This window comes from Oncorhynchus keta, chromosome 23 (assembly GCF_023373465.1).
Source record: "Oncorhynchus keta strain PuntledgeMale-10-30-2019 chromosome 23, Oket_V2, whole genome shotgun sequence".
Taxonomy (NCBI): domain Eukaryota; kingdom Metazoa; phylum Chordata; class Actinopteri; order Salmoniformes; family Salmonidae; genus Oncorhynchus; species Oncorhynchus keta.
Genome location: NC_068443.1, coordinates 35,948,332 through 36,087,052, shown reverse-complemented (window position 1 = coordinate 36,087,052; position 138,721 = coordinate 35,948,332). Strand labels below are relative to the sequence as shown.

General features: G+C 42.6%; 5 protein-coding genes and 2 long non-coding RNA genes across 16 annotated transcripts; 4 read left to right on the top strand and 3 right to left on the bottom strand.

Annotated features, from left to right (window-relative positions):
• The first annotated feature begins 6,600 nt into the window (after window positions 1–6,600).
• On the top strand, window positions 6,601–23,105 carry LOC118402246 (prostaglandin G/H synthase 2-like). 4 transcript variants are annotated; one of them, XM_035800288.2, is made up of 9 exons: window positions 6,601–6,765; window positions 18,510–18,626; window positions 18,977–19,120; window positions 19,385–19,528; window positions 19,795–19,976; window positions 20,110–20,440; window positions 20,718–21,004; window positions 21,346–21,493; window positions 21,943–23,105. In XM_035800288.2, exons 1-9 carry the CDS (start codon window positions 6,705–6,707, stop codon window positions 22,350–22,352), a joined length of 1,824 nt encoding a protein of 607 aa, XP_035656181.1. In that variant the 5' UTR covers window positions 6,601–6,704; the 3' UTR covers window positions 22,353–23,105. The 4 variants fall into 4 exon arrangements, with proteins under 4 accessions (XP_035656181.1, XP_052333070.1, XP_052333071.1 ...); XM_052477109.1 differs by lacking the exon at window positions 6,601–6,765 and adding an exon at window positions 18,196–18,302; XM_052477110.1 differs by lacking the exons at window positions 6,601–6,765; window positions 18,510–18,626 and adding an exon at window positions 7,012–7,088.
• Window positions 23,106–63,513: 40,408 nt separating this feature from the next.
• pdca (phosducin a) lies at window positions 63,514–68,015 on the top strand. The gene is made up of 4 exons (XM_035800292.2): window positions 63,514–63,641; window positions 66,207–66,265; window positions 66,592–66,725; window positions 66,966–68,015. Exons 2-4 carry the CDS (start codon window positions 66,217–66,219, stop codon window positions 67,485–67,487), a joined length of 705 nt encoding a protein of 234 aa, XP_035656185.1. The 5' UTR covers window positions 63,514–63,641; window positions 66,207–66,216; the 3' UTR covers window positions 67,488–68,015.
• An 89-nt stretch (window positions 68,016–68,104) lies between these two features.
• odr4 (odr-4 GPCR localization factor homolog) lies at window positions 68,105–79,357 on the bottom strand. 2 transcript variants are annotated; one of them, XM_035800289.1, is made up of 14 exons: window positions 79,223–79,357; window positions 78,716–78,819; window positions 78,111–78,257; window positions 77,868–77,963; window positions 77,631–77,737; window positions 77,399–77,435; window positions 77,142–77,285; window positions 76,780–76,875; window positions 76,636–76,692; window positions 74,986–75,117; window positions 74,722–74,806; window positions 69,780–69,965; window positions 69,125–69,259; window positions 68,105–68,902 (listed from the first exon to the last, which is right to left on the bottom strand). In XM_035800289.1, exons 2-14 carry the CDS (start codon window positions 78,812–78,814, stop codon window positions 68,835–68,837), a joined length of 1,389 nt encoding a protein of 462 aa, XP_035656182.1. In that variant the 5' UTR covers window positions 78,815–78,819; window positions 79,223–79,357; the 3' UTR covers window positions 68,105–68,834. The 2 variants fall into 2 exon arrangements, with proteins under 2 accessions (XP_035656182.1, XP_035656183.1); XM_035800290.2 differs by having other exon boundaries at window positions 79,157–79,283.
• Window positions 79,358–79,897: 540 nt separating this feature from the next.
• LOC118402244 (uncharacterized) lies at window positions 79,898–82,663 on the top strand. Of its 2 annotated transcripts, none has more exons than XR_004829463.1 (5): window positions 79,898–81,126; window positions 81,382–81,572; window positions 81,701–81,787; window positions 82,032–82,136; window positions 82,524–82,663. It is a non-coding gene; the product is annotated as an uncharacterized LOC118402244 (long non-coding RNA). The 2 variants fall into 2 exon arrangements; XR_004829461.1 differs by having other exon boundaries at window positions 82,032–82,188; window positions 82,524–82,653.
• LOC118402243 (uncharacterized) lies at window positions 82,663–94,340 on the top strand. Of its 3 annotated transcripts, XR_008077477.1 has the most exons (12): window positions 82,663–83,050; window positions 83,545–83,685; window positions 83,978–84,057; window positions 87,267–87,470; window positions 87,717–88,051; window positions 88,475–88,883; window positions 90,387–90,580; window positions 91,956–92,077; window positions 92,249–92,420; window positions 92,705–92,814; window positions 93,009–93,166; window positions 93,608–94,340. It is a non-coding gene; the product is annotated as an uncharacterized LOC118402243 (long non-coding RNA). The 3 variants fall into 3 exon arrangements; XR_008077476.1 differs by lacking the exon at window positions 82,663–83,050 and having other exon boundaries at window positions 83,611–83,685; window positions 83,984–84,057; XR_008077478.1 differs by lacking the exon at window positions 82,663–83,050 and having other exon boundaries at window positions 83,611–83,685; window positions 83,984–84,057; window positions 93,006–93,166.
• Window positions 93,921–102,294, bottom strand: LOC118402559 (uncharacterized). 2 transcript variants are annotated; one of them, XM_052477107.1, is made up of 13 exons: window positions 102,247–102,294; window positions 101,919–102,012; window positions 101,589–101,702; window positions 101,264–101,326; window positions 101,007–101,102; window positions 100,449–100,508; window positions 100,055–100,213; window positions 96,586–99,789; window positions 96,266–96,352; window positions 95,866–96,005; window positions 95,532–95,688; window positions 95,191–95,418; window positions 93,921–94,060 (listed from the first exon to the last, which is right to left on the bottom strand). In XM_052477107.1, exons 2-13 carry the CDS (start codon window positions 101,995–101,997, stop codon window positions 93,954–93,956), a joined length of 4,494 nt encoding a protein of 1,497 aa, XP_052333067.1. In that variant the 5' UTR covers window positions 101,998–102,012; window positions 102,247–102,294; the 3' UTR covers window positions 93,921–93,953. The 2 variants fall into 2 exon arrangements, with proteins under 2 accessions (XP_052333067.1, XP_052333068.1); XM_052477108.1 differs by lacking the exons at window positions 101,919–102,012; window positions 102,247–102,294 and adding an exon at window positions 101,843–101,918.
• Window positions 102,295–105,770: 3,476 nt separating this feature from the next.
• rxrga (retinoid x receptor, gamma a) lies at window positions 105,771–138,487 on the bottom strand. 2 transcript variants are annotated; one of them, XM_052477106.1, is made up of 10 exons: window positions 138,273–138,487; window positions 115,617–115,898; window positions 113,017–113,164; window positions 111,899–112,078; window positions 111,609–111,769; window positions 107,770–107,899; window positions 107,407–107,539; window positions 107,102–107,193; window positions 106,726–106,831; window positions 105,771–106,265 (listed from the first exon to the last, which is right to left on the bottom strand). In XM_052477106.1, the coding sequence occupies exons 2-10, from the start codon at window positions 115,854–115,856 to the stop codon at window positions 106,118–106,120; spliced, it is 1,338 nt and encodes a 445-aa protein (XP_052333066.1). In that variant the 5' UTR covers window positions 115,857–115,898; window positions 138,273–138,487; the 3' UTR covers window positions 105,771–106,117. The 2 variants fall into 2 exon arrangements, with proteins under 2 accessions (XP_052333066.1, XP_035656179.1); XM_035800286.2 differs by having other exon boundaries at window positions 115,617–115,912; window positions 138,273–138,486.
• Between the last annotated feature and the right edge of the window lie 234 nt (window positions 138,488–138,721).

Genomic DNA, 138,721 nt, shown 5'->3' with positions numbered 1-138,721 from the left:
GTATCCCCGCCTGCCACGGGTGACCTTATGACCTTTTTTAAGACACGGTTTGATCCCACCCAGGAACACATAATTATTTACAATACTTGTCACAGCGTACTTAATAAAACATGAATCATATGATAACGTTTACTCTGTTGATAGGGATCAATGGCGGACTATAGACAACAGAGCAGAATGCCTCAAGATAAAAACCTAATATTCAATATCTGTAAATCTGACTAAATATTAGCATTTCACTCCACATACTCATATACTGGTGGGAAATAACCTTCAATCTGGATAACACAAAACAAATGATAAGACTATAGATATGTATCAACCAATATTACCAATACATTCAACACCAAAACATGTTGAAGAATAAGCACAGAGAACCAATCCCCAAAAGAAAACTAGACTCCTCGACTGGCACAAACGAGGTACGCTTTTCACCACCAGGAAAAGAAACCAACTTGCTAAAGTCGATCAATTATATTGGGCTGACTTGAACTTGAGATGAGTGACGAAAAAGACGCGACAATAGAGAAAGAAAGAAACAAGCTTAAAGGTGCAGTCAGTACTATTGAAACGGACGTTACTCTGAGAGAAATCTTACTTGAAATACAGACTAGATCTAGGCGGGAAAATATGGTATTTACCGGTATTAAAGGGATTGAGGGTGAAGATCCAGCGAGTGTGGTGAAAGATTTCCTGGTTAAAACGCTACAGATCCCAGGTGATACTGTAGAGTAAAATCAAACTTTAGCATGACATAGATTGAGTCAGATTTGCATTCTTTAAGGATAAATAATGGTTAAATGCCTGAGCAAATGACTTGCTGGCACGAAAATAGACATGAATGATCAGTTCCTGATGGAAATTGCAGAACGGCACAGTTCTCTACCCACTCTTCAAAGTGAGTAGACTAAAATGGAAACGTGTAGCTCTCGTAATCGATAACCAACAATTTTGAGACACCTTTAGACAAGTCAGTTAAGAACAAATTCTTATTTTCAATGACAGCCTAGGAACAGTGGGTCAAATGCCTGCTCAGGGGCAGAACAACAGATTTGTACCTTGTCAGCTCAGGGATTTGAACATGAAACCTTCCAGTTACTGGTCCAACGCCCTAACCACTAGGCTACCCTGCGGCCGCATGGATATTTGAAATAATACGACGTTTGAATAATGGAACACCCAATACTATCCATGGGGATTGTAATAAAAAAAAGAGCAAAACAAAACAAAACAAATTGCTAAAGACATAAATTACAAATACACTATACCATTCACGATAGGGAATGTTGTAAAATAATTTATGTTTAAAGTTATTTTTATAAATGGATAAAAGACAGCATTAGAAGAAGGGACAATTATAGAAATAATACTTTTTTCAAATATAAAGGAACTGGAATACAAAAGTACTCAAAAGCCCGAAATTAGGTGGGAATCAACATGGTAGGGTATAAAAACACAATAAACAGAGGACATAGAGAGCCAGTATGTGGGTATGTGCGGGTGTATATATGGGAGGAGTGTGGTTGTGATTGGAAAAGTGTGGGGAAAAATGGAAATGGTTGCAAATGCCAGAACCCATGTGTGTCTGTGAGCAGGAGTTGTGACAGAGTTTTCTATTTTGTGCAGATATGGGATATACATTTGAAAATAAATGACAAATAGGCTATTCATTTATTGTCCTATCATGATGGAACGGTCCCCAACCCTATACCCTAGACACCCACCTGAGCAACCCACACACTAAGGAGAAGTCCTTATCTGTTTTATACGCCAAGACAGATAGATAAACGCGGTCAGAGACCGACTAAAGCAACACTGCCCCCTCGAGTCTGAGCCTGCCTGGCAAGTTTGGTCAAACTAAGCCAAAGCCCCCGGGTGGGTGAGCATTATATACAAGGAATTTCTCAAAGCTGCTAATGAGAAACTTCACGACCTTGTACCAAGCTGGTGGGAATTCTGGTGGAGATACAGTACATCTGATCTGGCAGACTCACTAAACACATTTACATTACATTTAAGTCATTTAGCAGACGCTCTTATCCAGAGCGACTTACAAATTGGTGCATTCACCTTATGACATCCAGTGGAACAGCCACTTTACAATAGTGCATCTAAATCTTTTAAGGGGGGGGGTGAGAAGGATTACTTTATCCTATCCTAGGTATTCCTTAAAGAGGTGGGGTTTCAGGTGTCTCCGGAAGGTGGTGATTGACTCCGCTGTCCAGGCGTCGTGAGGGAGTTTGTTCCACCATTGGGGGGCCAGAGCAGCGAACAGTTTTGACTGGGCTGAGCGGGAACTGTACTTCCTCAGTGGTAGGGAGGCGAGCAGGCCAGAGGTGGATGAACGCAGTGCCCTTGTTTGGGTGTAGGGCCTGATCAGAGCCTGGAGGTACTGAGGTGCCGTTCCCCTCACAGCTCCGTAGGCAAGCACCATGGTCTTGTAGCGGATGCGAGCTTCAACTGGAAGCCAGTGGAGAGAGCGGAGGAGCGGGGTGACGTGAGAGAACTTGGGAAGGTTGAACACCAGACGGGCTGCGGCGTTCTGGATGAGTTGTAGGGGTTTAATGGCACAGGCAGGGAGCCCAGCCAACAGCGAGTTGCAGTAATCCAGACGGGAGATGACAAGTGCCTGGATTAGGACCTGCGCCGCTTCCTGTGTGAGGCAGGGTCGTACTCTGCGGATGTTGTAGAGCATGAACCTACAGGAACGGGCCACCGCCTTGATGTTAGTTGAGAACGACAGGGTGTTGTCCAGGATCACGCCAAGGTTCTTAGCGCTCTGGGAGGAGGACACAATGGAGTTGTCAACCGTGATGGCGAGATCATGGAACGGGCAGTCCTTCCCCGGGAGGAAGAGCAGCTCCGTCTTGCCGAGGTTCAGCTTGAGGTGGTGATTCGTCATCCACACTGATATGTCTGCCAGACATGCAGAGATGCGATTCGCCACCTGGTCATCAGAAGGGGGAAAGGAGAAAATTAATTGTGTGTCGTCTGCATAGCAATGATACGAGAGACCATGTGAGGTTATGACAGAGCCAAGTGACTTGGTGTATAGCGAGAATAGAAGAGGGCCTAGAACAGAGCCCTGGGGGACACCAGTGGTGAGAGCGCGTGGTGAGGAGACAGATTCTCGCCACGCCACCTGGTAGGAGCGACCTGTCAGGTAGGACGCAATCCAAGCGTGGGCCGCGCCGGAGATGCCCAACTCGGAGAGGGTGGAGAGGAGGATCTGATGGTTCACAGTATCGAAGGCAGCCGATAGGTCTAGAAGGATGAGAGCAGAGGAGAGAGAGTTAGCTTTAGCAGTGCGGAGCGCCTCCGTGATACAGAGAAGAGCAGTCTCAGTTGAATGACTAGTCTTGAAACCTGACTGATTTGGATCAAGAAGGTCATTCTGAGAGAGATAGCGGGAGAGCTGGCCAAGGACAGCACGTTCAAGAGTTTTGGAGAGAAAAGAAAGAAGGGATACTGGTCTGTAGTTGTTGACATCGGAGGGATCGAGTGTAGGTTTTTTCAGAAGGGGTGCAACTCTCGCTCTCTTGAAGACGGAAGGGACGTAGCCAGCGGTCAGGGATGAGTTGATGAGCGAGGTGAGGTAAGGGAGAAGGTCTCCGGAAATGGTCTGGAGAAGAGAGGAGGGGATAGGGTCAAGCGGGCAGGTTGTTGGGCGGCCGGCCGTCACAAGACGCGAGATTTCATCTGGAGAGAGAGGGGAGAAAGAGGTCAGAGCACAGGGTAGGGCAGTGTGAGCAGAACCAGTGGTGTCGTTTGACTTAGCAAACGAGGATCGGATGTCGTCGACCTTCTTTTCAAAATGGTTGACGAAGTCATCTGCAGAGAGGGAGGAGGGGGGGGGGAGGATTCAGGAGGGAGGAGAAGGTGGCAAAGAGCTTCCTAGGGTTAGGGGCAGATGCTTGGAATTTAGAGTGGTAGAAAGTGGCTTTAGCAGCAGAGACAGCGGAGGAAAATGTAGAGAGGAGGGAGTGAAAGGATGCCAGGTCCGCAGGGAGGCGAGTTTTCCTCCATTTCCGCTCGGCTGCCCGGAGCCCTGTTCACAATGCTTCGTTTGTGAATTATGTTTGAGTGTTGGAGTACTCTCCTGGCTATTCGTCAATAAAACAATTGTGTCGTCTGGTTTGCTTAATATAAGGAATTTTAAATTATATCTGCTTTTACTTTTGATACCTAACTACACTTTCGCAATTCCATTTACTTTTGATACTTAAGTATTTTTAAAACCAAGTACTTTTAGACTTTTACTCAAGTAGTATTTTACTGGGTGACTTTGACTTTTTCTTCAGTCATTTTATATTAAGGTATTTCTACTTTTACTCAAGTATGACAATTTCGTACTTTTTCCACCACTGCTGTAAAGACAGTTGTACATTTGTCCACATGTCGGCGCCAAATGACGACAAATGCGTCTGACCGTCCATACAGCTCCCACCGTCCATACTGTACATGGTCCGTGCACGTGGTCCGTTTTGACAAAGCTCTTAAAAAGGAATGAAGAGAACATTTATATTTATCCTACTGTTTTTACTAAACACATGTCCATGATTTCTATATATATGGTCCATGCCTTACATACTGGTTATTGCTTTGGAAGTTTACCAATAATGCATTTTCAAAGTAAAATAATATTGTGTTAATATGAGGGGGGATGACATCCATTGTGGATTGGGTCAGATTGACACACACAGTTTAAACACACTCAAGACAGTCAAAGAACCAAGTAAAAACAGACCAAACTTTATTTTGTCTTCTCAGACCTTACAGAAAGAAAGAAATACAAGAACATTTAATTTCAAAAACGATATATTTGAGAACTTTTTGTTAAACATATTTCCTTTCTCACAAACAAGCCTTTTCTGTTTCCCTAAGCAGGCATTGTTTTTGAATTCCCAGTAACAGTAACATTTAGATGTGATTTGACCCTATTGATCAAAATGAGCCATTCAGTCTTTCTCTCCACATGTTGAACACAATGTACATGTGTGCTTTCTGCAGATGTGTTCATTGCATTCTACACAAGTGGTGCTGGTTTTACCGTCTTGGCGAGGGGGGGGGGGGGCAAATTGTGTAGGCCCTGGAACTATTTTGATTACACTGGAAGCTGACAGTCTACCTTGACTTCCTTATAGTACCTTCTTTAGACTTTCATGTCCTCTCATCTGATGGAGGGGATGGCATACCAGACCCCTCCTTTGAATCCTCTTCACCAAAGAAAAAACGCATTATCTGGATCATCAACAGCATTGTCCTCTATCTCTGAAATGTCTTCTGTCTCTGAAACCTCTTCTTCTATTTCACTGTCACAGTCCAGAATTTGTGAGGAGGCTTCGTTGACTGACATTTTTTTTTTGGAGCTCATTTTTGCAGTGTCTGTGTCAGAGATCTGCTGCTCTTGCACTGAGAAGGAGAAGCTTGGGGAAAGCTCCTTTTCACCCAAACAGAATTATAAAAGTGCAACCAGAACCAGTCAAACAAAACACATCAAAGACACTTGTTTATTTTGGACCTGTGCAAATATCTATACACATGAAAGCCTCCTTGGTCAAAATTACGCACCAACTCATGTTTGAATACAAAATCTACAGACATTCCACAACACATCAGTGTGTCCACATTTTGAAGTTAGGTTTATGACCCTCAATTAGGAAAAGTAATTTCATTTCATGGCGAAAAACAGAGGTAAACTAGTATTTTAGACAACTCAAAAGCAGAAATGGGTCAAATTGACCCTCAACATAACAGGAGGGTTAACAATTTAAAACACATACAAATGTTACAACCCGAAACAGATACATATACATGTACCAAAAACTGTTGAGGATATAAACACAACAAAGTCCAAATACTTTAGTATTGTGTGCCAAAACGTTTGTTGACAGCGTCAGATAGCCTATGATGGTAAAGTAAATCTTCCCTATGGCCGACAAACTTTAGTGTGGTATTAGCCTGGTGTCTCAAATAACAATGGCTACTTAGTCGCAACAGTGTAGGTCTGTAGGATGTCTTTCTTTCAGTTTTGTTATCAATATTCAGTGGGAAAACAAGAAAAAGTCTCAACACACGTCAGATGCAAATTTATTTTGATTGTAGTTACGCTTTCGGTCAGTCGACCTTCAACGGAGCATTTCTCCAAAAACCATAGTGATAGATAAGGACACACAGAGAACCAGAGGTCAACTGACCGAAAGTATAGCTACGATCAAAATACTTTTGGATCGACCTGGAAGTGTGCGGATACTTTTTCCTGATGTTCATTTTTTCACTAATCGATTTTGGATGTGCGGTAGATTCTGCCTGTTATACGTTTTTAGAAATTGTATTACTTTTCTTATCAATCTTTACACAATATAATAAAATAAGACGAAAAAACAATGTTCAGTGATTGAATACACTGTAAATACCGTTACTTTTGTTTTATTGTTTTAAATTCTCACTATGTGGATGCCAAAATAGACTGGATGCAGAATAGGCCAAATACCTCCAAGAGGAAGATGATTGGTTAAAATGTTCCCCTCCCGGCTCCCCTCGACAAGAGCGTAATAGCTTGCGTAGGAGCTTGGAATGAGCTTCATACATAAATATGGACCAGGCATCCAAGAACCTCAGAATCACTGTGACCAGAAGTGAGCAGGAGTCGACTGGAATTTGACATTTTATACCGGATTGCGATTCAATAGAATCTTTCGGGGATGAATAAAGTAATCTGTATCGTTTTGCTCTTGACTGTGGGGCTCTACTTCTGCGAAGGAGGTTAGCATATTTATTTTGATTCTCATGTGAATATTTTTTTCATCTTTAGTTATTCTATTGTGAATAACTAAATTATACCTTTACTGAACATAAGGTGTTCGATTTATCTGAATAATTTGTTAAAGATTATAATGCTTGTAATGAAAAAAAAATAGTCATTAATAATAATTTTGTATAGCCTTCTAAACTTTTGCCGTATCTTTTCAGTTGATCCTTGCTGTGCACAGCCTTGTGAAAATAGGGGTTATGTAATTCAAAAGGCTTTGACAACTATGAGTGCGACTGCACAAGGACTGGATATTATGGAAAGAACTGCACAACACGTAAGTAAAACTTTTCAGTAATACAGATTATTCCAACGATATAATGGGGCATTCTTCTGTTATAATCTCCACCCGGCACAGCCAGAAGAGGACAGGCCACCCCACATGGCCTGGTTCCTCTCTAGTTTTCTTCTTAGGTTTTGGTCTTTTTCCTAGCCACCGTGCTTCTTACACATGCATTGCTTGCTGTTTGGGGTTTTAGGCTGGGTTTCTGTACAGCACTTTGAGATATCAGCTGATGTACGAAGGGCTATATAAATACATTTGATTTGATTTGATTTGATTCTTATTAACGCGATTTATTCGTTATTGTTGTTATACATATTTCCCACTTCTATCCACTCTGCAGCTGAATTCCTAACATGGATAAAAATATCATTGAAACCAGCTCCGAACACTATTCACTACATCCTTACTCACTACAAAGGGTTGTGGAACGTCATAAACAAGATCACCTTTGTGAGAAACGCAATAATGAGCTATGTCCTGACATGTAAGTTGAAATATTAAAACCTTTTCGTCAGCGCATTACAGAAGTTTGCATTAAGATTTGTCTATGAATGAAAGAAAGTTGACTCAATTAATTATGTGGATATATGATATTTACTGATATGGGAAGTAATGGAGATAAAGTAAGAATATAATAAATAAATAAATTATACATTGAAAATATTTGTAATTTTTACATTCAATTTAAAAGATTAGGTCTTTGCTCAGCTTCCTAACAAAATTAATATTTCTGCCTTTGCCTCTATAGCCCGCTCACATTTGGTGGACAGCCCACCGACTTACAATGCTGATTATGGCTACAAGAGCTGGGAGGCCTACTCCAACCTGTCTTACTACACACGGACGCTCCCCCCATTGCCAAAGGACTGCCCTACACCTATGGGAACCGCAGGTAATGAGCTCATGCCTAACCAGTCTTTTGGGATTCCTTACAGTTTACCTGAGATTATGATAACCTTAAAAATTCCCCTCCGATGGGTTACTCAATCATTCCCACCAGTCGAAAGTCACAGACTTCCCAAGAGTCCAAAAGGAGACGGAACAATAACGCAGTCATATGGACATTATTTGAACTGTCTTTAGTAACCAAATACATTTTTGTTGAGATAGAACCCCAATTATGTTCCTAACATCTTTTTTGTTGTCTCTTGATAGGAAGAGCAGTGCTCCCGGATGTCAAGCTCGTGGTGGAGAAGGTTTTGTTGAGGAAGCGGTTCATTCCGGATCCTCAGGGTTCCAATCTCATGTTCGCCTTCTTCGCCCAGCACTTCACCCACCAGTTCTTCAAATCAGACTTCATGAAAGGACCAGCTTTCACCAAAGCCTTGGGCCATGGCGTAAGTCTAATTTACAATACATGACAAATAGTGCGTCTGTCACATGAAAATATGTTTCCATTTTGTTTCATGGTTGACGTTAACGTAGGCTTAGAGGGTATGTTTGGACTCACTTTCTACCTCTGTGTTTCAGGTGGACTTAAACCATGTTTACGGAGACACTCTGGAGAGACAGCACAAGCTGAGGCTGTTCAAGGATGGCAAACTGAAGTATCGGGTTTTGAACGGTGAGGTCTACCCCCCATTGGTAAGGGAGGTTGGTGCCGAGATGCACTACCCACCTCAAGTGCCAGAGGAGCACCGCTTCGCTGTGGGCCATGAGCATTTTGGCTTGGTCCCCGGGCTCATGATGTATGCCACCATCTGGCTGCGCGAGCACAACCGTGTCTGTGACGTCCTGAGGCAGGAGCATCCCGAATGGGACGACGAACGCATCTTCCAGACAACACGCCTTATCCTAATTGGTGAGTCACCAGTACCAAAAGTGGACACGCATACTGTACCTACTGGTCATAAACGCTTCAGGACCTTATAATGGGAATCGTATATGATCAAAGTATGGCAATATTCAAGTATGTTCTAGAAACTGTACAATGCATACAGATGAAAACAGCTCTGTATAAAACCGATCAAAACTCTATATTTGGGTGTCAGGTGTTTATTGAGAAATGTCTCACCAACCTCAAGGAGTGTTGTCATGCATTCTCTTACTCCCGCCCTCCCTTCTTTCCTGGCTCGCAGGCGAGACCATTAAGATCGTGATTGAGGACTATGTCCAGCACCTGAGTGGCTACCACTTCCAGCTCAAGTTCGACCCGGAGCTCCTCTTCAACCAGCGTTTCCAGTACCAGAACCGTATCGCAGCTGAGTTCAATACCCTGTACCACTGGCACCCGCTGATGCCTGAAACCTTCAGCATTGAGGACCGCGCCTACACCTACCCCCAGTTTGTCTTCAACAACTCCCTGGTCACAGAGCACGGCATCAACAACCTGGTGGAGTCCTTCACCAAGCAGATCGCTGGAAGGGTGAGTTGTCTGGTGGGGTGGACACCGTGGGGTCCAATGAGGAATAGCGGAAATGAGTGGACACTAAGATCCTAACAGCAATAGTCTTTCATTGGGGCCTAAGTGACAATTCTTATATCAACTTGATATGCTAAATAATGAATAAATGAGTGGAGCTGTATAATGGCACTGGAGTTTGGTAGGTGTTCACTTCGTAGGGCAACAACACCTATATCTAATGCTGGAAATATATTAACGAGAATGACAACAGACACCATACCCCAACAAGATATTTTTTACATAGAAAAAAAGGTGTCAAAAGTTGATATTGACCGAGGATCTTGATTCCCTTTGGTTCCCAGGTGGCTGGTGGACGGAACCTGCCTCCTGCACTAGTGGGCGTGGCAGCTAAGGCCCTGGAGCACAGCAGAGACATGCGTTACCAGTCCCTCAACGCCTACAGGAAACGCTTCAACATGAGGGCCTACACCTCCTTTGAGGACCTCACAGGTGAGAACTAAAATTGTACACACCCTATTATGATATGTGTATATCCTCAATCTAATAGTTACTTAGTTACTAGGTGAAAGGTAACATTTAGTAAGCACAGGTCCATGGCAACTGAAGTAGTCCCTGGATAAAGTGACAGGATTGGTCCAGCTCTTTTGTTATTGGCATGGTTACCACCTTCATGACAGCTGCTGATAGAGAGTGGGCAGGGAGGGAGTGGGCAGGGAGGGATGGTGGGCAGGGAGGTCATAGCAGTTGTTTGTCATTATTTTTTGGGGGAGGTGAGGATGTATTGCCATTGTGGTATAGACATTTGTATGGTGTCTGTTGGTGTTGCAGGAGAGACAGAGCTTGTGTCATTGAGTTCCCATAAAGACCAAAACACAGACTTGTCATAGCATGCACCTTGTTTGTCAACTTTTTTTGATTTAGGTGTTCTGTTCAAAGAAAGGACTTCAGAGCTTTAAATAACTTAAACACTAGGTTCTATTCAAGTACACAAATACACAGTTTCTCAGTGTTCTAAAGATGGTCTCATTTTAGCTTAATTTGCTTTATTTAGTTATTTATTATTGATTAATTTATGTATTTAATATTTATTTTGTATTGTTGAATATTGAGTTGTTATTAAGTTATTAAGTAATTATTATGTTTTTAAATATGGATACCTATTACAAATGTCTTACATGAACAAAAGCAAGTTAGTTTACTCTGTATACAATGTGGAACTTGAAGGAGTTTACATTTACTTGAAGAAAATAACTATTAGAAATGCTTGTATGTTGTTGAGCTACTGAATGGATACAGCTGGGCTGTATTTGTCAATACTTTTTTTGTTATTTCAAAGACAAAGAGTTTATTATTGTAAATGGATGAAGTGAATAATGGATGTAGAAATATACAGTTTTTTTTTTCAGAAAGTATGAAGACACTGTATTTGTCTCCAGCCCCATCCCTCAGCTGTTTACCAAAGACAGTGGCGGGCTGTCTGTTGTTTTGTTTTTGTTTCAACTGCGGATTGCCCCTTAAATGTTACGAAAGTCATGATTTTACATTCCAACTAAAATGGTTAGGCACTTGAGAAAACATTAAAAGACAATCGATTTGTCAAGATTATAATTTTATTCGTCTGATTCAATTGCGTATATTCATGTCACTATGTCACCCCTGGACCACATTTTGTTGTGTTACTGCCTGAATAAAAAAATGATTAAATTGAGATTGTTTTGTCAATTACCTATACACAATATCCCATAATGTCAATGGAGAATGATCTTTTTGACATTTTTACAAAATTTGAAATATCTTGAGTCAATTCAACCCCTTTTTTTGTGGTAAGCCCAAATAGGCTCAGGAGTTTAAAAAATGCTTAACAAGTCACATAAATTGCATGGACTAATAATGTTTAACATGATTTTTTAATGACCACCTCGTCTCTCTACCCCACACATACAATTATCTGTTAGGTCCCTCAGTCCAGCAGGGAATTTCAAACACAGATTCAACCACAAAGATCAGGAAGGTTTTCTAATGCCTTGCAACGAAGGTCACCTAGAGTACCTTGAAAAAGTATTCATCCCCCAGGCGTTTTTTCCTATTTTGTTGCATTTAACCTTTCATTTAAACAGATTTTTATTTGGATTTCATGTAATGGACATAGGAACCCAGGAACACATAATTATTTACAATACTTGTCACAGCGTACTTAATAAAACATGAATCATATGATAACGTTTACTCTGTTGATAGGGATCAATGGCGGACTATAGACAACAGAGCAGAATGCCTCAAGATAAAAACCTAATATTCAATATCTGTAAATCTGACTAAATATTAGCATTTCACTCCACATACTCGTATACTGGTGGGAAATAACCTTCAATCTGGATAACACAAAACAAATGATAAGACTATAGATATGTATATCAACCAATATTACCAATACATTCAACACCAAAACATGTTGAAGAATAAGCACAGAGAACCAATCCCCAAAAGAAAACTAGACTCCTCGACTGGCACAAACGAGGTATGCTTTTCACCACCAGGAAAAGAAACCAACTTGCTAAAGTCGATCAATTATATTGGGCTGACTTGAACTTGAGATGAGTGACGAAAAGACGCGACAAAAGAGAAAGAAAGAAACAAGCTTAAAGGTGCAGTCAGTACTATTGAAACGGACGTTACTCTGAGAGAAATCTTACTTGAAATACAGACTAGATCAAGGCGGGAAAATATGGTATTTACCGGTATTAAAGGAAATGAGGGTGAAGATCCAGCGAGTGTGGTGAAAGATTTCCTGGTTAAAACGCTACAGATCCCAGGTGATACTGTAGAGTAAAATCAAACTTTAGCATGACATAGATTGAGTCAGATTTGCATTCTTTAAGGATAAATAATGGTTAAATGCCTGAGCAAATGACTTGCTGGCACGAAAATAGACATGAATGATCAGTTCCTGATGGAAATTGCAGAACGGCACAGTTCTCTACCCACTCTTCAAAGTGAGTAGACTAAAATGGAAACGTGTAGCTCTCGTAATCGATAACCAACTATTCTGAGACACCAAGACTACCTTTAGACAAGTCAGTTAAGAACAAATTCTTATTTTCAATGACAGCCTAGGAACAGTGGGTCAACTGCCTGCTCAGGGGCAGAACGACAGATTTGTACCTTGTCAGCTCGGGGATTTGAACATGAAACCTTTCAGTTACTGGTCCAACACCCTAACCACTAGGCCGCATGGATATTTGAAATAATACGACGTTTGAATAATGGAACACCCAATACTATCCATGGGGATTGTAATAAAAAAAGAGGAAAACAAAACAAAACAAATTGCTAAAGACATAAATTACAAATACACTATACCATTCACGATAGGGAATGTTGTAAAATAATTTATGTTTAAATTTATTTTTATAAATGGATAAAAGACAGCATTAGAAGAAGGGACAATTATAGAAATAATACTTTTTTTTCAAATATAAAGGAACTGGAATACAAAAGTACTCAAAAGCCCGAAATTAGGTGGGAATCAACATGGTAGGGTATAAAAACACAATAAACAGAGGACATAGAGAGCCAGTATGTGGGTATGTGCGGGTGTGGTTGTGATTGGAAAAGTGTGGGGAAAAATGGAAATGGTTGCAAATGCCAGAACCCATGTGTGTCTGTGAGCAGGAGTTGTGACAGAGTTTTCTATTTTGTGCAGATATGGGATATACATTTGAAAATAAATGACAAATAGGCTATTCATTTATTGTCCTATCATGATGGAACGGTCCCCAACCCTATACCCTATACACCCATCTGAGCAACCCACACACTAAGGAGAAGTCCTTATCTGTTTTATACGCCAAGACAGATAGATAAACGCGGTCAGAGACCGACTAAAGCAACACTGCCCCCTCGAGTCTGAGCCTGCCTGGCAAGTTTGGTCAAACTAAGCCAAAGCCCCCGGGTGGGTGAGCATTATATACAAGGAATTTCTCAAAGCTGCTAATGAGAAACTTCACGACCTTGTACCAAGCTGGTGGGAATTCTGGTGGAGATACAGTACATCTGATCTGGCAGACTCACTAAACACATTTACATTACATTTAAGTCATTTAGCAGACGCTCTTATCCAGAGCGACTTACAAATTGGTGCATTCACCTTATGACATCCAGTGGAACAGCCACTTTACAATAGTGCATCTAAATCTTTTAAGGGGGGTGAGAAGGATTACTTTATCCTATCCTAGGTATTCCTTAAAGAGGTGGGGTTTCAGGTGTCTCCGGAAGGTGGTGATTGACTCCGCTGTCCTGGCGTCGTGAGGGAGTTTGTTCCACCATTGGGGGCCAGAGCAGCGAACAGTTTTGACTGGGCTGAGCGGGAACTGTACTTCCTCAGTGGTAGGGAGGCGAGCAGGCCAGAGGTGGATGAACGCAGTGCCCTTGTTTGGGTGTAGGGCCTGATCAGAGCCTGGAGGTACTGAGGTGCCGTTCCCCTCACAGCTCCGTAGGCAAGCACCATGGTCTTGTAGCGGATGCGAGCTTCAACTGGAAGCCAGTGGAGAGAGCGGAGGAGCGGGGTGACGTGAGAGAACTTGGGAAGGTTGAACACCAGACGGGCTGCGGCGTTCTGGATGAGTTGTAGGGGTTTAATGGCACAGGCAGGGAGCCCAGCCAACAGCGAGTTGCAGTAATCCAGACGGATGATGACAAGTGCCTGGATTAGGACCTGCGCCGCTTCCTGTGTGAGGCAGGGTCGTACTCTGCGGATGTTGTAGAGCATGAACCTACAGGAACGGGCCACCGCCTTGATGTTAGTTGAGAACGACAGGGTGTTGTCCAGGATCACGCCAAGGTTCTTAATGCTCTGGGAGGAGGACACAATGGAGTTGTCAACCGTGATGGCGAGATCATGGAACGGGCAGTCCTTCCCGGGAGGAAGAGCAGCTCCGTCTTGCCGAGGTTCAGCTTGAGGTGGTGATCCGTCATCCACACTGATATGTCTGCCAGACATGCAGAGATGCGATTCGCCACCTGGTCATCAGAAGGGGAAAGGAGAAATTAATTGTGTGTCGTCTGCATAGCAATGATACGAGAGACCATGTGAGGTTATGACAGAGCCAAGTGACTTGGTGTATAGCGAGAATAGAAGAGGGCCTAGAACAGAGCCCTGGGGACACCAGTGGTGAGAGCGCGTGGTGAGGAGACAGATTCTCGCCACGCCACCTGGTAGGAGCGACCTGTCAGGTAGGACGCAATCCAAGCGTGGGCCGCGCCGGAGATGCCCAACTCGGAGAGGGTGGAGAGGAGGATCTGATGGTTCACAGTATCGAAGGCAGCCGATAGGTCTAGAAGGATGAGAGCAGAGGAGAGAGAGTTAGCTTTAGCAGTGCGGAGCGCCTCCGTGATACAGAGAAGAGCAGTCTCAGTTGAATGACTAGTCTTGAAACCTGACTGATTTGGATCAAGAAGGTCATTCTGAGAGAGATAGCGGGAGAGCTGGCCAAGGACAGCACGTTCAAGAGTTTTGGAGAGAAAAGAAAGAAGGGATACTGGTCTGTAGTTGTTGACATCGGAGGGATCGAGTGTAGGTTTTTTCAGAAGGGGTGCAACTCTCGCTCTCTTGAAGACGGAAGGGACGTAGCCAGCGGTCAGGGATGAGTTGATGAGCGAGGTGAGGTAAGGGAGAAGGTCTCCGGAAATGGTCTGGAGAAGAGAGGAGGGGATAGGGTCAAGCGGGCAGGTTGTTGGGCGGCCGGCCGTCACAAGACGCGAGATTTCATCTGGAGAGAGAGGGAGAAAGAGGTCAGAGCACAGGGTAGGGCAGTGTGAGCAGAACCAGCGGTGTCGTTTGACTTAGCAAACGAGGATCGGATGTCGTCGACCTTCTTTTCAAAATGGTTGACGAAGTCATCTGCAGAGAGGGAGGAGGGGGGGGGGGAGGAGGATTCAGGAGGGAGGAGAAGGTGGCAAAGAGCTTCCTAGGGTTAGGGGCAGATGCTTGGAATTTAGAGTGGTAGAAAGTGGCTTTAGCAGCAGAGACAGCGGAGGAAAATGTAGAGAGGAGGGAGTGAAAGGATGCCAGGTCCGCAGGGAGGCGAGTTTTCCTCCATTTCCGCTCGGCTGCCCGGAGCCCTGTTCACAATGCTTCGTTTGTGAATTATGTTTGAGTGTTGGAGTACTCTCCCTGGCTATTCGTCAATAAAACAATTGTGTCGTCTGGTTTGCTTAATATAAGGAATTTTAAATTATATCTGCTTTTACTTTTGATACCTAACTACACTTTCGCAATTCCATTTACTTTTGATACTTAAGTATTTTTAAAACCAAGTACTTTTAGACTTTTACTCAAGTAGTATTTTACTGGGTGACTTTGACTTTTTCTTCAGTCATTTTATATTAAGGTATTTCTACTTTTACTCAAGTATGACAATTTCGTACTTTTTCCACCACTGCTGTAAAGACAGTTGTACATTTGTCCACATGTCGGCGCCAAATGACGACAAATGCGTCTGACCGTCCATACAGCTCCCACCGTCCATACTGTACATGGTCCGTGCACGTGGTCCGTTTTGACAAAGCTCTTAAAAAGGAATGAAGAGAACATTTATATTTATCCTACTGTTTTTACTAAACAAATGTCCATGATTTCTATATATATGGTCCATGCCTTACATACTGGTTATTGCTTTGGAAGTTTACCAATAATGCATTTTCAAAGTAAAATAATATTGTGTTAATATGAGGGGGGATGACATCCATTGTGGATTGGGTCAGATTGACACACACAGTTTAAACACACTCAAGACAGTCAAAGAACCAAGTAAAAACAGACCAAACTTTATTTTGTCTTCTCAGACCTTACAGAAAGAAAGAAATACAAGAACATTTAATTTCAAAAACGATATATTTGAGAACTTTTTGTTAAACATATTTCCTTTCTCACAAACAAGCCTTTTCTGTTTCCCTAAGCAGGCATTGTTTTTGAATTCCCAGTAACAGTAACATTTAGATGTGATTTGACCCTATTGATCAAAATGAGCCATTCAGTCTTTCTCTCCACATGTTGAACACAATGTACATGTGTGCTTTCTGCAGATGTGTTCATTGCATTCTACACAAGTGGTGCTGGTTTTACCGTCTTGGCGAGGGGGGCAAATTGTGTAGGCCCTGGAACTATTTTGATTACACTGGAAGCTGACAGTCTACCTTGACTTCCTTATAGTACCTTCTTTAGACTTTCATGTCCTCTCATCTGATGGAGGGGATGGCATACCAGACCCCTCCTTTGAATCCTCTTCACCAAAGAAAAACGCATTATCTGGATCATCAACAGCATTGTCCTCTATCTCTGAAATGTCTTCTGTCTCTGAAACCTCTTCTTCTATTTCACTGTCACAGTCCAGAATTTGTGAGGAGGCTTCGTTGACTGACATTTTTTTTTTTTGCTCATTTTTGCAGTGTCTGTGTCAGAGATCTGCTGCTCTTGCACTGAGAAGGAGAAGCTTGGGGAAAGCTCCTTTTCACCCAAACAGAATTATAAAAGTGCAACCAGAACCAGTCAAACAAAACACATCAAAGACACTTGTTTATTTTGGACCTGTGCAAATATCTATACACATGAAAGCCTCCTTGGTCAAAATTACGCACCAACTCATGTTTGAATACAAAATCTACAGACATTCCACAACACATCAGTGTGTCCACATTTTGAAGTTAGGTTTATGACCCTCAATTAGGAAAAGTAATTTCATTTCATGGCGAAAAACAGAGGTAAACTAGTATTTTAGACAACTCAAAAGCAGAAATGGGTCAAATTGACCCTCAACATAACAGGAGGGTTAACAATTTAAAACACATACAAATGTTACAACCCGAAACAGATACATATACATGTACCAAAAACTGTTGAGGATATAAACACAACAAAGTCCAAATACTTTAGTATTGTGTGCCAAAACGTTTGTTGACAGCGTCAGATAGCCTATGATGGTAAAGTAAATCTTCCCTATGGCCGACAAACTTTAGTGTGGTATTAGCCTGGTGTCTCAAATAACAATGGCTACTTAGTCGCAACAGTGTAGGTCTGTAGGATGTCTTTCTTTCAGTTTTGTTATCAATATTCAGTGGGAAAACAAGAAAAAGTCTCAACACACGTCAGATGCAAATTTATTTTGATTGTAGTTACGCTTTCGGTCAGTCGACCTTCAACGGAGCATTTCTCCAAAAACCATAGTGATAGATAAGGACACACAGAGAACCAGAGGTCAACTGACCGAAAGTATAGCTACGATCAAAATACTTTTTGGATCGACCTGGAAGTGTGCGGATACTTTTTCCTGATGTTCATTTTTTCACTAATCGATTTTGGATGTGCGGTAGATTCTGCCTGTTATACGTTTTTAGAAATTGTATTACTTTTCTTATCAATCTTTACACAATATAATAAAATAAGACGAAAAAACAATGTTCAGTGATTGAATACACTGTAAATACCGTTACTTTTGTTTTATTGTTTTAAATTCTCACTATGTGGATGCCAAAATAGACTGGATGCAGAATAGGCCAAATACCTCCAAGAGGAAGATGATTGGTTAAAATGTTCCCCTCCCGGCTCCCCTCGACAAGAGCGTAATAGCTTGCGTAGGAGCTTGGAATGAGCTTCATACATAAATATGGACCAGGCATCCAAGAACCTCAGAATCACTGTGACCAGAAGTGAGCAGGAGTCGACTGGAATTTGACATTTTTTGATATTTTATACCGGATTGCGATTCAATAGAATCTTTCGGGGATGAATAAAGTAATCTGTATCGTTTTGCTCTTGACTGTGGGGCTCTACTTCTGCGAAGGAGGTTAGCATATTTATTTTGATTCTCATGTGAATATTTTTTTCATCTTTAGTTATTCTATTGTGAATAACTAAATTATACCTTTACTGAACATAAGGTGTTCGATTTATCTGAATAATTTGTTAAAGATTATAATGCTTGTAATGAAAAAAAAATAGTCATTAATAATAATTTTGTATAGCCTTCTAAACTTTTGCCGTATCTTTTCAGTTGATCCTTGCTGTGCACAGCCTTGTGAAAATAGGGGGTTATGTAATTCAAAAGGCTTTGACAACTATGAGTGCGACTGCACAAGGACTGGATATTATGGAAAGAACTGCACAACACGTAAGTAAAACTTTTTCAGTAATACAGATTATTCCAACGATATAATGGGGCATTCTTCTGTTATAATCTCCACCCGGCACAGCCAGAAGAGGACAGGCCACCCCACATGGCCTGGTTCCTCTCTAGTTTTCTTCTTAGGTTTTGGTCTTTTTCCTAGCCACCGTGCTTCTTACACATGCATTGCTTGCTGTTTGGGGTTTTAGGCTGGGTTTCTGTACAGCACTTTGAGATATCAGCTGATGTACGAAGGGCTATATAAATACATTTGATTTGATTTGATTTGATTCTTATTAACGCGATTTATTCGTTATTGTTGTTATACATATTTCCCACTTCTATCCACTCTGCAGCTGAATTCCTAACATGGATAAAAATATCATTGAAACCAGCTCCGAACACTATTCACTACATCCTTACTCACTACAAAGGGTTGTGGAACGTCATAAACAAGATCACCTTTGTGAGAAACGCAATAATGAGCTATGTCCTGACATGTAAGTTGAAATATTAAAACCTTTTCGTCAGCGCATTACAGAAGTTTGCATTAAGATTTGTCTATGAATGAAAGAAAGTTGACTCAATTAATTATGTGGATATATGATATTTACTGATATGGGAAGTAATGGAGATAAAGTAAGAATATAATAAATAAATAAATTATACATTGAAAATATTTGTAATTTTTACATTCAATTTAAAAGATTAGGTCTTTGCTCAGCTTCCTAACAAAATTAATATTTCTGCCTTTGCCTCTATAGCCCGCTCACATTTGGTGGACAGCCCACCGACTTACAATGCTGATTATGGCTACAAGAGCTGGGAGGCCTACTCCAACCTGTCTTACTACACACGGACGCTCCCCCCATTGCCAAAGGACTGCCCTACACCTATGGGAACCGCAGGTAATGAGCTCATGCCTAACCAGTCTTTTGGGATTCCTTACAGTTTACCTGAGATTATGATAACCTTAAAAATTCCCCTCCGATGGGTTACTCAATCATTCCCACCAGTCGAAAGTCACAGACTTCCCAAGAGTCCAAAAGGAGACGGAACAATAACGCAGTCATATGGACATTATTTGAACTGTCTTTAGTAACCAAATACATTTTTTGTTGAGATAGAACCCCAATTATGTTCCTAACATCTTTTTTTTGTTGTCTCTTGATAGGAAGAGCAGTGCTCCCGGATGTCAAGCTCGTGGTGGAGAAGGTTTTGTTGAGGAAGCGGTTCATTCCGGATCCTCAGGGTTCCAATCTCATGTTCGCCTTCTTCGCCCAGCACTTCACCCACCAGTTCTTCAAATCAGACTTCATGAAAGGACCAGCTTTCACCAAAGCCTTGGGCCATGGCGTAAGTCTAATTTACAATACATGACAAATAGTGCGTCTGTCACATGAAAATATGTTTCCATTTTGTTTCATGGTTGACGTTAACGTAGGCTTAGAGGGTATGTTTGGACTCACTTTCTACCTCTGTGTTTCAGGTGGACTTAAACCATGTTTACGGAGACACTCTGGAGAGACAGCACAAGCTGAGGCTGTTCAAGGATGGCAAACTGAAGTATCGGGTTTTGAACGGTGAGGTCTACCCCCCATTGGTAAGGGAGGTTGGTGCCGAGATGCACTACCCACCTCAAGTGCCAGAGGAGCACCGCTTCGCTGTGGGCCATGAGCATTTTGGCTTGGTCCCCGGGCTCATGATGTATGCCACCATCTGGCTGCGCGAGCACAACCGTGTCTGTGACGTCCTGAGGCAGGAGCATCCCGAATGGGACGACGAACGCATCTTCCAGACAACACGCCTTATCCTAATTGGTGAGTCACCAGTACCAAAAGTGGACACGCATACTGTACCTACTGGTCATAAACGCTTCAGGACCTTATAATGGGAATCGTATATGATCAAAGTATGGCAATATTCAAGTATGTTCTAGAAACTGTACAATGCATACAGATGAAAACAGCTCTGTATAAAACCGATCAAAACTCTATATTTGGGTGTCAGGTGTTTATTGAGAAATGTCTCACCAACCTCAAGGAGTGTTGTCATGCATTCTCTTACTCCCGCCCTCCCTTCTTTCCTGGCTCGCAGGCGAGACCATTAAGATCGTGATTGAGGACTATGTCCAGCACCTGAGTGGCTACCACTTCCAGCTCAAGTTCGACCCGGAGCTCCTCTTCAACCAGCGTTTCCAGTACCAGAACCGTATCGCAGCTGAGTTCAATACCCTGTACCACTGGCACCCGCTGATGCCTGAAACCTTCAGCATTGAGGACCGCGCCTACACCTACCCCCAGTTTGTCTTCAACAACTCCCTGGTCACAGAGCACGGCATCAACAACCTGGTGGAGTCCTTCACCAAGCAGATCGCTGGAAGGGTGAGTTGTCTGGTGGGGTGGACACCGTGGGGTCCAATGAGGAATAGCGGAAATGAGTGGACACTAAGATCCTAACAGCAATAGTCTTTCATTGGGGCCTAAGTGACAATTCTTATATCAACTTGATATGCTAAATAATGAATAAATGAGTGGAGCTGTATAATGGCACTGGAGTTTGGTAGGTGTTCACTTCGTAGGGCAACAACACCTATATCTAATGCTGGAAATATATTAACGAGAATGACAACAGACACCATACCCCAACAAGATATTTTTTACATAGAAAAAAAGGTGTCAAAAGTTGATATTGACCGAGGATCTTGATTCCCTTTGGTTCCCAGGTGGCTGGTGGACGGAACCTGCCTCCTGCACTAGTGGGCGTGGCAGCTAAGGCCCTGGAGCACAGCAGAGACATGCGTTACCAGTCCCTCAACGCCTACAGGAAACGCTTCAACATGAGGGCCTACACCTCCTTTGAGGACCTCACAGGTGAGAACTAAAATTGTACACACCCTATTATGATATGTGTATATCCTCAATCTAATAGTTACTTAGTTACTAGGTGAAAGGTAACATTTAGTAAGCACAGGTCCATGGCAACTGAAGTAGTCCCTGGATAAAGTGACAGGATTGGTCCAGCTCTTTTGTTATTGGCATGGTTACCACCTTCATGACAGCTGCTGATAGAGAGTGGGCAGGGAGGGAGTGGGCAGGGAGGGAGTGATCCAAGTGTATGGTGTCTGTACTTGTGTCATTGAGTTCCCATAAAGACCAAAACACAGACTTGTCATAGCATGCACCTTGTTTGTCAACTTATTTTTTGGGGGGGAGGTGAGGATGTATTGCATGCCTTTCTTTTGCTGCATTGTGGTATAGACATTTGTGAGTAGCAGGCTAGAGTTATTAACCCTTTGTTTGTTGTTCTGTTGGTGTTGCAGGAGAGACAGAGCTGGCTGCGGAACTAGAGATTCTATATGGGGATGTAGATGCTGTGGAGCTGTACCCAGGCCTTCTGGTGGAGCGCCCCAGACCTAACGCTGTTTTCGGGGAGACTATGGTCGAGATGGGTGCACCCTACTCCCTGAAAGGTCTCCTGGGAAACCCCATTTGCTCGCCGGAATACTGGATGCCCAGCACGTTCGGCGGGAGTGTGGGCTTTGACATCGTCAACACTGCTTCATTGGAGAGGCTGGTGTGCAGCAATGTCAAGGGTTCTTGTCCGATGGTGTCCTTTCAAGTGCCTGATTTTTTGAGAGCATTTGAGTCGGCGTCAGTCAACACAAGTGAGGCACACCTGAGTGACATGAACCCAGGTGTTCTGTTCAAAGAAAGGACTTCAGAGCTTTAAATAACTTAAACACTAGGTTCTATTCAAGTACACAAATACACAGTTTCTCAGTGTTCTAAAGATGGTCTCATTTTAGCTTAATTTGCTTTATTTAGTTATTTATTATTGATTAATTTATGTATTTAATATTTATTTTGTATTGTTGAATATTGAGTTGTTATTAAGTTATTAAGTAATTATTATGTTTTTAAATATGGATACCTATTACAAATGTCTTACATGAACAAAAGCAAGTTAGTTTACTCTGTATACAATGTGGAACTTGAAGGAGTTTACATTTACTTGAAGAAAATAACTATTAGAAATGCTTGTATGTTGTTGAGCTACTGAATGGATACAGCTGGGCTGTATTTGTCAATACTTTTTTTGTTATTTCAAAGACAAAGAGTTTATTATTGTAAATGGATGAAGTGAATAATGGATGTAGAAATATACAGTTTTTTTTTTTCAGAAAGTATGAAGACACTGTATTTGTCTCCAGCCCCATCCCTCAGCTGTTTACCAAAGACAGTGGCGGGCTGTCTGTTGTTTTGTTTTTGTTTCAACTGCGGATTGCCCCTTAAATGTTACGAAAGTCATGATTTTACATTCCAACTAAAATGGTTAGGCACTTGAGAAAACATTAAAAGACAATCGATTTGTCAAGATTATAATTTTATTCGTCTGATTCAATTGCGTATATTCATGTCACTATGTCACCCCTGGACCACATTTTGTTGTGTTACTGCCTGAATAAAAAAATGATTAAATTGAGATTGTTTTGTCAATTACCTATACACAATATCCCATAATGTCAATGGAGAATTCTCTTTTTTGTCATTTTTACAAAATTTGAAATATCTTGAGTCAATTCAACCCCTTTTTTTGTGGTAAGCCCAAATAGGCTCAGGAGTTTTAAAAAATGCTTAACAAGTCACATAAATTGCATGGACTAATAATGTTTAACATGATTTTTTAATGACTACCTCGTCTCTCTACCCCACACATACAATTAATTATCTGTTAGGTCCCTCAGTCCAGCAGGGAATTTCAAACACAGATTCAACCACAAAGATCAGGAAGGTTTTCTAATGCCTTGCAACGAAGGTCACCTAGAGTACCTTGAAAAAGTATTCATCCCCCTAGGCGTTTTTTCCTATTTTGTTGCATTTAACCTTTCATTTAAACAGATTTTTATTTGGATTTCATGTAATGGACATACACAAAATCGTCAAAATTGATGAAGTAAAAAGAAAAAAATTACTTGTTTAAAAAAAAATTAAAAAATACAAAACGGAAAAGTGGTGCGTGTATATGTATTGAGTGGCCAGAAAAAAGCCATTGCTTAAAGAAAAAATAAGCAAACACGTTTGGTGTTCGACAAAAGGCATGTGGGAGACTCCCCAAACATATGGAAGAAGGTACTCTGGTCAGATGAGACTAAAAATGAGCTTTTTGGTCATCAAGGAAAACACTATGTCTGGAGGAAACCCGACACCTCCCATCACCCCGAGAACACTATCCCCTAAGTGAAGCATGGTGGTGGCAGCATCATGCTGTGGGGATGTTTTTCATAGACAGGGATTGGGAAACTGGTCAGAATTGAAGAAATGATGGATGGCACTAAATACAGGGAAATCCTTGAGGGACACCTGTTTCAGTCTTTGAGACTGGGACAGAGGTTCACCTTCCAGCAGGACAATGACGCTAAGCCTACTGCAAATGCAACACTTGAGTGGTTTAAGGGGATACATTTAAATGTCTTGGAGTGGCCTAGTCAAAGCCCAGACCTCAATCCCATTGAGAATTTGTGGTATGACTTAAAGATTGCTGTACACCAGGAGCTGGAGCAGTTTTGCCTTGAAGAATGGGCAAAAATCTCAGTGGATAGATGTGCCAAGCTGATAGGGACATACCCCAAGAGACTTGCAGCTGTAAATACTGCAAAAGGTGGCTCTACAAAGTATTGACTTTGGGGGGGGTGAATAGTTATGCATGCTCAAGTTTTCTGTTTTTTTGTCCAGTCTACTTTCTTTTCAGTCTACTTTCTACCAGACACAGAGATGAATTCACCTTTCTGCAGGACCACAACCTAAAACACAAGGCCAAATCTACACTGAGATGCTTACCAAGCAGACAATGAATGTACAGTTTTGACTTATATCTATCTCAAACTCTATGGTAAGACCTGAAAATGGTTGTCTAGCAATGATCAACCAATTTGAAAGAGCTTGAATAATTTTGCATAGAATAATGGGCAAATGTTGGACAATCCAGGTTTGGAACGCTGCTAGAGACTTAAATACTCGCAGCTGTAATCGCTGCAAAAGGTGTTTTCAGTTTGTCGTTATTGGGTATTGTGTGGATAGGTGAGATTTGTATTTTTATCCGTTTAGAATTCAGGTTGTAGCACAACATGTGGAATAAGTCAAGCGGTGTGAATGCTTTCTGAAGGCACTGTAAACACTTTGTTGCAATAACTGTCTCCACTCTTCTGGAAAGGCTTTCCACTATATGATGGAACATTGCTGTGGGGACTTCCATTCAGCCACAAGAGCATTACTGAGGTCGGGCACTGATGTTGAGCGATTAGACCTGGCTTGTGGTCGTCGTTCCAATTCGTCCCAAGGATGTTCGATGGGTTTGAAGTCAGGGCTCTGTGCAAGCCAGTCAAGTTCTTCCACACCGGTCTCGACAAACAATTTCTGTATTGACCTCGTTTTGTGCACGGGGAATTGTCATGCTGAAACAGGAAAGGGCCTTCACCAAACTGTTGCCACAAAGTTGAAAGCACAGAATCATCTAGATTATTTTTTACGTGTTACGCGCTTCAGCATTTGGCGGTCCCGTTCTGTGAGCTTGTGTGACCTACCCCTTTACAGCCGAGCTGTTGTTGCTCCTAGACATTTCCACTTCACAATAACAGCACTTACAGGGCAGACATTTGATGAACTGACTTGCTGGAAAGGTGAAATCCACGGTGCCACGTTGAAAGTCAATGAGCTCTTCAGGAAGGCCATTCTAAAGCACTCCACTAATCAGGCCTTTTTGGTAGAGTGGCCAGACAGAAGCCACTCTTCAATTAAAGGCACACAGCCCACTTGTTTGCCAAAAGGCTCCTGGTCTGATGAAACCAAGATTGAACTCTTTGGCCTGAATGCCAAGTGTCGCGTCTGAAGGAAACCTGGCACCATCCCTACGGTGAAGCATGGTGGTGCAGCATCATGCTGTGGGGATGTTTTTCAGCGGCCGGGACTGGGAGACTAGTCAGGATCAAGAGAAAGATGAACGGACCAAAGTAGAGAGATTTCCTTGATGAAAACCTGCTCCAGAATGCTCAGGAACTCCGACTGGAGTGAAGGTTCACCTTACATCAGGACAACGACCCTAAGCACACAGCCAAGACAACGCAGGAGTGGCTTCAGGACATGTCTCTGAATGTCCTTGAGTGGCCCAGACAGAGCCCGGACTTGATCCCGATCAAACATCCTTGGAGAGCCCTGGTAATAGCTGTGGAGCGATACTCCCGATCGAAGCTGACAGAGCTTGAGAGGATCTGCTGAGAAGAATGGAAGAAACTCCCCAAATACAGGTGTGTGCCAAGCTTGTAGCCTCATACCCAAGAAGACTTGAGGCTGTAATCGCTGCTAAAAGTGCTTCAACAAACTATTGAGTAAAGGGTCTGAATACTTATGTAAATGTGGAACATTTCTGGGATCTTTTTTTCAGCTAAAGAAACCAACACTTTACATGTTGGGACCAAGACTTTACATGTTGCGTTTATATTTTGTTCAGTGTAGATAACTCTCTGTCGATCAGAAGCAAGGATGGTTCTGTGCTATGTACCGAATTGTAACCACTACTCCGATAAGTACATTTGCATTTAATATTTTTTTACCTCTGTAATCGAGAGGCATTGCTGGAGCCGTGTGATGATGTAAGCCCTGTTTGCTATCTGCTAACAAGCTATTTTGGTAAGGTCAAAGCTAGTTGCTTGTGAAAATTTGCTAGATAACCCCCGACTGTAGTTATGTGTACAACATACATTAATAATAATAATAATAATATATGCCATTTAGCAGACGCTTTTATCCAAAGCGACTTACAGTCATGTGTGCATACATTCTACGTATGGGTGGTCCCGGGAATCGAACCCACTACCCTGGCGTTACAAGCACCATGCTCTACTTTCTTACAAGGAAGAAGAAAACCAGAATAGGCTAGCAGAAGGACTGTTGTGACCTCTTTAGTGAGCTAGCCAGCTGGATAATGTTAGCTCATGGTTTGTATAGTCATACTTTTTTATGTGGTGACATGCTATCTAGCATTAGCCCACCAGGGAAGGGATATTTAAATTAAATTAAATTAAATCTACAAAGAAGGCACTGACATAAAGGGCCTCCTCGCTTCTAGTCCTTAGGAAACTTTGCAGTATTTAGTTTTTTTCCGTATTATTTCTTACATTGTTAGCCCAGAAGATCTTAAGTGTTATTACATACAGCCGGGAAGAACTATTGTCAACTTACCAGCACTACTACCAGGAATACGACTTAGCTTGCTAGTTAACGTTAACTCACCGTTTGTGTAGTCAGATTTGCTCTCAAACGTTAGGCCGGCACCATGGCAAGGGTAATTGGTTAGCTAGCGTGTCACTACTTAGAAAAGTCTGACTACTCGAACAGTGAGCTAATGTTAACTAGCTGGCTTAATATCACTTGGTGGGCTAGCTAGTTAAGTACCTTGGTTGGCTAGTTAGCTCAAGTTGGCTAGCTAGCTCACAAAGGACTTGTGGGCTCAATGTTTTCCCCATACAACAGTTTTGTTCCACGAGCACATCTGTTGTACATGACTAATCAAATGACCTGTGAAGTCAGTTAGAAATGTCAACTGGGAGGAAGATCCAGACACATCCACCATGGCAGAAAATGATAATCCAGACCTATGAAATTCCAGGCCCCTTGGCTGCTGAAGAATGTAGGAGGCTGCTGTCTGCACAGTTGCAAAATGTTCTCACTGAGGTCCACCTTGAGGAAACATTAGGTATTCAGCATCACAGCTGTCTGATAAAGTACTTAGGATGGGAACAGGACTTCCAGACAAGAAACTTTGAACGTTACAAGGACTGCGATGTCTATTTTGCCAAGTGGAGGGTCGAGATGCTGTCATTTGAGGATCAATTGTTTATGGCGCATATGAAGTTGCATCACAGCTACACCAACTTGCACCTGGCTCAACAATTCTGTTGTTATGCAAGCACTGTCAGCAATGTTGCCATCACTTTCATTATTAAGGTGATCTACAAGCTGTTTTTCAGTAGCATCATGAAGATTGTTCCAAGTCGGGAGAAGAACCAAATGTGCTTAAATGCGTCTTTTCAGGGGTCCAGCAGAAACTGCAGGATGATCATTGACTGTACTGACATTGAAGTTGCTCCTCCAAGTCAGATGGATCTGCAGAGGCAAACCTACTCAGTGTACTGTTCAATGTACCCCTTCAAGATACTCTTGGGAGTTGCATCTAATGCGGTTATCACGTACTGCAGTGATCTGTATTTAGGCTCTGTGTCGGACAAAGCCATTGTCCAGAAGGTCGAGGTTTGAGAAGATCTTCACGTCTGGTGACATGATTTTGGCTGACAAAGGTTTCTTGATACAGAGCTTGATGCCTGCAGGAGTCACTGTGAACATTCCTCCATTCCTGAACCACAGAAGGTTCACAGAGAGTGATATACATCTCATAAAAGACATTGCAAGAAACAGGATCCATGTTGAGAGGGCAAATGCTTGACTAAAATCTTTTTTTTTTTTTATTGTGATATTTATCCCACCTTATCTGCGTTGTTATAGTAATGTGCTGGCGCAGACTTGCTGTGCACTTGTTAATTAACCTCCAAGACCAACTCATCAGATAAGTAGCTGTTGATTGGGAAACAACGAGGCATGAGGTTTGGGTGTTGTGGGGACCATTTGTCACATTTTCCACGGTGGGTTTGTGTTCTGAAAAACAATGTATTTTCTGTCCAGATAAAGATGTTGATACAGCAGTAGCTAACAAACATGAATTATTACAAAGCAGAGTCAGTGCAGTAAGTGACCTCCCACTAGCTGCTGCTGAGCACAGTTGACCAAACATGCTGATCTACGGACTGATTTCTTCTGATATCAATCCCTCTTATTAGGGGCAGCATGTCTACAACGTCAGGGCAAATGAAGCAAGCAATCTCTTTACGTCAGAAGAGATAGAGCTAGCAAGTTGTCGAAGTGGGACCATGTCTATGTTCCCTCGGCACTACGTTCCGTCAGTTTTACTAAACTAGGGATCGGCAACCCAAATGGAAGAGGAAGAGTGACTTTTCAAATTCTCTCGATATCTAGTATTTTTGTTATGTGATAAATGTTTTACATTGCGCATTTTCTTCACACCCTTGATGTACACAGGTCTTTTGGTGAGTTGATCCACTGTTGCATGAATTAATACATAAGGACGATCAATAACGGATTAGATGCATGTTTGTTGTAACACATCATTTTACAATAAACGTTGAGTCCGGCCATACAGTTCTTTCAGAAAGTATTCACACCCTTTGACTTTTTAAATATGTTGTTGTTACAGCCTGAATTTCAAATGGATTAAATAGAGAAGTTGTGTCACTGGCCTACACACAATACCCCGTAATGTCAAAGTGGAGTTATGTTTTTAGAAATGTTTACAAATGAATTAAATATGAAAAGCTGATATGTCTTGAGTCAATAAGTATTCAACCACTTTGTTATGACAAACCTAAATAAGTTCAATGAGTTAAAATTTGCTTAACAAGCCAGATAATAAGTATCATTTTTTAAATTGAACCTTTATTTTATCAGGGAGTCATAGTGAGAACAACGTCTCTTTTACAGATGAGACCTGAATGACATAAATTACATACAAATACACACATCAGTATAAATACCAAATGCAAGCAGAAAGAGAAACATGGTCATAGAAAACAAACACATTCCAAATCATAAAATGTAGGAACATTTTGAAGATTGTTGCACAAATAAGTTGTAAGAAAACTAAAAGCTGATTTACCTAACTCCGTAGAGACCGAAGGGATTTCCAGAGTTAACCATCCCTGTGTGGTAACTCGTATATCTAAAGTTCAGTAAAGATGATCGGTACAGTGGGACTTTTTGTAAAAGGGCTTTATAAATGAAAACGTCGCAATGAATCAATCTACGTGACATCAAAGTGTGGAAAACCAACTTTCTGGTAGAGAATGCAGTGATGAGTAACTAAAACTGTTGCCTGTAATAAAGCGCAGTGCGCTACGACAAACTGCATCTAACGGCTTTAATGAAGTGGCTGCTGGGTTCATATTGATCAGTGTTACTCACATTTGTTTTGTACAGAGGCCACTTTGGGTTGAGACAATCATTCAGAGGGCAGCACAGATCTTTAATTTGTTGTACTTATTCTTCCAATATGATCAATTATCAATTGAGAGCAAACTCAGAGCAATAGAGCGCATACAATTGATTTGATGTACAGCACATCACAAATATATACATGCACACATAAAATAGGGTACATCACATGTATAAGAGCCGTGTTAAGGGTTACCTCAGTAGTGGGACGAGCGAAAATGTCCCTTCTGCTCCTTGACTGAATTCATTCTAAATGTATAGTCTATTGTTGCTATCCTTGTGAGGCAATCCAGGTGTGCATTTGTCAGTCTGTTTCTCTGTTTATGTTTCACAATGTTCATTGTTGAAAATGCTGCTTCGCATTAGTAAGTGCTGACAAAAAAATCTGTCACCTTTTGCACACACTGCTTAAGAAGTGCATACTCTGTGTCTGACACAAGGCTCCAGAAATGGGTAACACCTGATCTGAGTTTGGGCCTGATCTGGTAGAGCTGTGCTCAGACGGGTCTGGTAGCATGGGAGGGAGGTTGTAGAGGGAATTGAAGAGGGTGGTGTGGAGGGCAGTGTGGCTGGCAATGCTCCAAACTCTGTATGGAGCCTCTGACTGTGTACAGCTTGGGCATAGCTCAGTGTATCTGCATGCAGGTCCTGGGAGAGTAGTGGTGGAGGGGGGTGTGGGGGGCAGTGTTGCTGACTGTTCTTCAGTCTCTGTGAGGTGCCAATGGATGCAGGTCTAAAAGAGGGTCTGATTTGTCCCAGGGAGTTGGTGGCTGTCCCGTTGCTTCTGTGGGGTGAGGTGGACTGGCTGCCCAGAGCAACATCCTTTGACATCCTGGCGAAGGTGGAGACTGCCTCTTTGTACAATGGAAAATTGTCATAAAGACAGTTCAGGCTGAGGGTGTGATGGTGGGCCAGGTGTACTTTTAAGTGATAATGCCCGAGAAGCCGGTGTTTGGAGGATATATTGAAACGGGTGTTCTTATGCCCAAGACGAAGTCGAGGTCTGGAAAACCGTGCCAATATATCCTCCAAAGACTGGCTTCGAGGGCATTATCACTTTTATGCAACGGGTTACAAACATATTCAAATAATGATTGACATATTTTCATTAACGTTATTTTTATGAATTTATTCATACTATCTCAAATCCAAACATGTCCCAACCCAAATGTAGGGTTGCTACCCAAGCTGACTGGTCGTTTGTTCCATTGGTTCAGTTGGCAGAGACACGATCCAGTCGTTCAATCTTTTTGTTCTGTATCTATGGACGCGACCCAGTCGTTCGTTCTAAATGTTCCATTGCCATACTGGCTGGCAATGTTCTTATCCCTTGCTTGCTAGCTAGCCAACTACGACTAACGTACAGTCACGTCAAACAGTGCAGCCAGAATAACAACAGTAGCTGCATTTGCATTTGTTTAAGCTGTTTTCTAGTGACATTTATTTAACACATACATAACAATGAGCTAATGAAGCACAATTTCACCTGGCATAGAAGATTTTCTCTCTCGTCAGGACACTGTTGTTCAGAAGAGCTAGCCAACAATACAGCTAACAGAATCACTTCAAACTGAAGCTGGAAAGACTGCAAACTAGCTGCACTTCGTTTTGTTTGACCTTTTTTCGTATATATCCATATATTTACGCCAGCTGATTATCGATTTAGACTGGCTGAGAAATCTGTCTGTCTCGTCACGACTCCTGACACGTTCAATACTATGGGAAAGCTGGAGATATAATTTGAATATTGAAGCAATGTTGCAAATGTCAGAGAGACAGACAGCAAAGTTTGTTCAAATCTCCACTGTTGAAAACAAAATGTTAGTCTAAAAGAAATGTGAGATAATGTCTAGATGCTTTTTATAGTGGAGATCAAGTTTATAAATTGCCTGGCTGGGCTGATGAGACAGTGGATTGCGCAGTCAGATGGAACAGAGTAAATAGGAATTTTAACGTCATAGATTTAGCCGGTGGTAACTTGTGAAATTCGGTTTTAATCAATCAACATTCAGGATTAGAATGGGCCATAGCACACAGTCCCGAGAGAGCCTGGCAGCAGGGTGGAAGCCTCTCCTCTGGAGCAGGGTAGATATTACTATCTTTGCAAGGGGGTAGATGATGAAGGCCCTCTCTATCACTTCCCTTAGTGATGTGGCCACCCTCTCCTGTTGAGCACGCAGGTCAATGGTCCCCATGTGAATGATGATATGGCTTGCGGAGCAAAGTTGGGCCACGGTCAAGAGCTCCATAGCTCTCTCTGTTGAGGGGCTTCATTACTATGACACCTTTTTATTTGGGAAAAGTTTATTCCGTTTGAGTCCATCATTAATACATTGTCTGGTTTCTCGTCAGGTCTCTGGAGGATGGAAGGAGTGATGGGAGTAATTACAGGCCGTGAGATGGGGATGGAGGGGTTCAGCTGGGTTGATGCATTGGTTGGTTGGGTTAGTTGGTTGGTTGGGTTGGTTGGTTGGTAGGCTCTGATTCAGCTGTTGGCCTGGTTCTGGGAATTGTGGGACTCTTTGTAGAGTGGATGGTGGTGGCTGAGAAATTCCTGCCTTAGCTCATGTAGCTCCTTCTGCAGGTTGTGCTTGTGGCTAGTGTTGACTGTGCTGGACAGTTCCTCTCTAAGTCTGTGCAATTGCATCCTGAGAGCCTGCACACATTGCAGTTCCTGGATCCCGTCCCTATGCTGACGCACCAGGCTGATCTCCTCCTCTATAAGATGCTGTGGTACTGCAGGTGTCACATGTCAGAGAGGCATGCTCAGGGCTGTGTCTACTGCAGATGAGGGAGGGAGAGACTTCATACTGGGGCACAGAGGGAGTGGAGACTGTTGTTAGGTATTGACAGTGGAGCGATTTTAAGTTCAGCAACAATATGTTATTTTTGGTCGAAGTAGTGGACAAATTGATCCAGGCTGGCCTCCGAACCTTGAACCATCACAGTGCTATTATTATACATTTTAATGTTACATTTGGGGGTGAAATCATTTTAAGTTCATTGTTGGTCTTGTGTAGAGCTGTGTGCCAAGCATTAGGATCATCTGTGTCCTTTTATTTCCTTGATCGGGAATAAATCTGCCCTCAGTCTCTAGGGATTATTTTAGAAATATTTGTTTCCTAACTCACTCGTAACATTTTGAGGATACATGCTGGCAAGGTCTCTGAAACAATGCATTCTGCTCTATAATTATGTGCCTTTTGATGTGTTAGGTTCTTATTTTTTGGAGTAAATGACTCACGGACACTAGAGAAGCTTAACCAAGTGTAATTCTTCCCAAAGGTTATGTACAGCTGTATTCAGACAGCAAAACATTCCTCTCCATCACAGTTATATACATCCCACTTAAGACCCTCCTCTTTCTCTCCAATCCTTACATCTTATGGTTCAACAGATAGAAGGTAACAGAATACCAAACCCTTATTACTCCCTTAAGGGGATCTGACCTCACCTCTTAACCTCAACCCCTCCTTCACCCAATCCACAGATGTCCATCTGTCTTCCCTGTATCAACACGGTTTTCTCCTCCCGTCCCCCAACACATTCCAAAGCCACTCTGTCTTTCTACAGACCTCACTCCTTAATATACTATGCGTCTGATCTGTCATGGCTTTAATATCTCAATGTTCAAAATGTCGAATCCAACAGATGAAAGCACTTGTTTAAATAATGCACCTATAGATAAATTATGTTTTTAACCAATGCACTTTTATGAATAATACAAAAATATATTAAATGTGTTTTTCAATTAAACAACACATTACACATAAATGAAAATACTCTCTCTAATGTTCAGAAAGTTTCTACCTCCTTTCCAAGTGCTCTTTTGCTTGCTTGTTTGTTCATCTGAATACTTGCTTCCCTGTCAAGGCCTGAACTATCCTCCAGAAATCGTTAAGAAATTCTTCCTCTTTCTCCCTCTGTTGGTTTTGTGTTTGTTTATCTATGTCTTAATTCCTGTTGTTGTCCTGGTTTATGGTCCTCCTATCCCATTCCTTCGTTGTGTTGCCTGATGATTCAGCAGATGAGTCTTGCAAGAACCAAGTCGATCAATCTCTCAAAATCTCACCAAAGTATTTCCACAAAATAAAAGTTTCTTCCAATTCCTCTAGATGGGCAGAACACAGCAATGCATTAAAATAACTAAACTGATCACATCTTTGCAATTTAAGGAGTAACTCTTCTTAAGTGCTGCTGCTCATGGAATTGGTTGTTAGGAGATGCATGTATTCAATCTGTGTGCAATAACAGTGACTGTTGAATGACTACCTCAGCTCTGTACCCAACACATATAATCAGCTCTGTACCCAACACATATAATCTTATCTGTAAGGTCCCTCAGTCGAGCAGTGAATTTAAAACACAGATTCAACCACAAAGACCAGGGAGGTTTTTCAATGCCTCGTAGATGGATTTTAAAAAACACACAAAAACAGGCATTGAATATCCCTTTGAACATGGTGAAGTTATTAATTACACTTTGGATGGTGTATCAATACACACAGTCACTACAAAGATACAGGTGTCCTTTCTAACTCAGCTGCCGGAGAGGAAAGAAACCTCTCATGGATTTCACCATGGGGCTAATAGTGACTTTAAAACAGTTACAGAGTTTAATGGCTGTGATAGGAGAAAACTGAGGATGTATCAACAACATTGTAGTTATTTCACAATACTAAATGACAGAGTGAAAAGAAGGAAGCATGCATCCTGTTTGCAATAAGGCACTAAAGTTCAACTGCACAAAATGTGGCAAAGAAATGCATTTTTTGTCCTAAATACAAAGAATTATATTTTGTGCAAATCCAACACAACACATCACTACCACGAGTGGTTAAAACATTGGGCCAGTAACTGAAAGGTTGCTGGATCAAATCCCCAAGCTGACAAGGTAAAAATCTGTCGTTCTGCCCCTGAGCAAGGCAGTTAACCCACTGTTCCCCGGGTGCTAAAGATGTGTATATTGACTAAGGCAGCCCCCCGCACCACTCTGATTCAGAGGTTGGGTTAAATGCTGAAAAGACACATTTCTGTAGGTATCCCCCTTTCCCCTCGTCATATTTTCAAGCATGGTGGTAGCTGCATCATGTTATGGGTATGCTTGTCATTGGCAAGGCATATTGAGTTATTTTTGTAATAAACAGAATAGAGCTAAGCATAGTCTAAATTCTAGAGGGAAAACTTGTACAGTCTGCTTTCCAACAGACGCGGGGAGAAAAATTTACCTTTCAGCAGGACATTAACCTAAAACACAAGGCCAAATATACACTGGAGTTGCTTCCTAAGATGACATTGAATGTTCCTGAGCGGCATAATTACAGTTTTGACCTGCAGCATACCAACCTGCATACCACTGCTGGCTTGCTTCTGAATCTAAGCAGGGTTGGTCCTGGTCAGTCCCTGTATGGGAGACCAAATGCCAGGAAGTGGTGTTGGAGGGCCAGTAGGAGGCACTCTTTCCTCTGGTCTAAAAAATATCCCAAATCCCCAGGGCAGTGATTGACACTGCCCTGTGTAGGGTGCTGTCTTTCGGATGGGATGTTAAAACGGATGTCCTGACTCTCTGAGGTCATTAAAGATCCAATGGCACTTATCGTAAGAGTAGGGGTGTTAACCCCGGTGTCCTGACTAAATTCCCAATCTGGCCCTCAAACCATCACGGTCACCTAATAATCCCCAGTTTACAATTGGCTCATTCATCCCCACTAACTGTTCCCCAGGTCGTTGCTGTAAATGAGAATGTGTTCTCAGTCAACTTACCTGGTAAAATAACAGGGGGAAATATATATATATATTGTACAATCCAGGCGTGCAAAGCTATTAGTATCACGTTTCAGGAGAAGACCCAGATGCAGACAGTGTCGAAGTAACCAAAGTTTATTACTAGAACAGGGGGCAGGCAAAATGACAGGTCAAGGGCAGACAGAGGTCAGTAATCCAGAGCCGAGTCCATAAGGTACAGAACGGCAGGCTCAAGGTCAGGCGGAGGTCAATAATGCAGTGTGGTGTGACAAGGTACAGAATGACAGGCAGGCTCAGGGCAGGTAGAACGGTCAAAACAGGAACTAGAAACAGACAGAAGCATGGAGGAAACCGCTGATAGGCTTGATGAACAATACTAAGTGGCAACAGAGAACACAGGTATAAATAGACTGCGGATAATGTGGAAGATGGGCAACACCTGGAGGGGGGTGGAGACAAGCACAAAGATAGGTGAAAGAGATCAGGGTTTGACAATTAGAGACTCATAGCTGTAATCGCTGCCAAATGTGATTCTAGCAAAGCTCTTAGAGAATGATCCAGATTCTGTGATCCTCTTTTGTTTATTTTTATCCAGGATAAAATCAATCTGGATACCACAAGATCACAGAATCTGGATTGTCAGTACTTTTACACCTTGCCATCTACTGGACAGGTTCAATTACTACTTCTACACTGTCATAGGGAAACATCAATACGCAAATTACATGAATAAAGGACAAAAACACCATTTAATCCAAGGGGTACATTCAGTTCAATTAAACGTTTTCTACGTTCCCCAAAACGTTCTTGAACAGACTTTTTAAATATTTTTTTATTGTATTTTTTTTTAACCTTTATTTAACTAGGCAAGTCAGTTAAGAACAAATTCTTATTTCCATGACAGCCTAGGAACAGTGGGTTAACTGCCTGTTCAGGGGCAGAATGACAGATTTTAAGGTACTTTAAGGTACTGTATGTTTACTCTGGTTAGGTGGGTGTGGCAGGGGGTGGCTTGAAGCAATGAGTGAAGTAAACAATCTTTCTGAAAGCGTTCCCCAACCCCTCCCCGTTTTTTTCAACTGGTCGTTCAGAACAGTTTCCGTTTAATTGTTTTTTTTTTGTGCTGAACGCAGTCCTGATTAAATGGCAGATTGGACTGATTCGAGGAATCAAAATGTAATTTTTCAGTTTTGAAATACCCAATTCTAACATTTAATCCAATCTCATTGCCGAAATTTTACCAATTACATTTTGAAAAACTGGGCCCTAGAGATACTGAAGGAATTTGGAAATTCCATCTTCTCCCTGCCCCTGTGAACTACACCTCCCAATAGTCTAAAGCAGCATGATGTATCACAGCGGTCAAGCCCCCCCCTACTGGGGTACGGATGTAAAAATCCCTCTAAATGTTGTTAATCTTGTTCATTTTTTACAATTAAACACCAAGCCTTTTGCTTCGCCTCTTCCTCTCTGATGTTAAAGGTGCAATTTGTAGAAATTGCTCCTCCATTTACTGGATGCTAAAATTCGAATAGTTTGCCTAGTGTCCGTTTATGTGACAAAACAAGCAATTTGCAGTATAAAGCAGTGGATCCCAAACTTTTTATAGTCCCGTACCACTTCAAACATTCAACCTCCAGCTGCGTACCCCCTCTAGCACCAGGGTCAGCGTACCTTCAAATGTTGTTTTTTGCCATCATTATAAGCCTGCCACACACACACACACACACACACACACACTATACGATACATTTATTATACATAAGAATGAGTGTTTTTGTCACAACCCGGCTCATGGCAAGTGACAAAGAGCTCTCTTATAGGACCAGGGCACAAATAATCATATAATAATAAAGAATTTTGCTCTTTATTTAGCCATCAATAAAACAAATAGTGAATAACTCACCACAGGTTAATGAGAAGGGTATGAGAACTCTACAATGTTGGGTCGAATTGGAGAGAGTCTCAGTCTTCAATCATTTTCCACACATAGTCTGTGCCTGTATTTAGTTTTCATGCTAGTGAGGGCCAAGAATCCACTCTCACATAAGTACGTGGTTGCAAAGGTCATCAGTGTCTTAATTGCAAAGGGCAACACTTTCTGAACAGCCGATTTGCCAAGGCAGGATACTCTGAGCGAAGCCCTATCCAGATATCTGGTAGTGGTTCCTGATTAAATTACATTTTCACAGAACCACTTGTTGCTATTTCTATGAGGCTCTCTTGTTCAGATATCGGTAAGTGGACTGGAGGCAAGGCATGAAAAGGACAACGAATCCAGTTGTTTGTGTTGTCCATTTTGAGAAAATACCTGCGTAATTTCGCACCCAGCTCACTCAGGTGCTTCGCTATATAACATTTGACATTGTCCGTAAGCTTGAGTTCATTTGCACCCAAAAAATCATACAATGATGGAAAGACCTGTGTGTTGTCCTTGTTAATGCAGACAGAGAAGAGCTCCAACTTCTTAATCATAGCCTCAATTTTGTCCCGCACATTGAATATAGTTGCGGAGAGTCCCTGTAATCCTAGATTCAGATCATTCAGGCGAGAAAAAACATCCAGATATTTCAGTCGTGTCAGAAACTCGTCAGACAAGTGAAAATTATGGTCAGTAAAGAAAACTTTAAGCTCGTCTCTCACTTTTAAAAAAAACATGTCAGTACTTTGCCCCTTGATAACCAGTGCACTTCTTAATGTTGTAAAAGCGTTAAATGGTCGCTGCCCATATAATGCATAATGCAGAAAATACACGAGAGTTCAGCGGCCTTACTTTAACAAAGTTATCTATTTTCACTGTTTTCAAAACGGCTTTCAAGCTGTCAGGCATTCTATTGGCAGCAAGAGTCTCTTGGTGGATGCTGCAGTGTCCCCAAGTGGCATCGGGAGCAACTGCTTGCTTGTGCATTACCACTCCACTATGTCTCCCTGTCATGGCTTTTGCGCCATCAGTACAGATACCAACACATCTTGACCACCAAAGTCCATGTGATGTCACAAAGCTGTCCAGTACTTTTAAAGTATCCTCTCCTGTTGTCCTGGTTTCCAATGGTTTGCAGAAGAGGAAGTCTCCCTTAATTGACCCCCCATAAACGTAACGGACATATACTGGGAGCCACGTCCGTTGACTCATCAGGTCAACCAAAAGGTTCCATGTTGCAGCTTCAACCAAGTGATCAGCACCCTGCGCAATCAGCTTCCTGGGGTTGGGCAAGGACTTTGGCCGGAGTGACGCACAAATTCTTTGCTATTTGTGGGACACAAAAATGGCAGTTATTTTAGAGGTCCATTATCATTTCTACATACTTTCTATCTGGTTTGAGATGTCCAAGTCAGGGATGCACTGATGTGGAAATTCTGTTCCAATGCCTATAGTGCCTTCAGAAAGTAATCATACCCTTTGACATATTCCACATTTTGTTGTGTTACAGCCTGAATTCAAAATCGATAAAACGTTTTTTTTTTACCCATCTACACAAAATACCACGTATTGACAAAATGAAAACATGTTTGCACATAAATACAGAAATATCTCATTTACTATAAGAACCGACACTGGAGACGAGAAGCAAATACAGGGAGTGAACATTTAATGGAAAAAAGACATCAAACAAAACAAGAACAGCGTCTGGACGGGGGGGAACAAAACGACATTGCAACAATAATTGTTAAGGGTGTGCACTGGAGTCGAAGTCAGGTGCAGGAGAGTAGAGTGTAGTGAACAGGCACACTTTTTTATTCCGGACCAACGAAAGCACAAAAGTACATAAATGTGCCCAAACACGGAACATAGACAAAAAGTAAGGCGCTTAATAATACCCACATGACATAAATACAATTTCACACAAAAGACATGGAGGGGAACAGAGGACTAAATACACACAGTGTGATTAGGGAATGAAAACCATGTGTGTATGGAACAAGACAAAACAAATGGAAATATGAAAAATGGAGCGGCAATGGCTAGAAAGCTGGTGATGTCGATCACCAAACGCCGCCCGAACAAGGAAAGGAGCCGACTTCGGCGGAAGTCGTGACAATAATGCTGACACGAGTACATAACTGAGGAACAAACAGATATAGAGGGGTAATCAACAACATGAAGGAGTCCTGTTGTGTCCAATGAGCACTGATGCGCATAATGATGGTGACAAGTGTGCGCAAATGAAGGGCCGCCTGGCGCCCTCTCGCTCCAAGAGAGGGGAAGCGGAAGCAGGAGTGACAATTTACATAAGTATTCACACCTCTTTGCTGAGAAATTCTAAATCGAGCTCAGGTGCATCCAATTTCCTTTGATCATCCTTTAGATTTCCCTGCAACTTGATTGGCGTCAACTTGTGGCCAATTAAATTGTTTGGACATGAGTTGGAAAGAAACACAACTGGCAATATAGGGTCCTACAGTTGAAAATGCATGTCAGAGCAGAAACTATACCATGAAGTCCAAGGAACTGTCCTTTGATCTCCAATATATAATTGTGATGAGGCATATATCTTGGAAAGGGTATGAAACCATTTCTAGAGTGTTGAAAGTTTCCAAGTGCACAGTGGTCTCCATCATTGGGTATTGGAAAAAATATGGAACTACCCAGACAGACTCTGCCTAAAGCTGACCGTCCAACCAAATTGAGCAACCAGGCAAGAAGGACCTTGGTCAGGGAGGTGACCAAGAACCCATTGACCACTCTAATAGAACTACATAGTTCCTTGGCTGAGATGGGAGAACCTGTCGGAAGGGAAACAGTCTCTACAGCACTTCACCAATCTGGGCTTTATGGGAGTGGCCAGGTGGAAGCACTCCTGAGAAAAATAACCTGCTTCAGAGTACAAATTACCTTAGACTGGGGTGAAGATTTACATTACAAGATTTACATTTACATTACATTTACAACAGGACAATGACCCCAAGCATATAGCCAAAGCATAGCTGGAATGGCTTCAGAACAAGAATGTGAAAGTCCTTGAGTGGCCCAGCCAAAACCCAGACCTGAATCCCATTGAAAATCTGTGGAAAGACTTGAAAATTGCTGGTCACTGCCGCTCTCCATCTAACTTAACAAAGTGTAGTATCTGGGATCTACATCTGTTTATATTAGTTACTGTGCTGTTACTAAGCAGTAATGCATTACGGCAGTGTTACGTTAATACACCTAATAGGAAATGCACATGCGCACTGGAATGCCGGGAACTGTAGAGCACGAGGGGTTTTGACTAAACGAAAATGAACTGTACTCCCGTCTCCTGCCTGGTCATTTCTCCACAACACAAATATTACAGTGGCGACGAGGATGGGATTAAACTACATAAACGGATATTGCTTGAAGTGAAGAATGTTGCGTGAGTAATGAAACTCAAAATAATTATGTAATTCGTCAGTTATTTTTTATTTTCTTTCGCCAGTAGAGTAGGCTAAGCACTGCTAGCACTGCTAGTACAGTATTCAGGAGCTGCCAAGTAGAAAGACTATTGGAGTCCAGAATAGCGACACTGCCCTCTGGTGGTTAAATAAAAGAAACTGTCATTGAACCCATTGAAATTAGGTGATCTCAGTGGAGAAATATTGTCAAGAAAAAAAAAGGAAGAAGGAACGTAACACGTGTGTACATTATTACAAATGAGTGCAGTGAATTAAGTAATTGCAGAAACTTCTGAAGTGAATAATTAGATGAATATTAAGGAATACAAGGAATACAAGGAATAAGGAAACTGAACAATTAACTGTGAAAATGGCAACCATTGGTCGAGTACCAGAGTTTGAGGCTACAAAAGAGGATTTTGATTCCTATTTGGAGCGTTTTGAGCGTTGGCTGGCTGCAAATGAAATCAAAGATGGAAAGAAAGCAGACGTATTTCTCAGTGTTTTGGGTCCAACTGAGAATGTATTGATGAAAGGTCTCATTGAACCAATGAAAGCAGTGGAGTTGAACTATGCAGAACTGACTGAAACTCTTTCAAGGTATTTCAAGCCTAAGCCAATTCTCATTGCAGAACGTTTCAGATTTTACCAACGTCACCAGAGTCAAGGGGAAACTGTGGCTGACTACATCCTTGCTTTGAAAAGGCTGGCAAGTACATGTGAGTTTGCACGATTTCTTGACGATGCTCTCCGAGACAAGTTTGTATGTGGTCTCACAGGTGAAGCATATCACAGAAGGCAGAGAAGGACCTGACCTTTAAGAAAGCCTGTGATATAGCACTTGGACTCGAGCTTGCCCACAGGGATACTATTGAGCTATCGGGACATGCAGAACATCAGAAAGGTGTTCACAAGGTCAGTGATGCACGTGGTGAAAAAAGCTCACAAAAGTCACACTTTTTTCAGTCCCGTCCTCAAGGTTACACAAGAACAAAGCAGCCCACATCTCAAAGGTCTAAGCCAAGTTGCTACAGATGTGGGGGAGATAATCATCAGCACAGTGAATGTCGATTCCAAAAGGAAAAGTGCCACAATTGTGGAAAGGTTGGACATTTACAGAGTGTGTAAAGCCTCGAAACGCACGGCAAGAGCGCACAAAGTGTCAGACGCAGCACAAGACGAGGAAGGTACAACTGAAACAGTAGTGGAACTGTTCACAGTGTACACGGCTCAACAACTAAAAGATGGAATCTATCTCAACATGGAGTTAGCGGGAAACCAGTAAAAATGCAGCTGGACACCGGAGCGTCTGTATCTCTGGTTCCAGAGAGACTCTACAAAGAAAAACTGAAAGAGTGCCCTCTTCAGCCCGCGTCCATCCGCCTTTCTTCATACACTGGTGACACTATTCCTGTGTTGGGGCAGATCCAGGTACCAGTCCGGTATGAGGGGAAGGAGTGGACGCTACCGCTTCTCATTGTTAAAGGAGAAAAATCAGCCTTGCTAGGCAGAAACTGGCTACAAAAGATCAAGTTGAACTGGGGAGAAATCTTCAGTCTGAGAAATGACAAACCAGTGAGTCAGGCTACACTCACTAACATGCTGGAGAAGCACAAAGAACTTTTCAAAGATGGCTACGGTGAAATACAAGACTTCACAGCAAAAGTCAGAGTGCAAGAAGGAACCAAGCCTATCTTTCACAAACCACGTCCAGTTCCCTATGCTCTTAAGGAAGCAGTAGAGAAGGAACTGGACCGCCTACAGAAGAATAACATAACAACGAAAGTAGCGAGGAGCGACTGGGCCGCTCCGATTGTTGTAGTCCCAAAGAAAGACAAGACCGTCAGAATGTGCGGTGACTATAAGGTCACAGTAAATCGCTGCATACTACCAGAGGAATATCCACTACCAAACGCTGAAGATCTGTTTGCCACTCTAGCTGGTGGGAAGGTTTTCAGTAAGCTGGATCTGTCATTCGCTTATCAGCAACTGAAGCTGGATCCGGAGTCAGAACAGTATCTGACCATCAATACACACAAGGGGCTATTCAGATTCAATCGCTTGGCCTATGGAATCTCGACAGCTCCAGCGATATTCCAACAAACAATGGATCAGATCTTGGACGGTATAGACCATGTTGTGTGCTTCATGGACGACATCCTCGTGTCAGCACCAACCATTGGAGAGCACCTTGTAGTGCTGGACAAAGTGATGTCAAGACTGGAGAAATACAGAGTGAGAATGAAACGCAGCAAGTGTGAGTTCCTCCAGGACTCTGGTGGGTTTGTGCCCATTGGCGACGTTGTTGCCGGTGATGTCTGGTGAGGACCTGCCTTACAACAGGCCTACAAGCCCTCAGTCCAGCCTCTCTCAGCCTATTGAGGACAGTCTGAGCACTGATGGAGGGATTGTGTGTTCATGGTGTAACTCGGGCAATTGTTGTTGCCATCCTGTACCTGTCCAGCAGGTGTTGTTACACATGGTCTGCCACTACGAGGACAATCAGCTGTCCGTTCTGTCTCCCTGTAGCACTGTCTTAGGCGCCTCTCAGTACGGACATTGCAATTTATTGCCCTGGCCACATCTGCAGTCCTCATGCCTCCTTGCAGCATGCCTAAGGCACGTTCATGCAGATTAGCAGGGACCCTGGTCATCTTTCTTTTGGTGTTTTTCAGAGTCAGTAGAAAGGCCTCTTTAGGGTCCTACGTTTTCATAACTGTGACCTTAATTGCCTACCGTCTGTAAACTCTTAGTGTCTTAACGACCGTTCCACAGGTGCATGCTCATTAATTGTTTATGGTTCATTGAACAAGCTTGGGAAACAGTGTTTAAACCCTTTACAATGAAGTTCTGTGAAGTTCTTTGGGTTTTTATGATTTATCTTTGAAAGACAGGGTCCTGAAAAAGGGACGTTTCTTTTTTAGCTGAGTTTATAATTGAATTAATAAAGCCGCATACAAACATGGTCTCTTTTTTGTTTTCTTGACAAAGGCATATCCTAAATGTAGGTGTTTCAGACTAACTCAGTGCTTTCTGTTGTGGTGGGGCAAGCCATCAGAAAATATTAAGCGTTGCGCCGTGATTGGCTCAGTGTTCTGTCACTCATGGGGACACTACGTCACCGCCAAGTCTAAGGGTAGAGTTCTCGCCCCTTGGGTGCTTGCATAGAGTTACATTAGATGTGCCCATCCAAGAAGGCTCAAGTACATTGGCCACAGATAAGATTATGTCAAATTACGTTATATGTACAGTAGCTTTGATTGGACTGATCATGTCAACATCATTACCTAGCAGTCATAATCATGAATCAAGTCGACAATCTACTGCCAATTATTTTTTTATCCTTGTCATATGAAGAGAAATAATGAACAGAAATTATAGATAAAATGTATCGGTGCTCATCGGCCATTGGGAATAAAAAATTCAACAATGAGTGGTTTGGAAGGAATCAGTGACAGTGGCTAAATGTAAGCATTGCAAACAATCACTAGCCAGCTATTCAGTGGAGTGGCTGTGTGGTCTCAAATCTGGGATTAAAGGGCTATTTTCCAAGTTTAAAATTATAAACATTCAACATTGGCCATGCTGGCAATGAAGCATGATTTGTGCCGCGCTCGAAACAACTGTTAACTCGGAACTGTGAAAACTTGACTTCAGTGAGTTCAAGGTAACTGAGAAGTCAGGAATAAACGAGCTCCGACTGGGAAAATACGTTTTCAACGGTCATGCAACTCGGAATTGTAAATCCGGCCTCTTTCTAGAGCTACGACCTGAAGGTCAATGACGTAATCACCATTCAACCTTGTTTTTTCCGAGTTCCCAGTTGTTTTGAAAGCACCATAAATCCAGAGAAAACCAGACTTTGATTACAAAATTTGCCCATGAACGACCGCTGTGCCACCTTCCTATCCAAGTGAACACAGAACAACAAGGTGAGTCCAACAATGTATTGTATGATGCTGCATAAATGATGTATTATGTCAGGGAGATATGTATACTATAGCTAAGAAAGTAATACTAAGTGTATGTTGTGTAGTAAGCTGTTAGTAGCCCATGTGCCTCACCCTAATAATTTGGAATATTTACCCTTCTTAATTTCACCTACTGTTCTGACTTGGTGGTGCACATGTAGCCTATAACCTGTTTTAGAGAAATGTGACCCAATTCAGAAAAAATAGGCATATGTCACGACTTCACAGGAGAGCCGTTTGAAAGTTAATTCATTTAAAAAAAATCAAAATGAATTTTTGGCATAAATTCCTTCTTGAACATGTGAACTTTCATGTGCCTTAATAACAAACGTTTATGCCATCTGTAAACACGAATAAAAGTGTTAAATTACGAGCCTTGTTGGGTAAGCCACAGAAGAAGTTGGCAATCTTCCAACTACCCACAATTGGCTGAGAAAATGAGTGCGCTGGACATGCCAAGAGAGGTGTTTGGATTGGTCTGCCAAAGAAGCTTGTCAGTCTGTGTTGATAATCCAGTCGAACGCGGCTTTAAAAAAAATGTATTGCATAGTGGAGCTGCATAAGTGTGGCTCTCCACTTTCTGGAGGAAATGTCTTCATCGGAATTACGAATTGCCTCTTGTACGTTTGTCGTCTGCTTATGCCATAGTTTGTACATTTCAATTGTCAGTTTAAGCAAGTCAGCCATATCTGCGTTGTTTTTTTAAAAGGCAGTAAATGAGGCTGAATGAACTGTTTGGCTTCCAGACAAGGCTCTGCTGATAGCCAGGTGTAACAGTGGTAAGATGTTGGGACTGATGTTGGAACTGCATTTTGTAGGTCCTAACAGTTTGTGGGCACAGTTTGTCACCGTTATAGTGCAATTAATGTATTGTTTAGTGTTGTGGCTTTGCTGTCATATATGTTGTTGTTTGTTTTTGCCCCACCAAGATTTACATGCTAAAATCGTAAACAAAGAGTGTTCAAAGCTGTCATCAAGGCAAGGGGTGGCTGCTTTGAAGAATCTCACATATCAAATATACAACACTTTTTTGGCTACTACATGGTTCCATATGTTATTTCATAGTTTTGATGTCTTCACTATTAAATTAAAATGTAGAAAATAGTAAAAATAAAGAAAAACCCTGGAATGAGTAGGTGTGTCCCAACGTTTGACTGGTGCTGTGTAGATATATTACATTTTATGTCCTTTTTAACCAAGTACAAGATGTCAAATTAGTTGAATATGGGAAAGGTGTAACAATTGTTATTGCATCAAAAGTTACTGAAATGTACCAGAAAGGCATTGGAAAGTTTCGGTAAAACATACGGGAAGTTCATCAGGTAATAAATGTGTGTAAGAAATAAAGATTTGCATTGTTGTTAATTTGTCACAGTCCCTTCCAATTTATCTTGTGCAGCATGTGAGCGATGTAGAGGGAAACTAAAGACACATAGACGACTTGTTCCGGAGAGTCTCAGGTTTCAGGAATGCGGTCATGAAAGCTAATAGCCCCAACCGTTCATAAACTAGAGCCAAATATGGAGGGAAAAAACTAAACCGCTCCGTTTGTCCAACTGCTAATAGCGGACATCGGAGGTTAATCACGTAACCGCGGTTCTGTGAACCAAGTGGCTCAGTCACTTTCCTTTCACTCCTCTGTCATCCTCGGGTCTGTCCCTCTGCATTAACTTTTTTTTGCAACCCTGACAGTCCACTTGCAGGCAGCGCTTCTGGGAAAGTTGCAATAGCCATCTCTGAATACTGGAAGAGGCATTAGAGGGTACATGGAAAATCGCTGTTTCTCTCCTCCACAATCAGCGTTATGCACATGTAGTAGCTGTTCAGAAATGACGAAATGATAGCTATCACCATAACCAAGAAAACCATAAAAGCGCTGGAAATATATTGTGGTGTACATGGAGGCTACACGTTGCTGTATGTATGGACCCAGTAGCGGAAATGTGGTCCCATTTCAAAGCAAGAGATTAAACAAAATAATTTTCCAAACGATTCCAAACTAACCAATTAATTACAACATTACCCCAAAAATGGAGGAGGTAGGGAACTGGTCTGTCTGCCCAATATAAAGGATTAAAACTAGCTGAGGAATAAAAATAGCATAAATAGGAAAGTATACCAGTTTCATTTGAGGACCAGGATTTTGCCATCCTAGCCATACAGATTGCAAAATAGTTGGGGAGAGATTTTTATTGTACCAATTCCATGGTAGAAGGTATATGAGTTGATAAATAAAACAACGCAATATTCAAGACTTCGTGCTTTCATCTAAAATTATTATACAGAAACCTTGCCACCAAAAAAATGTTGAATATTTGGGGCATAAAATCATTGAAGCTCTGCAGATTTTGTTATGAGGATACAGAATCAATAGACCATTGATTTTGGTATTGCCCTCAGGTAGCCTGTTTCTGGTCTCAGGTTCAGGAATGGCTGAAAATGCATAGCATTGATCTAAAATTGACCCTAGAAATAGTACTGTTAGGAGATCTGGAGAGACTGGGTCAGTCAATTACTAATATACTAATACTCTTAGTATAAGTATTTATCTTCAACTCACAATCTGTGGATTGTATTTGATTAGATTGAAATTTTACATTAAACATCACATCACAGTTGAAAGATAGATGTTGCGTAAAAATCCGAAGAGGGTGACCAGCAGAGAAAAAAAAGTACATTTGAATGACATTGAGAGGCAGTGTTTTTACAGCTAATACCGGTTTGCCTGATGCTGTGCAGGTGTTTGCACACATGCATATACACACACTCTCATTCAAATAAACACATACAAGAACAGACATGTACATGGAATAGTGCCAGACATACACACAAACATATACAGTTGGCATTACCGTTGTGATTTTAGATGTCCTTGATGCCCTTTGTTTTTGTTGTTGTTGTTCTTTGCATTGTTGTTTGCTGTTTTCGTCTGTTTTTTTTTCCTATTTAGTTAATTATTTTGGTTGTTGGTGCATTGGGGGGTTCTTGGGGGTGGGGAATGGAATTCATTTTATTTTTTATTAGACTTTTTTTCTTCATGGGGGGGAGGACTGTGGTACGGGTCTCGAATGGTTGAGGGACAGCTATTGGGGAACTGTTGGGGGGGATCTTGGAGGATTCGGGTTCACATTCTTTTGGCCTGGTGGGAGATCTGTCAATGTGCCCTTGAGCAGGGCATTGACCCTGGATGCTTCTGTGTGTCGCTCTGAATGGGAGTTTGTTGGATGACTGGTATGGTGTAGTTGTTGAGCGGCTTCACTGCAAGTATATTGTATGTTTGGATATTCAATAAAATAAAATAAATAAAAATAAAAATATTATTTTTAAATAGTAGGTTCCCACAAGTTAATTCCATTTCCAATGAATAACGTGGTCTCTTTGAAGCTATGGAAAGTTACAGAGGACCTGTTTTACTTGAGTTGTCACAAACAAAGGAAATCCGTCAACCAAGTCAAATTCTAACCTTTCATAGTCATCTACATTTAGATAAGGTCCTTTGAGATAAGGTATGCGCTCACATCAATGACTACCTACTGCCTATTCATTAACACTTGACTTCCTGGGAAAGCACGTGTGCCACCTTACAGTAGTCTTAAAAGACCTCGAACTTCAAATAACTCTCTATATATTTGATAGATAGGACAGGAAGTAGAGGGGACAGGAAAGACAAGAGGAGAGTATGTCAAACAGGCAGTGGGACGGATTCATTACCATGCCAACACCAGTAGGCTATACAGTGCATACAGTGGGGCAAAAAAGTATTTAGTCAGCCACCAATTGTGCAAGTTCTCCCACTTAAAAAGATGAGAGAGGCCTGTAATTTTCATCATAGGTACACTTCAACTATGACAGACAAAATGAGAAAAATAAATCCAGAAAATCACATTGTAGGATTTTTAATTCATGTTTTTGCAAATTATGGTGGAAAATAAGGCCCGTGTCCATCAGCTGTATTAATTGCTACTGCATGTACGGTTGCAAGAAAAAGTATGTGAACCCTTCGGAATACCTGGATTTCTGCATAAATATGGCGGAATTTATTTGATTCGATGTCCTTCGCTTTGTAATCTGTAATGGCTTGCAAGCCCTGCCATGTCCAACGAGCGTCAGAGCCGGTGAAGTATGATTCGATATTAGTCCTATATTGACACTTTGCCTGATTGATGGTTCAAGCATGGCATAGCGGGATTCCTTATAAGCTTCTGGGTTATAGAGTCCTGCTCCTTGAAAGCAACAGCTCTAGTCTTTAGCTCAGTGAGGAAGTTGCCTGTAATCCGTGGATTTTGGTTGAGGTATGTACAGTATGTACAGTCACTTTAGGGACGACGTCATCGATGCACTTATTGATGAAGCCAATGACAGATGTGGTGTACTCCTCAATGACACCGGAGGAATCCCGGAACATATTCCAGTCTGTGCTAGCAAAACAGTCCTGTAGCTTAGCATCTGCTTCATCTGACCACTTTTTTATTGATCGAGTCACTGGTGCTTCCTGCTTAAATTCTAGCTTGTAAGCAAAATTATGGTCAGATTTGCCAAATGGAGGGTGAGGGAGAGCTATGTATGCATCTCTGTGTGTGGAGTAAAGGTGGCCCAGAGCTTTTTTCACTCTGGTTGCACATTTAACATGCTGATAGAAATTTGGTTAGACCAATTTAAGTTTTCCTGCATTAAAGTCCCCAGCCACTCGGAGCGCCGCCTTTGGGTGAGCGTTTTCCTGTTTGCTTATGGGGAAACAGCTCATTGAGTGCGGTCTTAGTGCCAGCCTCAGTCTGTGGTGGTATGTAGACAGTTACGAAAAATACAGATTAAACTCTCTCGGTAGATAGTGTGGTCTACAGCTTATAATGAGATACTCTACCTCAGGTGAGTAAAACCTCAAGACTTCCTTAGATATCGTGCAACCAGCTGTTATTTACAAAAATACATAGTCCACTGCCCCTTGTCTTACCAGACGCCACTGTTCTATCCTGCCGGTACAGCGTATAACCAGCTAGCTGTATGTTGATAAGGTCGTCGTTCAGCCAAGACTCCGTGAAGCATAAGATATGACAGCTTTGAATGTCCTGTTGGTAGTTTAATCTTCCGCGTCGGTCATCAATTTTATTTTCCAAAGATTGCACGTTTGCTTGCAGAATGGAAGGCAGCGGGGGTTTATTCGATCGCCTACGAATTCTCAGAAGGCAGCCTGCCCTCCGGCCCCTTTTTTTCCGCCTCCTCTTCACGCAAATGACGGGTATCTGGGCCTGTTCCCGGGAAAGCAGTATGTCATTGACGTTGGGCTCGTCAGACTCGTTAAAGGAAAAAAAGGATTCTGCCAGTCCGTGGTGAGTAATCGCAGATCTGATGTCCAGAAGTTATTTTCAGTCATAAGATACGGAAGCAGCAACGTTGTGTACAAAATATGTTTTTTAAAAGTTACAAACAACGCAAAGAAACAAAAACAAAAACACAATTGGATAGGAACACGTAAAACGTCAGCCATAGAACAGCCAATGAACTCTGTAGTTGTTTTAAAATCCCTATTGACCTCATGGTGAAATGCCCAAAGCAGTTCCCTTCCCGTCCTCCAGTTCAAAAGGACGACTGCATCTTTGATGTGTCTGGGTGGTTTAATACATAATCCAAAGCATAATTATTATCTTGACCATACTTAAATATATATTCAATGTTTGATTTGTTATTGTCACACATCTACCAATCACGGCCCTTCTTCATTAACTTCTCAAAAAGCTCCCTTGTCTTTGTACTTGAATCTGTGTTTGAAATTCATTATTTGACTGAGGGACATTATTCTGACTAAGATGTTGTATGTACTGTATGGTGGACAGAGGAAGGGGTAGTCATTTAAACATCATGTCAACCTCTATTATTTCACACAGAGTGTGTTGAATTTATGTGACTTGTTAAGCCACGTACTTCTGAACTAATTGCCTAAACAAAGGGGGTGAATACTTACGCAATGAAAATATTTGAGTTATTTCATTTTTATTCATTTGAATGTTCTTTTCACTTTGGCATTATGGAGTATTGTGAGTAGATCAATGCCAACATTTTTTTTTTTTTTTTTTACAATTCAATCTATTTTAATCCCACTTTGTAAGGCAACAAAATGTGAAAAAAGTTCATGGGGGTGTAGATTTTCTATAGGCCCTGTATGTGCACACTGGGGGCGGCAGTACTAACTGCTATACCAGGGCTTCCCAACCCCAGGGCCCGTTTTTCACATTTGATAAATGTTTTTAGCCCAAAGCATGACGGATGTATGCCACCCCAGGCCACTTATATAAAAAAAATCAAGGTGAGTCCACAAGGCTCTCTCACACCCTGAACTAACAATGACGGTTGTAGGAACCTATTCGTTGTTTACCTAAGATGTTGGAGCCACCTTCTTATCAACGCTATGTAATGTAATGGTTGAGTACTGTAGGCCTGCCCGGCGCAGCACAAAGACAAGAGCAGTTGGTTTTGACCACAAAAAACCTTTGGAGCAGTTACCAAGGCCTCTTTGTTGTAGCGGTGTTTTCAAAGTGCAAGGGACATTTTCGATTTTTACATCAACAACATCTCTCTTATCAAATGATCTTTGTCAAACACGTTTGTATATTGCACCATACAATAACCTGTACTCTTAATTTAAAAAAAAATACATATATATATATATATATTTTTTTTTTACCTTTGACAACCCTACTGTCCTCACTTTGAATATCACAGCTGCAAAAGAATCTGACTAAGAAAATATTTTTCTTAGTCATCAATCAGAAAAACATCCTGTACACACACACACACACAGGCCTGTGCGACCACATGCGTGTGTACACACAAACACAAAGACTCGCATGGAATGGGAAATCTGTGAATAACATGAGGACTGCAAATAACTTCAGTTACCAATGCTTCTTTGTTGCAGCGGTGTTTCCAAGTGCAAGGGAAAATCTTGATCGCTCTCCAGTCACATTCATTTTAGGATTTAAGATATGGGAATACTGGGAGGCATGACTCTTAGCCAAAGGCAGCATGACCTATGGAGCAGACACAAGCAGTGAGACAACAGACTCTCCTGGCTCTTGTTAAGAACACCCATACTGTAAAGTTGGTCCACAGTCTGGAGTTGTAGTTGAGTGAGGGGGTTGCTGAATATGGAAGTGGGGGTGGTCGATGAATCATGTCTAAACCAGAGACATGAAAATAAAGACCAGTTAGACCACCTGTTCCATATGCCGTCTCTGTCTGGGAATAATGAATCATGACGAGGTCACACATTCACAAACCTGACCAATCACTGGATTATTAATGTTTGGATTATTTAGTATTAGTATTAATGCTTTGAAGATGTCATCGTCAGGCTGTTGGAGTTGAAAGAGGCTCTGGAGATCTCCAGCATTTTTCCCTTTGCTGGTTATTTTTGTTTTTGTGTCTAGACTTGACAGTTCATGTAGCTTTTGAATTCTGATTATGGAGTTCTGATCATGGAATTCCGAACGGGTCATGCATTTACACCTACATTTAAATGTGTCTACCGTGTCCACAGTGTGTATGGGTTCTCTTTTCCCGTGCTATATTCAAATGCAAGTATGCATTCTACAAATGGTGGAATAGGCTAAATATGATAATAACAGAACAACAACTGATGGCAGTAGCTAACTAGTCTATCTAACCTCTGAAGCTAGCCAGCAAACTAGCAAGCAATGCTAATAGGATTGCAAACGGGATAACTCTAGCCAAACAAGCTGGCTACCAATTATGAGGCCAGCAAACACATTACTCATACGCTAGGAGCGTATTTGGTGGGCCGCCCCCAGGTGGAAAGGGTAGGTAACAACACATCTGCCACGCTGATCCTCAACACAGGGGCCCCTCAGGGGTGCGTGCTCAATTCCCTCCTGTACTCAGTGTTCACCCATGACTGCATGGCCAAGCATGACACCAACACCTTCATTAAGTTTGCCGACGACACAACAGTGGTAGGTCTAATCATTGACCACAATGAGACAGCCCATAGGGAGGTCAGAGACCTGGCAGTGTGGTGCCAGGATAACAACCTCTCCCTCAATGTGATCAAGACAAAGGAGATGATTGTGGACTACAGTAAAAGGAGCACACCCCCATTCTTATCGACAGGGCTGTTAGTGGAGCAGGTAGAGAGGTTCAAATTCCTTGGTGGTGTCCACATCACCAACAAACTATCATGGTCCAAACACACCAAGACAGTCATGAAGAGGGCACGACAATGCCTATTCGCCCTCAGGAGACTGAAAAGATTTTGCACGGGTCCTCAGATACTCAAAATTCTACACCTGCACCATCGAGAGCATCTGGTTGCATCACTGCTTGGTATGGCAACTGCTCAGCCTCCGACCATAAGGCACTACAGAGGGTAGTGTGTACGGCCCAGTACATCACTGGGGCCAAGCTTCCTGCCATCCTGGACCTCTATACCAGGCGGTATCTGAGGAAGACCCCAAAAATTGCCAAGGACTCCAGCCACCCTAGTCATAATCTGTTCTCTCTGCTACCGCACGGCAAGCGTTACCGGAGCGCCAAGTTTATGTCAAAAAGGCTTCTTAACAGCTTTTACCCTCAAGCCATAAGACTCTTGAACAGTTAATCAAATGGCTACCCAGACTATTTGCATTGTCCCCACCACACATTTTTACGCTACTGCTACTCTCTGTTTATTATCCATGCATAGTCACTTTATCTCTACCTACACGTACATACTGTAATACCTCAATTACCTCGACTAACCGGTGCCCCCGCACATTGACTCTGTACCGGAACCCCCTGTACATAGCCTCGCTACTGTTATTTTATTGTTGCTCCTGTCACGCCTTGGTCATTGTATTTTGTGTTTTCCTTAATTATTTGGTCAGGCCAAGGTGTGACATGGGTTTATGTTGTTGTATTTCATATTGGGGATTTTGTATTATTGGGATTGCGGCTGAGTAGGGGTGTTGTATGGGCTTGGCTGCCTGAGGCGGTTCTCAATCAGAGTCAGGTGATTCTCGTTGTCTCTGATTGGGAACCGTGTTTAGGTAGCCTGGTTTCGCTTTGTATTTCGTGGGTGATTGTTCCTGTCTCTGTGTAGTTTCACCAGATAGGCTGTAATAGGTTTCACGTTCCGTTTGTTGTTTTGTATTTTGTATTAGTTATTTCATGTGTCGCTTTTTTCCATTAAAGTCATGAGTAACCACCACGCTGCATTTCGGTCCGACTCTCTTTCTACAAACGAAGAACGCCGTTACAGCTCCTTAATTATTTGTTATATTTCAAAACAAAAATCTTTAAACTGCATTGTAAGGGCTTGTAAGTAAGCATTTCATTCACTGTGAGGTCTACAGCTGTTGTATTCGGTGTATATGACAAATTAAATTTGATTCAAACATTATAATGATAAGGTGCCTCTGGTTCTTGTAGGGTTCTTCTCTGATTGGCTGGTTATTGTGTTTTGTAGGGTTCTTCTCTGATTGGGTGGTTATTGTGTTTTGTATATTTCTTCTCTGATTGGCTGGTTATTGTGTTTTGTAAGGTTCTTCTCTGATTGGCTGGTTATTGTGTATTGTATATTTCTTCTCTGATTGTCTGGTTATTGTGTTTTGTAGGGTTCTTCTCTGATTGGCTGGTTATTGTGTTTTGTAGGGTTCTTCTCTGATTGGCTGGTTATTGTGTTTTGTAGGGTTCTTCTCTGATTGGCTGGTTATTGTGTTTTGTAGGGTTCTTCTCTGATTGGCTGGTTATTGTGTTTTGTAGGGTTCTTCTCTGATTGGCTGGTTATAGTGTTTTGTATGGTTCTTCTCTGATTGGCTGGTTATTTATGTTTTGTAGGGTCATTCTCTGATTGGCTGGTTATTGTGCTTTGTAGGATTCTCTAAAATGCTGGTTATTGCGTCTTGGAGGCTTCTTCTCTGAGTGGTGTAACTCATACAGTAGAGCAGGTTGTGTTCAATGGTTTCTCGTTCTATGCATTTCTCACATTGCCTTGTGTTGTGTTTCTCTGTGATGAAGGTAGTAATTAAGTCTGCAGTGTCCTACTCTTAGTCTTTTGAGGATGATTTTTGCCCCTTTGTTTTCTCCCCTTTGATGTGTGCTTACTAATGTGTGGATGCAATGCAGGCGTCTCCTTCTGTCCAGTCTTTCTGACATTTTTCAGTTTGGTTTGGGATTTAACTTCACTCTTGCTCATGGGGACTGTGATGTTTAGATTTGAATGTAGGGCGTTTTTTGCGGTTTCATCTGCTGTTTAATTTCCACCGACTTCCACATGTGCCGGTACCCATGGAAAGGTAATCCTGGTTTAATGCTGGATCCTGTGGAGAATTTCAAGGATTTCATATGTTAAATCCTGTTACTGTTGTTGTCTCTCTCCAGGCTTTGTAGTGTTGATTTTGAGTCAAATGATCCCTCCGGGTTTGGATACTTCCACCACATGTTAGGGCCAGGATGCAGGCCATTAGCTCTGTTGTGAAAACTGATACATGGCCTGTTATTTTTCCCCTGGTTATGTTGAGCTTTGGGATTGAGTAGGTTGCAGCATTGCCTGTTTTTACTGATGGGTAGTGGGAGTTTAGGTATCCCTCTTGTCATTTGTCCTATGGTCACTTTATCCTTTCCATCCTCAATCATCTCTAGTGGTGAGAAGTCAACCCTTGGAGAGGGGAGAAGCCATGTTGGGGGGATAGACAGTGAGAGTATTGGACTGAGGTGTAGGTCATTTATTCCGAGTTCTCTAGTCCACTGATCGGCCTTCCAACCCAAAATTGGGCATTACTAATTGAGCTGTGGATGGCCCTAAAGGTCTGAGCTAGGCCCTCAGCTTTTTAATCCTCCGTGCAAGCTGTCTTGTTTCCCCATTTAATTGCTGGGATTCCTCTTGGTTGGTGTATTTGGTCCAGCTGGCTTTGGAGAACCTCCAGCGCATCACATGGGGATCTTCTGACTTGTTCCAGTCCGACTACTGTCGTGAAGTGACTTTCATTAATCTGATGACTGTTATTTATTCAAATCAAATCAAATGTATTTGTCACATACACATGGTTAGCAGATGTTACTGCGAGTGTAGCGAAATGCTTGTGCTTCTAGTTCCGACAATGCAGTAATAACCAACGAGTAATCTAACTAACAATTCCAAAACTACTACCTTATACACACAAGTGTAAATGGATAAAGAATATGTACATAAAGATATATGAATGAATGATGGTACAGAGTGGCATAGGCAAGATGCAGTAGATGGTATCGAGTACAGTATATACATATGAGATGAGTATGTAAACAAAGTGGCTAGTGGTACATGTATTACATAAAGATGCAGTAGATGATATAGAGTACAGTATATACGTATACATATGAGATTATTAATGTAGGGTATGTAAACATTATATTAAGTAGCATTGTTTAAAGTGGCTAGTGATATATTTTACATCAATTCCTATCAATTCCCATTATTAAAGTGGCTGGAGTTGAGTCAGTGTGTTGGCAGCAGCCACTCAATGTTAGTGGTGGCTGTTTAACAGTCTGATGGCCTTGAGATAGAAGCTGTTTTTCAGTCTCTCGGTCCCAGCTTTGATGCACCTGTACTGACCTCGCCTTCTGGATGATAGCGGGGTGAACAGGCAGTGGCTCGGGTGGTTGTTGTCCTTGATGATCTTTATGGCCTTCCTGTGACATCGGGTGGTGTAGGTGTCCTGGAGGGCAGGTAGTTTGCCCCCGGTGATGCGTTATTCAATTCACTAACTCTGTTTAATTGTTACCCAATTAAATTAATAATGTAACAATTAATTAATTAGTAATTTGGGGCACCACGGTAGAAGTTGTATATATATATATATATATATATATAATTTATATATCGATAGCAGTCCCTTATTAATCATTACCTCATATCAGTTCTCATTCTGAACAGTAGTAACATTCTTGGATCAGCAAGAACCCAAGCCTTTGCTGATTATTCAGTACTACACAAATTGGTTTAATTATTTATCTACTTAGTAACTAAATAATAACACAGAATACACGTACACGAGACAAAAGTCCCTAGTGGACTGACAAGATATGACGGCTTGTTACAACATAATTTCTGTGGGTGAGAGAAGTCTGGTCATCGTCAGCCGTTTGCCAAGCTGATCTGAGGCCTTGGATCTTCAGCCAGGAGAGTCATGACACTAAATACAACTGGGTAGTGGTTGCTGCCCATTGTTGTTCATTTTAATACTTCCCACCTGCATAATCCTGCCAGCTCATTGGATGCTATAGTTAAATCTAGGCATGTTGCCGTGTTTGTAAAAGTGTTGTAGCTTGATACTGAGCTGTCGTTGAGGCATGTTGGATTCTGAACTTCAATTAGGTTTTCCACATTTCTGCCATTGGTATCTGTTGTTATGCTTCCCCAGACAGTGTTATGTGCATTAAAATCCGCATTCCCCACACCAAATAATTGTTCCTATGTTTGTTCCCGTCACCTTTTCTAGCTCCGTCTGTGAGAATGGGAGACATGGGAGGTAGATATTTACTACTGTTGGTGCCTCTATTTCAATCAGACTTCCATACTCGCATTCGTTTCTTAATTGAAAATGTAGATGTCTGTGTGACAGGCAATTCCTGATAAAAGTTGCAGACCCTCCCCCTTGTCCACTTTCTCTATCCTTCCTTATCCCCTCATATCCCATTATGTTAACGTTTAATCTTGGCGATAGCCATGTATTTCCTGGACACAGATTAGGTCTGGTTTTGTGTTGATTTCCTCTGTATACACCTTCACTTCTTATCCGTGTGCTATTAGGATTATTGCATTTTCCATTGGAGGATGTGGAGGGTCGTTGCGGTGCCTCGTCTGGGGTTTGGGTCTATGTTCTCCTATGGTTTGTGATGAGTGTGCTCCTGTGCGTAAAGGGTTGTAGTATTCTTCTACGACCTGTTTTATCATCTCAGTTCTGGCTTGTCTAAATACCTCCCAGTAAAAGAGACTATCAGCCGTGTGTCTCCTCGGTCCTGGTCTTGTTAAAGCTAGTGCATGTTAAATATTTACGCTAGAAGACTCACAAAGGTCAGTTTATGTTACCTGTACTTGACAGTGGGGCAGCGTGCTCTACTCTACGGACCTCCTCTGCATATGACACACTTTCAGTCACCCACCCCTATACCGACCCTTTCCATGATGACACATTCACTCCCTGACCAATCAACTACTTAGCGTCTCATTAGCATGGACAGACATTATAGGAGTGACTAATGGGAGGGATTTAACATTAAACATTAAATCATTCTATCATTCTATCGTTTGATAACACAGTGAGCAAGCACATCCTCCCTTATCTACTACAAGCACCTCCCTCTACTTCCTTCCACTACCATATAAGCCAGCAGGCCTGTTTGCATCCAGACCCTAGGAAAACACTATGCAGATGCCATAGGAATATATCACACACCATTTACGTAGGCCACAAGTCTCCTGTCACAAACCCAGACATCTGACACACACAAAGAGCTGGAGATTCCCACAAGTTAGCAGATGTAAAAAAATAAATAATCAAAGGTCACACCCTACTATCGGAATAACATAAAAAGTAAGACAATACAAGGCGCCACAGTAATATCATAACAACATCAGACCATCCTTTGCATGTGTATGTTTTGTATTGTTGATAAAGTATCAAATCAAATCATTTAAAACAACACCAGACCTTTTGATGACTTGTGACACCAGGAATTACAAATGAGAAAAGGAAACGTTCACGTTCCTTGAATGAGTTACGCAATGAGGCAAAAACAACAGCTGTGGTTTGTCTTGTCATAGAAAGGTCCCATCTGTGCTTGAAAGAAGTAGAGAAAGGGAGAGCGACTGAGTGGGAGAAAGAGAGGTAAATTGTTTTTTTTTTTTTAAATATCAGTGAGGGAGAATAAAAAAGGAGAGTGTGAATGATAGACAGTTAGAAAGAGAGATTCACCCATCTCAGTGGTACTGCATTGCAGCGCTCTGTCAATCACCCAGGCCCTATCAGCAGATCATCAGCAGTTCACCAGCAGTTCATACACTGGACTGTGAGAACTGTGCCTGGCTGTGTAGACAAACATATCACACACGTATTAGCTACACTCACCGCTGAGGTATCTCCAATTTCCTCATGCCGAAGTCTGTGGAAGCCTGAATAATTCTCAGTTGCTACATGACAATTACACACACCAGTGACACCTATTGTAGACACCTGTATGGAGAAGGTGACAGGATGGTGACAGTGTAAGGTAACCAGGCTAACCTGATCAATACAAAACATCAACAAAGAAATACTTGTGGTTAATGTGTGTATCCTGGAAATCAACCAGGAAGGGACATATAATTCAAATGAGTTACGATCTGAGATATGCGCATCAACAAATTGTATATTTTCAAGACAATCTGGTTGTCACGGTCGTCCTCCTCTTCATCTGAGATTTAGTACGCCCTGACCATACTAAATAATGACAAAACAAAGGAAATAAAGGTCAGAACGTGACACTGGTGTCCTCATTCAGACAGACTGAAACTGATCCTGGCACACGATCAAACAGAATAGAGACCTAGAAAAGTCTGATACAATGATAAGAACTGGTTGCTATCATCAAAGACAGAGCAGTCTTTTTTTTAAAATACAGTCCACAAGACAACTGCATGTGTTCTCTGAGTGTGTGACCCTGATGAGTTCGTGTCGCAGGCATAAACAATGGGTCAAAGGGACAACAACAAGCAACAAGAGAAAACAACGTGTAAGATATGTCAGTATACATTTTGTGTCTTTACGTTATGATATATCTTTTTTGTTGTTTGAATTTTAGTAATTTAGCACACGCTCTTATCCAGAGCGACGACGTAGAATTTGTGCTCTCCTCTTCAGATAGCCACGCATCACACGTCACACACAACCACGAGTCACACGTCACACACAACCACACATCACGTACATTTTCCCTCAAGTACTTATCAGCAAAGACAACACTTGTAGGAAAAGAGAAAGAGAAGGTCCTTTTTGGGGGAGGGGGAGGGGGGGCGTCGGAGGCGCCGTGAGTTGTTTATGATACTCATTAAAGAGGTAGGGCTTCTTCACGTCTTGTAAATGTCACTTCTTGCAGGAAGAGCAGAGGACAGAGTGAGAAACCCCCCCAAATACTCTGCTGCCGTAGTGTAGCCAACATGACAGTAAGGGTAGTATAAGGACAATGAGCTATTTTGTTATGGAGAAAATCACAATTGTCTTCCCACTAAAATCTGATTATGAAGTAGGACATTTACTCATTGAACATTTATCAGTAAAATGATGTAATATGTCAAACCTGTAATATTAAATATTACTACAGTGTTATTAGAAAGCTAGTAAGAAAACCCCGAGCAGTTGTGCTTAGCTTCCACTGACAACGTTTTGGAAGGCTTCCCCCTAGTAACTTTCCACCCGCCTCTTTTTTCCCCCCACATCTGTTTCCGATGTTATTACAGCAACATGCCGGTAAGCAATGATCCTGTATGAAAACCATCTGTCAATCTGCCGTGTGTATGTAGACGTTTGTCCAGGTCTGAGAGAGCAGGTCCCACGAGACAGTGTGAAATAATTGCCAGTGACAGATTTATCAGTATCCGACTGTTTTGAAGAAAGCAATACAACTTCAGGTTTGACAGCCGTAATGGTTTTGGTTTGAATTGAGGTCAAATATATATATATATATATTTTAAAATTTCAATCCATTTCTGGGCCTGAGGATTACGCCTGGTTTTAGGCAAGACGCAATCGTTATCGTCTCGACCACCATATACTCTGCATCCCATTGACATGAAAGGATCTGTGTGAGCCACAGCGAAAATGAGGGCAACAGTTTACGCCAACAGAATCTCTCATAAATGTAACTGGGTGGTAGTTAGGTGGAACCTGGTATGAATCATGTGGTCTAGGAAGGAAATGCAATCTGAACTAGATTAGTTAAATTCATCATATAATCAACTATTTATTTTGCCCTGCAATGCATGTGTGATACTGTGATTTAAAGAAGGATTGGGAAAATCATTTCCAGAGGCCTAACAAAACACATGCTTACTGACTGAATATAGAATCATTCTATTCTAATATAGGATTCATCCGTTTCCCACGATACCCAATAATGTCTAATCACACACCCGTGCAATCAATCACGGTCCCAAAGAGGGAACAGCTCATTTAAATCCTTCTATTATCCCTTCAATAGATTTCAATAGCAAGTCTGTCAGAGTCCCTCTACCACTGGTTCACATTGACTCATAGACACCAGGCACCAGTCCAATGTCACTTCTGCTACTTACGCCAATGTGGTCTCATTTGAACCATTCGTAACCATTCGCAACCTCTGTCACCTTGTTACAGTAGGTTATGTTGTTCCATACAGACAGTTGTGACTCCTCTTGTAGTTCTTGGTGATTCACAGACTCTAGAAGGCTGAATTTAAATGTTTCGTCAAATCAAACAGTTTGAACTGTCTTTCTTTGCTCAACTTTCTGGATTCAGTACGTGTTATGCTTGGAGTTGAACACAAAATTGCAGAAGTGAAAATGTCCATGTCGGCTGTTCTGGGAAACTGTTAAAATTGGGGTTGGAGGGGGGGTTAGAAAACCGAGGTTGCCATGGTGATTGTGTAGCTTTTTGCCATGTCCATTGTGTGAGTGAATCCAACTATGCTTTCGTGAGTTTTCCAGAATAAAAAACCATGGTAGTGTTTGCCCAAATATCCCAACATGAAAACAATGGCCAGCAAGAGAGTTGTAGCAGGCCCGATCATTGTAGCCTGGTCCCAGATCTGTTCGTGCAGTCTCGCCAACCCATAGTAAACCCATGGTAAACTGACAATAAACATAAGGAGTTGACAAGACAGCACAAACCGTTTTGGGTCCAGGCCATCTTGACCTTGTAAGAACCCACTCTGGAAGTGGTCTGACTCGTGCGTGCTTCTCAGATGTTTGCAGAATGTTTGCTTTACATTACATCAACAGTGACGCAGTGACACAACCAGAGAGGATTATTTGGTTGAGCATGTTCACAAGATGAAAATAAACTATTGTGACGTATCCAGCCGGGGGCTGTGTTGACGATATTGTGCTTTTGTAACACACTCTAAACTATGCATGAGAACATGTCCTTGTCTTCTATGACTGACTTATGTCACTGTTGGCAAGGTTTCCCTTTCATGGCCCTGGCAAGTTGGGTCTTGACTCTGTGATCATTACTGTCCTATTCTGCAGGTGTCTCATAGCAACATGAAGGAAATATATAACGAGCCGAAACAAGATATCGACGTGACTTAACTTCTGCATTCCCCACCGAGCAATGCCGTACAGGTGCCTTTGTTCAGCGTTTCACCCAAGGCTGATGTTGTGTCATAATTCATTACCACTATTATAAAGCATTCAAGGGTTCAAACTTATCCCAGCTCTACCTCCAATCGCTGTTTTTTTTTTAAATATTATCTTGACACTTTTGCCACCTAGTGGAGCAGTTAATGGGAGAGGATGGGGGAAGTTTGGATTATCTGCTCATGCAATAAATTCACTTGTCTTTGTGGTCACTCCTGGGGCCCCCGTGATGATAAGTGGAACATTCCTGACCTGTGAGGGCTGTTTAGATTTCTGGTCCCAGCTATGAGGTCAGAGAAAGGGGGGTGCAGCGTCATTTCCCACATCCCCCTTCATTTTGCAATCTAAGTCCGTGTCTTTTCACTGCTGAGTAACACAGACATATACTGTCACATTCACTTTTTAACGGCAGATGGGGTGACGAAGTATAAAATTGGGAAATTCCATTAAAACCTCACAGGGTTTTTTCAATTAGATTTCTATATCCTGCATCCCTAGACTTTCTTATCTTTCGCAACACAAGAGGCAGAAATCATGTATGTCACCGTGCCAGGTACTGACTGACTGGGTTGTAGGTGATTAAATAAATATTTTTTTTGCCTTGCATTTGTACTAAAAGCATGCCTTGAAACGGCAACTTGTAATCTACATGCCACGCCTGTGGTATCAGCCATTTCACAAAATGCATGGAATGTAATTAGATTCCTACTTGCTTACATAGACTGGGTACAATAAAGGCCAGACAATTTCCTGTTTTCCGTTCTAGATATTGCAAGAGTGACTGATGGACGAGCCTGCCCCTAGCTGACCATATCTACAGAGTTTTATCTCCACCTAGTGTTGACTACTGCTCTGGTCATTTGAAATGATTGGTTTCAGATTTCACTTATCTTAATCACCTGAATCTGAGCTCTAATCCCAGAGTAAAGAAACACGGTCCTTACACCTGTCGCACAACCCAGTGACGCACAACACACACTGTAAGACCCTATAAGCCTTTTAAACCTATGGATATAGGCACGCAGCCAATCTGAGGTAGTGCCGTTCTTGCATGGTGTACAATAAGCCTCCACAATGTAATTTCTGCAGATTGAACATTATGAATGGATGTGGCCCATACTGCAATTTTTTTTTATGACAATGCATGTCTAGCATATCACATACATTGAGAAAAAGTGCACATCACATACCGACAGAAAATCATCTACACCCCTCAACCACCCCTCTGTTGCTCTCTCCATGTCGCTCTCCCACAACACATATACTCTTCTCTGAGCAGGTCTAATTCCTAATCCTATTATACACGTCACCATAGGACATGGGAGAGATGTCACTATGATGATATCGATTATTAATTCACGTCTAATTCCACACAGCCTCCCCCAGCTGTCTTCAGACGAAACCCATTCCTACGCACCGGCAACAACGAACCTGGTCAGGACTATAAGGGAGACTAACCTGCGAAGAGGAAGTGCAGCGAACCACACAGGTAAGCATAGCTGCTGCTATCGTTTGATTATTAATTCATATTGATTCTACTTGACAGAGCAGTGGAATGACGTGGTCTAATTCTCCACTTGGATTTGAGGGAGACCAACTACGAATGAAAGATTTGATGAAATCTGAAGTGATCGTCCATAATGTCAGAGAGGACACATGTGGGAAATATTTGGCCTACTCTATTCTGCTTCTGTAGAGTGATTTCAACATTTCAAGGTCATGTCACCAGAGCAATTACAAGACAACATCAGGGGTCCATAATCATAATTCGTGCCAACGTCATGGGAACCACTGAAATGCTTTCCCTGTGCATGTACTGTATACCTAAAGACTATTCTGTAACTTACTATGGGACAACACCAACTTGGAGGACAAATGAGCCTACAGCACTTGGAGTTTACCTTGGACACAATGACAACGTGCAAGACACACCAAAACACACGGAACAAAAATATAAACGCAACAATACAGATATGCATCTGTTGGTCACAGATACCTTTTAAAAAAGGTAGGGGTGTGGATCAGAATTTTGACCACCATTCTGTGACCACCATTTTCCTCATGCAGCGCAACATTATCTCCTTCGTATAGAATTGATCAGGCTGTTGATTGTGGCTTGTGAAATGTTGTATCACTCCATTTCAATGGCTGTGTGAAGTTGCCGTGTGAAGTACTGTCGTACGTGTCAATCCAGAGCATCCCAAACATGCTCAATGGGTGAGATGTCTGGTGTGTATGTAGGCCATAGAAGAACTGGGACATTTTCAGCTTCCAGAACTTGTGTACAGATAGATCCTTGCGACATGGGTCTGTGCATGATCATGCTGAAACATGGTGATGGCAACATGATGAATGGCACGGCAATGGGCCTCAGGATCTCGTCACGGTATCGCTGTGCATTCACATTGCCATCGATAAAATGCAATTGTGTTTGTTGTCCATAGCTTATGACTGTCCATACCATAACGCCACCGCCACCATGGGGCACTCTGTTCACAACTTTGACATCAGCAAACCAGTTGCCGACACGGCGTCATACAAACTGTCTGCCATCTGCCCGGTACAGTTGAAACCAGGGCTCATCCATGAAGAGCACACTTCTCCAGCGTGCAAGCAACCATCGAAGATGAGCATTTGCCCACTGAAGTTGGTTGCAACACCGAACTGCAGTCGGTTCAAGACACCTGGTAAGGACGACGAGGATACAGATAAGCTTCCCTGAGACGGTTTATGACAGTTTGTGGAGAATAGTTTCATCAGCTGTCCGGGTGGCTGGTCTCAGACGATCCCGCAGGTGAAGAAGCCGGATGTGGACGTTCTGAGCTGGTGTGGTTACATGTGGTCTGCGGTTTAGGCTATTTGGACATACTGACAAATTCTCTAAAACAATGTTGGAGGCGACTTATGGTAGAGAAATTAATATAAAATTCTCTGCCAACTGCTCTTGTGGACATTCCTGCAGTCAGCAAGCCAATTGCACACGCCTTCAACTCTTGAGACATCTGTGGCATTGTGTTGTGTGACAAAACTACACATTTTAGTTGCATTTAATTGCCCCCAGCACAAGGTGCACATGATTATGCTGTTTAATCAGCTTCTTGATATGCCACACCTGTCAGGTGGATGGATTATCTTGGCAAATGAGAAATGTCTATTAACAGGGATGTAAACACATTTGTTCACAAAATTAGAGCAAAATAAGCTTTTTGTGCATATGGAGACCCTCTGGGATCTTTTATTTCAGCTCATGAACCATGGGACCAACACTTTACATGTTTATATTTTGTTTGGTGTACATTGACATACGGTACATGTTTTGTAAGAATCTAACAAGTAGTGTTGGCAGTTATTGTATTATCATCAAAGATGAAGTAACATTTTTGCTTTTTAGAAATGATGGAGTCCATTCTGTATTCCTGTGGCCCTAAAAGCCAAAGTAGCTTTTCAAATTTAGTGACAACGCACACAGAAAGTCAATGACGAAGGTTTCCGGTTAAAGAGATGTTGTAATGTAGTTGCTGTAATGTTGAAGAGGGAGAAAGAGAGATTTTGGGGCAGGGTGTCCTATATCACAAAGGGCTGTCAGGATTAGTAAGACTTCGATTTGACACATTGTTTTGAGTTGGCCTAGGAACACAAGACACACACTCTGAAGCATAGGCTTGTAAAGAAGCTTGTTTATGGGCTCTTCAGATGCTACACCTGAAGAGTTGCATTGGCTCCTCATCCAATCCCTAGGCTTTGGCTTAGTGGTTATGTGTATCATACATGTGGCACGTTGTCATCTTTATGTCCCAGCTGTGTCACACACGCAGGCCCATGAATTAACACAGTCTTAGAAAACCCTAAGTATTAGACCTAATCATAATCTGATAATACTGCTTCAACCTGGCTCCCTCTGAATGTCTCTGACAATCACAACATGCTGCAGTATACAGTACACTGACGAACCAATGCAAAGCTACGGTTTTGTTACGAGCCAGTCTCTTTGACGAAATGGTGATAAGAAACCGGTTTCCATTGCTAATCTTTAGGATTTTGTCTCTTCATTCAGAAGGTTCAGTATGTCAAGCCCAACACCAGCTGAAGATGAGGTGCCAGCAATCCAAACAGGTGACACGTCATCAACTGTCCACCCTTTTCGTGAACTCTTTATTAGGTCCACTGTTTATCATCTAAACTTCAATTGAAATGAGAGTGAAGTCTGTATAAACTCTCTTTCTGATGCACAGACTTTTCTCTGTTAACCTCTGTTCTTGTTTTCACCTGTTGATCGACCCCTCTGAATCCATAGAATTACAAATAGAACACTAGAATAGAGTTTGACATTTGTAATGCATCCTTACCAGTATGGCTGCCGTTATCAGCACATTCTAGAGATGTAGTTCAATGACATCCGCCTCTCTAGTGTATTATACATGTCTCAATTCCTCTGCAAGGCCCCAAGGGTGTAATCAATGACTGGAGGAAGTTCAAGTGTGAGGACCAGGACACCCCTCCCAGCAAGAAGGCGCTCCTCAGACAGATATCCAACCCCCAGAGCGATGACGTCCACGACAGACTCAATCGCAAGGTCAGTCAGCGTTCAAACACAACCACAAGGTCAGACACTAAGAGAATTGACCACAGAGGGAGGCATATGTCTAGCAAAACTCTTGAGAATCGAGATGTGTTTACGTGACCTATTTTAACCCATAGAAATAAAATGACGAGAAGGGACTTTTCCATTCAAGTCAATTCTACTTCTATGTTTCAGCCCCCATACATAATATACATGAGCCTTGACTCAGCTCCTATCACTTTTTCTTGACAGATGAGTGTCCAGGAGTACGAGATGATCGCAGAGGAGGATGAGAAGGGCCTGCGAAAGTACCGCAAGCAGTGCATGAAGGAGATGCACGAGCGATTCAGCTTTGGGCCGACGTTTGACAGCGTGGTGGAGCTGGACAATGGCGAGGCCTTCCTGGAGGTCATTGAGAAGGAGCACCGGCTCACCCTGGTAGTCGTCCACATCTACAAGGACGGAGTCAAAGGTTGCGAGGCGCTCAACTCCTGCCTAGATTGCCTGGCCACCGAGTACCCCAGCATCAAGTTCTGCCGCATCGAGGCGGCCGCAACGGGTGCAAGCGAGCGCTTCTCAGACGACGTGCTGCCCGCCATGCTGGTTTACAAGGCAGGCGAGCTACTAGGAAACTTCCTGTCCATGACACAGCACCTCAGCGAGGAGTTCTTCGCCGCCGATATCGAGGCATTCCTCAATGAATACGGCCTCCTGCCCGAGAAGGAGTTTGTGGCCTGTCCTGATGAGGAGGAGGCAGGTGTTGAGGTGGAGTAAGGTTTTTTTTTTTTATATAGGGAGTCAGTGACAGTCAGTGCACATTTCTGGACCCATTAGCCTACTGTAAATGCAATATTTTTTAAACAGCCTCCAGTCAGCTTCAGTTTACCACAGCCAGTGTCCATTAACTTGAGAAAAGCTACAGATTTCAAACAGACATTATTAGCTCAATATGTATCACTACGAAATGCTTTTTTCTTTTTGTTTTAACCATTTTATTGGTATATGATTGATAAGTATATGACAACGCAATCTTTGTGTGAGGTTGTGTTGGCGTCACAAAGTGTGATCCGGTTAGAGTAATGCACCCCATTTTATGGTTGGAGTAATGCATCCCATTTTATGGTTAGAGTAATGCACCCCATTTTATGGTTGGAGTAATGTACCCCATTTTATGGCTTAGGTTTGTTTATCACCATTGTCACCCAATGTCATTGTATTTTCTGCTATATTGTCATGATGTTTGAAATCTAAAAGGGATAAAATGTTAACCCCAAGTCAGTCATTAAAAGCAGTATTTCCCCATGGAAGTGTTGGTTGGTTTCTCTGTCTAATCATTTTACTACTATTAACTAACATCATTTAACATGAATAGAACACACACCAAAAGTGAGTTACTTTGAACGGACTTCTTTATTCTGCTCAATTCCGTCATAGATGAATACATAAAATACAGTATTTGCGATATTAAGGCCAAGCATGAACGATCCTTTGGGAGGATCAAAGCATAGAATATGCCCATCATACCAAGCATAACCATACAAGACCATACCGTAGGCCTAAGTCATTGCAAAAAAAAGACAATGTTGAATCCAGACACTCTTAAGCACTTCTGACATGTCCGTTGTTCGCTGTGCCAGCACTGTGGTTGAGGAGAGGTTCGATTACGGTTGGCCTGAGGCAATATGTGAGGACAGAGCCGAAAGTTTATGATTGGCACACATCAGAATATCTGTTGATGACTGAATGAACTGAACAACAAAAAGTGGGTCCATTTTCCCCACACATATGGGAGGGGAATTTTGAATATATGGCAATAGACATACTTACTGAAAGATATTAAATCATACGCTGCACACATGTTTCTTTGTGAAACCTTTTTACAACTGAAACAAAATAAATCAAAACGAACTGTATTTATTTATTTTTGTCTCTACACAATTCTGCTTTACAATTCATATGAAAAATAAAATGTTGAATTATCAATACCAAACATACAGCTTGCATATACTTTTATAATAACCATGTCAACTCAATTTCATGAAAATCTATTTAATCAAAGCGATTAAGTCACTGAGCATAACAACAGCTCTCGTGGTGTGTGTGTGTCCTGTGCCTCCACCGTTAGTCGCTCAGGTAGATCAGCGAGGTGCCTGTTGCTAGGAGAGCGATTGCGGCTGCCATGGCAACACCTACACAATGACACAAAGGTATCCGGGTGAGTGAAGAGAAAGCCATGCTACATACCTGATGCTGATTCATATTTTGGGTTAGGTGTTAGGTTCACATAATAACCACAAAGCTTCCTGTACACGCCTTTACATACAACAGAGCCAGGTGTTTTTTCTGACCATTGTACCTCCTGATTTCTAGCGAAATGGCTGTTTGAAGAGAGTATTTAAAAAAGGACATACCAGCGTAATATGTTTTGTGGCTTTTGTGGGCTTCAGTGGGATCTTCAGAGGGTGTCTTAGGACGAGCGTCAAGGGTAGATTTAGCCTTCAGGTTCTTCTGAACAACTGTATTCTTTAGGTCAATCGTAGGAGCTTCTAAATATGAGACATTTTCACCATACAATGTCAACCTTACACTCAATTGAAGACAAATAGTAGTATGGAAAGTATAGAAAATGGAGATTCAAAACTCAGTTGAGGAAGCTAAAATAATCCATATGATATAACCGCTTAACCAACATAACAAGAAAATAGCATTTGTTTGAAGAATGAGTAATGACAATCATAAAATATGGGTCTTTCCTCACATGACAATAAGGTTTTCCCACAACATTGTGTGTCCTGGTGGGGAAATATGTTACCATTTAGTCATGCAGGTGAGTAAAGAAATATACATTCTTTCGGTGTGATTGTATGCATCTCAGGCTAGTGATAACAACTCTGGTTCCGGTTGGAATACCTGTTTCATTCCTCATAGGGAGTAACTAACACTTACACAATGGGCTTTAGTGACTCAAACCAGGTCACTGGAAGATTACAGGTGATACTGTAGTAGTATACAGTTATGGCCGCCTGCTACATTGACCCCTGACCCCTGGTTATTATGATAAACCACCTGGGACGGCCTCCTGGGAGGTGTCTATGCTGTCCTCGGGTGTCTCCCAGTCCAGCATCTCTTTGAGACGGTCACTCACATCGGACACACACTCGTCAGGGAACATGTAGTCACACACACACAGGCTCATTCCGGGCACGGGGGCAAACACTCTGCGAGGGAGCATCTGCTGTACACCGACTGACCCTGCCGAAGAGAGGAGAGCAGAACAATCATTATGTACACTTAGCTACATATTTAATAGGAATAAATGAGTCATTGTTCTGTATTTGATTTGTCATTGTTTGGAGGTATATACAGTACCACTCAAACGTTTAGACACACCTACTCATTCAATGGTTGTTCTTTATTTTTACTATTTTCTACATTGTAGAATAATAGTGAATACACAAACTATTAAATAACACATATGGAATTGTGAAGTAACCAAAAATGTGTTAAACAAATCAAAATATATTTATATTTGAGATTCTTCAAAGTAGCCACCCTTTGCCTTGATGACAGCTTTGCACACTCTTGGCCTTCTCTCAACCAGCTTCACCTGGAATACTTTTCCAACAGTCTTGAAGGAGTTCCCACATATGCTGAGCATTTGTTGGCTGCTTTTCCATCACTCTGCGGTCCAACTCATCCCAAACCATCTCAATTGGGTTGAGGTCAGGAGATTGTGGAGACCAGGTCATCTGATGCAGCACTCCATCACTCTCCTTCTTGGTCAAATAGCCCTTACACAGTCTGGAGGTGTGTTGGGTAATTGTCCTGTTGAAAAACAAATGATAGTCCCACTAAGCCCAAACCAGATGATGGCGTATCGCTGCAGAATGCTGTGGTAGCCATGTTGGTTAAGTGTGTCTTGAATTCTAAATAAATCAGACAGTGTCACCAGCAAAGCACCCCCACACACCTCCTCCTCCATGCTTCACGGTGGGTACCACACATGCGGAGATCATTTGAACACCTACTTTGCGCCACACATAGACACGGCGGTTGGAGCCAACAATCTCAAATTTGGATTAATCAGACCAAAGGACAGATTTCCACCAGTCTAATGTCCACTGCTCATGTTTCTTGGCCCAAGCAAGTCTCTTCTTCGGTCTATGTTTCAATACCATGACAGAGGGTATCACGTCTGCTGCAGACACAGTTGATTAGCTTATTTACCGAGTCAGTTGTTCGAATGGATCTAGGAGTGTGTTCATGTTTCCAAGTTTCAAACATGTTCTCAAATGCCATTAGAATGGCAGCAGCAGTATGAGAACCAGCACATTCTTGAGCATACAATACGGCTTTCCTCAGTACAAATTTTTTCTTTTACCTTTATTTAACCAGGTAAGCTAGTTGAGAACAAGTTCTCATTTACAACTGCGACCTGGCACAGATACAGCAAAGCAGTGCGACAAAAACAACAACACAGAGTTACATGAAATAAACAAGTGTACAGTCAACACAATAAAACAAAACAAAAAAGTATATATACAGTGTGCGCAAATGGCATGAGGAGGTATGGCAATAAATAGGCCATAGTAGCAAAGTAATCACAATTTAGCAGATTAACACTGGAGTGATAGATGAGCAGATGGTGATGAGTGTGTAAGTGTGTAAGTAGTGATACTGGTGTGCAAAAGAGCAGCAAAGTAAATAAAAAGGAGGTGTTGGCTTTGGGGATGACCAGTGAGATATACCTGCTGGAGTGCGTGCTACGGGTGGGTGTTGTTATCGTGACCAGTGAGCGGAGATAAGGCGGAGCTTTACCTAGCAAAGACTTGTAGATGACCTGGAGCCAGTGGGTCTTGCAACAAATATGTAGTGAGGGCCAGGCGACTAGAGCATACAGGTCGCAGTGGTATGTGGTATAAGGCGCTTTGGTAACAGAACGGATGGCACTGTGATAGACTCCATCTAATTTGCAGTATTGGAAGCTATTTTGTAGATAACATCGCCAAAGTCGAGGATCGGTAGGATAGTCCGTTTTACTAGGGTAAGTTTGGCGGCGTGAGTGAAGGAGTCTTTGTTGCGAAATAGAAAGCCGATTCTAGATTTGATTTTGGATTGGAGATGTTTGGTATGAGTTTGGAAAGAGAGTTTACAGTCTAGCCAGACACCTAGGTATTTGTAGTTGTCCACGTATTCTAGGTCAGAACCGTCCAGAGTAGTGATGCTAGTCGGGCGGGCGGGTAGCGAACAGTTGAAAAGCATGCATTTGCTAGCGTTTGAGAGCAGTTGGAGGCCATGGAAGGAGTGTTGTATGGCATTGAAGCTCGTAGCAAGAGCGACATCGTTGATATACAGAGAAAAGTGTCAGCCCGAGAATTGAACCCTGTGGTACCCCCATAGAGACTGCCAGAGGTCCGGACAACAGGCCCTCCGATTTTACACACTGAACTCGATCTGCGAAGTAGTTGGTGAACCAGGCAAGGCAGTCATTTGAGAAACCAAGGCTATTGACTCTGCCAATAAGAATACGGTGATTGACCAAGTCGAAAGCCTTAGCCAGGTCGATGAAGACGGCTGCACAGTACTTACTTTTATCAATGGCGGTTATGATATCGTTTAGTACCTTGAGCGTGGCTGAAGTGCACCCGTGACCAGCTCAGAAACCAGTTTGCACAGCGGAGAAGGTACGATGGGATTCAAAATGGTCAGTGATCTGTTTATTAACTTGGCTTTCAAAGACTTTAGAAAGGCAGGGCAGGATGGATATAGGTCTGTAACAGTTTGGGTCTAGTGTCTCCCTTTGAAGAGGGGGATGACCGCGGCAGCTTTCCAATCTTTAGGGATCTCGGATGAAATGAAAGAGAGGTTGAACAGACTGGTAATAGGGGTTGCAACAATGACGGCGGATAATTTTAATAAGAAAGGGTCTAGATTGTCTAGCCCAGCTGATTTGTACGGGTCCAGGTTTTGCAGCTCTTTCAGAACATCTGCGATCTGGGTTTGGGTGAAGGAGAAGCTCGGGCAAGTAGCTGCGAGAGGTGCGGAGCTGTTGGCCGGGGTTGTGGTAGCCAGGAGGAAAGCATGGCCAGCCGTAGAGAAATGTTTATGGACATTTTCGATTATCATGGATTTATCGGTGGTGGCCGTGTCACCTAGCCTCAGTGCAGTGGGCAGCTGGGAGGAGGTGCTCTTGTTCTCCATGGACTTTACAGTGTCCCAAAAGTTTTTGGAGTTAGAGCTACAGGATGCACATTTCTGTTGCTTTCCTAACTGACTGTGTGTATTGGTTCCTGACTTCACTGAACAGTTTCATATCGCGGGGACTATTCGATGTTATTGCAGAATGTTTTTGTGCTGGTCAAGGGCAGTCAGGTCTGGAGTGAATCTAGGGCTATATCTGTTCTTAGTTCTACATTTTTTGAAAGGGGCATGCTTATTTAAGTGGTGAGGAAATTACTTTTAAAGAACGACCAGGCATCCTCGACTGACGGGATGATGTCAATATCCTTCCAGGATACCTGGGCCAGGTCGATTAGAAAGGCCTGCTCGCAGAAGTGTTTTAGGGACCGTTTGACAGTAATGAGGGGTGGTCGTTTGACCGCGGACCCATAGCGGATGCAGGCAATGAGGCAGTGATCGCTGAGATCCTGATTGAAAACAGCAGAGGTGTATTTGGAGGGCAAGTTGGTCAGGATAATTATCTATGGGGGTGCCCATGTTTACAGATTTAGGGTTGTACCTGGTGGTTTCCTTGATAATTTGTGTGAGATTGAGGGCATCTAGCTTAGATTGTAGGACTGCTGGGGTGTTAAGCATATCCCAGTTTAGGTCACCTAACAGAACGAACTCTGAAGATAGATGGGGGGCAATCAATTCACATATGGTGTCCAGGGCACAGCTGGGAGCTGAGGGGGGTCTATAACAGGCGGCAACAGTGAGAGACTTATTTCTGGAGAGATTCATTTTTTAAATTAGAAGCTCGAACTGTTTGAGCATAGACCTGGAAAGTATGACAGAACTTTGCAAACGAACTCCTCCCCATTTGGCAGTTTTATCTTGACGGAAAATGTTGTAGGTGGGTATGGAAATCTCAGAATTTTTGTTGGCCTTCCTAAGCCAGGATTCAGACACGGCAAGGACATCCTCGTTGACCCAATGTGCTGTCAGACTCAGCATGCTCATGGGGCGGACATCGATGGTCTAAATGTTGTGAAGCTTATAGCAGTGACGCCCATACGTTTCATCAATACTGTGTAACTCCGGTAGGGCAAACATCTGAAAAAGAGTGTGTACTTTGTAGTGTGTACTGGTGCTCGAAAAATTGGCGAAAGCCAATATCATCCACGACAGAGAATGGTTGATTGTCAAGGGCATCGAATTCCATTATCTTGCGGTTAATGGATTTCACCTTTGAGTTGTCGTGCTGAAATTTTCGTACTCTTTCAAATGACTGCTTGACTTGAACTTGTTTAGTTGTTGGAAGTGTGCGCTTAGTATTTTTCTGCTTTTGTTCTGTGCAGAGCTGTATTTTTCGTGGCGTAATTACGTCCTCTACCTATGTTATACAAGTATGCACGTCCGTTTTGACATCGGTTTTGCACATCGGCGTTAAACTAGACATCGGGATGATGCCGATGTTGGCATTTTTAGCTAATATCGGCTGATTCCAATATGCTTACCGATATATTGTGCATTATTCCATGTGTTATTTCACAGTTTTGAGGTCTTCGCTATTATTCTACAATGTAGAAAATAGTCAAATAAAGAAAAACCCTAGTAGGTGTGTCCAAACTTTTGACTGGTACTGCACCTCAATGATGTTATGCAGGAGAACAAGTGGGACAGTGAGTATAGCAACAACCAGTGAATGGTCAACAGTGCCACCTTGTGGTTGATCTGCATAGCTTGCTAGGCACACTGAGAGCACTGCAGTTCAGTTCGGTTCCGTTAAGTAATACGAACAATATTTATCTAACCCCCAAGCTAAAGTAGAGAACGAATACTGTGCCTTTGTCCTCTCCCTCCATTAAAAGATCTTCCAGGAACATCTCCACTCTGCTAGAGACCGTGTTGATGACATCTCTCTTGATGACCTATCAGGACAAGGCATGAGAAAAATGTGAAAGATCGAATGTATGCGTATATCCAAATAACCTTCAGTTGCTAAGAGCTGGATGGTGTGCAAGATCTGGTTTAGAGAAAGTTCTGTTGCCAATGTCCTGTATATGTATATGTGTGTGTGTGTGTGTGTGTGTGTTGTGCAGTGCAGTACCTCTGTAGCGTGCTTGGCTCTGGGTTTGTTGCTGTGGAGGTAGGCCCTGCACTGCACCATTCCCTTCAGGGTGAGAGACCCACTGCACACCTTCACAGACGCCGTCAACCTCCGCTCTGATTGGGGTTCCGCCTGAGGCGAGAGATGACCGGATGTTATATACACAACATAGAAATGAATAGAACGGGATTGGAACCTCTAACCCTGGGCATTTTAACCGGTAAACTAATGGATACACTTACAATGGCTGACTCGTATTGTGATGTAATCATTTCCATGTTAATTTTGAAAGTTCTATCAACTGATGCTGGGGTTACCATGGTAATGAAGAACATTCATTTAAATGATGCCAACTGATGCAATGTGGCTCATGCAATGTAATGCATTTTTTGTAATGTCAGTTGAGTTGACTCAACAAATCACAGCACAGATTAAAGGGTACACTTCCTGCTTTTCCTTTGTGCATTGCTCCTATGGGTACACTCGCAATGGCTGCCAGTCCAGCCCATTTGGTCATAATTGACTTGAATGGGCACGTTTGTTCTATTCAATCTATGATACATAACATAACATAACATCAAGGCGGTGGCCCGTTCCTGTAGGTTCATGCTCTATAACATCCGCAGAGTACGACCCTGCCTCACACAGGAAGCGGCGCAGGTCCTAATCCAGGCACTTGTCATCTCCCGTCTGGATTACTGCAACTCGCTGTTGGCTGGGCTCCCTGCCTGTGCCATTAAACCCCTACAACTCATCCAGAACGCCGGGTCTGGTGTTCAACCTTCCCAAGTTCTCTCACGTCACCCCGCTCCTCCGCTGTCTCTCCACTGGCTTCCAGTTGAAGCTCGCATCCGCTACAAGACCATGGTGCTTGCCTACGGAGCTGTGAGGGGAACGGCACCTCAGACCTCCAGGCTCTGATCAGGCCCTACACCCAAACAAGGGCACTGCGTTCATCCACCTCTGGCCTGCTCGCCTCCCTACCACTGAGGAAGTACAGTTCCCGCTCAGCCCAGTCAAAACTGTTCGCTGCTCTGGCCCCCCAATGGTGGAACAAACTCCCTCACGACGCCAGGACAGCGGAGTCAATCACCACCTTCCGGAGACACCTGAAACCCCACCTCTTTAAGGAATACCTAGGATAGGATAAAGTAATCCTTCTCACCCCCCCCCCTTACATTTACATTACATTTAAGTCATTTAGCAGACGCTCTTATCCAGAGCGACTTACAAATTGGTGCATTCACCTTATGACATCCAGTGGAACAGCCACTTTACAATAGTGCATCTAAATCTTTTAAGGGGGGTGAGAAGGATTACTTTATCCTTATCCAAACAGTGCCCTTGTTTGGGTGTGGATGCGAGCTTCAACTGGAAGCCAGTGAAAAGCCCTTAAAAGATTTAGATGCACTATTGTAAAGTGGCTGTTCCACTGGATGTCATAAGGTGAATGCACCAATTTGTAAGTCGCTCTGGATAAGAGCGTCTGCTAAATGACTTAAATGTAAATGTAAATGATACACACACACGAAATTAGGCACACACTCACAGAAGCATAAACACACAAACAAACACACAGGCACACACAAATCAACTTCAGCAAGGAACAACTCTGAGGAACAAAAAACTCCCTACTAATGATATTCTTACCATCGGGATGAGGATCTGGGCTCGAAACGTCTGCTGAACAGCCTTTGCATTCTTTTTCTGAGCAGAAAACATAGACTTGTTAAAAGCCGTGATCTATTTCTATGAGCGACATCGTGCCACCCAAAAAGGAACGCTGCGTTTTACCTGCCCCCCCAGTAGCTCCACCTCGCCAGGCATCGCGTCGCCATTGATGAGGCAAAGCCCATCTTCAATCTGCTTCGCCCACGTTTGAAGTCCCTCCTGAAATCACACAAAACCAAAATGATTGGTTCCACTAGAATTGACATTTCAATCTACTGTCCTGTTTGAGAACGCCAGATTCAAAGTGAGCTCCGCTAAAGAAGACCTCACCAGGCATTTCCTGAAATGTACTGTTGTTAATCTCTCACATAGTGACGTAATGCTGACAAGCTTAATACGGGTGTTATAAGCATTCCTATGGCGCTTCACAAGGGTACCATAACAATACATTTACACGTAATTGACACCCAATATAACCCACTCACCTTCATACACTTTTCCATGTCCTGTGGTAAGACATGCATCTCTAACACAGGGAACACCAGGTTCAGTCCCACTGAGCATGTCAACAATGGCCAGGAAGTACACACCCCCGACTGGTACTTCCAATCAGCAGGCTTGGCAGAACTCTGAAATCACCAATCAGAATGCAGTTTCTAGGCTGAATATGAATACAGAAAAGAGCAAGTAGAGGACAATTGACCGCTTAAAAAAGGCAATACTGTCACACCTATGAACTCACCTTGGGATCTCGAACATCATATGTTCTGCAAACGACTCTGAGAGAGTGGAGTTAAAGGTGTTTTCCAACGCTAAGGGTTCTCCTTGTATTAAGCACACAACTCTGCAAAGGTGTCATCACATTTACTACGGACTATAGTGAAACCACTGTTCATTGTTTATTGTCTTTGGGCAGCAAACAGATGATGCAATTAAGAGCAATTTGACCCATCAGTTGGAGCGGTTAAGGATACTTCCTGGTTTTGGAGCAGATGTGAAGTGTGACCTTCTCTGTTACGTCCTCCTCTGTTAGACTCCAAAGCCGTCCCTTGGATATATGCTTGTCCACCGCAAAGATCAACTGCAAAAGACACACTAGTTTAAACTAGAGGCCCATTTTCTATCAATACAGTTCCTGTTATAAATATGTATGATCTCTATCAAAAGGAATACCAACAATCTTGCCTCAGCTGAAGTTTGTGTCGTCTTACCCGTCTCAATGTATTTTGAGCCTCTTTCGACAGCTCAGGTGGGGTGACGAGAAACACACCAATAACTGACATACCTCCCGGTAACATCCGGGAGACCTTCAGAAAACATACATTATTATACATTATGACAGAGTGAGATTGAGATACAAGTGATTGCTCACAATGCTTAGACTGTGTAATGTTATGTGAACCAACTAGAAGACCTGATGTTTTCATAAAAGTTGCATTATCCTCATTATCTACCTGTCTGGCATGCTCTGTGACCCACTCCACGTCCAGGTGTTCCAGTGAGTTCCCAGCTCCCCTGCTGACCGACGGAGACCCCTGTCCCTCTGTGTCCTTCTGAGGTGTCCTCACAGCCAGCACCACAAAGTCTCTCTGGGACGAACTCTGCCAAAAGAGACAAGAATGTCCTACTTCGGACCAAGGTGTTCCTAGTCACGTTACCTAAATAGGAAAAACTCAAGGCCCTCTGGAAAAAGTAGCCAATTTTTTGGTCAAATCGGGCTGTGAGGGAAAACACCTGGGTCGTTTTCAGTAGACACCAAACAGAAGACAAAAAAACTGACTAAAACCTGGGGTGTATTCATTTAGAGGAAGACCGTAAGCAAACAGTTGCAAATGTTTTTGCAAAGGAAACCATTTACTCCAAACTGAAAAGTGTTTAAACAAAAATGTGTTCCTATTGGACAAATTCTGGTAGGTCCCTCACTGTTTGATTCCGTTTAGTTCTGTTGGTTGCTAGTGACTATACCCCTTGCAAAACGTTTTGCTACAGTGTGTACTTGTAGTGAATGACAGGAGACTGGTTTGTTGCATGTATAAGATCCATGATGAGTGAACCTTACCTGGCCAATGAGAAGCCCTGTGACACAAGATGCACCTGGTACACTGAGATTGGACAGATATTTCTCCACCACATCCTCCACTATGTAGCCTCTGCCCATTCTGACTACAGGATAAAGAGGGGAAAGACAAGGACTGCACATTAACGTTCCATCATGAAGATGTCAAGTGATGCTCTGCAATGTTATATTAAAAAGTCGTCAAACACAACAACAAAATCTAAATAGCACGGCAGAGTATTTCAAATAACTAGTGAATTGGTTTAGCAGAACAACTTGACACAGAAGCTCATTTAGCTAACTAACGTTACCGGTAGTTAGCTATATATTTCACCACAGCTGTTAGCTAGCTAACGTTAGCTCACTAGTTAGCTCAGTCTGGCTCAGTGGATGGATAACTTGGCTTTCAAACAAAACCAAATCCTAGAGGTTTGACAATCGCACCGTTTTGTGTTATGGGTGAATCTTCAAATCACTCAAATGTAGGGTTAAATTCGTTGTTATAGCTACCAGATTGACGTGAATGTTCACTTCATGAACAGCTCCAGCAGCAGATAAATGTTGATACGTGTGACGTCGCTTGAAATCTACGTCACTGCACCCGAGGAAGATGATTGGACCATATTATCAAAGCTACTTCTGATTGGATGATACTTAGGGTATGATCGTAAATTCACTGTGGAGTGCCAGTGCGCTCTGGGCAAACGTAAATTCAGAGCGTTTCTCTCTTGGAACATACACTGGAAACTGTGGCTGAGGAGTAAGGGTTGACCCGAACTTTCTGTCCTCACAGCGGAGGTCAAGCAGCCAAGCTAACTGGCTAAAGTTAGCTATCTTGCTAGCTACTCTCAGACACAAATGAGAGAACACCTCACTCTGACCATTTTACTCGTCCTATCAGATCTGGTTAGGCTGTTTTCATGATATCCAGAGCGTTGGTCACTGTAACTGTGCTGCTGGCAACAATTTAATTATGCTTTTTTTGCCGACGTTTACTGACACCGCCATATTCAACGGGTGTTAAAGCTCTTGAATTAATCAGTTATTCTGCGCTCTGGCAACTCAGACAAGTGTGCTCTGAAATCGGACTAGCTAGCCAGAGTGAATTTACGAACGCACCCTCAATCTCCTATAATGTTATTTGTCGCTTATTGATAACGTAGGTTTTCGGAATGGCGTGATATAGTTGAGGGGTAGGGTGGGTGTTGCGCTGCGTTCGTTAGTTAAAGAGGGGATGGCGTATAGTGTATTGGAGATACAGAACTTGGAATGTGTGGGGTATAAATTATGTAGGAATAGAGGTTACATTGTTTAGGTCATTTATACAACCCCTGAAAACCTCTCGTGTTACCACAGTTTGAAGGGATGTATAGGGAGGGGTGGGAAGGTCATATGGTGTGGGGATATTAATGCTCATAATGAAATATGGGAAAGTCAGCATGAAGATAATCATGGGAACATAGTTGAGGAATGTATGGATTACAGGGGATTAGTATGTGTTAATGATGAGAGGGGGAGGAGAATCAATGTACAGAGACATACTTGGGTTTGACATTGGTATCTGTGGCGGTGACTGGGAGGTGTGAATGGGAAGTGATGATAGAATCCACGATAGGGAGTGATCATTTTCCGGTTCGATGTAAAGTCAATATGGGTGTGTGTATGCAGATTAACATGAGGTGGTGCTTTGAGTAAGCTGACTGGAAGGCAGAGTGTGATGAGGAGAGTGGGTCGATATTCAGGTCCTGTTGGGCCGTAGGTAGCTAGTTTCCTTATTTTTTAAAGCTACGAATGGCAAATTTAACGTGGTTCATCATGGATTTGACAAACCTAAAAAGGTTTCAATTTGATAGGCCATTGTGGAGGGGATTTGCAAAGGATTTAAATGGACACCAAAAATCAGATTTCCTGATTTATCAATAACTCGGCCATCTCAAACTAAGTCAAGACATGGGTCTATACTCCTTATGTGGTGTTATTTGGATGATGGGTTATGTCTATATGTCTTTCAAAGGTTTTCCAAAATGTTCAAGATGGAGGAAAATCTTTCCTGACAGACCTTATGGGTCCTTGAGGCAAATGTGTTCAGTGTGAGGAAAGATTCTACATCAAAGTTTTACAACACCACCTATAGGCCAATCAGTGCCAATCTTTTTGACCAAGTTACTCATGGCCTCTAGTCCTTTAATTCACTGTACACTACCTACCTCTTTAACGAACATGTAAATACACAATTTTTATGACGGTGATCGAACGTCGTTCCGGTTGAACGACTCCTTCACCAAGTACAAGAAGGAGAAGGCGGAAAACGACAAAATGCTGAACGAGCAGAACGTCAAGCTCCAAGAGCATCTGTCTGAGGTCCCCTTCCAGAAGGCAAAGTTCTCCACACAGCTGGGGTTCGCCTCCAAGAGGTAATTTAATACAACTTAAACCACAACCAGGCAATAAGAAAAATCCAATGACAATACTGATGTGTATGCTCAGTATTGCTTTTTCAGTACTCCACCCGACTTATGTTGGACAATTCCGAGAAAATATGGCTATTGATCTTTTACCACTTTCCCTATTCGAATGCACTGAACACACCCATCTCATACATCTTTTTTTAGGAAGAAGTGTCCATCTGCTGAAGTAAATCAAACCAAGTTTGTCTTTCTCTCTGTCAGGTATAAGATGCTGCAGGAGAACCTGAAAGGCTACAGGCGGGAGATTGCCGAGCTGCACGAGAAGAGCCAGAAGATGGCCGCCACGGCTCAGAAACACGAGCAGAACATCCACACCATGACCCAGGACCTCTGGGCTGCCTATGAGAAACTGACCGTGTCAGTTAGGAGTTAGGAGGTCAAGGTTGGGCCAGGTGGGGATAGTACAGTTTGGATGAGGAATGTGAGGAGGAAGTAAGTCAACTTTGGCCTTTATGATTGACAAGAATTGAGTGCGATCATTTCTCTCCCCCACGTCCTCTCCATTTCCTCTCTCTATCAGCAGTCCAGACTGAACCAGGAGAAGGGGGCCATGATGGCTGAGCAGTGCAACCAAAACCTACTGCTGACCAACCTCAAATCTATCCAGGTACACACCAGGTTTAACCAGGTACACACACACACACACACACACACACACACACACACACACACACACACACACACACCTACCTCAAGTCTGTTTCAGGTACACACACACACACCACACTGCTCTTACCCAAGTCAAGTCTAACCAGGCACACACATACTCACCCCCCCATTTCAAGTCCAATCCACCCTTCCCATAATTGTTAAGAAACCATCTCCATCCCTGCCTTGCTCTTGTCCCCTAGCTGACGTTGGAGTGTACAGAGACAGAGACCAGGCAGTGTCTGAACAGCCAGATAGAGAGACTGGAGAGAGAGCTCCCCCAGTTTAAGAAGAAACCGGCTGAGGAGGTAGAGCAGAGGCACGTGCTGGGCCGCAACCAAGAAGTACAGATACACTCAAGTATTTTTTTCTCACCACCCAATTTATTTTCCTTTCCTCATTCTTTCAGTGTTTGTCTTCATTCATGTTGGTTGTTTAGCACACACTCTTATCCAGAGCAAATTACATTTCTCTACCGTGCTCTACCAACTGAGCCACACAGGACTTTCCTCTCTGTCCCCTTTATCTCATCTCTGTCGCTTTTTCATCCCTTTTCTCCTTCACAAACCCTTTCGCTCTGGAAATGACCAAGAACATAATTAGATCTTCAGTGGCTTTTATGATCACATCACTTAGGCCCCCTCTCCTTCCTCCTCCTTCCTCTACCAATTCTTATTTTTATTACACTCCCTCAGGCTCAACTGCTGGAGGCCAAGAAGCAGCTGGAGGCCCAGTGGTCTCTGTACCAGAAGACCAAGGAGCTGTTGAAGAACGCTGAGCTGCAAGCGAACCTACTGAGGCAGCAGCTCAGCCACACTGAGAAGCAGAATCGGGGTCAAAACCAGGGCCTGCAGGGTCAGTGTTCAGGTCAGGGTCTAGGCCAGGGCCAGACCAGCTCCAGGGTTCCCATCAGAGTGCCACTCGCAGGTAGGCATTGGCACTGCGAGCTGGGTTCTGTTGGGGAATCTCAACAGTATGTGTCATCCAATAAAAAATGTATGGCTGAGACATTTCAGGACAGCAACTGTTATTGCAAATGCATTAGGACTTTACATTACCAACCTTCTCATTTTGAAAATGCTTTTTCTGGCCTGTTACCACTACATCGCATTCTCTCTCTGGTTTGTCTTCATGTGGTTGTGTTTGAAGCTCCGGTGACTGGTCCATCTCCGACCATAGCTAAATCCCAGTCCCAGCCTCTACCTGTCCTTCAGCGAGGAGGGTAAGTCCTCATCGAGAGCGAGGAGGGCAAGTCCCAGGAACAAGTCCTGGAGATCATCAGGTAGTAGATGGGGATAGGACTTTGCTTACTGTGCCAACTCCTTTACAGATCCAGTACTTGATACATGGTTGTGCTGACCTGTAAAAGATGTGTGTTATTACACATATATTATTTGTGATTGTATGTATGTATTTATTCACCTATTGGTGATGCTGTGCTGTTGTTTGTTGAGGTGTAAGACAAATTATCTGAAAGGGACACACAATAAATAATAATGATCAATTATACTAAATCTGCAGTCATCTGAATTTCCTGATTGCAAAAGTAATACCACACTAAGACGTTATACACCACGGACGGTTTCCCAGACTAGATTAAGCCTAGTTCAAAAAAGTATTCTACATTTTAAGCATGCTTTTAAGTCCAAGACTAAGCTCCAGTACTTTAGTGAGTAAGCAGTTTGTTAAACCTGCTCTGACCTTTCCCTCCTGCAGGTTTGTGCGTCGTGAGAATGGAGGTCGCAGAGACACAGTTCGAGGTGGCGACACTGCGCTGCAAACAACGAGTTGAACACCAGGACCGAGCGCTGAAGGAGCTACAGGAGAGCCTCAATGCAGAGAGAGGAACAACTACAGGTGAGACTTGAGAGGAAGAAAGACATGAGGCTTTTGAGCTGCTGTCGATATCGGGGACAGTGGTCTGAAGTCATTGCACACACAGCTGGGGTCTGTAACTAAATAGTAGTTATATGCTTGTAGAGATAGCGTTGGCAATTTTCCGTTGCATTAAAACAGGTGAAGTTGTTTGTTGTCATGGTGCAGTTTGTTCTGTAAAATTGGCCATTGACCTCTGATGATGTGCTTATTTTGCCCTGCTGTTTTGCGTTCGCGCACCAACTCTCCTCTCCCCTGTTTCCCACTCTGGGAGGGCCAGGAGGAGAACAAGAAGCTGCACTCTGAGAGGGAGGCCCACCTCAAACGCATCCAGCAGCTCTCTGAGATGGCCAGGTCAGTACACACACCTCACAGAAAAAAAGACTTATCACAATTTGTATACAATTCTATATTTTTTGTAAAAGACAACCAACATTATCAAGCTTATAGTGTAACAGTATTTTTTAAACCGAAGAGGATTAGGTAAAGCATCACTATGTTAGCTACATGAAGTAGCCAAGAGAAAACATTTAATGTAGCCAAAGATTATAGGGTCCCCTAGGAAACACTGACCAAAACTTTGGTTTCTACCATGTCACAATAACTCCCACTGGCATTTTCATTCGTTCTCATGTCAAACAATACTGTATTCAAAGTGCCCACTATTATATTTTAACAATATAATTAAAATAATAATTCTATTTCCATAGTTCCAACGGTTCAACCAAGTGTTTTGATCTAAATCGCAAGTCAAATCGCAATTTCAACATTTGGTTAAATCAGGTCTAGATTTTTTGCCAATATTGTGCAGCCGTATGTGGCAGTGTGGAAATGATCTCAAATGAGTGCAGAAAATGCAGGAAATTATTTTTGGTTAAAGTTAAACAGTATAAAACAATCAGAATGGAGAAAGACCCATTTAAATAATTTAGAATGTACAGTGCATTCGGAAAGTAATTCAGACACTGACTTTTTCCACATTTTGTTACTTTAGAGACTTATTCTAAAATATATATTTTTTTAAATCCATCAATCAATGCACACTGTCCCATGATGACAAAGCAAATGCAGCAACGCTCCCCATCCAACCTGACAGAGCTTGAGAGGATCTGAAGAGAAGAATGGGAGAAACTCCACAAATACAGGTGTGCCAAGCTTGTAGCGTCATACCCAAGAAGAGTCAAGGCTGTAATCGCTGCCAAAGGTGCGTCAACAAAGTACTGAGTAAAGGTTCCGAATTGTCAAGGTCGTCGAAAGAACTAAACCAAAGCGCAGCTTGGTGAGCGTACATATTCCTTTTATTTAGGATGCCGCCGACAAAAACACTACAAAACACCTGTGACGCTTAATGGCTATTTGCCACAAACCAAGTTAACTTCCCACACTGAAAGGAGGGAAAGGGGCTACCTAAGTATGGTTCACAATCAGAGACAACGATAGACAGCTGTCCCTGATTGAGAACCATACCCGGCCAAAACATAAAAATATAATATCATAGAAAACAAAAACATAGAATGCCCACCCCAAATCACACCCTGACCAAAGCAAATAGAGACATAAAAAGGCTCTCTAAGGTCAGGGTGTGACATAAATAGTCATGTAAATGTGATATTTCAGTATTTGATAAAAACCTGTTTTTGCTTTGTCATTATTGGGTGTAGATTGATGAAGAAAAAAATGTATTGTATCAAATTTAGAATAAGGCTGTAACGTAACAGAATGTGGAAAAAGTCAAGGGATTTGAATACTTTCCAGTCGTACTTTATCAAAAGCCTTTTCAAAGTCGGCTATAAACACCAGGCCTGGTTTCCCAGATTTTTCATTGCGTTCTATTGTTTCCAGTACTTGTCTTATATTATCTCCAAAGTATCGTCCATGTAAAAAAAAACTGTCTGATTTAGAATGAATAATAATATCCGACAATACCTTTTAAAATCCATGTGCTATGCATTTTGCTAGAATTACACTGAAGTGTAAGAGGCCTCCAATTCTTTAAATGGACTGGATCTTTATATTTACCACTTGGGTCCTTTTTCAGTAATAATGAAATCCGACCTTGTTGCGTGTTTGATAATCTACCATTTATATAGGAGTGGTTAAAACATGCTAAGAATGGTTCTCTGAGTGTGTGTCAAAAAAGGTTTGGTGAACTTCCACTGGTATGCCATCCAACCCTGGAGTGTTCCCCAGCCTTAAAGGCTTTAATTGCATCAAGATGTTCCTCCTCTGTAACTTGGCCTTCACATGAGTCTTTCTGTGCAGATGTTCATTTTACATTATTAATAGAAAAAAAATCCGTACAATTAACTTCGGTTAGTGGAGATGGAGGAGACAAACGAAAACATTCTTCAAGTACTTTCTCTTTCAAAATATCATTTTGTGAGTCATGTAACAAGTTTCAATACATTTTTGCGGGTAGCATTTCTATGTTGAAGATTGAAAAATAATTTGTTGCATTTTTCCCCATATTCTATCCAGTTTGCTTTATTTTTTATAATATATTACACTTGAATGAGTTCCTCCATTGTTTTAATTTTTCCTCTAACTTTTCTCAGCCTCTATGATACAATCTTTATTGCCATCTATCTGTACTGTTAGTCCTTCCGTTTCCTTTGTTAATATGGACTCTTTTGATCTAAATTGCTTTTGTTTGAGAGATGAGTATTGAATTGCATGGCCTCAAAAGGCACATTTTAAGTGTCCCATACACTTAAGTGTCCCATGTACCTATGTTATGTTGGAGGAAAAAGTCAGTTATCAATTCTTCTGTCCTAATTAAAAACAAATTATCCCCCAATCAGCTTTGATTACATTTCCAATATCCTTGCCCACTTGGAAAATCTGTAAGAGTAATATATATGCCAATTATTTGATGGTCCGTGGTTGAAATTGTATTTGTATGTTTCAGAATTACCATGTTAACGAAAGGTTCAAATGAATGGATGTACTGTGCATCAAGTAAAATCTGTTTCACATTGAAACCATTAACAATGGCAGAGTTAAATAAATAAATGCCATTTAGTTGACAGTTTTATCCAAATCGACTTAGTCATGCGTGCATATAATTCTCATATGGATGGTCCCAGCGGCAATCAAACCCACAATCCTAGTGTTGTAAGCGTCATGCTCTACCAATTGAGGCACAGAGGAGTTTAAATTTACTTTAATGCAAAAAATGCAAAAATCACCCAGATAAGTTGTGACATGCAATTCTCCACTCACTCTGTTTCTATGTGTCATTTTAGAATGATAAAACACACATGTACGCTTACACACACACACACACACACACACACACACACACACACACACACACACACACACACACACACACACACACACACACACACACACGGGTTGGGAACAATTCATTCAGTTTCCAAGTCAAATTCAGAAACCGAATCGAAATGCAGTAGTTAAGTAGGCTCAACTCGACTATAAACTCAATTATAAACTGTCCAGGAGATTTCTGTCCAAAATATTTTTGTCCAGTAATTTTCTAATCCAGAATTCTCCACACTTCACTCTGTACATACTCTGTACTTTACACCCCTCCTCCATAGGACCAACGCGTCAGTGACCAGAGCCCGGTACAGAACCTGAGGGAGACCATGTGCAAGGTGACCACCGAGAGGGAAGCTACCAAGAAGGAGCTGGACGCCAAGAACCTGGACATCCAGGAGAAGGCCAAGACCATCACGCAGGTCAAGATGAGCGGCCGCCGTTACAAGACCCTGTACGAGACGCTGTAGATGCAGCATGACAAGGTGTGTGGGAGGGTGCGGTGGGGGTAGTGTTTGTGTGGGATCGTGGATTCGTGTGTGTGTGTTTGCATGCCTGTGTGTACATTTGCTGATCCTGCATGTTTGAACGTGTTTTAAGCTGTACATGCACTTGCTGTAACATGCGTGTGCAGCTACAATGACAGGGGCCAGTCAAACCTTTACTGACTGACTAATTCTGTTCCGTTCTAATGCTATGCTCCTCTCCCCCTCCCATCCATCTCTTATCAGCTGGTGGCAGAAGCAGCAGCCAAGCCAGGAGGAGGTGCAACAGGCTCAACTGCAGGTGCAACAGGCTCAACTGCAGGTCCAGCAGGCTCAACTGCAGGTGCAAGAGGCTCAACTGCAGGTGCAACAGGCTCAACTGCAGGTCCAGCAGGCTCAACTGCAGGTGCAACAGGCTCAACTGCAGGTCCAGCAGGCTCAACTGCAGGTCCAGCAGGCTCAACTGCAGGTCCAGCAGGCTCAGCAGGCCTCAGACCAGGAGATCCAGAGCCTGAAGAAGTCCCTCAGCCAAGCCCAAGACCACAATCAACCTGGAGGGACAACTGGAGTACGTACAGAAGGTACTACTAATGTACTTTATGTGTATGGAGCCAGTGCCTCCATAGAGTCAAGTAAAGTTAGCATGCAGAGGGTAATTGTAGACCTACACAGTATGTATGGAGCCATTGAAGTTGCTCGTTAGAGAACCATCCGTTATGATCAGATAGGTACTGTCATATTGTCCATATCAAAGACTAAAGTTATGAACCTTTGATTGTAAAAAAAAAAAAAAAAATGTGTTTTTTTTATAGAGAAGGGGCATGATTGTTTGTCATGGTTCTTGTCCACCCTGGTTCTAGATCATCCGTCTTGTCTTTTTACTGTACCTCGTTCACCATACATCATTACAAAACAATTGACCCCCAAAAGCCCCTCTAATGACAGCAGCAGGCACATATGTCTCGTATGGATGAATAAAGTATTCTTCTCCATCAACCTGTTAGACGGTGAGTGAGCGCGACATGGAGATGGGGCGTCTGATGCAGGAGGTGACCCGCCTCCCGGAGCAGTCTGCCCAGGCCCAGGGGGTGGTGACCGGGCTGAGACAGGAGGTGACCCGCCTCCTGGAGCAATCTGCCCAGGTCTAGGGGGCAGTTACCGGGCTGAGACAGGAGGTGACTTGACTCCCGGAGCAGTCTGCCCAGGCCCAGGGGAAGGTGACCGGGCTGAGACAGGAGGTGACCCGCCTCCCGGAGCAGTCGGCCCAGGCCCAGGGGGAGGTGACCGGGCTGAGACAGGAGCTGCAGGAGAAGACGGCCCCGGAGAAGCCGCTACGGCAACAGATGGCCGCCAAGGAGGAGAAGACCATTAAGGTCTCCATGGGTTCCAAGCAGAAGCTCAACCAGCTCAACAGTAAGTCACAAAGCTAGTTGTTTATATTGTCTTATGCACAATGAACAACATATAGTGGTATTAAACAACTATTTTGGCACACATTTGTCAAACTATGCAACACGATGACTTTGACCCCTACTGTATGGATCTCCTTATGTAGTGAATGAATTAGTGTCAGTCTCCTCAAACATAGCCGTCTGGCTGTTTGTGAATGTTTATATACTGAACAGAAATATAAACGCAACATGTAAAGTGTTGGTTTCATGAGCTGTGTTGAAGGAGTGTGCAATTGGCATGCTGACTTTTATTTATTTTATTTAACCTTTATTTAACTGCAGGAATGTCCACCAGAGCTGTTGCCAGAAAATGTAATGTTAATTTCTCTAACATAAGCTGCCTTCAATGAAGTTTTAGATAATTTCGCAGTACATCCAACCGGCCTCACAACCTCAGACCACGTGTAGCCACGCCAGCCTAGGACCTCCACATCCGGCTTCTTCGCCGGAGACCAGCCACCCGGACAGCTGATGAAACTGTGGGTTTGCACAACCGAAGAATTTCTTCACAAATTGTCAGAAACTGTCTCAGGGAAGCTCACATGCGTGCTCGTCGTCCTCACCAGGGTCTTGACCTGACTGCAATTTGGCATCGTGGGCAAATGTTCACATTCAATGTCCACTGGCACGCTGGAGAAGAGTGTGCTTCACGGATGAATCTCATCACGGATGAGTGCCGTCTGGTGGGGTTATGTTATGGGCAGGCATAAGCTACAGACAACGAACACAATTGTATTGTATCGCTGCTAATTTGAATGCACAGAGATACCATGACAAGATCCTGAGGCCCGTTGTCGTGCCATTCAACTGCCGCCATCACCTCATGTTTCAGCATGATAATGCACAGCCCCATGTCACAAGTATCTGTACACAATTCCTGGAAGCTGTAAATGTCCCATTTTTTTGTGGCCTGCATACTCACCAGAAATGTCACCCGTGAGCATGTTTGGGATGCTGTGGATTGACTTGTACAACAGCGTGTTCCAGTTCCCACCCATATCCAGCTACTTCGCACAGGCATTAAAGAGTGGGACAAAATTCCACAGGCCACAATCAACAGCCTAATCAACTCTATGCAAAGGAGATGTCACGCTGCATGAGGCAAATGGTGGTCATGCCAGATACTGACTGGTTTTCTGATCCACGCCCCTACTTTTTATGTTTTTTTGAGGTATCTGACCAATAGATGTATATCTGTATTCCCAGTTGGGAAATCCATAGATTAGGGCCTAATGCATTTATTTCAATTATATGAACTGTAGTCTTTGAAATTGTTGCATGTTGCATTTATATTTTTGTTCAGTGTATGTCTGTCGCATGTTTTTGTAGTCACGGTTTAAAGAAATGATTTGAATGATGTGAGAACTATCTGGGATATTTGTGTCATGACCTGTAAGATATATTTAGATCATTTGATTCAATGAAGTATTGTGTGTGTGTGTGTGTGTATCGGTGTGTGTCCCAGTTACAAAGGAGCAGCTGGCCAAGGAGGTGGAGGATATGAAGCTGCAGCAGGAGGAGTGGGTGGAGCGTCTGAGCTCCCTCAAGTCCCGGTATGAGGGCCGTCTCCACCTACAGAACCGAGAGATCAGGGAACTCAAAGACCACCCCATTTAACAACCTCAGAGGGACGAGCCCCACAACCAGGGTAACAATAAGGTACAGGCACTGCACACACACACACACACACACACACACACACACACACACACACACACACACACACACACACACACACACACTCTCTCTCAGTAGAGAGCTCTAGAACAGAGGCAGGTCAGCCAGAGGACTAACCAAGCTGCAGACTGGGGATGGTAGAAATATGTCTGAATCATACACACTTAAAGGAAATACTGCTTTGAAATCAAAAGTAAAAAATAACGGACACGTACCCAACTCTTAACACCATAGTTTGTTTCTCCCGTTTCTTACCAAACAGTGGTTCTTCCAGCTCTTCAAAGCAGCCCCCCACCCCAACCGCCAACATAAATCCCACCCCGGTGTCGGGTGGTGCCCCCAGTAAATCTTCCCCGATGCCCGGGAGCAAGTCCACCCCCAGAGCCAGCATCCGACCCATGGTTCCCGTCACGGTGCCCACCCCCACGGCCACTGCCATGCCCCATACACAGTCTGACAGCCAGGAAGTTGAGAGGAGTGGCTCGGTATTATTGATTCAGCATAAGGTGGTATACTGTCCCCAGGGCAGCAATAGATAGTATACTGTCCCCAGGGCAGCAATAGATAATATACTGTCCCCAGGGCAGCAATAGATAGTATACTGTCCTTCTGTAGCTCAGTTGGTAGAGCATGGCGCTTGTAACGCCAGGGTAGTGGGTTCGATTCCCGGGACCACCCATACGTAGAATGTACACATGACTGTAAGTCGCTTTGGATAAAAGCATCTGCTAAATGGCATATATATTACTGTCCCCAGGGCAGCAATAGATAGTATACTGTCCCCAGGGCAGCAATAGATAGTATACTGTCCCCAGGGCAGCGATAGATAATATACTGTCCCCAGGGAAGCAATAGATATTATACTGTCCCCAGGGCAGCAATAGATAGTATACTGTCCCCAGGGAAGCAATAGATATTATACTGTCCCCAGGGCAGCAATAGATAGTATACTGTCCCCAGGGCAGCAATAGACAGTATACTGTCCCCAGGGCAGCAACAGACAGTATACTGTCCCCAGGGCAGCAATAGACAGTATACTGTCCCCAGGGCAGCAATAGACAGTATACTGTCCCCAGGATGCCGTATTGTGTAAAATTCATCTTTCACTTTCCATGCTGGGAAAATAAACAGATAGTATAGAAGTGAATAGAAACTTCAGGCAGACGTGTGTGACTTAGTGCCTCCCGTATCAGAGTCCGAGATATGAGTCCTTTCCTCTGCTTCCAGATGAAGGGAGCAGCAGCACCACGAAGCCTTGCCCATGGCCATGTCTGACCCCCCCCCCCCCAAGAGAACTACTACAGTCTGTCCCTAGTACCACTACCAACTTTTCCTTCTCTACCTCCTCCATCCCCAGCCTCAGCCTGGACCCCCATCAGGGTTGCCTGCCCCAGTCCGTTCCGCGCTGCCCCCCTGCCCCCAGTCCTCTACATTCAGCCTCCTGGTCCTGTGCTGGGCCTGGGACCCCAACCCACACAGGTAAGAACCTCATCCAGAAAAACATGGGCTTTCAGACATAGATACAGATATTCAGATGTAACCTGTACTAACAAGCTTGATATTCAAATACAATACTCAAAATGTACTCTGAATCAGCTGTGCAAAAATGTTTTGACTAATTTAGTGTCCTTTTGGTTGTTTATCCCACAGAGGCTGTCTGCAATTTAGGACTGGCTTCGGGACAAGTCTCTGAATGTCCTTGAGTGGCCCAGCCAGATCTCTGGAGAGACCTGGAAATATCTGTGCAGCAACTCTCCCCATCCAACCTGACAGAGCTTGAGAGGACCTGCAGAGAAGAATGAGAGAAACTCCCCAAATACAGGTGTGCCAGGCTTGTAGCGTCATACCCAACAAGACTTGAGGCTGTGATCGCTGCCAAATATTCAGAGTAAAGGGTCTGAATACTTATGTAAATTTGATATTTCTGTTTTTTATTTGTAATGAATTTTCAAAACATTCTTAAAACGAGTTTTTGCTTCGTCATTATGGGGTATTGTGTGTAGATTGATGAAGAAAAAAAAACAGATTTAATCCATTTTAGAATAAGGCTGTAAAGTAACAAACACTGTATTTGTGTTTCTCATACACACTCTTACCTCCTCTCAGTACCAGTGGTGAAGCGTCAAAGGATAGCCAGGCTGAGATGGACTCTGTCCAGCCGTCAGACGATGCCAGTCTTTCTTCCACAAGCCAGGAGCCCACCTCCAGCTCGGCCGGTCAGTACAGCTTCACCTCTTTCAGAGTCTCTCTTTGTCTCAAACTCTCCCACACAACTTTTTATTTTCAGTCTCTCTTTCTTGTTCCCTTATCTTAACCATCTCTCATCCCTTCTTTACCACCTATTTCTATCGCTCTCTCTCTCTCTGTCTCTCACTCTCTCACTCTCACTCTCACTCTCTCTCGACAGCAGCAGTGTGAAGGCCAAGCCCTCCGGCCGCCCCATTGCCCAGCACTCTCTGCCCATGACGACAGCCAAAGGACGCAGGCAGCCGTCTCCCCAGAGGAGATGAGCGTTCATCCCCATTGACTTTTTAAGTCTTGAAGCCACTTTTAACCCAGAACAACATGGTATGAGTCCATTCAAATAAAGCAGTGGCATTGCCACCGCACTCTTACGTCATAGAAACACACGGCACAACAAAGTAGATGAGAAGCTTTTTATTTTATTAGTCTGATAAAGCCAGAGAAAGTAAGCGACACAAAGGACACATTGTATACTTTTGTTTGGCATGTCGGATTACATGTGACACAAGGATGGTTGGAGCAGGGTTGCGGTCATGCAAGTGTTATTTAAACCCCCCTGGTGTGGTCTTAACGTGATGTCTTGTCAAACGTTTTAGCTGATGTTTGAGTTCAGACTGGTAGCTATTTCAATGCACATCAAAACAACATTCAAAGAAGCTCTAGTGAGCCGAGCTTAAGAAACACAATGGAGAGTTATAAACTTCTTGAAGTGGCAATTTTGGATGATGTCTAATGGCTCTTCTCTTCTCACCCTTTCCATTCAAGGTATGGGCTTGAAGACTCCCTTTCGGTAGAGGAAACCTACCCTGCTAATGATGTCATCATGGACTGCTCCATTCCCTTACTCCCAAGTCTCAATCATAGTGTCTTAGTCTAATAAAAAAAAATCCTATCCAATTTGTGATCGTAAGAGAGAGAGCAATGAATGGTTAGATTCTTTCTTCCCAATTTTGTATCAGCAGATACCATGTGCTTTAAAAGTGTACATTTTATTAATTTATTTTCAAGAAGAAGAACTGTTCTGTTGCTTTTGTTTTCCTAATATGGAAAAAAAGAAAATAGTTGCCATAGGTGTGCTCTGTGCGTTGTTGGTCCATCCATAGGGAATGCTCTAGATACACTTGAGCCACTTCTTGATGGAGTTTTGGCGGGGATCAGCATTGTCTGGTTTGGCCAGAGCAGGCAGATCACCAGAGATCTTGATGTTAAAGTACAGAGCTAAAAAAGGGAATAGTGTTCGTGTTAACATATTGACTTAAAGTTTTACCAGACCCTTTTTAAACAGAACAGCTGCAGTTGCACAGGATATTTAAGAATTGCATGTCAAGGCAATGTTTTACGCATCTGACAAATACAGCAGAATATATTAGTAATACTTCATTATCGTACTGGATCATGACTTGTTTATTTTGGACTTTATATATAAATAATGGGGCCAATGTCTGACATTGGGTTCAACATTTCAAAATGGTTTTAAATTAAAAAAAGATTTCCATGCCATTCCACATGTGTACTTAGAGGAGTACAAGTGAATATATGCATGTTGGCCCATAACTCCTCCTATACATCAACATAGGCCTAGGATAATCCTTTAAAGGGATACTCTGAGATTTTGGCAATTAGGCCCTTTTTCTACTTCCCCAGAGTCAGATGAACTTTTGGATACCATTTTGATGTCTGTGCCCCGTATGAAGGAAGTTTGAGGTAAGTTCTGTGAGCCAATGCTAACTAGCGTTAGCGCAATGACTGTAAGTCTATGGGTATTTATTAGCATGCTAGTATATCAACTGGACACCAAATGCGCATCCAACAAGTATTATGCATAATTATTGAACCACGTTAAAATGACCATATCAATTTATGTTTTACGTATGAAGGTAAGTTGACCCTTTCGGGTTAGAATCTTTCAATTTTGCAGTGCATATATTGTTTTGGATTTGTGTGCCCATCAACTGTTTTCACCCCATAACGTAAGGAGACACAAAATGTGAAGTAATTACACTGCATGTCTGAGATCTCTATACCAAAAACTGTCCGACTGCTAGATACAGGGTTCAAGTTCATTAATTTAACTGATTAATGCTTAATATATGACATGACGACAACTTACACTGCCATAAATGCAAGGACAGAAAAGTAAATATTTCATGTCACATGACTTTGGACAAATCGTCAGAACACCAACCATGATAACGGTTAAACATAGGTTTTAAATCAACTCGTGAATTTGATTGAATCCTCACTGGTACCCGAGTTTCTAGAAAGACCCATAAACAGTATTTTGCTGATGTAATAGATATTTTGGTTATCAGATATACAGTACATTGTGAACATTGTTGAAGACTTACGTCCAGCGAAGAGGAAGTAGTCGTATCCGTCGGCCTTCTTGGGGCTGGGGACAGACACCGCTGAGGTCACTGAGGAGGGAAAGCCTTTCAGAGCCAGCTTGATGTTGATCTCGGCTCCCAGACTCATCTCTGTTTGGCGAGCGTGGCGTTTCTTTGCGCTGGGCTTGGATTTCTTGCCACAGACAGTGCTACTTCCAGCATGGTACGAGTATTTCTGCATGGTGCCTCCTGTGGGAGAAAGAAATGGATGTGGATTGAGTATAGCGAACTCATTGGTGTAACTCATCATGTTAAGCAATGGGAGTAGGTTAGGTAGTGGTAATCCTCAAGCTCTCCTTTACCTTTCTTGAAGAAGTAGACAGACTCAGGCCTCCTCCTGGTAGCAGGCACAGGCAGGGCTGCAGTGATGGTGCCAGTCAGACCATGAAAACCAGAGGCAACAGATTTGGGGTAACCAGGCTCCATGTTGCCATTGTCCATACTCCAGTAGTCATCACCCTGAGATGGACAAGAAATGGGGACATTATATAGGCTATGTGAAAAGGATCTGTGTGACAATATCCCAATCCCATCGAAAGTGTTTAGGTCATTAGATTCCACCTAGGCATCTCCACTACCCCAACCCACTGAGCTTTTCCCAGGGTCTAGGTTTTTTCCACGGCAGTTCTACAGTACCTTGATGATGTAGCTCTTTCCCTGGCAGTTGGTGCGGGTGAAGACACTGTCGATGGGGGAGGGGATGCCCAGCTCCTCTCTGATGTTGTGAGCTGGCCCATGGTCCTTGGTGATGGGATCTATGGTCCAGAAGAAATGACCTGGTTGGGGGCAACAGAACCGCAATCATTAGGAAACGATGCATCAAGTAACTATTTCCTTTAGGGTTTTAGGCTACAGATTGTTATGCTATTTCAGGAAAGGAAAGTAGCAGACCATTATTCATATTTGTTTTTGCTGCTTTGGAAAAGCTACTTGACCTTCATAAGTATTTGATCAGTAAGTAATGAGTGAGATAGGACAGAGCTAGCCACGAGCTAGCCACGAGCTAGGCCACTATGCTCCACACACACACACATACCCTTGAAGATGAGAATGGTTCCGTTGGCCAGAGTGGTCAATCCGTTGAGGGGCAGGTCACTGCAGAGGTCTGGGTTACTGTCGGCATCTAGAGTAAAGAGTTCACGTCCGTGTCGGAAGAAGCCATTAAAATTGTGAACAATGTTTAATGTTGTCATTTACTGTATAATATAATAAATATAACTTACTGTTTAATTGTGAAATACCTACTTGACACTGATTACATGCACATTAAATCAATACTCAATTGATGCAGTAGACATTATAAAGGTTACTGATGTAGAAACACAACATAGTATCCAATCTACAAAGCATCCCTACCTGGTAGACCTGTGTTGGGGTCGTTGTAGCCCGAGGACTTGGTCATTTCTGCCATAGTGCTGGGGTCTTTGAGTCCCAAAGCCTTGGCAATGTCTGCCAGAGTGATGGGTTTGTTGGGGTCGTTGAGCCCCAAGGCCTTGGCTATGTCCACCAGAGTGTTGGGGTTGTTTGGTCTTTTAGGGTCATTGGGGTTGTTGACCCCCAAGGCCTTGGCTATGTCTACCAGAGTGCTAGGGTCATTGAATCCCAAAGCTGTGGCTATGTCTGCCAGAGTGATAGGTTTGTAGGGGTCGTTGAGCCCCAAGGCCGTGGCTACATCTGCAAGAGTGTTGGGGTTTCCGGGGGTTTTAGGGTCATTGGGGTTTTTGAATCCCAAAACCTTGGCTATATCTGCCAGAGTGATGGGTTTGTTGGGGTTCTTGACCCCCAAGGGCTTGGCTATGTCTGCCAAAGTGCTGGAGTCATTGATACCCAAAGCCTTGGCTATGTCTGCCAGAGTAATTGGCTTGTTGGGGTTGCTCAACCCCAAGGCCCTGGCTATGTTTGCCAAAGTAATTGGGTCATAGGGGCTGTTGAGCCCTAAGACCTTAGCTATGTCTGCCAGATAGCTGGGATTCTGGGGGGGGTTAAGGTCTTTGGGGTTGTTGAACCCTAAGGCCTTGGCTATGTCTGCCAGAGTGCTGGGGTCTTTGAGCCCCAAGGCCTTGGCTATGTTTGCTAAAGAGATGGGGTTTTTGGGGGTTTTGAGCCCTAATGCCTTGGCTATGTCAGCCAGGGTAAAGAGGTTGTTGGGGTTTTTGAGCCCTAAGGCCTTGGCTATGTCTGCCAGAGTGATAGGTTTGTTGGGGTTTTGGAGGGGTTTAGGGTCATTGGGGTTGTTGACCCCCAAGGCCTTGGCTATGTCTGCCAGAGTGATGGGTTTGTTGGGGTCGTTGAGCCCCAAGGCCTTGGCTATGTCTTCCAGAGTGTTGGTCCTTTTAGGGTCGTTGGGTTTGTTGACCCCCAAGGCCTTGGCTATGTCTGCCAGAGTGCTGGGGTCATTAAGTCCCAAAGCCGTGGCTATGTCTGCCAAAGTGATTGGTTTATTGGGGTCACTGAGCCCCAAGGCCGTGGCTACATCTGCAAGAGTGTTGGGGTTTCCGGGGGTTTTAGGGTCATTGGGGTTTTTGAATCCCAAAACCTTGGCTATATCTGCCAGAATGATGGGTTTGTTGGGGTTCTTGACCCCCAGGGTCTTGGCTATGTCTGCCAAAGTGCTGGAGTCATTGAGACCCAAAGCCCTGGCTATGTCTGCCAGAGTAATTGGTTTGTTGGGGTTGCTCAACCCCAAGGCCCTGGCTATGTTTGCCAAAGTAATTGGGTCATTGGGGCTGTTGAGCCCTAAGGCCTTAGCTATGTCTGCCAGATAGCTGGGGTTCTGGGGGGGGTTAAGGTCTTTGGGGTTGTTAAACCCTAAGGCCGAGGCTATGTCTGCCAGAGTGCTGGGGTCTTTGAGCCCCAAGGCCTTGGCTATGTTTGCTAAAGAGATGGGGTCTTTGGGGGTTTTGAGCCCTAAGGCCTTGGCTATGTCAGCCAGGGCAAAGAGGTTGTTAGGGTTTTTGAACCCTAAGGCCTTGGCTATGTCTGCCAGAGTGATAGGTTTGTTGGGGTTTTGGAGGGGTTTAGGGTCATTGGGGTTGTTGACCCCCAAGGCCTTGGCTATGTATGCCAGAGTGATGGGTTTGTTGGGGTCGTTGACCCCCAAGGCCTTGGCTATGTCTGCCAGAGTGCTGGGGTCATTAAGTCCCAAAGCCGTGGCTATGTCTGCCAGAGTGATGGGTTTATTGGGGTCACTGAGACCCAAGACCGTGGCTACATCTGCCAGAGTGTTGGGAGTTTGGAGAGTGTTTGGATCTTTGAGGTTTTTGAATCCCAAGATCTTGGCTATGTCTTCCAGAGTGATGGGTTTGTTGAAGTTCTTGACCCCCAAGGCCTTGGCTATGTCTGACAATTTGCTGGAGACATTGAGCCCCAAGGCCTTGGCTATGTCTGCCAGAGTGATGGGTTTGTTGGGGTCGTTCAGCCCCAAGACCCTGGCTATGTTTGCCAAAGTGATTGGGTCGTTGGGGCTGTTGAGCCCTAAGGCCTTAGCTATGTCTGACAGATAGCTGGGGTTTTGGGGGGGTTTGGGGTCAATGGGTTTGTTGAACCCTAAGGCCTTGGCTATGTCTGCTAGAGTGCTGGGGTCTTTTAGCCCCAAGGCATTGGCTATGTTTGCCAAAGTAATGGGGTCTTTGAGGTTTTTGAGCCCTAAGGCCTTGGCTATGTCTGCCAGAGTGAAGGGGTTGTTTGCTTTTTTGAGCCCTAAGGCCTTGGCTATGTCTGCCAAAGTAATGGGGTCGATGTTGTTGTACCCTAATGCCTTGGCTATGTCTGCCAGAGAGCTGGGGTATTGGGGGGGTTTAGGAGCGTTGGGGTCGTTGAATCCCAAGGCCTTGGCTATGTTTGCAGAAGTGATGGGGTCATTGGGGCTATTGGGCCCCAAGGCCTTGGCTATGTCTGCCAGAGTTATGGGGTTGTTGGGGTTTTGGGGAGGTTCAGGGTCATTGGAGTTGTTGAACCCCAAGGCCTTCGCTATGTGTGCCAATGTGATGGGGTCCTTGGGGGAGTTGAGCCCCAAGGCCTTGGCTATGTCTGCCAGAGAGCTGGGGTTTTGCTGGGGTTTAGGATCATTGGGGCTCTTGAACCCCAAGGCCTTGGCGATGTTTGCCAAAGTGATTTGGTCATTGGGGGAGTTAAGCCCCATGGCTTTGGCTATGTCTGCCAGAAGGATGGAGTTCTTGGGGTTTTGGGGAGGTTTAGGATCATTGGGGTTGTTGAACCCCAAGGCCTTGGCTATGTTTGCCAAAGTGATTGGGTCATTGGGAGTGTTGAGGCCCATGGCCTTGGCTATGTCTGCCAGAGTGATGTGGTTCTTTAGTCCCAAGGACTTGGCAATATCTGCCAGAGTAGGGAGCAGGGGAGGTCCAGACAACAGGGCCAGGGGGCCAGCGTTACCTGCTGAGGCTCCACCCTGGCTGGGCATAGGCAAGCCAGTGGATGGGAAGTTAGCAGATCCAGGTAACTGACCAGTGAAGGAAGGCAGGGCCAAGGGAGTGGTGGCCATGGGTGTAGGGAGGAGGAGGGAGATGCCCTCCAAGAGACTGGTGGCTGAATCACTCAGAGCTTCACAGGAGGTAAGATGAAGGATGTTAGAACACGTACATACAAACAAACACAAGCTGGCATACAAACTACTACACAATGCATCAGCTATCAGAGAAAACTTTGGATTTCTCCTAAGTCTACTGATATGCATTAAGAACGTTGCCCCTGTCGCTCGACTAATTCAAAACATTAATAATAACCAGCCTTTCTGTCACTTTCTCAGACAATACTTTAACCAAACACTTTGCCATATTGTATGTTTCACAATTGTATGAGCTCTCACCATCCATGACAGTATCTGGGGCGGTGGAGCTGGGAACATTGAAGCTGTCAGTCAGAGGGTAGAAGTCAGGGCTCAAAGGGGAAGCTGGGTCCTCAGAGAAACGAGAATAGTCACTCCGGCTCTTCGGGCTGCTGGATCCAGGGTAAGGGCCGTTGGTATCTGTGTGAAACACACAAACTGGTTACAGTAATCCACGGGGGTAAACCTACCATAGAAAAATATAAAACAATGACTGAGTCTAGCATGTTGGTAAGCTGTTGTTCTTAATCAATCGTGTTGCTCAGCACATATGCTCCTTGTCTACTGACAAAGTTCTCAATCTCTTCACTTCTCTGTTGCCGTGTTCTGACAGTGTCAATGATGGACAAGAGCACCACCGATAGCCTAAACTTACCATAGTCCTGAGTCCCAGGGAAGATGTCGGATGGAGAAGGGTATACGGTCTGGCTCTGTTCTGAAAACACAACAAAAAAAACACAATAAATCGAACAACGGTTGTGTACTGAGAAGCAGAGGGCGTAGAGATACACAAGATCAGCCCCTGGAAACTATTGCAAGTAACAGTACAATTATCGCTTTTATCTCATCTGACCTCCATACACCAATAGCTAGGGTTGGGGAGTAACACATTACATTTAGAAAGTAACCTACGCAACCCTGTCAATAGCCTAAAGAGGCCTGTTATGGGTTACATTCTCACATGCAGTCACTGATTAGCTCATGTAACCAAATGGAGGCTAGCTGCTCTTCCAGTCCACAAGCATTGCATTGTTTAAATTATTTGACGATTGACACTATTGTTCCCTCAGTCTATTGTAGGATTCTGAAGCCTTTCTATGCCATTGGTTATCACACAGCCAATGGAAAGCCCTGAGTTTTTCCTGGCAGTCATACGGTCAGTAGAAAATCAGGGCCCCATCTAAAAGGCACAACATGGCAGGTACACACGTACCTTGGCTGCTTTCCTCGCTCTCGCTGTTTGAAGGTTTCTTGGTAGATTTGAGACTCATCAATTCTGTCTCGCTGATGGATTTGTTCTTGGGAGGCACTAAAGAAAATTCATTGCAATAAGCTAATGTTTCTACTGTTTAAAATGGCCAACTCTAACCTAGCATCCAGAGTCTGTTTGGCCTACAGTATAATCGGGGTACACAAGATCTGTTGAATCATGCAGTTACTTTGCTACAAAGACAAAGATAGTAACTGAACCTGTTGCCTTTTTCTTGGCATCGGGCTTGATCCTCTGAGTTGGTGGTGGAGTTGTAGTGGCATCTAAAACAGAAGAAAGTATTGTGATATTTGTGCTTTTTTTTTTTTTTACAATTAGAACATGGGCCATTCAATTCGACCCATCAACTCACTATTAATAATTAACTACATAGGCATTGTTCTTTAGGCATGTTCTCTGTGGGACAGACAAATTCAATTGATTATTGGTTGCATTGTACTGGTTAAGTTGAACTAACTCAGATATCATGATGAAATGTGGATATTCTGTAATTAGTATTTTCGTGAAGATAGTTGTTGTTCCTACCACAGTGGTTCTGGTAGTCACGGCAACAGGTGTCATAGCGGACACAGCCTGGGTCACACTCACAAAGCCTGCCTCGTCTGAACGATTCACCACACCTACCACTGCACGACTCACCTGCAAGAGAGAAGAAATAGACCATGATATTCACCAACACACACACTTTGGTCCTGTTACTTACACCATTGATGGATGACTTGGGGATGAGCTCAGAAACAACAATCACTGTACACGAAAAAAGGTCCATAGCGACTTACAGAACTGTTGACATTGACAGTGGCACAACATATTCAGCACATAATGTGGCCCCTGTACCAGACAATGGCTTCTTACTTTGAGCAGCAGAGAATGGCAAAAGAGCAGCGCAGGTCACCACCACGAGGGCAGCCAGCAGCGATGATGCAGTCATCATGAGTTTCAGTCTCAACTAGAATAGAGATACAAGCGCATGAAATACCTTTCTTTGTCCTTTTCTAGGGGGGGAAAAAAACATCTTCCCCTTTGATTTTATTCATAACGGAGTGTTACAAAGTTACATTCCAATGGTCCAACCATAACTAAACAAGAATGCGCTCTCTTCACATATTCTTCTTCATAGGTCCCTGAAATACATAGAAATAATTATAAGATTATAAACTGAAAATAAGAGAAAGCCAATCACCTTCACACAAGTCAACTCCAGTCAACTCACCTTGCTCTCCCTAACTCCCAATGGCCTTTATATAGTGTGAACGGCTGCTTTTGGAGTGACAGCTAGGGCAGGACATTTTTAATTAGTCCAAATACAGCCCCAATTAAAACCACAAAATGATGCAGAGACCTCCTACGCACTCACAGGAAGTAGAACTAGACTGGCCAGGCGTGTTGAGGCGTGCTATAAAAAACTGGAAGAGCATCTGTGGCCATAGACAACGATGACTTCACAGCGAGGTGACGAACTTGCATTTACAAGGGTCCCCAAAAAACACACCACGTTCCAGACCTGCATGGTTGTTCCTGCAACTCTGTGCGGACTCTAACAACTCCACGTTTAATTGGTTGCTATTATCTTTATTAAAGTTCGCCAAAAACAACCTCAGATGGTTAAAATGTTGGATTTTTCTCATGTGATTCACAACGTGGTTGGACCGCAGAGCGTGGTCAAGCTTTCACTCTCAGGGCTTGAACATTAAACCAATATGATAATACTGTATTAAGCAACAGAAAGAACAGATGTAGATTCTTTACGTGATATTTTAACTATATTCTTTGGCTGGAGTATAGTGTTCTTTCCAGTAACTCACTGGAACATGATGCGCCATTACTAGGCAAATTCAAATCCTCTATAATGTGATAATTGGGGTCCTGAATTTGTCCTGACCACGTGAAGTGGGCTCTTAAAGTTTGTCCCTTGCCAGGGCATCTGGTCAGGAAAATCTCCCGGACCCAAGTGATAATGTAGCAACTGAATTGTGTGCTATGACTTTAACGTATATAATTTAGCACACCTTTATTGTGGCCTTCATCTCTCTCAGAGTAGGTCTTATGTACAACACAAGATCTTCCAGTCATTTGGTCTTGCCACAATAACAATGAGAGGCGTACCCCAACACAGCAGTTACTCTCACTACCATCCGTGATTGGAAAAAACAAGTGCTAATTAAGCAGCGGCTTCTTTGTGAGGTGGCCGACCTCTTGACGCTTGTGGAGCGGTTGGAACAAAAGAGTCCATTCAAGATTGAACATTATTCTCTCCTGGTTCTGTTCTGAGGTAATGTCTTCAACCCCTCCTACGAACATGTTGTAGACATTATTCAAAACGTCGGTACGAGGCCATACGGTTTAAGAATGAAAATAGGGAGCGCTTCAAAGAGCACTCTTAAACACACCCACACTCTACACACATGCTTTAGCACATGCTCTTGGCTTCACATAAACACTTGCCTTTAACCAAAAACAACAATCTTCGATTCCGAATTGTGTATGAGTTGACAAGATCTAATAAGCCTAGACCCAACAGCGGCAGGTTAATATATGAAAGACGCTGAATGCTACAGATTGTTGACCTCAAAAGGAATGATTCTCTCTTGTACTTTTTTTCTATTTTTTAAAAATATTTTGTTATACAGATCTTGTCTCTCTCTAGTCAGCAGGAAGCAGATTGTGCAGGTCAACCTTTCTACCCGTTCTTGATTATGGTGATACTACTTATCAAAGTGCAGCTGCCGTTGTTTTCATAGCTCCCTTCATTTTATCACAGGAGACAGTTTTATGACTAATCACTGTATTCTTTACCAGAAGGTTGGCTGGACCTCGTTGAAGTCACCTAAATCACACCATTACGCTCCTTTTGTTTACGAAGCCCTGCTCCCACAGACCTCCGACTTACCTGACATCACTGTTAAGATTTCAAATCATAAGTTACAAAAACCCGTTCACAGGGTTGGAGACTGGAGACTCCTTTGGTGTCTAGGGGGTTAGATAGATCAGCCGTTGGCTTCCTTGCGCCTTGCGTGTGGAATGATCTACAATGCATTTTAAAATGGGAGGAATTGGTGCTTCTAGGGCATTTCAGACGGTTGTTAGGGGACCTTTATACTGGAAAAGGTGTCTGTTTTTTTATGATTGTGTTTTGCTTTTCGTGTATTGTTGTGTATAATAACGTGTATTCTATTGTGTATATGAATGTGCTTCTTGATGTGTATTGTGGTGCTATACAGGGCTTATCTGGAAAAGAGACCTTGGTCTCAGCATTGACTCCCTGTCAAAAAAAACTAAGAAACAATTTAGAGTCTTGTAAAAGGTGGTCTGTAGAAGCTGTGTGTTGGAGGGCTAATTAGGCTATGCTACCCAGCTGCCTGCCTACAGACAATACTTTTTAAGTTGTCCCAGAGTTTTAAGTCTGTTCAGCCTCCAGACCACAGGAACACAGGAACACTGGCTGGCAAGGCATCCAGAGCTTGTCATGACGTCTGTCTCGGTCCGCCTCTGGACTGGACTCACAGTAGTGGTGAGGTGAAGGTCACAGGCTCAGCCCATTGCTTCCTGTCAATCTGAATTATCCAAGCTGCTATACTTTACAGCACCGTTCAGTGTGGCCTGTGTGTCTGCCTTGCTGGTGGGCCATGAGTTTTTCCTGACCTCGTGACACAACCGTGAAAATCTCTGGACCCCAGCTTATAGCCTATTTCCATGTGACCAAGGTCAGCAAAATGGTCCTGTCTAAATAATATGGCTGGCATTTGGCCATGACGATCAAGAAACTAGTCTTAGATCAGTAGTTATAATTCAGAGGGACTTTTGTATTTCTGTATGGGTGGCAGGCGGCCTATTGGTTAAGACGGTTGGGCCAGTAACCAAAAGTCTGCTGGTTCGTATCCCCTAGCCCACTTGGTGAAAAATCTGTCGATGTACACTTGAGCAAGGCACTTAACCCTAATAGCTCCTATAAGTTCCTCTGGATAAGAGTGTCTGTGAAATGTGGCACTACTCTTGAAAGAAGGATTTCACTACGACCTTTGAAATGTATAAAATACTCATGTGTACTGTAGTCTACTTATGAAACAAAGGAGATGAGCAATGTTGTGACAAAATATTATGTACCTTGCATGTTGTAACTTACAAGAGCAGTAGTTAGCGATACACACGTGTCCTTACTTTGTGTGTAACTCAGACTGTTTATGAGACACCTCTCTAATTTCAGAAGAGTAATTAGCTAGTATTTTACAGTTTCACTAATGAAACACAAATGGAGGTATGGCAAGTAGGAGAGCTGGTGGTTGGTCCACTGGCGTTATAAAATCAACTGGGGTTCCATGTGTTACTACTGTTTGGGACTTCCACGCATTTCCCATACTCATGCTTTCCAACGCTGCTTGTGCTCTCTTTTGATAGGTTACTTCACAAATGCAAAGGAGATTTATGATAGGACGCCGCACATGATGTTACCGCATACCATTGGCTTTATTAAAAGTGTATCGCATTAAAAAAAAAAAAAAAAATTTAAAAAACAGACATCTGGATTATTTTGAAGGGTAAGGTTCTGTTCATAAACTCTGCTGGGATCCTTCTCTGCCACACATGTGTGTATAGAATGTGAGTTATTTAGTCGTGTTCTCTTTTCTAACTGAAATTCAAATCAAATCAGATTGAGGTTAAGAATAAACGTTGAAGGCGAGGCACAATGACTTGACATCACGTTCAAAGTCGTCTTTTGTATTTTATTCCCACAGACATTCTATGCTAGTGACATTGTATTTCATACTATTCATCACTGAATAAAATAAGACTTCATGTTGCATTCAGTTGTTGCTAGATCTGATAATTAATACTCTTCTATTTACAACAACAAAAAATCCTTTAGAATTCACCTTTTACAGTGTTGCATTTTCTTAAAATACCAATAGGAACATTTATTTTCACATTATTAATTGTGGTTGGTACAAAATATGCAAGTTAAGAACTCTCAAGTTTGATTTCATAGCAGTTGCACTCTGGGGTAAGGGGATCTGGGAATTGGGTTCAGGGGGTATTTACAATGGATACAACTCGTGTCATGTGATTTGGTGCGGCGCTTCAAGCATTTCCATGAGGAACGTGTCTATGGGCGTATCTCCGATCAGCTTGAAGAAGAAGAGGTGCTCCAGACACTTGAGGCCGATGGAGCGCAGTGCAGGCAGACGCAGCAACAGCTTGGCAAATCTGACCGGGAGAGGAGATAAAATATAAAATGACTCTAGTGTCATTTCAGAGCCTATTCATGATTTTTAATGGTACACACAAACCATAAAGATGAATTTTGACATATCATCTTAAAGTGGAGAAGGAATATGAAGAAATTAGAGCCTCTATTTAGTTTCTTTCAACCAATGGAGGCTGCTGAGGGGAGGACGGCTCATAAAAATGTCCTGAAATGGAGAAAAGGAATGGCATCAAACACCTGGAAACCATGTTGGATCTATTTGATACCATTCCACTCCGGTCATTACCAGAAACCCATTCTCCCCCAATTAAGGTGCCTCCAACCTCCTGTGCTTTCAACAGCTGCATCAGAAGAGCCTTTGAGTGAGACATGTGATACTGCTGAATGGCTGGACATTAGTGTGCATGATCGAGCGTGAAAGGAACAGACACTAAAATAAGCTGACGGTGTGAGACTGACCTGCCAGGCTGCTCTGGGTATCTATGTTTAGTGTAGGACTCCAGCGAGGCATACACCTTCTCTCTCAGGGCCTCCACCTCTGTAGGATTAGACAGGCCCTTGGCATCTGGAAGCAGAGAACATTCATAGACAGGAACTTACTCTTGTGCACACAGTCTATGTCAAACACGGCATATCTTCCTGAAGTGTGATTGTAATGAGTTTGTAACACATGGTGGCTGGTGACTTAGAAAGTTGAAATGATGTTGGGGGGGAAAAAAAACAGATTGGCCAATTGGATGAATATCGGGACTGCTCAAATGAACGAGGGTGACCACTCTCCTCTTCCTCTCCGGAATGAGCCTCCTCTGTTGTATTCCTTGTTGATTGTAGTTACCTGGGTTGAAGAGGACGATGGCTCGGAGGCAGCCCAGCTCAGTCTTGTCCATCTGCATGTCTTTCATCTTAGACACCAGCTCCGTCAGCACTCTGGAGACCACAACACGGGAAGAAAATACCATGTCATAGGAAAAAAAACACTATTCAGTACGGACATGTCTACTGCTGTAGAAATACCAGGGCTAGATTTTTAACCGTGTTACAGAAGATGACGCTATAGTGTCGGCTATGCATTGCGGTCTATGGTATCCATATTCCAAACGTCAAGGAGTATCACTGTTGACAAAGGTATTTTTCTCGGACCTGTCAAAGATGGAGCCCACTCCTGCGCTGTGGGCGCTGCTGCGGTGGACGTGGAGGCCCGTGGCCAGGAGGATCCCGTCCTTCACTGTCACAGAGCGATGGGAGAACGAGGCGATGAGCAGCTCATTCCAGCCTGACAGAGAGAGAGAGATGCACAGTGGTTAACTGGTGAGTTTAACTTGGATTGTGACTAGAACAATGTACTCGTCCAGAGGGGTGAGGGCGTGTCTGTGTAATAGTAGGTAATGGGTGGGTGACGCTAATGAAACATACTGTACTGTTTTACCGCCGCAAGTAAAGCACTATGGGAAGTGAACATGCATGGTGATCTGGTTGGTGAGCTGTGCTGTAGCTGGAGTCTACCTGCTCGTAATAAGATGACCTGGTCGTCCAGGGGCAGCTCAGAGAAGTGGGGGATCCTTTTGGCCCACTCCACCAGGGTGAATAGCTGCTTGTCTGCTGCCTGGCAGATGTTGGTGACCGGGTCGTTCATCTGTCAGATAGACAGACAAAGACACACATGTAACATTCAGTAAATCGACTATGTTAGAGGAAACGGAGTATAGATGGAACAAATGTTCTTTTAAAACATTTACTTCATATGTGCTTTCGAACGGGTTTTTCTGCTAAGCGACATATCGGACACACTTGTTTCATACCGAAAAGCACTATGTCCAGAGCCACGTGTTTAAAGAGTATTATGATCCATTTATATGACACTCTACAACATTCTATGGCAGCCATGTTAGCTCCCGTGAATAATATAATTGGGAAGTGGAATACAAGAATGGACATGTGGTCAGGGAGTTTGTCAACCAACTATGTCAGTGCTGTTTGCCAGTGCTGTGATAAGATAGTGTGTGAAACAATGAATTTGAAGAATTTATATGCACTGTGTTTGTTAGCTAGCTAGCCAGCCAGTTGTTGAGAAATGATTCCATACATTTTTCACAGCCATACACTGGCTGAAATCAGTTAATGATAGTTGTAAATGCAAATATTGATATTGTATCATATAATAGCACTCTGAGCTTTCCAATAAAATAAAAATGTAGAAATGTATGGTCTGTTTACATGTAAAAAAAAATATATATATATATTTTTTTATAAACCCGTATAAACTGTATTTAAAATTATATGATAATATTTTAGATTGACACTAATTATATTACACAATTTCTGATACATGAAATGCCTTACTTTTATTTTCCTGCATAAGTAAAATCAGGATTATGCATCTACTGCCATTCATAACAATAGACTGGTTTGACTTTCCCCCTGACCAATATGGCTGCCATTTTCACAGCATTCTGGAAGTTTGAGGGTTTATGACATAACCCCTCTAGTAATGAGCATTGTGATGCATTTATACACGACACTGCAAAATTCTATGTCAGCCATGTTATCACCCCATTAACATTACATGGGGAATATAAAAAATAAAAAAAAGCAATGTAACTGAATATATAGAATTATAACAATATTCAAAATTCTAAAAGTTAGCCCAACTCTCAATATACTGAGCGTACAGAACATTAGGAACACCTTCCTAATATCGAGTTGCACCGCCTTTGGCCAATGCCTCCCACAGTTGTGTCAAGTTGGCTGGATGTCATTTTGGGTGGTGGACCAATCTTGATAAACACAGGAAACTGTCGAGCATGAAAACCCCAGCAGCGTTGCAGTTCTTGACACACTCAATTGGTGCGCCTGGCACCTACTACCATGCCCCGTTCAAAGGCACTTAAATGTTTTGCCTTGCCCATTCATGCTCTGAATGGCACATACTGTATGGACAATCCATGTCTCAATTGTCTCAAGGCTTAAAAATCATCCCCTTCATCTACACTGATTGAAGTGGATTTAACAGGTGACATCAATAAGGGATCATAGCTTTCAGCTGGATTCACCTTGTCAGTCTGTCATGGAAAGAGCAGGTGTTCCTAATGTTTTGAACACTCGGTGTATGACTGGCTATATGCACTGTCCAGATGCATTTCTCACGTTCCATATCGTTTTTGCCGCTGGCACAAAAGTGAGTCATTTATCAAATCATTTTCATTATATTTATCTTTTCAGTCTTAAATTTGGTTTCTCAAAATATTTTTTTACACACTTTGGCACATAATCAGAAGCTTAGATTATTAATTTAGGCTAAACCCTGGTTTAGTCAGCCAGATGCAGAGATAGACATCTGTCACTCTCAGCTGTTCGTTCGCTGGCTACCCAGTGTTACCTTAGCTTTGAGCGCTTGAGTGTCGTGGACCTTTAGATTATTATGGGTCCCTTCGACAGTTTGGAGCCCGTGATATCTGTTGCTTTTGGCCCGAAGAGGACACTTTCTAAACAAGCTCATGAACAGGTGAGATCCAAGATCCAGCGAGAGGAAACAGTAATAGGCTACTGGCTGCAAACACAGAGGCTGCAAACACACAGAGGCTGCAAACATACAGGCTGTAAACACACAGAGGCTGCAAACACACAGAGGCTGCAAACACACAGAGGCTGCAAACAGCGGGCTGTGTCACTCCGACAATAAGAATCAATCCATCCTTTAACCGGCAAATTAATTGTGACAATGGCATTATTATTTCTTAATTCATTCCCTAAAGTGTATATAATCAACAACAAAAACTTCCCTTGATTTATCCTAATGAAAAAACATGTACACCCCCCATAAAATTGTTCTAAAAGTTGCTTAAATGTCCAAAAGGAAAACACACATTGTATACACTGTCAACTGGTGGATACAATAAATCGGCTATTTGATCAAATATAGTTGAAACAAATAAATAAAATGACCTTGTAATATATTTCAAACAAAATCAAGTCTTTATTTTCTTCGAATTTTACCCCTTTTTCTCCCCAATTTCGTAGTATCCAATAGTTTTAGTAGCTACTATCTTGTATCATCGCTACATCTCCCGTACGGGCTCGGGAGAGACGAAGGTTAAAAGTCATGCGTCCTCCGATACACAACCCAACCAAGCCGCACTGCTTCTTAACACAGCACCATCCAACCCGGAAGCCAGCCGCACCAATGTGTCAGAGGAAACACTGTTCACCCGGCAACCTTGGTTAGCACGCACTGCACCCGGCCCGCCACAGGAGTCACTGGTGTGCGATGAGACAAGGATTTCCCTACCGGCCAAACCCTCCCTAACCCGGATGACGCTAGGCTCGCGCCCAGGCTCTGTCGTAACCGGCCGCGAACCCAGAGTCTCTGGTGGCACAGCTGGCGCTGCAGTACAGCACCCTTAACCACTGCGCCACCCAGAAGGCCAAGTCTTTCTTTTCACCAGCCCATGTCATGGTAAGATGAAAAAAATAATAGCTCTCTCTCTTTCACAAGATGTGTTTTAATTCATGTGAATTTTCCAACATTTCTGAAAACGGATATGTGCCTGTATTCGGCCCCCTTGAACTTTGCGACCTTTTGCCACATTTCAGGCTTCAAACATAAAGATATAAAACTGTATTTTTTTGTGAAGAATCAACAACAAGTGGGACACGATCATGAAGTGGAACGACATTTATTGGATATTTCAAACTTTTCTAACAAATGAAAAACTGAAAAATTGGGCGTGCAAAATTATTCAGCCCCTTTACTTTCAGTGCAGCAAACTCTCTCCAGAAGTTCAGTGAGGATCTCTGAATGATCCAATGTTGACCTAAATGACTAATGATGATAAATACAATCCACCTGTGTGTAATCAAGGTCCAGGCTCTGCTATATGGCCCTAAATAGTCAGTACACCATGGCTAACCATTTGACCATGGTTACTGATCAAAACCTGAGAAAAACCTTGACAAAGTGCAGGCTCAGTGAGCACAGCCTTGCCATTGAGAAGGGTAGACACAGGAAAACCTGGCTCCCTGTAGAGGAAAGGCTGTGAAACCACTGCACCACAGCAGAACCTGAGATGTAGCTGCATTTACTGATAAGCTGTCAAAAATATAACATGTACATTTAGCCAATAGAGCAAATTGAATTGAATTGACAGAGAGAGAGAGAGAGAGAGAGAGAGAGAGAGAGAGAGAGAGAGAGAGAGAGAGAGAGAGAGAGAGAGAGAGAGAGAGAGAGAGAGAGAGAGAAAGAAAGTGAAAGACAGAGGCAGATAGAGAGAGAGGGAGACAGAGAGAGAGAGGGAGACAGAGAGAGAGAGAGAGAGAGAGAGAGAGAGAGACAGAGCTTTGCTTACAGAGTTGCCTGTGCTGGCCTCCATGTAAGCTTCAGTCTTGGGTTCGATGGCCAACTCCGCGTCCAATATCTTCTCGACCGGCATGTCCCCGTTGAAACTACTGGTTGACTCCACCTCGTTATCACTCTTGTCCCGGCCCCGCTGGCGCTCCTCCTGCACAGCTGCACAGAGAAACACGAACACACACAGGGGGGTCACACACACTTACATACACTAACACAGTACACACACACCTGCCTGCATAGAGAAACAAACACACACATACGCACAGGGGAGACAAACACACGCACCTTCTCTCTTCATGCCCATGGCCAGACACTTCTGGTAGCGACAGTATTGGCAGCGGTTGCGTTGGCGCTTATCGATCAGGCACTCCTTGCTGTCTCGACACGTGTAAGTGAGGTCCTTCCTGATGGTTCTTTTGAAGAAGCCTTTACAGCCTTCACAGCTGTACACGGCATAGTGTTTCCCTGGAAGAACGGAACAGGAAATCAAATTATTATCTTGATCAGATCAGCTCCTACTGTACATGAGCTGCTGTTGTTGGGTGATTCAGTGTTGGTGTGGATGGTATGCTTAGTTGAGGAGCTTTATAATAATAATAATAATATATGCCATTTAGCAGACGCTTTTATCCAAAGCGACTTACAGTCATGTGTGCATACATTCTACGTATGTATTTATAAACTGCCTGAATGCTGAATCGCTAAAAGCTGTGGAATATCAGACCGTGTATGACAAAACATTTATTTTTACTGCTCTACTAACGTTGGTAACCAGTTTATAAGAGCAGTAAGGCACCTCTGGGGTTTTGTGGTATATTGCCAATATACCACGGTTAAAGGCGTTGCGTCGTGCTTAAGAACAGCACTTAGCCGTGGTATATTGGCCAAATACCACACCCCCTTGTGTCTTATTGCTTAAATATACTATCTGGCGTTAGTGAGTGAAAATAATCTATTGTAGCATTTCTCGTGGAAATGTTTATTTGGATTTGTTATCCTGTAGATACAGTATACTGATGAAGGGGGTATGGTATACTAGTAGTAGGGACAGAGTTTTTTTCCTTACCATCCAACCTGTCAAGGTACCCAGCTCTATCTGCATTTTTGTCAAAATGAAATTATTAACACAGCCTTGTTCTGTTCAATGTTCTCTACCAATATAGTACTCTAAATATCCCAATTTATCTTAGTAAATTCAAAAGAATAAAATTTAAAATTGCTGACATTCAAACCAATGAGGGGTTTGCAACTTTAAACCCAATTATCTTCAAATTCTCTTTTACAGATGGTCCCAAGCTCTCGTGGTATTGTCTAGTCTTGGGCCTTATTCTTGGGCCTTATTCTTGGGCCTTAGTCTTGGGCCTTAGTCTTGGGCCTAGCTATAATATAGTCTGCTGTTTTACCTGAGGATCGGTCCCCACAGATGGCACAAATGTGCTTGGACATGGACCCTGGGCTCATGCAGCCGTAGCTGTTCATGTGACCCAGTCCAGCCAGGCCTGGAGGAGGCTTGATGTCCTCACTGCTGCTCACACTGTTCAGAGAGTTTACCTACAGAGAGCAGGGGACAGAGAGGGGGTTAATGGTGTGTATGTGTGTGTGTGTATGGGGGGGGTGTACATCTCACATACACACAGACGCACACACACACTGGCTCACTTTCACCAACTACCCACGGTGTCACAAAGGTCAAAAGTCACCGACTTCCATTTTAGTTGAAGACAGAACCAAGCACCTCGAGTGGTCTTTTGTGTACTGCATGCTATACAGTATACAGTCAGCGCCTTCTTCAGTGTGTGTGTGTGTGTGTGTGTGTGTGCTTGTGTTCATTTCTCTGTCTATGTGCATACCTCCCTATCTGAACGGTTCCTACCTCCCTAACAACCTTATCTGAAGTGTTTTTCTTTGTCATGTCATGTGACCTGTTTTTTTTATCCAGGTATGGAAGTAGCTGTTAATTTGGATGATTTACTCTCTCTACACAGTCCTTAATATAATATCGTGCCAATAGCAAACATTTACAGAAGGCCCTCAAGGAAGGCCACAAAATAGTAACTGTAAGGCTGATATAATTCATACCAGATAGAATTCTAACGAAGCTGAATACACACTCAATTGAACTATGGTACATGCAGTTCCACAGGAGAGCAGTAGAGGGAGGTAGTTGGTCATTAAGAAAACCGTATAAGCTATTCCGGGCCAAAGGAAAGCATCATTACCAGACCTGGGTTCATAAAGTATTGTGTTTGATTGAGCCTGTCAAGAGTGCCAGAGGGGTGGGTTTTACACTAAGGACTATTGCATTGGTTCCATTGTGCCAGGTAAGCTCAATCAAGCACATCTAAAGTATAATAAATGGAACAAATACTATTTGAACCCAGGTCTGATCATTATTATTATTATTATTTATTTTTTTCACCTTTATTTAACCAGGTAGGCAAGTTGAGAACAAGTTCTCATTTACAATTGCGACCTGGCCAAGATAAAGCAAAGCAGTTTGACACATACAACAACACAGAGTTACACATGGAGTAAAACAAACATACAGTCAATAATACAGTAGAAAAATAAGTCTATATACGATGTGAGCAAATGAGGTGAGATAAGGGAGGTAAAGGCAAAAAAAGGCCATGGTGGCGAAGTAAATACAATATAGCAAGTAAAACACTGGAATGGTAGATTTGCAGTGGAAGAATGTGCAAAGTAGAAATAAATATAATGGGGTGCAAAGGAGCAAAATAAATAAATACAGTAGGGGAAGGGGTATTTGTTTGGGCTAAATTATAGATGGGCTATGTGCAGGTGCAGTAATCTGTGAGCTGCTCTGAAAACTGGTGCTTAAAGCTAGTGAGGGAGATAAGTGTATCCAGTTCCAGAGATTTTTGTCAAATTAACCACAGCGGATTAAAAAGATACGAGGACATCCTCCTAATAATGCATTGTCCTGCTAGTGAGGGTAAGTCATGTATATAGTAAGTATGTGCTGTAATATATAGGCATCTTGTGTACACAAACAGGTTGAGGGACTATTGCCCTTGGAGTGAGACCAGCCTGGATAGTGATGCGGGCTCCCTACCACTGAGTACTGTACTGTAGACTAGAAAGGACTGGGCCGGGTCAACACACACACACACACGCACGCACGCGCACGCACGCACACACACACACACACACACACACACACACACACACACACACACACACACACACACACACACACACACACACACACACACACACACACACACACACACACACACACACACACAGATGACCTACATTGTTAGTCTACACCCCACGTCCCATGCCTCTCAGCCCACACATACCAGCCATGCATTACGCATATGAGGCCCTTGCTGAATACTTCATATAGCCTATACATTATTCATTCACTGTGCCCAAATGAAGACATTTGGATAGCTTATTCAAAAGTGAAAAATATACTTGGTAAAACATAAAAAATGGGTTGTATATACACTGAGTGTACAAAATATTAGTCACACCGTCCAAATATTGAGTTGCACCCCCTTTTGCCGTCGGAACAGCCTCAATTTGTCGGAGCATGGACTACAAGCATAGCCGCGGGAAGATATTTGGCTGTGGGGGTTTATGACTTTAGTGAGAAGAAGAAGAAAAAAATATATACATGTTTTTTTAAAGAGACAAATTTCAGCAGGGATGGTTTTCCTTACTGGAAGAATATAGGGACCAATTTGAAAGCACATGAGCATTGTACTGAGCATGTAGAAAACATAGAGATTTGGCGCCACATTGCGGAAAGATTGAAAACAATCACAACCATTGATGCAATCAACCAGACTGACGGCAAGGTGGATCGCATCCTGACAAAGCCCCTGGGAAGAAGTGCATATCACATTTTTCATATATTATCTTTTGGAACATATTTGTCAAATGATGCTACACTATGACTTTGATATTTAGTATTTTATGCATCTCCTTATGTAACACATTAATTAGTGTGTGTGAATACATTCACTCTTACCTGTGGGTTGGAGAGTGTGCTGAAGCCTATGGTGGGCGTGTGCGGCATGGAGACACCTGGCGAGCCCAGAGAGGACGACGTGATGACGGAGTACGGCGAGCCGCCCAGTCCATTGAATGGCGAGCCCAGGGTGCTTATGGGGGATGGGTGGGGCCGCCCGGGGTTGATGGTGGTGCTGATGACGGAGGGGTGGTGATGGTGATGGGGGTGGTGGTGGTGAGGGTGAGGGGGGCCCACCATGATGCTAAGGGGCTGTGAGGGGGTGGAGCTCAGGTGGGAGACCTGAACAGAAGAATCTATAATCAGAGCAGAAAACAGTCAATCAGAGAGGAGAAGGGAGTTAGGGGACACGCCAACCAATAAGGATAGGATACTTGTTTTCAGCCCACTTGACATTCTACTGTACATAGGTGTAGAATCAATAGGGTTTAGGATTTTGCAGCTAGAAATGTACATTCTAGAATAGACACTACAATCATTTCCACATGACAAGAAATTGTTCATGACTGTTCTATAAATCATACTTCTATAAGCTCCTGGTTCAGAGACAGTGGAATGGCCAATCAGACCAGAACACGATGAATTAGGACACATGTATAACAACTAACTAGACCCACATCATCAACCGAGGTTCCTGAGTGGTTGAGTGACAGCCAGGGGTCCAAAATGTGAATCTCTCCATTTAACCTTATCACTAATTCAGCTGTTAATGCACTGTGATGTAACCTGATGTAAACTGAAGTAGCTGGGTGCCTGGGGATCAGTGCACGGTGAAAGCCTGCGTAAGGGACTTCCATACAGCCCCAGAACAGCCTTAAGAAGGTCAGTGCAGAGACAGGCTACACTGATCTGATCATTCAAAAATAATTTCTAAGGTCATAAGAGCCCTGCATGTTCCCATTATGCATCAACATGAGAAAATGTTAGGGGGATGTTACAGGGACCCTAGAGGGAAGTTAGTGCAACATAGGGCTGTGGCGGTCATGAAACTTTGTCAGCCGGTGATTGTCAAGCAAATAACTGCCGGTCTCATGGTAATTGACCGCTAACTTCTTGAGTGTAGGGGGCAGGATTTTCATTTTTGGCTAAACAACGTACCCATTTGAAACTGCCTATTTCTCAGGCCCAGAAACTAGAATATGCAAGAAAGTCAGATTAGGATAGAAAACACTCTAAAGTTTCCAAAACGGTCTAAATATTGTCTGTGAGTATAACAGAACTGATATTGCAGGCGAAAACCTGAGGAAAATCAAACCAGGAAGTGCTGTTTTTCCTGAAAGCTCTCTGTTCCATTGGATATCTTGCCTCCATTTAAAGGGATATCAACCAGATTCCTTTTCCTATAGCTTCCTCAAGCTGTCAACAGTCTTTAGACATAGTTTCAGGCTTTTATTTTGAAAAATGAGAGAGAAAGATAACATTGTGTCAGTGGATAGCTGGGTGTTCGCAGAGATTTGCTTGCGCAACAGAGTGGGGCAGCCATTGTCTCTCCCTCTCCTATTGAAAAACCGACAGTCCCGGTTGATATATTATCGATTATATATTTTAAAAACAACCTGAGGATTGATTATAAAAAAAGGTTTGACATGTTTCTGTGGCCATTACGCATACTATTTGGAATTTTTGTCTGCGATGTCGTGACCGCTAGAGCCTGTGGATTTCTGAACATAACGCGCCAAACAAATGGAGGTATTTTGGATATAAAAATAATCTTTATGGAACAAAAGGAACATTTAGTGTGTAACTGGGAGTCTCGTGCGTGCAAACATCCGAAGAATATCAAAGGTAGGCGATTTAATCTATTGCTTTTCTGACTTTTGTGACCAATCTACTTGGCTGCTAGTGTTTGTAATATTTTGTCTACTGAGAGAGATGTTCTTACATAAACGCTTGTTATGCTTTCGCCGAAAAGCTGTATTGAAATCTGACATGCCAGGTGGATTAAAAACAAGCTAAGCTGTGTTTTGCTATATTGCACTTGTGATTTCATGAAAATTCAATATTTTTAGTAATTTAATTTGAATTTGGCGCGCTACAATTCAGCGGGTATTGATGAAAATTATCCCGCTAAAGAGATGGGTGCGTCAAGAAGTTAAAGAACATGAACACATTTAGCATCACTCGTCTTCCACGCATAGCCTACAAGCCACTGATGCAGACATTGGGAATATCTACATTTTTTCAAAGTCTACACTATCACAATAAATCCATAATTTATTTTAGACAGTTCTAAAGCAACATGATATGAAGAAAATGTAGTCTATTTCAGAAGAACAGAATAACATACTCTGCATTGTCCTTATGTTAGGCATTGATCTGGCTATACAGTACCATATGGCTGTGGGCTACACTAGTTCATTAAGCAGACAAGATTTGCTTAGAATTCCGTAGCATTATTTTAGATTATTTTATAGTATGAAGAATGCAATTGAACAAAGCTGAATAAAATAGAAAGGATATTTTCTCCAAACAATTTGAAGGAGTGCGCTATTCTGTGCTGAGCGGTTAACAAAGAAACAGGTACTCATATATGCTTAATTTAGAGTTATTTAAGTAACTTTAGTTGTGATACAAATGTTGGGCTATATGTTTAGATGTTTTATACATTCTAAGGCTGCATGATGAGACTTGAAAAAAGTTTTTAAAAAAGACGCATGAAAGGCATGAGCTCTGCTTTGTTTTTTGTGCAGGCTGTACACACTTCATCAGTCTCTCATTCACAATTTGAAAAGCACTTGATAATGCCTCAAATTTCCCGGCTGCATCCCCTTTGTGTGACCGTAACGCCCCCTAAAAACATCCATGCCTTTTGCAGCCGGTGGCCATTGTACCCTTGAGCTGAATATAATAATTATAATTCCCTTCTCCCAGCTGTGTGCCGAAGCACCTCTCACTCACATGGCTTTTCGTCACGTGATCAGGTCTTTCTCACAGGCTACAAGTGAAGACACACACATCGAGGATGCAACTGAGCGCCTCCTTATCCAATTCCGAGGTGCATATTGAAGATATTGGAAGAACTGTCCACATTCACTTTTCGTCAGCCAACAAGATGAGTAGGTCTAACGAACAGCAAAATCACTAGCCTATGTCAATCTACTATCCCCCATGATACAAAAGTTGACCTGTTCTATTCTGTGAGAGAAATAAATATTCCAAACATAGTCCGGGACAGTTGTGGGATGAGATAGATCCCAAATTAATACAACCACTAGCATAAAAAAAAACTGTTTTAAGCAATGAGCCTGACGCAACAGATGAGAACGTTTAGCTTAAAATGTTGATAAACTATTAGGCTATTTCTTCACATTAGAAGCGCAGCAATGCGCACACGGCAGTAGGCTATCAGCGCGACTGTTCCATTGGCAGGAATGGACTATTCTCAAATGTGTCCACAAATGCAATTATGCATGTAATGCTTTTATTATAAAGGTGCATTTTTATGGTGAAAATGATCATCCCCAAACTTGAAACTCACGTGCTACGTATGTATTCCAGGCTCTACACCCACTGTATCAACAACACCAAGCCAACAGCAACATGATCCAAGAGAGAGGGCTCTATCAACTATCAAATCTATGTACATATGATATACCAACAAGAATCTATCAAATCTATGTACATATGTTATAGCAACAAGAATCTATCAAATCTATGTACATGTTATAATAACAAAAATCGATCAAATCTATTTGCATATGGTATAGCAACAAGAATCTATCAAATCTATGTACATGTTATAGCAACAAGAATCTATCATTTTTTTTGCATGCGTGTACGTTTTAGTGCAGCCGTGGTCTTCTTTCTGTCTCTCCTCGTCTGGGAATATAGAATGACAGGTTGACATTTCAGGCCCCAACACTTCAAGGTTGGGCTGTTGGGCAGAGCTTTACGTCACAGGGCTAACAGGAGGTGGCATTTGCATGGGGCATGGTTGCAGGGTAACTGTAGTCAGTCCTGGGTAGAGCGACCTCTCTCGTGTTACACAGGACAGAGTCGGATAGGTCAGCTGGACCAGCAGGGCTAGTGGAAGCGCACGGACGCCAGCCTACAGTGGGGACTGATACTAGCATGTATTAGTGGGGATTGGACATTTTGTGTGGATTTTTTTATGCGGACAAATAGTCTCTCTCTCTCTTTCTCCCTCTCACATACATACATATACAGTGGGGTCTGAAATGATTGACACCCCTGGTAAAGACGAGCAATAATGACTGTACAAAAGAAATCATTCAAATACTGAATTATATTGCATGCTCAAAGAATTGGGAAATAATATTCTTTATACTCATACAATTGCTCATAGAAAGATATTTTATTTAACAAGTAATACTTTTTTTCTCAAAAAGGTAGGGGTCAAAATTATTCACACCCCTAAAGATTCTTAGAAATAAAGTCACCAAAAGTTTAGTATTTGGGGGTGGCAGGGTAGCCTAATGGTTAGAGCGTCGGACTGGTAACTGGAAGGTTGCAAGTTCAAATACCTGTACTGACAAGGTACAAATCTGTCGTTCTGCCCCTGAACAGGCAGTTAACCCACTGTTCCTAGGCTGTCATTGAAAATAAGAATTTGTTCTTAACTGACTTGCCTAGTAAAATAAAATAAAATATTCCTAGAACACAATCACTACATCAAGTTTGTGACTCTACAAAGTTGTTGGATGCATTTGTAGTTTGTTTTCAGATTATTTTGTGCCCAATATAAATGAATGGTAAATAATGTATTGTGTCGTCTTGAAGTCACTTGTATTGTCAATAAGAATATAATATGTTTCTATGAATGTGAATGAATGTGGATGCTACCATAATTATGGATAGTCCTGAATGAGTTGTTAATAATGATGAGTGAGAAAGTGAGAAAGTTATAGAGAAAGTTATAGAGGGTCAAAGATCATACCCCCAAGACATGCTAACCTCTCCTGTTATTGGTAATGGAGCGAGGTTAGCATATTTTGGGGGTATGATCTTTGACAAGATAAAGGAGGAAAAAGGCACTTCCTCATATTGTGTAGAAACAGTTTTAGGTACAGCAGTTTCTCTGCCAAAGCAGATGTAGGAAACCACAATGTATATTTAGACAGAACCAAGAAAATAACTGTGTGACTGTGACTATGTGTATTTATGCATGTATGTACTTCTGGTCTCTTTCTCTCTCGTAAACAAACACAAACACACGCATATGCACACACACAGTCTCACTTTCACCAACTGCCTACTGTGTCACAAAGGTCAAAAGTCACTAACTCACAGCTTTCCATTTTGTTGAAGACAGAACCCAGCACCTCGGGTTCAGCAAAGATCACAGTGTGATCTTGTCAGGCAGCCTTTCTACAGTGCGCCAACAAACACATGCCCACATACTTACAGTGCCTAGATAAAGTCTACACACCTCTTGCACAGTCTTCATATTTTGCTGCCTTTAAAATAAATACAAAAATGTATAAAGTAATGGAAAAATAACCAATTTATGCCCCTTTTTAGATCATGAAGACTGTGCAAGGTGGGTGTAGACGTTCACCAGTGACTGTACATTTGTCCATGCATTAGCTACTATCAGTGCTAAGTCAAAGTACACGATCCTGTACTACATTGAGCGTACAAAACATTAGAAACACCTGCTCTTTCCATGACATAGACTGACCAGGTGTATCCAGGTGAAAGCTATGGTCCCTTATTGATGTCACTTGTTAAATCCACTTCAAATCAGTGCAGATGAAGGGGAGGAGACAGGTTAAAGAAGGATTTTGAAGCCTTGAGACAATTGAGACACGGATTGTGTATGTGTGCCATTCAGAGAATGAATGGGCAAGACACAAGATTGAAGTGCCTTTGAACAGGGCATGGTAGTAGGTGCCAGTCGCACCGGTTTGAGTGTGTCAAAAACTGCAACGCTGCTGGGTTTTTCACACTCAATTGTTTTCTGTGTGTATCAAGAGTGGTCCACCACCCAAAGGACATCAAGGTGTAGGGATGCACGATATATCGGTGAACATATCAGAATCGGTAAAAAAAGTAGAAATGCCAACATCGGTATCGGCCCGATGTCTAGTTTAACACCAATGTTAAAAACCGATGTCAAAGCTGATGTGTATACCTATATAACGTAGGTAGGTACATGATGTAATGACGCCACGTAAAATGTTGCGTTACATGTGCACAGCATTCCTAACCTAGCCCACAATGTCTGCTGTGTGGATCGAGCAGTCAACAAGTCGAGCAGTCATTTGAAAGAGTAAGAACATTTAAGCGACACAACTCAAAAGGTGAAATCCATTAAAGCCAAAATAATGGAATTCATTGCCCTTGACAATCAACCGTTTGGATACAAAAAGATTTCCCAAGCTTTAAACATCCCAATGAGCACTGTGCAAGCGATAATATTGAAATGGAAGGAGTATCAGACCACTGCAAATCTACCAAGACCTGGCCGTCCCTCTAAACTTTCAGCTCATACAAGGAGAAGACTGATCAGAGATGCAGCCAAGAAGCCCATGATCACTCTGGATGAACTGCAGAGATCTACAGCTAAGGTGGGAGACTCTGTCCATAGGACAACAATCAGTCGTATATTGCACAAATCTGGCCTTTATGGAAGAGTGGCAAGAAGAAAGCCATTTCTTAAAGATATCCATAAAAAGTGTCGTTTAAAGTTTGCCACAAGCCACCTGGGAGACACACCAAACATGTGGAAGAAGGTGCTCTGGTCAGATGAAACCAAAATTGAACTTTTTGGCAACAATGCAAAACGTTATGTTTGGCGTAAAAGCAACACAGCTCATCACCCTGAACACACCATCCCCACTGTCAAACATGGTGGTGGCAGCATCATGGTTTGGGCCTGCTTTTCTTCAGCAGGGACAGGGAAGATGGTTAGAATTGATGGGAAGATGGATGCAGCCAAATACAGGACCATTCTGGAAGAAAACCTGATGGAGTCTGCAAAAGACCTGAGACTGGGACGGGGATTTGTCTTCCAACAAGACAATGATCCAAAACATAAAGCAAAATCTACAATGGAATGGTTCAAAAATAAACATATCCAGGTGTTAGAATGGCCAAGTCAAAGTCCAGACCTGAATCCAATCGAGAATCTGTGGAAAGAACTGTAAACTGCTGTTCACAAATGCTCTCCATCCAACCTCACTGAGCTCGAGCTGTTTTGCAAGGAGGAATGGCAAAAAATGTCAGTCTCTCGATGTGCAAAACTGATAGAGACATACCCCAAGCAACTTACAGCTGTAATCGCAGCAAAAGGTGGCACTACAAAGTATTAACTTAAGGGGGCTGAATAATTTTGCACGCCCAATTTTTCAGTTTTTGATTTGTTAAAAAAGTTTGAAATATCCAATAAATGTCATTCCACTTCATGATTGTGTCCCACTTGTTGTTGATTCTTAACAAAAAAAATACAGTTTTATATCTTTATGTTTGAAGCCTGAAATGTGGCAAAAGGTCGCAAAGTTCAAGGGGGCCGAATACTTTCGCAAGGCACTGTATGTGAAGCTAGCCACAATAAGGATTAGCCACAATAGTGGACTTGCGCTTAGCCTTCAAAATAAGAAATGGCATAATTCTACTACTCAACCACAAAGAACAGGCAGATTTTCCAATGCCTCGCAAAGAAAGGCACCTATTGGTAGATAGGTAAATATTTAAAAAAGGAGACACTGAATATCCATTTGAGCATGTTGAAGTTATTAGTTACACTTTGGATGGTGTATCAACAACATTGCAATTACTTCAAAATACTAACCTGAATGACATGGTGAAAGGAAGGAAAACTGTACATAATAAAAATATTCCAAAACATGCATCCTGTTTGCAATAAGGTACTGAAGTAAAATATAGCAAAAAATGTCCTGAATACAAAGCGCTATGTTTGGGGCAAATCCAGCACAACACATCACTGAGTCCTACTCTTTCAATTTTGAAGCACGGTGGTGGCTGCATCATGTTATGGGTATGCTTTTCATTGGCAAAAACTATGGATTATTTTGGGTTAAAAAGAAACTGAATAGAGCTAAGCACAGGCAAAATCCTAGAGGAAAACATGATTCAGTCTGCTTTCCAACAGACACTGGGAGACAAATTCACTTTTCAGCAGGAAAACCTCAAATGCAAGGCCAAATATACACTGGAGTTGCTTACCAAGGCGACATTGAATGTTCCTGAGTAGACTGAGTGCCCAGAAACACAGCTGTAATCGCTGCCAAAGGTGATTCTAACATGTATTGACTCAGGGGTGTGAACACTTTGATAACATTTCTAAAAAATGTTTTCACTTTGTCATTATGGAGTATTGTGTGTAGATGGGTGAGAGAAAAAAATATATTCAGGCTGTAACACAACAAAATGTGGAATAAGTCAATGGGTATGAATGAGTATGAATACTTTCTGAATGCACTGTATTTTACTCACTGTCAAAGCCAGTAATGAGCATCAGGGACTGGTAGTTTCCATACATTTCCAACTCTGATTGGCTAACGTCTATTAAGTCGCTTTCCATTTTTCCTCTGGAATCTTCAACACCTGTTATGATTCTCATGTCTGCAGCCGATCACCTCTGAGTTCTGCAGGGGGGTTTGACCCTTCCAATGCAGACAACGGGCTGGCAGCACATGATCATGTGTGTGTTACAAGCAGCTGTAGTGGTACACACACACATACAAATACACACTCACGCTCTCTCTTTACACATCCCCCCCTGTGATATTAATGCTTGCTCAATGTCACATTCCAACAGGAAAGAGGCCCCTCACTGTCACACATAAGTACACACACATTTGTTTTACTATCTTTGTTGGGACCGAACAGTTGATCCCCATTCAAAATCCTATTTTCCCTAACCCTGAATCTAAACCTTAACCCCTAACCCGATGTTATGTTTGTCGTTGGAAGGAGTAGACCAAGGTGCAGCGTGGTAGGCGTACATCTTTCTTTTATTGATGACACCGAGAAAAACAAAGAAGAAAAAAAATGAAACGCACATTTCTGTAGGGCTGGAAAGCAACAGTACAAAAACAAGATCCCACAAACTAAGGTGGAAAAAAGGCTGCCTAAGTTTGATCACCAATCAGAGACAACGATAGACAGCTGCCTCTGATTGGGAACCATACCCGGCCAACAAAGAAATAGAAAACATAGATTGCCACCCTAGTCACACCCTGACCTAACCAAATAGAGAATTAAAAGGATATCTACGGTCAGGGCGTGACACCCTAATTGAACCCTAACATAACCCCTAAGCCTAACATAGCCTTTTTCCTTGTGGGGCCCGGCAAATTGTCTGCATTTTCTTTGTTTTACTATCCTTGTAAGGACTTCTGGTCCTCACAAGGATAGTAAAACCAAAAACACGCACACACATGAATGTACTTGTGTATGCCACCATACAAACATCATCTGGCTTAAGGTGGTTTTATTTATTAATTTATTAAGAGATACAGAACGTATCACTATAGTCATTTCTATTGGTGAGCTCTTCAAGTAAATCACATAAACAGTGTTCAAGCCTGTCGCCTCCAGGCCTGAGGGGTATCCTACGGAGCAAGCAAGATCTACTCAGGGTTTTCTAAAGCTAACCAGCTTCCGTTACCTTCCCATTCCAGCTCAGGCTTCATCCGTACTATGACAGTGGATATTGCTCGTCCACCTGCCGCTAATTTTTAATTGAACCTTTATTTAACTAGGCAAGTCAGTTAACTCTAGTGACTCCCCATCCCGGGTCCGGGAGCGTAATCATCGACTGACACTAATTAGCATAACTCAACGGACATAAATATTACTAGAAAATATTCCTATTCATGAAAATCACAAGTGAAATATACCGAGACACAGTTTTGCCTTTTGTTAATCACCCTGTCATCTCAGATTTTGAAAATATGCTTAACAGCCAAAGCTAGACAAGCATTTGTGTAAGTTTATCGATAGCCTAGCATAGCATTTTGTCCAGCTAGCAGCAGGTAACTTGGTCACGGAAATCAGAAAAGCAATCAAATTAAATCGTTTACCTTTGATGAGCTTCAGCTGTTTTCACTCACGAGACTCCCAGTTAGATAGCCAATGTTCATTTTTTCCCAAAAATATTATTTTTGTAGGCGAAATAGCTCCGTTTATTCTTCACGTTTGGCTGAGAAATCGACCGGAAATTACGGTCACGAAAATGCCGAAAAATATTCCAAATTAGCTCCATAATATCGACAGAAACATGGCAAACGTTGTTTATAATCAATCTTCAAGGTGTTTTTCAAATATCTATTCGATAATATATCCACCGGGACAATTGGTTTTTCAGTAGGACCGATTGGAAAAATGGCTTCCTCTGTATTTTACGAGAGAATCACTCTGAGAGCCATCAGGTGACCACTTACACAATGTAGCCGCTTACGGGTATTCTTCAACATAAATGCGTAAAACTACATCACAATGCTGTAGACACCTTGGGGAATACGTAGAAAAAGTAATCTGGTTGATAGCCCATTCACTGCTCAATAGGGATGCATTGGAACGCAGTGCTTTCAAAACATGAGGCACTTCCGGATTGGATTTTTCTCAGGCTTTCGCCTGCAATATCAGTTCTGTTATACTCACAGACAATATTTTTACAGTTTTGTAAACTTTAGAGTGTTTTCTATCCCAAGCTGTCAATTATATGCATATTCTTGCATGTTGTCCTGACAAAATATCCCGTTTACTATGGGAACATTATTTTCCCAAAAATGAAAATACTGCCCCCTAGTCACAAAAGGTTATTAAGAACAAATTCTTATTCTACAATGACGGCCTTCCCCGGCCAAACCTGGACGGCGCTGGGCCAATTGTGCTTCACCCTATGGGACTCCCAATCACAGCCAGATGTGATACCACCTGGATTCAAACCAGGGACTGTAGTGACATCTCTTGCACTGAGATACAGTGCCTTAAGACCGCTGTGCCACTCTAGCAGGTTAACTGCGCGTGCATGTCACAGGTGGCTAGTTGATCACCGAACTCTTCATTGAGACAATGCTTGAACATCAATGCATTGGCAAGTCATTTTCATTTGTGCCGAAATCTAAATTGAATTAAAGTTAACTTGCAAATTCAGCAGGTTACGGTGTGAAATAGACTTTTAGAAGTGCGATCTTTATTTTATTACTTTGGTTATCAATGCACAAGCACCTTTATTCCCCACTCCAATCGATAAAATATTTGCATTGAATCATACAAATTAATAAAATATTGTCTTCCTCAAATGAAGTGGATGATGATGATGCAATCCTTGCGGGAGGGAGGGAATCTGATTGAAGTGGTCCTCAACTCGTGGCTCAGACACTTCAATCAGGATAAATGTAGTTAGCCCTGAGTTAGCCTGCTCCGGAGCAGGTTAGTTCTGAAAGACTCGTTGACACAGAAATGTACCTGACTAAAAGGTGAGCCACTTTCATTGGTACCAATCATCCCAAGTTGCACTCAGAGTTGACCAACGTTACCTCGCTAACTCCTCAAACATTTTTAGTATAGGGCTCTGACAAACAAAATGGGTCCACACTCAAAAAGATGACACATAAAGCTTACTTCCGTAAGGCTCTGGTCTGGCCTGAAGATATTCACAAAGCCTCTCAGTAGAAGTTAATTATTATCTGAGAGGCAAAACTGATCCTAGACCAGCCCTGGTATTGTGTGTGGAGACAGAGCCCACTCATTCCTGTCAAAATGAAGATAATGTCGGATCAATCAGGGACCGTATAATCCTCTTACCCCCTGGTAAGCATCTCCAACCTGGTTATTTACAGCACGCCCAGCTGTCAATGTGTGTGTAGGGAATGAATAGTTGATGATGTCTGTTAGGCCCCAGCTTCTATCAGAGGCAACATCTCATCTCTCTCAGAGTGACTGGGCCATTATGTTACAGATGAGGCTTTATACACAGCGAAACAAACAGAGCAATTACAAGTCAACTGAAAAAACACAGCTGGTAGGAGAGCAGCACTAATGTCATTTCACTAAGTTGGTGTATATTCAAACATCAAATAATTACAGAGCATACTGTGCAAGACATATGCCTTGGTAGGCATATCAAATACACTGTTTCAAATAATATAGGCTACCCCAAAATCAAATGTATAATATAATGTAGAAGCAGAAATATGGTTATATTATTACATATAATGTGTATGAAAGACAGGAGAGGATTTTCAATGTCATGTTAAAATTATGTCAGTCCCAAGAGAGTGTGCAGCTTCCTGAAACACTGTAGAGACCTTCACCGGTCCTGTTCCAAAACGGGAATATCCCACTGGGGCGGCAGGTAGCAGCCCCCATGGGTTAGAGCGTTGGGCCAGTAACAGAAAGGTTGCTGGATTGAATCCCCAAGCTGACAAGGTAAAAAAAAAAATTGTCGTTCTGCCCCTGAACAAGGCAGTTAAACCCCTGGTTCCCGGTAGGCCGTCATTGTGAATAAGAATTTGTTCTTAACTGACATGCCTAGTTAAATAATGGTAAAATAAAAAAATCCAGACGCAATATGCATCAATAATTTTTTTACAATATAGAGAGAGACCCGTTCTGAACGCACAGATGATAACTAGACCCGTTCCGTATACACCTAGTCAGATCCTTACCCAGTCCGATCCGAGTGAGGGAAAGCAGGAGAAAAATACACGTACCGGTAAGCTACTTTATTAACCGGAGCTGATAAAGCGTGAGGAGAGGAGGTAGAGGTGATGCTCTAGCAGGGGCCATACTGTGTGCGTCAGCTACTGTGAGTGTGAGCGAGTGACATGGGGAACGTGGAGGAGGGATAGAGAGAAACGAGAGACCGCAACCAACCAAGCCGACTCGCGTTATAGTAGACTAATAACTGCCATATCTAGGTTATTTTATCATCCAATATGATGACGTAGTACCTGTCTTGACTGCATCAAACCGGGAGAAGCTAGTTAAGCTAGCTAACTTTAGCTAGCTAGGCTAACTGAGGCTGCTGTGCGTGCACGTTCTCATAGTTACAAATAGCTCCATTCGGAATATAAAGTAGCAGCCTACATGTTCTCATTTAACTTTGAATTCTATTGATTAAATACTGTAACGTTATCGCCTAACTTTTTCCACACACGGTTGGCTCTATGACTGTAGCCTTGTGCCGCTTTGATGACTTATGATTGGCCAACAACAACAACAAGCGACACACTCTCGTGAAAAGCAAAGAACAGCAGCATAAATTATACACACTTTCTCTATCTACTGCAGCAGTCTGGTTTAAACATTTTTTTTATTTTTATTTTTTTACACATAACGAGACCCGTGACAATCATATCAGATCCGACAAAACACCAGTGACATTATTTACAATTCTGGATCCGGACCTGCTCGGACATGCTGTGTACACACACTCAGTATATGTCCTGCGTTTTAAGGGATTTAGCTTATAAAAGGAGGGAATTCTATCCTGTCGGGTGGGCTCTCAAACACCCAGTGGGGCCTTGGATTGCTTTTTCGTTAAAGTCTCTTGCAGACTTTTCTCTGTCGAAATGACAGAAGATGCAGCCAAGCAGACATCATTAACTTGCATGGTCTAAGTATGTGAGGAGACAGAAAGGACATAGCGAGTCCTTTCAGTCCAAGTCAAAGCATCACATTCATTGGTAAAACACCTCAGTGTTACATGGGAAGACACAGTAACGTTGCTAATGGTTACTAATGGGAATATAGAGTCAACTACTGATATACTGTGTATGTAGTGGCCCGAGACTACTTGAACTCTATGCGGTGTTGCCACTTTTTCGGCACTCCATTTTCTATCTCATATAATGTCGTATCGTATCTCGTATAATATGGCATAATGTACTGTAACCAAGGCAGAGTACCTCTCTAGTATCATACTAAACTGCACCATTTGACTGTTATCATATTACCTACACTACATTGTAGTTTGACTCTTTAATTGTTCAATTATCTGTAATCATACCAATCTAAATGTGTGTTTTTTTTATAACAATTTTAACTATTCAGCAGCACCGTCATTATAACAGGCATGACACATGTAACTTACAGCTGTTTATGTATTTACACAAACAGCCTTGGACATGTGACAGTGACATAAGGCGATTACAAATGCATGTGGTAATAGGCGTTCGAATCACCATTTCATACATGTTCACCGTCATTCCATGGCTCTTTATTGAGTCCGTTTTCTAAGTATGGTGTAACATCAGTCGCAATGCATAAAGTCATTAGCTACATTTCAAATGGGCTCCTGCTGTACAGAAACCCTGGTCTGCTGAGCTCTCTCTCTCTCTCTGCATAGGAGGCTTACATTTCCATCCTGGTGTCTATTTCATGTACTGATTAACAGAGGAGGGGGGTGATGAGGGGGAGTAGTGGTGGGGGGGCTGTCATATGCCATGTGGCCAGGGGGTAGCAGAGGACGGGCCCGCCGTCTGTGGATTTCGGAGAGGGAGTGTGTACGTGTGTGTGTTATGTACCTGTGTGTGTGTGTGTGTGCTTGCGTAAGTGTGTGTGAGTGTGCATTATGTAGATGCCTTTGTGTGTTGCGTGGGGGGTCTGATGGTGGACTGTGCCAGTTGTTGCAGGATTAAAGAGGATTATCTTGGGATGGGTCCTGGAGGACACAGTGTATTGATGCTGATCTATAGAGCTACTGAACAGAACTGTATGTGTCTCCAAGGCTTCACGTGTCTGTTGGGGCTACTGTGCCGTCAATGATCTTTTTCTCTAAGAAACCGTCTGCTATGTCTGACCCCAATTGAACTCGCACAACAAAAACAAGCTGATAAACATCTCTACATTGAGACGTTATGTTGTAATACAAGAAGTTACTGTATGACATAGTAATATAGTGACTATCTATATGATATACTGGCTAGTCTATTGAATTCCCCAATCATCCTACAAGAGGCTACAACATTATGAAGTTTACATAAAGAGTGAAGCCAACCTCGAGCCCCTCTCGATCTATGGAGCTGCACTATACTGAAGCCCTAGGATTGGCCCAGACTGGGGCAGAAAAAATGACAATTAGATCAGGGAACTGATTCAGAATCACAAGCCTGCCAGTGTATAGATCAGTCGCCACAGAGCATAGTGCCTGGCCCTGACTATTTCTGTCCACACTATTTCTGAGTTCCCTATTCAGAAAGAAAGAAAGAAACAAAGAAAGAAAGAAAGCAAAGGAGAGAGAGGGGCAACAAATGACAATAAAATGAAAAAATGAAGAACAGAATGGTGTATGTAGGATTGAGAAGGATGGTTATAGCATCCAAACACAATGATTCAGGTGGAGGAGTGTAGCCCACAGCAGCAAGCGCATTGGAAACCATAGAGCATGGTAGGAACCAGGTAATGATGACAAGACAGACAGAGACCTGAGGCTGTTCCTATAGGATGGATCTAGGTCAGACAGAAAGCAGAGGGTCCCGGGTAATTAAACTAGATACTAACACACATAAGACATAGTTGGGGGCGGACGGAGGGAATGAAACACAGACACATACAACTTCAGCGTTCTCACACGCACCCACATGCACAAACACACACAGTTTCGACAAGTACCAAGCTACATACTGATAGCTGATAAGAAACAGGTGTGTTGTTGAATGCCAAGCAAGAGAGGGAGAGGGAGAAAGAGAGCGAGAGAGAGAAGGACTGAAGGTGCCACCTGATCTCCCCACTCTCTTCCCTCTCTTTATCTCCTAACCCCTTTCCAAACACAGCAGCACATAGAGGGCCTCTCAGCGCCCAGGACCCAAAACACCATGGGTCTTGTACTACCCATTAAGGGACATCATCAAATAATTGTCAATGAAACATTAGCCCCATGTTGGGCCGTTGGATCCCTCTGTGTCTGTGGAGAGATGGAGGGAGGAAGAGGGAGAAACAAAGAGAGAGAGAGAGAGAGAGGTATTGAGAAGGGAGAGCTACGGCTCCTCTCCCGGCAGGTCTTAGTTCCCTGGAGGAGAGGCAGAAGTGGATACTACATTTTTTGAGCACCGCTCAAATAGCACTGAAGGAATCAACATCAGTTCATGTGGCTTCACCCCAGACAGACAGCCTAACTTGGTCTACTGAAGATGTTTTTAAGTCTCTCTCTTCTATATCCGTCGTCCATCTGTCCATCTATATGTTTGCTCATCTGCTGTCTGTCTGGCTCTCTCTGTCTGTCACCCGTCCGTCAGTCCGTCTTGTCTGTCTGTGAAGCCCCATATGAACTGAGGCTGATTTATTCAGTGATATTAGGAAGTCTCAACACTGAAATCACGCTGCCATCCCAGTTCTATACAGTTTTGGGGCAATTAAGTTGGCGTAAGTAGGAAGGATCTGTGCTAGTGTTATATATTTATAAATAGTGAACAAAGTATAACTGGGGGACTTTTTTTTAGATTTCCGAGGAATCTGAACGACTTATTCATATCCTCTTCTTACTATGTTGCTGCTGAGTATAATTCATTGTCATCTGTTTAAAAACCTGGGTCTAAATGTTTTACTACAACATCATTTCCCTGTTATTTTCAAAATTACATATATGTAACAACCTTTTTATCAGGGATGGGAAACTTGTAGGCCTGCGGACAAAAACAAAATTATATATACAGTACCAGTCAAACGTTTGGACACACCTACTCATTACGTTGTAGAATAATAGTAAGGATATCAAAACTATGAAATAACACATACTGTATGGAATCATGTAGTAACCAAAAATACATCTTCAATGTAGCCAACCTTTGCCTTGATGACAGCTTTGCACACTCTTGGCATTCTCTCAACCAGTTTCATGAGGAATGCTTTTCCAACAGTCATGAAGGAGTTCCCACATATGCTGAGCATTTGTTGGATGCCTTTCTTTCACTCTGCGGTCCAACTCATCCCAAACCATATCAATTGAGTTGAGGTCAGTTAATTGTGGAGTCCAGGTCATCTGATGCAGAACTCCATCAATCTCCTTCTTGGTCAAATAGCCCTTACTCAGCCTGGAGGTGTGTTCTGGGTCATTGTCTTGTTGATAGTCCCACTAAGCGCAAACCAGACGGGATGGCGTATCACTGCAGAATGCTGTGGTAGCCATGCTGGTTAAGTGTGCCTTAAATTCTAAATAAATCACTGACAGTGTCCCCAGCAAAGCACCATCACACCTCCTCCTCCATGCTTAACGGTGGGAACCACACATGTGGAGATCATCCGTTCACCTACTTTGCGTCTCACAAAGACACCGTGGTTGGAACCAAACATCTCTAATTTGGACTCCTCAGACCAAAGAACAGATTTCCACCGGTTTAATATCCATTGCTCATGTTCCTTGGCCCAAGCAAGTCTCTTCTTCTTATTGGTGTCCTTTAGTAGTGTTTTTTGTTGTTGCAGCAATTCGAACATAGAGGTCTGATTCACACAGTCTCCTCTGAACAGTTGATGTTGAGATGTGTCTGTGACTTGAACTCTGTGAAGCATTTATTTGGGCTGCAATCTAAGGTGCAGTTAACTCTAATGAACTTATCCTCTGCAGCAGAGGTAACTCTGTGTCTTCTTTTCCTGTGGCGGTCCTCATGAGAGCCAGTTTCATCATAGCACTTGATGGTTTTTGCAACTGCAAGTTCTTGAAATTTTCCGGATTAACTGACCTTCATGTCTTACAGTCATTCTCTTTTCTTATTTGAGCTGTTCTTGCCATAATATGGACTTTGTCTTTGGCCAAATATGGCTATTTTCTGTATACCACCCCTACCTTGTCACAACTGAACTAATTGGCTAAAATGCATTAAGAAGGAAAGAAATTCCACAAATTAACTTTTAACAAGGCACACCTGTTAATTGAAATGCATTCCAGGTGACTACATCATGAAGCTGGTTGAGAGAATGCCAAGAGAGTGCAAAGCTGTCATCAAGGCAAAGGGTGGCTACTCAAATATAAAATATATTTTGAACACTTTTTTTGTTAACTACATGATTCCATGTGTTATTTCATAGTTTTTATGCCTTCACTATTATTATACCATGTAGAAAATAGTAAAAATAAAGAAAACTGTGGTCTCAACTTACCGTTGAGAGTTAGAATAATATAATATACAAGGTGCAATTTCGAAATTTGGTTGTGTATCAGCAGTCACTCAATTAGCCCATGTCTGCATTTTTTTTTTAGATTGGTAAATTAGTTTAGCAGCCAGCTATCTAAACTTGTAGTGAGCAAGTTTGAATTACCGATCTAGGTGAGGCCATTGATCATCAGTTATCGTATAAAAAACTGCAAACATTTTCCTCCACCTTATGGCAAATTGTGTACAATTGTAGGAAATTAGCTGTAAACCTGCACATTTTTCTCTCCGTCCAATGGCAAAATTAGTAGAATTGCATGAAATAAGTTATAAAATTGCAAAAATCTCTTCGCTGTCACGAGGGGGGCCGCTAAAATGTGTTGCTCGCAAGGTGGAGGGCGTATATGGATGTGGGTACACAGACCCAGGAGCTACTGCAACCCCTCATGATGAGTTCCACTTTTGTTGTGGCCCGCACCCCCATCAAAGTTGCCCATCCGTGCTTTAAAAAAAAACAACCTAGGCAGCACTGAGAAGGATGTCAATGGTGTAATAACTCATGAAGGGAGATTTTAATCACTGGCCACTTTAATAAATGGAACACTAGTCATTTTAATAATGTGTATATATTTTGCATTAGTCATCTCATATGTATATACTGTATTCTATTCTAGTGTATCTTAGTCTATGCCGCTCTGACTTTGCTCGTTCATATAGTTATATATTCTTAATTCCGTTGATTTACTTAGATTTGGGTGCGTTGTGTGTATTGTTGTGAAATTGTTAGGTATTACTGCACTGTTGGAGCTAGAAACACAAGCATTTCTCTACACCCGCAATAACATATACTACACACATGTATGTGACCAATACATTTTGATATGATTTGAGAGGATATGTCTATTACAAATTCTACTACTCAGGTTCAGAGTTGCGGATTTACCTGATAGTTCTAGTTCTGCTTTTACAACCCCAACAGTATTGTCATATTTTGGCCGAAAGAAAATAAGAGTTGCTGTTAATAGTGAAGTTATCCTCAGATAGCCTGGCATAAGAAAACACGATAGTTGACATGCAGCTTAAATACACCTTCAAGTCGTTTGAAATGCATGAATGGTGCTATTAAATGCATATTTTCAGTAATCGTATAGCCTCAAACCATTCTCTTGCATTCTCTGAGAGGCTCAGTCAGTGGACGAGAGTATTAGTAGCCTTGTGTTGTTAAAAGGGCTGATCCCAAGTCAGCCTTCCTAATCACCATTGGCAGTAAAAACCCTAATGACTTGGCCACATGAATTCTCATTCTCTTTGACTGCTTGCTGCAAGAACAGATCAGCACACTCACAGGCGTGACCATAGAGCCAACATGGCTGCTTCCTACTCAACTAAGATGTGTTCTTCCATTGTATTGGGGGGTAGCAGGTAGGGCTCCCGAGTGGTGCAGTGGTCTAAGGCACTGCATCTCAGTGCTAGAGGTGTCACTACAGACCCTGGTTCAATCCTGGGCTGTATAGGTGTCACTACAGACCCTGGTTCAATCCTGGGCTGTATCACAACCGGCTGTGATTGGGAGTCCCATAGCGCAATTGGCCCAGCATCGGCCGGGTTAGGGTATGTCGTGGTAGGCCATCATTGTAAAATAATAATTTGTTCTTAACTTCCTTGTTTAGGTAAATAAAGGTTAAATTAAAAATAAAAAGGTAGCCTAACAGTTAAAGCGTTGGCCCAGCAACCGAAAGGCCAGAAGGTGAAAAAAAATCTGTCGATGTGCCCTTGAGCAAGGCACCTAACTAATTGCTCCAGGTTCGCCATTGATAATGCCTAAGTCTGGCCGTGACCCCTCTCTCTGAGGGTGTCTCAGGGAGAGTTGAGGATACGCAAAAAAAACACACTTCCAATTCACACGTGTTAAAAACACACTTGTACATGTGTGAAATAGGACAAAGATAAGCACCCACAAAATTATGATTATATGTGCTCCTAGTTGTCTAATCAATTAAATCATTCAATATACGTTTTGGTTTTTATTAGTAAAGTCGTTTTCTAAGTTAACTTTCAATGTCCCACAGGAGCTGCTGATTGTCTTTCACGTTTTCATTTTGGTTGGACTATCCAGGTAGACCCAGTGGGTGGACCTTTTCCTCTTCACTGATACACACATCCCACTGAGCACAAACATCCTTTCAACGTTTTGATTGTAATTTTATTGAGTTGTAAACTAGCGGAAAATTCAACGTGAAATCACCAAGACTTTGAACCATGTCATTGGATTTACTGTAGGTTCAAAGTTGGGTGGGAAAAAAATGACAAAACCCAGAAGTTACTTGACATTGATGACTTTTTGCAAATCCAATCAGCTTCCCACATTTATCCAACATCATCGCATTGATTTATTTTGTTGAAAGGACGTGGAAACAACATTGATTCAACCAGTTTGTGCCCAGTGGGATAAGAGCAGGAGTCTGACCAATGCAAAGTTCAAATAAAGCAAAGTCCACTGTTGCAGAGGAGACAAAACCGGGATGAACCCATAAAGACAAACTTGCCTAATACTGATTTGTTCACATGAGAGAGCGAGAGAGACTCTGCATGCAGAATTCTGCAAAAATATTGTCCGTGTACAACGTAAAACACCAAATAATGCATGCAGAGCAGAACTAGGCTGATACCCTCTAATTATCAAAATCCAGAAGAGCCGTTAAGTTCTACAACCACCTAAAAGGAAGTGATTCCCAAACCTTTAATAACAAAGCCGTCACCTACAGAGAAATGAACCTGGAGAAGTGTCCCCTAAGCAAGCTGGTCCTCGGGCTATGCTCATAAACAAACAGGCCCCACAGATCCCCAACACAGCAACACAATTCGACCCAACCAAATCTTAAGAAAACAAAAAGATAATTACTTGACACATTGGAAAGAATTAACAAAACAAACTGAGCAAACTAGAATGCTATTTGGCCCTAAACAGAGAGTACACAGTGGCAGAATACCTGACCACTGTGACTGACCCAAAATTAAGGAAAGCTTTGACTATATACAGACTCAGTGAGCATAGCCTTGCTATTGAGAAAGGCAGACCTGGGTCTCAAGAGAAGACAGGCTATGTGCACACTACCCACAAAATTAGGTGGAAACTGAGCTACACTTCCTAACCTCCTGCCAAATGTATGACCAGATTAGAGACACATATTTCCCTCAGATTACACAGACCCACAAAGATTTCAAAAACAAATCCAATTTTGATAAACTCCCATATCTGTAGGGTGAAATACCAGTGTGCAATCACGGCAGCAAGATTTGTGACCTGTTGCCACAAAAAAAGGGCAACCAGTGAAGAACATACACTACACCATTGTAAATTCCCATTTCCCTTTTGTTCTTTTACTATTTGCACATTGTTACAACACAGTAAATATACATAATATCACATTTGAAATGTCTCTATTATTTTGGAACTTGTGAGTGTAATATTTACTGTTTATTGTTTATTTCACTTTTGTTTATCCATTTCACTTGCTTTGGCAATGTAAACATATGTTTCCCATGTCAATAAAGCCCCTTGAATTGAGAGAGAGAGAGAGAGAGGGGTGGGGAGAGAGAGAACCAGTGAAGTAAAAGGAGGCCTTCTGTAGCAATATGAGCATGTGATTGCACATACATAAAAAGCATGAGGAAAATAATGTATTGGGAGACTTTCAGAATAATTCATACTATAATAGAAGGCTGTCGTTTAATGTATGCATGTATTCATGTTTGTTCTGATAATTATTCCCAAATGTAAATGGCTCCACTCTTCATGGTTTTATTTGAATGTGTGGTTGTCCTTGAATGAATTATTGATTGCCAATAGGTGGTGTTATAGTAGTCTAACCATGACCTGTACTTTCAGAACTCTAAAATCGAAATATGCATAAGGCAACTATATAAAGTCGGCTGTATATCATGCGAGGACATGCAATAGGATAGAATATTGAATAGAAAAGAATACGTATTTCCAATAGAAAGACAGACGAGGTCTTTAGGACCACATGGCTGCTTATTTCATTGCATGTGGTGTGGGCACTTCGTGGTTATTTGATAGAAGGTATTATGATGATTCAATCAGAACAATGTCAGCCAATTAAGTGGTCAACTAAAGAGAAGTGTGCAGTGAAAAAAGTCACTCTCTCACGGTGGTCTTGTTTTAACTTTCCTCTAGAACAGCGGCGAGGTGGGTGAATGTATCATTCTGTCGCATGGATAAGCACTTCTTTGCCAAGCCAGACCCATAAATAAGACCCAGCAAACAGTTTTACAAGAAGCGCGTTAAAATAGCCATAAATTACATAAGCGCAATTAAAGTGCCAAACCCTGACCAAGAAAGACTAAGATAAGTTATCACCTGACTTGTTGTGCATTGACACTGCCTTCTTGTCAATAGACCTATACATTAGGCGCGGGACGAGTGTTAGCTACATAGATAAATAACATTGCCACGCATGATTTATTGCCAGCGGGTGTAAAGTCCACTGTGCAAAAATAATTCCGTTTATCAAACGACACGCGATTGCATAGGCTGCAAGAGCAGCCTATGCGGGATATAGCTTACCGCTCGTGTCCGAAGACTTTAAAGAGTGAGGAAAAGCGTACTTACTTAGATGTAGACACGATTCATTATTATCCATAACTGTATGGGAGTTATTATTGTCGTCCGTTTTTTCTCTCAACGATGGATGTTCTTGTTTAGCCGTCAGAGCAGCATCTCTGTGAACGCCGTTCCCGGCTTGAATGATTCTCTTCTCAATTGCCTGGTTGGACTACCACACACGGAGGGGCCAAGTGGAGTGGGTGGCTGAAAAAATGGGATTCTCCAAAATGATAACGTTATTTGCTTAATCTGCCGACACAGATACACCATGCAAAGCCATCGCCCACTAAATACAGCGACAGATGTTGATAGTTCACGCAGCCTGTCAATGCATTTTATTATGAGAGAGGATATAAACTCAAATTGAAGATTTATAAATCCAACTGTTTAAACGAGTGCAAATCCTGTATGACATTTTAATTGCAGATATGGGTTAAAACATCTTTAAAAAATGT

Excerpts from the sequence above, each read along its gene's own strand:
- LOC118402246 (XM_035800288.2), top strand. The coding sequence starts at position 6,705 with ATGAATAAAGTAATCTGTATCGTTTTGCTCTTGACTGTGGGGCTCTAC. Across the intron at positions 21,005-21,345 it reads CCAAGCAGATCGCTGGAAGG|GTGGCTGGTGGACGGAACCT; the intron begins GTGAGTTGTCTG and ends TTTGGTTCCCAG. Across the intron at positions 21,494-21,942 it reads CTCCTTTGAGGACCTCACAG|GAGAGACAGAGCTGGCTGCG; the intron begins GTGAGAACTAAA and ends TTGGTGTTGCAG.
- pdca (XM_035800292.2), top strand. The coding sequence starts at position 66,217 with ATGTCAAGCCCAACACCAGCTGAAGATGAGGTGCCAGCAATCCAAACA. Across the intron at positions 66,266-66,591 it reads GGTGCCAGCAATCCAAACAG|GCCCCAAGGGTGTAATCAAT; the intron begins GTGACACGTCAT and ends TTCCTCTGCAAG. Across the intron at positions 66,726-66,965 it reads ACGACAGACTCAATCGCAAG|ATGAGTGTCCAGGAGTACGA; the intron begins GTCAGTCAGCGT and ends TTTTCTTGACAG.
- odr4 (XM_035800289.1), bottom strand. The coding sequence starts at position 78,814 with ATGGGCAGAGGCTACATAGTGGAGGATGTGGTGGAGAAATATCTGTCC. Across the intron at positions 77,436-77,630 it reads ATCTGCTCCAAAACCAGGAA|AGTCGTTTGCAGAACATATG; the intron begins GTATCCTTAACC and ends CCACTCTCTCAG. Across the intron at positions 69,260-69,779 it reads CTCCCAGGAGGCCGTCCCAG|AAGCTCCTACGATTGACCTA; the intron begins GTGGTTTATCAT and ends TCTCATATTTAG.
- LOC118402559 (XM_052477107.1), bottom strand. The coding sequence starts at position 101,997 with ATGATGACTGCATCATCGCTGCTGGCTGCCCTCGTGGTGGTGACCTGC. Across the intron at positions 100,509-101,006 it reads GAGCGAGGAAAGCAGCCAAG|AACAGAGCCAGACCGTATAC; the intron begins GTACGTGTGTAC and ends TTGTGTTTTCAG. Across the intron at positions 95,419-95,531 it reads TGTCTACTTCTTCAAGAAAG|GAGGCACCATGCAGAAATAC; the intron begins GTAAAGGAGAGC and ends TTTCTCCCACAG.
- rxrga (XM_035800286.2), bottom strand. The coding sequence starts at position 138,303 with ATGGATAATAATGAATCGTGTCTACATCTAA. Across the intron at positions 107,540-107,769 it reads GGTCATCTTATTACGAGCAG|GCTGGAATGAGCTGCTCATC; the intron begins GTAGACTCCAGC and ends TCTCTCTGTCAG. Across the intron at positions 106,266-106,725 it reads TACCCAGAGCAGCCTGGCAG|ATTTGCCAAGCTGTTGCTGC; the intron begins GTCAGTCTCACA and ends TCTCCCGGTCAG.